Genomic DNA, 144,179 nt, shown 5'->3' with positions numbered 1-144,179 from the left:
AGTGCCTAAAGGATAAAACCAATGATGCTCATTGAAACAGGGACTCTAAAGGCCCAACTACCTCCACCCACCAACTACTCAATGTAGTTAATTGAACACAAGGAATCGAGATGTCCACCACCTCCACCCTTCTACTACCTCAATGAGAACTGTAGCTCGACCATTCTCAGGCTTAACCACCTCCACCCACTAGCCAAATAAGGGACTTCAGAGGTATCCCACCTCCACCCTCTATAAAATAATGGAATCTAGAGGCGCTCACCTCCACCCTCAATCAAATAAGGGAATCCAAAGGTTTTCACCTCCACTCTCAATCAAGCAAGGGAATCCAAAAGCTTAATACCTCCACCCTCAAGGAACTATACACAATATTTCCACCTAATCTTGGGAATCCACAACTCACTGTTAAAAACAAGAAACAAGAAAAAGAGGCTACAAAACTCTCCTTACTAGGAATCTAAGGAACAAGCCTCCACCCAAGCTATTAGGGGAATCTATTGATCCAAGATATTTTTCTTATAGATGCATCAGAATTACATATAACAAAGCTTATTAACCATGGAACTAAAAAGCACATAAAACAATGCGTAAATAACAAGATAAACATGAAACCATGACACAATGATTTTATTACGGAGTTCGTCCAATTTGGACTACATCTTCGAGCCTTGCTCAATAGTGGGGAGGCCTTCATTCATTAAGTGGCATAAAAAGATATAAAAGTACAAGCAACATTCAATTACAAACCTTATACCTTCAAGCTAGAAGATGGACGAAGAATGGAGAGACCAGCTTCATAAACAGACAGTACCACTGAAATCCTGGCGAAAAATCATTAAAAAGGCCTATCCGAACACCTAATTCGGATAATCGGGCCTTCTTCACCTTCTCGGGACCTCCCTGCTCCTCAAGGCGAGGTCTCGAGCTACTGCCAGGTTAGGGTCTGTTGCGCACAATGGCTTCTGAACTAATCTGCCAATCCTCTCTGCCTTTCTCTGACACGAATAATCCTTTATATATGCTAGTGGTAAACATCTCGACTCCTGGGAATTTCTAAACAATAAACCAAGTTAGCAGGCAGGTTTTATTTAATATCAAGGATCTTGGGTCGTGACAACAACCCTTACTTGACATGGCAAAACTCTTTAACTGCGCGTTTAGCCCGACGACATTTCACTATCGGTGTTTCCCCCATCAACGTTTCCAATCGGCAGACAGACCAAGGCCCATAAATCAAGCACCCTGCAATAACCTCAGACCTGGCTACTTATTAAACACAGTTCATAACGTATCAGGCCTCATTGCAAATCGCAATCAGCGCAGAACTGGGGTTGTCACTCCATACTACTTCTCCCCATTTGCGAATTGTGATTGCGATATATCTCATTGCAATTGGACTTTGTCAGGGGCTGATTCGTAAACACTTGATCTCCTTTGATCCGTGATATACGATATCGCAATCGCAACCGGGATCCTGTCGAGGCCGCTTCATAAATACATTGGCTCTTGTGATTTTGATATGCAATTATCGCATTGCACATTTTCTTACCTATGGCCGATTTGAAACCACTAACCTCTGCCTTCTATGATAAGCGAAATGTGGGACCAATGGTGGACTGCCACTTGGCGCTTCCCCATTCGCTGAAGTTTTTCCACACCTACTCCTCTTACTACCTGTCCAAGTCAAACATAAACTTTGACTTGCTCTAACTTCTTCATACGATATCGTATTTGAGTGTCATTCACACCATTGGAATCAGGATGACGAGCACTTCGTTCCGATGCTAAGTTTATAGGACTTCTGTCACTTTGAGTTTTTGAGCCTTTTACCATGCCACTGGTAGTTTTTTAAGATCCACCTAGATCAATCCTCCCCACTAAGAGCTTTCGGACCACCAAAATCCCTTTCAGTCAATTGGAAAGTGAGGAAATTGCTCCCTCACTTTCTCTTTCTCCATCCATTGAGATTTACTTGGATGCATTCCTTTGAAGCCAACACGAATGTACTCCTCATCTCCCCGTCGTGAAGTTCTGGTTTTCCTATTGAGTACAATATATTTAGGCAACTTGTCTAGATACTCTAGTGAAAAATCATCCACATTAGGAATCTGTGCAACCTCTTTAGTATCCATAATCAATGGAGGTTCATAAAGCTTTAGGTTTTCAATATTTACCATTGAGTACATTTGCATATAAGTGGGCAAGTCAAGACGAAAAGCATTGTCTCCAATATTTTCCAATATGGTGAAGGGGCCATATCGAATGGGTATCAAATTATTCCGTTCTCCCTTCATTCTATCCTTGATTATATGGAGCCATACTTTGTCCCCAACTTGAAACTGATGTTCAACTCAGTGCTTACCATATCTAGCTTTATACCGAACCAGACTTTTCTCCAACTGCTCCTGTTCTGCCTCATGAATCACTTGTATCCAGTAAATAAACTTATGTGCTTTGTACCTATCATCTCATCCATTGAAATCCTCATCTTTCCCAAAGACCATGTCTAAGGGATCACTTGGTAGGTAACCAAATTATGTCTCTGACGGTGAGCTTTGCGTGGATGAATGTGCTACTCGATTGTATGCATGTTGGACATAAGGAAGTTGTTCATCCCACAACTTGGGATGTTTTCCACAATAGCCTTGTAACAAGTGTACCACGGTGTGGTTGATGACTTCTGTCTGCCCATCGGTCTATGGATGAAATGTCGTACTTCTTTTCAGCTTAGCGTCCAACATTCTCCACAAGCTGGTCTAAAACTCTCTAAGAAAGCGAGAGTCTCGATTTGACACAATAGATGTGGGCAACCCAAAATGGACCCAAACATGTTGAAAGAAAAGATAAGCTGTGTGCTCAGCAATGACCTTCTTTTTACAAGGCATTAAAATGCACATTTTACTAAAACGATCCACGATGACATACAAATAGTCGTGACCTTTCCTAGACATAGGCAAACCACCTACAAAATCCATGCGCACACTTTCCTATGGCCAACTCGGAATAGGTGGTGGTGTGTAGAGCCCAAGTTTTCTATTAGAGGGCTTTGAAATAGAACACAATGCACAACCCTTTACAAAGCGAGTCACAATGTTTTCCATATGAGGCCAAAAACAAAACCTCTATAAATGACATAAAGTTTTTTCAACCCCAAAATGAACAAACACAAGAGAGGTATGAGCCTTTCGGATTACATGTACCCTTTCATCAATGGGTATGCATAGTTTTCCAAGGTGATACAATAGTTTTCCCTACAAGTAATAATTGTCCACCTACAATCCATGAGTGAGTTTTGCATAAATCTCTTTAAAATCATCATCGTTAGCATATTGTTCAGCATAACTTTCTAATGATAAAGAAACATTTTGCAAGCTACAAATGAAGAAATAGGAGGGCGAGAAATCATATTTGCTACTTTGTTTCTGGTGCCCTTCTTGTATTTGATTACCAAGTGAAACTATTGGAGGAATCCCGTCCATATGAAATGACGAGCTTGCTGAAGCTTTGTCGGTGGCTGAAGGTACTACAAGGGCTAATGATCTGTATGGATGATGGTCTCCTTGTCGATCAGGTAATGTTTCCACTTCTTTACACTCTGAACCAAGGCGTACAACTCCCTGTCGTACGTGGGATAATTCACAATAGCCTAGGAGAAATTATCTGAATGGTAACATACAGGCTTCCTTTGCTGCATCAACACCGCGCCCATGGCATATCCGCTGGAATCTGTTTCAATCTCTAAAGGTTGTTGAAGGTCTAGTAAGGCTAGCACTGGTGTTGTGTTGATCTTCTATTTCAGCATGTCGAAGGATTTATGTTGCTTTCTTCCCCACTGAAAGGTCTGCTTCACACTTGTTAATGTGTGTAAGTGGGTTGTGATAATAGAGAAATTTTCAATGAACCTTCTCCAATATTGTACCACGCCCAAAAAGCTTCGGACCTCTTTAACATTTGTGGGCTCAAGTCACTTCATAATCGCATCTACTTTAGAGGGATAAATTTTCAATTGCCCATTACCGACTATGTGACCTAAATAAACTAGAGAGGCCTTCCCAATCTCACACTTTGAAAACTTTACATACAATTTTTCTTTTTTTCAAAACATCAAGCACTTTCTTCACATGACATACATGTTCATCCCATGTCCTACTATACACAAGAATATCGCCCAGATATACAAGCACAAAATTATCAAGAAAAGGCCTAAACATATCATTCATTAGCCTCACAAACATGGCTAGAGCATTGCACAGTCTGAATGGCATCACCATCCATTCGAACAACCCCTATTTGGTTTTGAATGCAGTCTTCCAAACATCTTGTTCTGCAACTCTAACCTGGTGATATCCACTACGCAAATCTAGTTTTGTAAAGTAGAAAACATTTTTCAACTGATCTAATAATTCATCAATGCGAGGGAGAGGGTATCGATTCTTCACTATAATTTTGTTTAGCGCCCTATAGTATACGCACATTCTCCATGTGTTGTCTTTCTTTGGCACCAACACGATCGGTGAGCCGCACAGAGAAGAACTCGATCTGATGACCCCTTGATTTAGCAATTCTTGCACCTGTTTATTGATCTCCTCTGTCTCGATAGAAGCTATCTTGTACATGCCAATATTCTGTAAAGGGGCATCCCATTGTAAATGGATCTCATATTGGATTTCCTGCACTAGGGGCATTCCTCTCAGTTCCTAAAACAATCCATCATAGTCAGAAATAATTTCAAACAATTATTTCTTATAATCAGGATCACAACCTTTGAAAGCGTCATTTGTCTTGGCCTCTTTTGCTCTCACTACCATGAGAATTCACCCTTTATTGGAATTAACCAATCGTTTAATCTGTCCTGCACTGACAAGGCTAGCACTAACTTTCGTATGATGAACTCTGACTATATATTCCACCCCGTCCTTCGTGAGGTGGTATTTATTTTCGCGGCAAAAGAAAACTACCTTTCTGTCATATAGATATGGACTTCCCAAGATAATTCCACAGATGTCCAAAGGCACAACATTTAGCTCTACCTCATCAACAAATTTGGAAGCAATAACAAATCTGGCCCTACACTGCTTAGTTACTTGTAAATTTTTCTTTTTTGCTTACCCAACCAAGCAGGTATGGACTCAAATGAGGCTTAGTTTTGAGGCCTAACTTTTTCACTAAGGACTCTGAGATTAAATTTTCTTGGGATCCCGAATCGAACATAGTTTCCACCTTTGTGTGTTTTACAATAACCCTGATGTGGAATAGTTCAATTATCTTTCGCTCATTACTTACAGGCTCATTCAAATAACTAGTACTTGCAATTAAATCATAACTATTATAAGTAGAAGGGGTACATTTTGCACCTACGATTGTGATCAATGTCTCATCATCGGAATCTAATCCAAGGTCCTCCTGCGCTGTTGCCACTATCTTCTACTTGCCCTTTCCGCTAAATCTCTTTGGTCTTAGCTCCGGGTGTAGCTTCCAACAGTGATCCTCATCATGACCTTCTCTCTTGCAATGTCTACAAGATGGTGTTTCTTTGTCCTCTTTCTTGGCTGCAACGGTCTTCTTAGCCTCCCCCTTACCTTCCTTCTGGAACTTTCCATGCTGAGGGTTGAACGATGTTTTCTTAGCTTGATCATCTCTGCCATTCTTGCCTTGGCTTTCAAGATGAATCGCCTTTACGCTAGCCGCATCAATCGTAGTAGGCTCAAACAATAACAAAGAGTGCCAGATGTAACTATGTAGTGCACCAACATACTTAGTTATAGTCTTGGGTGAATCTAATGAGATGCCCAAATTCAATGCTTGTTTATGAAATTATTCAGTGAAGCTTTGCACATTTTGTTGGGTCCCTATAATACTAGTGATTCCCCCATTACTATTGTAGTTGTATCCCTTATTAATATTGTTGTGCCCCTATTGTCCCCATATTGTTATTACTGTGCCCCATAGAATCCCTCTATTGTTATTTTTGTGCCTTTATATTATTATTGTTAGGTCAGGTTGGTTATATTGTGACCCCTTAGACTCCTATATATAGAAAGGAGGTTTTGTCATTTGAATCATCCAAGACTTGTTCATTTGTGTAATGTAAAGGAGGTTGCCCCCTCGAAGAGGCTGAATTCTAAGACGTTGATCTATATTTTCTATATTTTTGTGAGCTAGTTTCATAACATTTGGTATCAGAGCTTTGGATTCTAGGGTTTCGCTACTCCAAATAGGTCATCATGGCATTTTCGCTATAACTTTTTTTTGCGATGTTTCAGAAGCGAAAACAAAAAACCCATTTGATATGAAATCGCACAGAACCTCGGGTCCGAATTTCAGAGCTTTTAGCGCTATATTTACGGAGATATGATCTGAGGAAGTTGGTCTTTTTGCAGACTCCTAAATTACATTCCAAACAGATGACCTTGGGAAAATTGTCATAACTTTTGTTTTGAGCATCAAATTGCAATTTTGTAAGATGTTACAGAAAGAGGAAGGACTTTAGTTTCCTATGTATATTTTTTAGACCTGAAGGTCAAAACAGTGACATGTAGCACTTCATACAAGTTCGCTCTTCTGAAAAGGTATATAATCAGGCCATCTTGGGAGATTGTGCATAAATCTTTTTTGGAGAATCTAAATTCGATCAGACTGGTGGCATTGGAAAGAGGAAGCAGAGGGCCATTGTAGGTCGCAATTTCAAAACTGGATGATCCGAAATTATAGCGATACATCAGATTCAATATCGAGCTCCTACAAAGTGAAAAAAGGTGTGTAATATTTTTTTAATTTTCCATAAGATTGGTTTGAAAAATTAGTTTGAAGGAATTCAAAGGGAATAGTGAAGAATTATTAGCATTAATTAATGCCCCAAAGAAAGAAAATGGAAACACCTAGTAAGCAACTTGAAAGATCTAGCATGACTCGTGAAGAAGAGGAAGAAATGCAACATGATATATCAAAATTACATGACCAAGTACAACAAATTTCACTCTCACTAAGATGAATGGCATGGACGATAAGATGGAAGCTAAGATGAATGGCATGGACGATAAGATGGAAGAATTGAAGATAAATTTGAATAAGTTGCTACAGGAAATGGTCACTAATGGTGAAAGGGTAGTAAAGGAAACTCATGATGAGAACAAAAGAAATGTTAATCATGATTTCATAGACTCTAATGTTGGATTGAAGACCCAACATATTCCAAAAATCGATATGAGGAAGTTTGATGGCAAGGATCCCGCAACATGGATACTACAGATGGAGCAATTTTTCAATCTCCATAATGTGCAAAACACACAAAAGGTACGTATTGCAACTTTATATTTGGAACCAAATCAGTTTGTATGGTATCAATGGCTTTGCTGTCATAAACAAATTGTCACTTGGGCAATTTTTACGGAAGAATTGACAACACATTATGAGGATACAAAAAGCAACACTTTTTTTAGCCAATTGATAAGTCTCAAACAAAAGGATTCAATGATGGAGCACATTGAGGACTTCCAAAAATTGAACATAAGGGTAAAAGATATTCCAGAGGAGCATAGGATTGATGTGTTCATAAGGAATTTAAAGGATAATATCCAACATGAGGTTCGCCTTTGGGAACCTGATTCATTGGAGAAGGCATTCATGTTAGCAAGAAAAATGGAAAGCAAAATTATGGCAACCAGGAAGCCTACCACTCACAACTATAAAGATGGAAGTGTTGTTGCCCCTAGCCTTCCACAACCTATAAGGTTGACACCACAACAATTGGAAGAAAAAATAGCAAAAGGGCTTTGTTACAGCTGTGATAGCAAATACACTAAAGGTCATAAGTGTGCCGAGAAGAAATTATTCTACATAGATTGTGAAGAGGAGGAAGAAAATGAACAAGAAATGTCACAAGAAGAGGATATACTCCAAAAATAAACCCTAGATAAAGAATAAATGAATCTGACCATATCTTGTAATGCATTGGCTGGAATTACCACTCCTCAAACTATCAAGATAGAAGGACATATCAAGAAGAAAAAGGTAATAGTGTTGATTTATTAAGGAAGTTCCCACAATTTTATTCATTGTAAGATAGCAAAAGAATTGAATTGCTTCCTATATCCAGCACCAGAGTGTCAAGTAATGGTTGCAAGTGGAGGAACCATAAATTGCTCTGGAAAGTGCCATAATATCAAGCTATCCATGGGAGACTATGCATTGAATAGCCCAATGCTTTCCATTCCAATGGGAGGTCTTGATGTTGTACTAGGTGTCCAATGGCTACAATCCTTAGGTACAATAGCTTTTAATTTTCAAGAACTTTTCATGAAATTTTTTGCGGATGGAAAGGAAGTTGAATTAAGGGGTATTGCAAGGAAACCGAAAATATAATCAGCTCTAACGGTATGACAAAGCTTCTAAAAAAATGAACAACGAGGTGTAATTGCACAATTATGTTTGCTAGATGTTTCCACATCGAAATCACCTATTTCTCCAGATCTCCAAAAAGTCTTTGAAAATCATTCCAAGGTATTTGAGACTCCCAAAGGTCTCCCACCTATTTGTGATCAAGATCATGCTATTCATTTGATTCCAAGAAGTGTTCCTCCAAACATCAGGGCGTACAGATATCCTTATGCCCAAAAGAGTGAAATTGAACGTATGGTTGCAGAAATGTTAGAGCCTGGTATAATTCAACCTAGTCAAAGTTCTTTCTCTGCTCCAATAGTATTGGTGCACAAGAAGGATGGATCATGGTGAATGTGTCCGGATTATAAGGACCTCAACAAGCTCACTATTAAAGATAATTTCCATTCCTGTCATTGATGAATTATTGGATGAATTGCATGGATCAATTTACTTCACCAAGTTGGATCTTCGTCCAGGATATCATCAAATCATAATGAAGATTGAAGACATTCTAAAAACAACATTTAGAACTCACGAGGGTCATTATGAATTTTTGGTCATGCCTTTCGGCCTTACCAATGCACCTTCTACTTTTCAAGGTTTGATGAATTCCATTTTCAAGCCCTTCCTTCGAAAATTTGTGTTAGTATTTTTTGACGATATACTGTTATAGCTCCAAACCTCACTCTTTATGTTTGTGATGTTGTACTCATGGCCTAGGGCAACCCCTCCTTCCAGACCTGGTCCAAAATTTGAAAAAACAGTGTTTTACTCCCTATACGCGACATTGCCCTAAGCTAAACGTGTGTGTACGCAGGTCTGTGTATACCCAACCCGCATATATGTCTTAAAACACTTAAAAAAAATAAATCTCCTTAATTTCGGGCGGAGATCACAGGTTTTACCTGTTTATTACCTATGAGTGCCCCTGGCCCAACTGTTCCCAACGAATTCCCAACTAAAAAACTACTTTGGGAGAAGTATAAAAAGGATTCAATGGGAAGGCCTAAGGGAGGAGAGAAGAGAGAGAAAGATTACTATGCTGAGATTTCCCTGACCAGGTCTGAAGATCCTAGTGCCTCCTGCACCTCCCCCATTTACAGGAAACCCTTGTTTCCTTGTGTGTTGATGTCTATCTACTTGAGATATCGTGGAGTAAGTCATGGAAGGAGTTTGTTAAAGGCTTGAGACTGGACGAATCCAGAGGACGGTTCCGCTTGGAGCCTGCGAAAGGACGAATCAGATGAAATTATTCCTTTCTGTACTTTATTTGTCTATAATAAAAGAAACACTTGTCTTTGTTCCTGATATAAATCTTCTTCATGTTTATGATATCAATGCTAGGATTCATATGTGAATGGTTGTTTAATTGCATAACTAACTACCTTTCAATATAATATGAAGATGGTTTCTTTACGATGTTTAGTCCATATATAGTTGTACTTTCTTGAATTGATTGTTTTGCAGGTTGAAGGAGCAAAAGGAACTCCAAGAGGGTTTGGACCCTGGAAGGATCTTCTCAAACGAAGGACCTCAGGTACGCCCCTTATCGTAGAGTTTGCTTATATTAGCATTATACCTGTATGGAATGTGTGTTTCTCTGTATAGATAACCTCTGATCTGATAGGGTATTAACCCAAAGACCCTAGGAGAATTTGTCCCTTAACAGAATTGGCGACTCCACTGGGGACAACAGTATTTTTGTTCCTAGTTTGGGTTTATTCAAGCCAATCAGGGCTCAGCTATTTGTCTGCTTGTTGTCACTGTGTAGTCTGTTCCTGTAGGAACTTGAATTGTAAGTTTGATCAGTTTCTTAGAACTGTTTTTTGTTTTTTCTTGAAACCTTTTATATACGCTGTTTTTTCAATTTATAGAAGCGTATATACGCATCTTTCCTTAAGTAAACCTGTGTATACGCGTGTTTCCTTAAGATTAGCCGCATATACACGCAGATGTGCACAAACACAGTCACGTATATCTTAAAATTTTCAATATTTTTCAAATCATTTTGTTTCTGAAGGTCTGTCTACTGGTCTGATTCAGTCCTGAACAGTTACTTTTCTGTGTCAGTTTTTAGTTTTACAACAAGTATCTGATTTCAAATTCTCTCTGATTGTGAAAAGGTTGGTCTTATTTGTTTTTCTTGCAAACGTCATCATTTTTGCTTAAGCACGCAAGATTTCTTACTAGGAATCTTGGCTGCTCTGTGTCTTCAGGGTAGAAAGATTGATTTCAATCTTTGTGTCAAGTTTTATTTTGGTGACTTTTTGGTTTGCATGTCAAAACTATATTTTTATGACCATCTGCTTTTCTTGCTTTCCGAAAGTTGTTGGTTCACACTTTCTTGAAAGTTGTCTTTTGAATTTTCTGGTGTTTATTTCCAAGCTCTTGTTGCTACTTTTTGATCATTAAGAGCATTTCGAAACACATTTTGTTGAGTTCTCACTTGTTTTGTGTTGCAAACTCGCAAAGTGTTTCATTGCCTATTATTCGATCATAAAGTTTCAATCTTGTTTAGAACACCTTTGAAAAGTCATTTTTGTTTTGCTTTTGAAGAAAACTTATTAAAAAACTTGGTTTTGCTTTCTTGAACTTTGTTTTGATTTAGTTTCCTTTTGGTGGGTGAAAGTGCATTTTTGTTTGTCTTCAAACTTGCTTTTAGTGTTTGGACGAAATGAGCATCAACAACTTATATTCTATCTAAACATTTTAAGTGGCAAATTCAAAATTGATAAACAAGTAACTTTCATTTCTTGATTTAAGAGTAGTTTTGAGTTTTGCATCAGCATGTACTTGTTGCATTAGGATAAATTTGTGCATCTTTGTAGGCATCCCTAGTTTTGTTAACTTTTGTGAGTGTGAAGCTTGAGTAAAAGAAAAGAAAAGAAAATTTTGTTGCTTTATTTGAAGTTCCTATGAACCTAGTAGAAATTTCTTTCATCGAAAAACGAAAACAAGTGCATTTGCATATAGTTTGGTTTTTATTAATTTCTTTTGTGTCAAAAGACCACTAGCTTCACTTTTTCTTATCCCTTGACTTAAAGAACAATCCATTTAAAAACAAGTGCTAATTAAAATATATTAGAACTTTTTATAATTGTCAAGTTAGACACACCAACAAGTGTTAGGATATTTTAGGGCCTTGGATTAGGCAAGTGGAGAGATAACTCTCCAAGGCCATTTAAACTGTCAAACATAGGAGTCTAAATAGTGAGTGAAAATCCAATAGCGTTAGGGAGACCAAGAAAGCTCCGGATCTGGGAGTTAAGCATGAGGGTTTTTGAAGACAGGGAAGAGAGATAACCCCTCTCCTACTTGTCGGATCTTACCTCAAGACTGTTCCGGCTGGCTTCTGATACGAGTTGGTAACCTTAGTTGCTACTCCTAGGGATCTACACAGGTGGCTGCGGAGGGGAATCTCGTGGCACCTGAGGTCGACGTTGTATCACTCTCAACAGTACTACTGGAGGGCACCCTTGCGAAGCTTGGGGGCTTGCACCAGCGCAGGCTGTTGTTAGGAGGTCAGCGTAACTTCTTCTATTACCTTCGCTGGTAGGACTGGGCCATCATTATCCCAGACTATCTTCGGAAGGACCCTTACTTCACTTTCTCGTATTTTGGTGTCCGGTCCTCATCACCCGGAGCGGAAATACTTGGAAGTTGTTTGACTGGCTAATATCTTTTAGGGACTTTATAGTGTTTGCTTTGTGCTCTTAGTTGGCCTAGCTTTCAATTTTTTGAGTCTTTAGTTAGATCTTAATAAAAAATTCAAAGTCGCTGACTGATCACCTAGACGGTCTCGAAGACTTCATGGTCTTTCACCACCAAGTTTAAAGCCTTCTCCTAGAAGGCACAGAGGTAATACTGCTGGGGGGTTTCATCCCACAGCAGCTGACGCATTGGGGATTGATCCTCCTCTCGGGGGCATTAGTGTTCAAGACAGGCCTGGTACTTCCACAAAACAAGAAAGGAACACACTAGTTCTTTCTTGAGTTCTCTTTCAAACGGAAAATAACATAGAGGTAGAAGAAATCCCAGAGTCGTTAGTGGCTCCGAATTCTCCCCTACCTTCTAGCTATCCGGAAGTATTACAATACGTTGGGTCTCCGACCCATAGACCATCAAGTCCAGGTCATATTACGCACTTACCATCGATGACCACTACTGGAAGCATGGCTTCTACTACAAGTGCTACAACTATGCAGACTCCAACATCAGTACAAGGGGGAGGAACCATTTCCATCCCCTTTGCTTCCTTATTTGGGTCTTTTGCTAGCACATCCTTAGTTGGGTCTACCTCCATTCCTTCTACGAGTGGAAATTCCCAAGCCAATGTTTTTAGTTCTGGATTCTTCCCGTTTGGCACCCAGTCACAGGGTATTCCTTCAGTTCCGTTTAGTGCCTCCACATCCATGATGGTCGGATCGGCTTCATTCCAGGGTTTTCCTTTTGGAAGTGGTCATATACCACATTCCAACCCAACAATTGGATCTATGCCTTTTTCTTCTATAGGACAAAGCAACAATACTTTTCAAGGTTGGACTAACCCTGCGGTTAGTGGCATGGGAACTGGGAATCCGTTTTTGGCCAACAAGGGAATGGGTCGTACTCCACAGTTAGTTCGTTTCGAAGTATTCCTCCCTTATCTTCTACTTGGAATCCTTATCAGGGGTTATCAACTCCTTATAATCCTTTAGGAGGGAACTTCGCCGATTCTGGAGGTTTTGGGGCCGAAGTTGGTCAAACTCCGAGTTTTGGTGGATCACAAGGTTTGCCTTTTGGTTCAGCTCGTTACTTCGGGCAGCGTGGTGCCTTCCAAAATCCAGGACAATCTTTTCAGAACTTTGGGAACTCCGACCAGTCTGGGTGGACTCCCCAAGGTCCTCCTAGGCTTCCTTTTCTGGCAACTTTGAACTTGCCAGATCTCACGAAATTAACAAACGATCCAATCAAATACAATCCATCTTGGCCTTCGGTCCCAACCAATCTCCCTTCGGACATTCCAAAATTCGAAGGTAAGGGCGGTGAAGACCTAGGCGACCACGTAACCACATTCCATTTGTGGTGCTCATCAAACTCCCTTATTGATGACTCGATTAGGTTGAGACTTTTTCAACGCACCTTGGCTGGTAATGCGGCCAAGTGGTATATAGAGTTGCCAGGGGGCAGCTTTACATCTTTCGCCGACTTAGCTAATATTTTCTTAAATCATTTCCAGTTGGTCGTCCGTTATGATGCCAGAACTGAACTTCTGGCCACTTTTCGTCAAGACACGGCAACTCACATTTCTGATCATATTCAGGAATGGAGACAGAGGAAGAGGCTCATCAAAGCCGAAATTCCTCCAGAATATCGTCTCGAATGGTTTTTGAAATCCTTACAACCTGAAATCTCTAAGGATGTCTCAATGTCCGGAGTCTATTATGAGGAGCAAGCTATTTTTAGGGCCCAACAATTAGAATTGATTTACTCTCAGTCTGGGATCCTACAAAAAATCTTGCCAGATGCTCCTGGGTCTAAGGTTGATATAGCCAAGTTGAAGCCAGGTCCCCATGTAGATGGTATCGTTGGATCGGTAGACACAAATGCGGTGAACTTGTTGAGTCAATTGCAACAGTTGTCTTTGAAAACTGCTCCTAACAACCAGGTCACATCGTCTAACCCTACGTCTTCCCAACCCTCTTCAATTAATGATGTCCAATATGAAAATCCCAAAGGAAATCAAAATTCTTGTGGAAAAAAGAAAGGACGAGGTAAGAAAAAGAGTCAATATGGGAAGGCTGACGCAAATAAATCCAGCAATAATGTTGGTGGTGGTAGAAATGAGTCTAGAAAGAAAGTCAAGTTTCCATGCAAGTTATGCAGTGGAGACCATTTAACTCATCTCTGCCCAAAGATTCCAGATGCTCAGCGCTTGTTAGGGCAGCAAGGGACTTCTAGTTCTCAAGCTGTGTTAACTAACCCTTTTCCCCAAGGGCAATAATTGCTTGCTGGCGCGAGTTCAAATCCGAGTACCTCCGCAGGGGGCAGCCAGGAAGGGGAGAAATGATCAAACGTTTTCATGATGGGCTCTAATGTCCATGTGGCCACTCAGTCACGTGATTATGGTGAAGGTGAAACATCCAAGGATAAATCAGTTCCCGAAACCACCAACCCACTTCATCTTCAGCGACCCTCTGTCGAGACTATACCACGGGTACCAAAAGGTTCCGCTAAACGCGCGACTATCAACCCTAATATTAGGGCAGTCCAGAATTACTCCATAATTGAGGATCTGGCACAGATTCCATGTGCTATGTCCGCTTTAGAGGTTCTCCATTCGTGTCCCGCTCAAAGAAGTGCCTTGTTATCGGCAATGGGGGCAGTGGATCCAAATAATTCTTTAGCTCTCACTTTTGATATGGATAATGTCAAAAAGAGACTTCCTCATCATATGGCTTTCCAGATAAAGTCTACTTACCGGAAAACTAATAATTTTCAGACGGTTATAGATGAGGGAGCTTCCACGTGTGTCATGTCTATGTCATGTTTGAAGGCCATTGGATCACCTTCGGTTGTTCCTTCATCTACCCTCTTGACAGGGTTTGATGGTCATTCTCATAGGCCATACGGGATTATCCCAACCTTTCCTATATGTGTTGGAGGGAAGGTCGTCAATATCGAAGTAGAAGTCATTGATGCTAACCTAGATTACAATCTCATCTTAGGAAGGAACTGGGTATACGAAATGGATGTCGTTGTTTCGACTCTGTTTCGTGTCGTTTGCTTTCCTCATGAGGGGAAAATTGTTAAGGTTGATCAGCTGGATTATTCTCCAGTTGATCCTCGACCAACTTCGGACTCTACTGTTCCTTTAGTGGATAACCCCCATCCGCCTACCGAGAATCTAGGAGTCGGGATGTACTCTTCATTGATGGGTACGTTTGATCTTCCCCCTCCTACAGCTAGAATAGATACAATTTCATCCTCCAAGGACCCTTCATGGAAAGAGTTTGTCCAAGCTCATTATTTTTTGAATCCTGGAACCTTATCGTCATCTGTGACCACATTAGATGATGGCAAGGTGGGTGGAATAAAATCTCTTATGCCTGCAGTAGAGTCTAAATGTGAATCTATCGATAATTTTGCAGATGATCATCCTACTCCTTTCTCAGAGAAAGGGTTAGATGGTGATGTGGCTTATATTCGAACCCTCGATTCCACTTCTGCGTTGGATTTCTCGGATATTGTTTTTCCATTAGTCGAAGCGATATTTGAAGCAATGACGGCTGTAGATCGACCTTCAGAAGATTTACATAGCCATTCATGTTTTTGTCCTGCTTCGCACGAAGTCGAATCCAGGTCCTCCAGTCTGACTAGCGATGTTTGTATGGTTCCTTTGGCTCCAACATAGTTATTTACCGAAGGAAGTATATTGATTGGTTCGATAATTGTGCCTATAAACATCCCTAGGAGCAAATTGGCGGAGCCCCCTGATCGGCTCTACCTCAGGAAGTACTCTGCTTAGGTTTTGGCCAAGCAATGACTTCTTTGTACATTTTGTATATTTTTACATATCTCATCGAGAGTTTTTGATATAAACACTTTTTGATCTGCTGTGGCAGGTGTTGATGGATGACTTGGTCCATTTTGGATTCGTCGATGGTGCTAGTCGGCACACTCGGAACCTCGCTTCCGCAGCTTGGGTACTCTACTATCCAACTGGTCAGTTGATGGTATCAAGGGGAGTATGTATCGGTCCCGCTTCAAATAATATGGCTGAGTATACTGTCGTCATTAATTTACTATCCGAAGCAATCTCTTATGAAATTGATTTGTTGGTAGTCTATCTTGATTCACAATTGATAGTGTCACAACTGAATAACATTTATCAGGTAAGGGATCCATGTTTATATCCCCAGTATTTAAGGGTGAGGTTGTTTCAAAGATCATTTACTTATATTAATTATTTGCACATTCCAAGATCTCATAATTGGTTAGCCGATTCTCTCGCTAATCAAGCATTAGACTAGCATATCAATCATTCATCACAATAAAATCAAGCATCAAAAAGTCGAATTGTATATATATATCACAAAACATCTTGAGTGTACATAAGTCTGTCCAAAAATAATATACAAAATCGGGACTCAAATGCCCATAATAGTGTCCAGTATATCTAACACTTCGGCTCAAGATGAGCGGCTAAGTAGGCAACTACTGCATTGCCCACACGCCTAAAAGTGCGAACCCAGTCACGGGGCATGCCAACCACATGACGCTGCATATCCTCAGGAAGATCCTCTACGGCTGCCATCGGTATTCTGTGAGTCAGTCTCACCAAGTGCCGCTGAACTGTGTGTAGAGTTCGCTTTGTGTCTGCGGCTTCCTCTTCGGCTCCTCGGCCACGACGTCTGTGCCGTGGGAACCCATCTGGTCGTACCGGCCCAATATCTGGAACATGATCATCATATTAGTCATTTGAATCCTATGAAAAATTATTTTTCAAAGTTCATTATTATAGTTGAAAAATCACAAAAAATCATAAAATCAAAAACACTTACCAATGTCGCCCCATGCTGCGGTTGGTGATAATACTAGATCAGGATCTCCTCGGAAATCCAACCCAACATAAGGGTAGTCATCTATGGCAATGATCTGCTGCTCCCACCAGGATAAGGAGTCATCGTCAAATGCAGTCCATGGGACGTCCCCACCTCCTAGACGTTGCATCAAGTCAGCCCACCTACCCATGCGTGGATCTCGTGGGGTGCTGATTGAAACCGGTACTCTAGGACGTAGTGAAGGGACCCTCTCAAAAAAGAAAGAACACAAAATAGTCCCATATCCAAAGTTTTTGGTCTGCCCTCTCTTGATAGAAGTGAGCTGGCCAGAAGAGGAGTACACCAGTCAAAAACAGTGGTGAGACAGTCTACCGCCAGGCTCATGGCTAGCCGTGATGCCTGGTGCAGGGAAGCTGATCCGTTCACTCTAGCTATAGTGAACAGGATTATCCTCAACGACAAACTCTCCACGTGTGTGATTGAAATTTGACTTCCAACCTTTTGTGGATGTCTTGGGCAGTATATATGTACGTAGTCCTCAATTGAGAGACTACCCCGAGTCCTGCCCCTGGAATGTACTACCTCTCCCCTTAGGGAAAGGCCTGTGATGAAATAAATGTCGTCCACTTCTATCCTGAGTGGCATCTGGTCAATCATGAATGCATCATCCTCGATAATCAAGTAATCAATGAGCATCTCAAGCAGACATGTGTTTGCTTTCATATTTGGCAGTTTGAAGAATTTTAGCAAACCACATCCCCGTAAGGCATCCAAAGCATTAGGATCGTTCATGGCCTCATCATCCACTCTAGTATGCTCTCTTTCTCGCCAAATGACTGGCATCCTGAAGAAAAAATGAATTTAAACCGTTAGTTTTTTTTTAAATGTTCGCGACGTATACGCAGGTCCGTTAACACACAGTCGCGTGTAGGGCTCGCGTATTCGCGGGTTTCATATATACAACTCGCGTATACGCCACGGTAAAAATTTTGGCAAAAAATTCAACGGTAAAACATGAATTAGAAATTCTAAAGCTAGTCACAATTGATTGCAAGACAAGTATAAGAGTTACCTGGGGATTTTGGAAGAATCTGAACGGTTGAATTTGGCGTATGGGAAAGTTTGCTCCTTTGCTCTCAAACTCAAATGGTGAAAATGGTGAGTCCAAAACCTATTTTATAGGCTTTGAAAATGCAGAAATTTTTCAAAACTTGATTTTGTTTGGTCTCATGTAACTTTTAACTTGGGAGCTTGGAATGTCAAGAATGGTTTGATTTTCAGGACATTTTGGACGTTTTTCGACAGTTTCAAGACGGTTCCATGACTGCTGACCCGTTATGGCAGGTATCGTTTTCTCACTGGCATATAGGTTAGGGAAGCCATTTTTCCATTGCATTATGCATACTAGCCCCCATTTGTTGATACATTTGCCATAGGGTCGATCCCATCATGTTATGATTCGTAAACCACCCTCACTCCCCGATTTTTTAAATCATGACACGATGGTAGAGCCATCCTTTTCATGGGCATCGTAGTTAGCACCTCACTGACATTGGTTGCCCATGCTGCTCCGATTTGAGTAGGCTCGGGAGTCCTCTGTAGTCCCACCATGACTTATGCAATGAAGACTCATTCTGCTTTGCTTCTTCGCTTCGTTCTGGCCTTATACCCTAGAGGCTCCTTTGTGTTGAGTTGTACTATTGCATTGCATTTTGACCATTTGCACCTTTTGTCCTTGAGCCGGCTTCACTTGGACTCGTGTTTAAGCCAACTTTTGACCATGACGACTACAAAATCAAACTTGCATACCTTTGACTTCTGCAACTTGACACACCTAGATCCGTGGAAGGAACACACCTTTGAGTGTCTTTGACTAGTTTTTCACCTCCCTGCATTGAGCATAGGAATGTTCCAATCCCAGAAACTAGATCATCTATTTCACCGACACTCGTTCTTTCCACTGTACTATAGCATTCTTTTATTCTTTTTCCAGCTTAAAGAAAAAGACAAAAAAATTATATATTCCAAAAAAGAGCGAGAACGGGACAATATTTCCATTTATTGTTGGTAGCTAGAGTCAGTCGTGTCGCCCTTGAAAAAAGCACTCAAAAACAAAGTCTCCTCCATTTGGGCGAGATTTAGTTTGACTTAGGTAAGCCTTAACCTTGTTATTGAGTCAGTTCTCCCCCGATTGGTTATCTCTTACAATAATATGGAGGGTTCGTTCATGCCTCCTGCACGACGAGCTTATACAAAGTCATCATATGCTGCCACATAGTCACATTGAGTCGTGCTTTTGTTCAAGCGAAGTGAGCCTGAGTCAGCCTCTCTGCGGTGTCTCTTGACTCATTTTTCAGTCGGCCATCCCTGGTTTCCAGTATCATGTTTATCATCACATCAGCTATTTTGGTCCTTTACTCGTGCCGGTTTGAGAAGGTCCTCATTGACTTCTTGCTGGCAGGTCTTGTCCTTATCGATGACGACATCTTGCTCTGAGGACAGACCTAGAGCTGCACCCTGGCCCTATTTTCATTATTGATAGGTCACCTTGTGCTCAGCATCGATCAGTATCATGGGTCTTTGACTGAGTGGTTTCCCTTGTGTTCGACATCAGCTTACATTATCACACATTGGGATTCGTGCAATACCTTGGTTTCCATTTGACCCTATTGGTGGATACCTCGCCTCTGTGTCAGCTTTCATCATTGGTTGGTTCAAAGGGTTTCTGTTGTGCGGTAGCTACATCTTGTGTACGCCGGAAACGTGCTTCGGTCGGGTTACTACACCTTTTTTTGTCTGATTCCTTCCACATTATTGGCCTACGGGTTACACTCACGCTAAATTGATGGAGGCTGCCTTAATGCCTTCCTTCTAGTGGATCTTTCCCTATCGACTACGACTCATTGCTTTGGGGCAAAGATTTAGAGTCCATTTGGCAGTACCTTGGGGTTTGCAGTCATTAGTGGCAGATCCTTCGCTATCGACAGTGGGAAACCATCATTGTCTCCTGATTGATAGATTCTTATAGGCGTTCAACTTCAGCTCATCTATTCACACTTGTTAGATTGTACATGGTACCTTGACGTTCATTATCATTATCGGTGAGTAGTCTCGCGTTTGTCAACGGTATACATCAATGACCGGTAATCAAACAATTTCTCACATGGTTGACTTCAGATCATTTATTCCCATGTTGTAGAAATGTACCACGGTGGTCGGTGAAGACCTCAGGCTGCATCAACATTCATTGGTTCACTTGACAGTTGCTCCTATTGCTGCGAGTTGATACCACTCCACCTTATATGTTGCAGTAATTCATCCCGACATTTTATATGCTGGCACCTGAGTTTGCAGTGTAGTACCATCTTACTCCATCATGTTCATTTGGTACTTTTTGGGATCAGTCTTTGATATCAATGATCCGCTTCATCCTTCAGCATCATTAACATTCTTATATGTGATATTCAGACATGTACTTGTTAGACCGTGATCAAATGATCCATTGTGTATTTTACAGTCATTTATACTTGTATACTTAGTGGATCCGCTTGTACTTGATATGCGGACATGCTATACTTTCTCTGAGCATGGGTATGCCCGCCTTAGACAGTGTTTCTTTCTTATCTCCTTTTATGGCTTGGCAGACTGAACTTTGGTCAAGTCCTTCTCAGTTTTCGACAGATTTCTTTCCATGAACTTGCTTAATACATTTCGGCCATCATGTACCCCTTCTGACCTCATATATTAGGGGGCATCTGTTATAGCTCCAAACCTCACTCTTTATGTTTGTGATATTGTACTCATGGCCTAGGGCAACCCCTCCTTCTAGACCTGGTCCAAAATTTGAAAAAGCAGTGTTTTACTCCCTATACGCAACATTGCCCTGAGCTAAACGCGTGTGTACGCAGGTCTGTGTATACCCAACCCACGTATATGTCTTAAAACACTTAAAAAAATAAATCTCCTTAATTTTGAGCGGAGATCACAGGTTTTACCTGTTGATTACCTATGAGTGCCCGTGGCCCAACTGTTCCCAACGAATTCCCAACTAAAAAACTACTTTGGGAGAAGTATAAAAAGGCTTCAATGGGAAGGCCTAAGGGAGGAGAGAAGAGAGAGAAGGATTACTATGCTGAGATTTCCCTGACCAGGTCAGAAGATCCTAGTGCCTCCTGCACTTCCCCCATTTACAGGAAACCCTTGTTTCCTTGTGTGTTGATGTCTATCTACTTGAGATATCATGGAGTAAGTCACGGAAGGAGTTTCTTAAAGGCTTGAGACTGGACGACTCCTGAGGACGGTTCCGCTTGGAGCCTGCGAAAGGACAAATTAGATGAAATTATTCATTTCTGTACTTTATTTGTTTATAATAAAAGAAACACTTGCCTTTGTTCCTTATATAAATCTTCTTCATGTTTATGATATCAATGCTAGGATTCATATGTGAATGGTTGTTTAATTGCATAACTAACTACCTTTCAATATAATATGAAGATGGTTTCTTTATGATGTTTAGTCCATATACTGTTGTACTTTCTTGAATTGATTGTTTTGCAGGTTGAAGGAGCAAAAGGAACTCCAAGAGGGTTTGGACCCTGGAAGGATCTTCTCAAACGAAGGACCTCAGGTACGCCCCTTATCGTAGAGTTTGCTTATATTAGCATTATGGCTGTATGGAATGTGTGTTTCTTTGTATAGATAACCTCTGATCTGCTAGGGTGTTAACCCAAAGACCCTAGGGAATTTGTCCCTTAACATATACTAATCTACAACAAGTCTTGGAAGGATCATGTTGAACATGTTGACAGGGTGCTACAACTATTGGAGGAGAAACAATTATATGCAAAAAGCTCCATATGTTTCTTTCGAGTACAATAGGTGGAATATCTGGGTCATATTGTATCTCATGAAGTTGTTAAGGTAGACCCTAGCAAAATTAAAGCCATTAAGGAATGGAAAATCCCCACATCCATAAAGCATCTACGAGGATTTATCGGGTTGACATGGTATTATCGCAAGTTTGTTAAGAATTATGGGAGAATAGCAGCACCTCTAACAACATTATTGAAGAAAGATGCATTTTCATGGACTTCAGAAGCAACAAAGGCCTTCGAACATCTTAAAGAGGCAATGTGCCAAGCACCGGTCTTAGCTACACCAGACTTCACAAAAGCCTTTATTGTGGAATGTGATGCTTCAGGAAATGGAATTGGTGTTGTTTTAATGCAAGATGAAAGACCCATTGCTTTCGAAAGTCGTCCAATCAAGGGAAAGTATTTACACAAAGCTATTTATGAGAAGGAAATGTTGGCAACACTGCCTGCATTTAAGAAATGGCGACCCTACCTAATGGGAAGACACTTCAAGGTAAAAACGGATCATGATAGCCTTAAATACTTTTTAGAACAAAGATTATCCTCTGAAGAGCAACAAAAATGGGTCACAAAGATGTTGGATCATGACTTTGAAATCATCTACAAAAAAGGGAAGCAAAATGTTATGGCAGATGCACTCTCAAGAAAGGATGGGATGTGGAAGCATTGTTGTGCGCCATTTCTATTATTCAACCAGATTGGATAAATGAAGCAAGGGAGGAATGGAAGAATGATGAAGAAGTGTGGGCACTTATTTGAAAGTTACAACAAGATTCCGGTACATCTGATACATTTTGCTAGAAAAATGATTCGTTATGGTACAAAGATCACTTATAACTATGTAAGAATTCCCAACTCAAACAAAAGATTCTTATGGAATTGCACACTTCTCCCTTAGGAGGGCACTCAACATTTTTAAAAACTTACCACAGGGTTAAGAAGCAATTTTTTTGGGTTGGCCTTAAATCAGATATTCAAAAGTTTGTGGCGGAATGTTTGATTTGCCAACAAAATAAAGTTGAAACAATTAAGACCACAGGTCTATTACAACGTTTATCCATTCCAAGACAACGTTGGGAGGAGGTTTCAATGGATTTTATCACAGGTTTACCCAAGTCTGAAGGAAAGAGTGTCGTCATGGTGGTAGTTGACAGACTTACCAAGTATGCACATTTTTGTGCATTATCACATCCATTTAAAGCCAGTGCAGTTGCTACTGCATTTATGGAAACAATTCAAAAGCTACATGGAAGCCCAAAGATTATTGTAAGTGACAGAGATCCCATTTTCACTGGAAATTTTTGGACAGAATTATTTTATTGTCTTGGTACTCAATTAGCTCATAGTTCATCTTATCATCCTCAATCTAATGGGCAAAATGAGATAGTAAACAAATGTTTGGAAGCATATCTTCATTGCTTTGTATCTGATAAATAGACACAATGGGTCAAATGGTTGCCTCTGGCTGAATGGTGGTATAGCACTTCCTTCCATACTGCAACAAAAATGACCCCATTTATGGCATTTTATGGATATCAGCCACCATCCATCAAATCATATTTAAGAGAAAATTCTAAGGTTCAACCAATGGAACATCACATCGAGCATCAACAACAAGTTCTCCAACTCTTAAAGGATAACCTCGTGTTGGCACATAATAGAATGAAACAACTGGCATATCAACATCACAGTGAAAGAAGTTTTGATGTAGGTTACTGGGTATTCCTACAGCTACAACCATATAAACAAATGTCCCTTAATCAAGCTAAGAAGGATAATAAATTATCACCAAAGTATTATGGTCCGTACAAGGTGTTGCAAAAGATTGGTACTATGGCATACAAATTGGATCTTCCTGCAGCTTCTCGAGTACACCCAGTTTTCCATGCTTCATGTTTAAAAAAGGTTATAGGTGACAAGCTCCCAGTTCAAACAATATTGCCAGAACTTGACGAGGAAGGAAAAATTATATTGGAACCAGAAGCAGTTATAGAAACAAGAACTCGACAGCTATGAAATTGATCAATTTCGGAGTATCTCATCAAGTTGAAGAACTTATCCACTGAAGATTCCACATGGGAGGATGAGAATTTTATACAGAAGCATTGAGAACTACTCAAGTGTTGAGGACAACACTCTTTTGAAGGAGAGGGGCATGTTGGGTCCCTATAATACTAGTGATTCCCCCATTACTATTGTAGTTGTATCCCTTATTAATATTGTTGTGCCCCTATTGTCCCCATATTGTTATTTCTGTGCCCCATAGAATCCCTCTATTGTTATTTTTGTCTTTATATTATTATTGTTAGGTCGACTTGGTTATATTGTGACCCCTTAGACTCCTATATATAGAAAGGAGGTTTTGTCATTTGAATCATCCAAGAATTGTTCAGTTGTGTAATGTAAAGGAGGTTTCCCCCTCAAAGAGGTTGAATTCTAAGACGTTGATCTATCTTTTCTATCTTTTTGTGAGCTGGTTTCATAACACATTTTTGCCTTTACCTTACCTTAGATATTTCAATTCCATCAGTGCCTTTTGTTTATAACCCAAAGGGTAAAATTGGTTCTTTAATGCAGAAATAAAACTGGACCAAGAAGAAAGAAGGTTACCTGACTTTTTGTTGCCCTTATGCAACTTGGTCTCCCACCAAACGAGAGCAGTGCCACTCAGCCGAAGCGATGCTAATTGGACCTTTGCCTCATCTTCTTCGATCTGTTGAATCCGGCAATAGGCCTCTATCTGCCTTATCCAATTATTAAGTTTTCCTGCACTACACTTTCCATTGTACATGGGCAGGTCAAACTTTACATCTAGCTTGAAGAATGGTTTCTTAGATGTATGTTTGGAATCACGATTAGAGTGATGAGAACTATCACTTGAAGAAGGAGAGGGAGGAGGCTTTTCTCCACCACCTTCATGATTTGTTGATCTATTGTCATTGGCACCTTCCTTCTTGTGCCCAAGTTCATTCTCATACTCTGAAAACAACTTGTCCACTTTCTTTGCCATATTGTAGAATACCTTACAGAGATTTTGTTCCTCTTCCCAACGAGCTTCTTCATTTCCCATGTTTCTTCTTCGTTGTGCACATATTGCTTCAGGATCAAAGGACTTAAGTGTTCCTTCTCCTTTTTGCAGCTTGTTCCGAGTTTGCATATACTCATGCAATTCACATCAACAAAGGGATGCTCTAATACCAAACTTGATCCAAGATCTTTTGCATATAGATGCATTAGAATTACATATAACAGAGCTTATTAAACAAGGAACTTAAAAGCACATAAAACGATGCAGAAATAACAAGATAAACATGAAACCATGACACAATGATTTGATTACAGAGTTCGTCCAATTTGGACTACGTCTCTAGGCCCTGCTCAATAGTGGGGAGGCCTTCATTCATTAAGTGACACAAAAAGAGATAAAAGTACAAGCAACATTCAATTACAATCCTTATACCTCCAAGCTGGAAGATGGACGAAGAATGGAGATCCCAACTTCAGAAATAAACAGTACCACTGAAATCTTGGCTAAAAATTGTGCAAAAATGCCTATTCGAATGCCTAATTTGGATAATCGGGCATTCTACACCTTCTCGGGACCTCCCTGTTGCTCAAGGCGAGGTCCTGATCTGCTACCAGGTCAGGTTTTGTTGTGCACAATGGCTTCTGAACTAATCTTCCAATCCTCTATACCTTTCTCTGACACAGATAGTCCTTTATATATGCTAGCGGTACACCCCTCAACTCCCAGGGATTTCTAAACAATAGACCAAGTTAGTAGGCGGGTTTGATTTAATATCGAGGATCTCGGGTCGCGGTAACACCCTTACTTAACATGGAAAAACTTGTTAATTGTGCGTTTAACTTGGCATCCTTTCACTATTGACGTTTCCCCCATCGACGTTTTCATTCAGCGGACAGACCAAGGCCCATACATCAAGCACCCTGCGATAACCGTGGACCTGGCGACTTATTAAACACAGTTCATAACATATTGGGCCTCATCGCAAATCACAATCGGCGTAGAACCAGGGATGGCACTCCATACTAATTCTCCCCCTTTGTGAACTGCGATATATCGCATCGCAACCGGGATCCTGTTGAGGACACTTCAGAAACACTTTGCCTTTTGCGATTGCGATATGCAATTATCACATCGCACCTTTTCTTGCCCAGGGCCGATTTGAAAACGCTGACCTCTGCCTTCTGCGATAATAGAAATGTGGGACCAATGGCACACTGCCTCTTGGTGCTTCCCCATTCACTGAAGTTTTGCCACGTCATCTCCTCTTGCCACCTATCCAAGTCAAACATAAACTTTGAATTTCTCTAACTTCTTCATACGAGATCGGATTTGAATGTCGTTTGCACCATTAGAATCAAGATGACGAGCACTTCAATCCGATGTTAAGTTTATAGGGTTTCTGCCACTTTGAGTTTTTGAGCCTTGTACCATGCCACTAGTACTTTTTGAAGATTCACCTAGATCATCTAGAGAAAACCAACTCCACTGTTCATCCATACAGGGAAGCTAGAGGCTATTGTCCTCATCTGAGAGACGTTCTTCCAACCTCTTAGTGCTCAACCGAATAATTTATCCTCTTTTCATTCCCATAACCACATAGAGCTTCCAAACTTCATCTCCTATGCTAGACTTCACTCTTCCTCTTTAAATGCAATTATCTAATCTGAGATTTCCCTTGGTCACTCCCTCCCCTCCACCCCCCCCAACCCTTGTTTTTCGCTCTCTCTCTCCCTGCAAAGTTCTTCCCATGTTCCACTCCACTTCTCTCTTCTCTTTGGTAATTAATTACAACTCTCTCTCCCAAGCTCATCTGTATTGGTTCCTTTTTTGGTTGGTCATGGGAATGTTACCCTTCCACTTTGTTGTTGGTTGAATCGGCCTGTCAGACTTGCCAATGCGACCCAACTCTTTCTTAAAAAAAATTCCTCTTTTTCTTAACCATATTTCCAACATTGCATGCTCTTTCCCTTTTGTTGTCACTGTGACAAACACCCTCCAAAATTTTACCTACTTGAATTTTGGAGCCTAATGTGGATCTTATGTTTGGTCGTTCCATGGTCACTTCTTGATCAGTCGAAGTCACTTGCTCACACATGCTCAGCTTGCAACAAGTTCACGAGCACATTCTTTTGCGCAAGCTTGAACAAGCATAACACAATCCATCAAGACAGTTCCTGTGCAATGTCCCACCCATGTCAACAATCAATACGCACTGTCATTGACAGTCCCTCACTTTTGGTTGCGTTTGTACTTCTATTTTGGTGAGTTTTTCAAATTGTCGCTTTTGTGCACCTTTGCTTTCATGAGTGTCATTTTCATGCTTTCGACTGTCGCTTTTGCTTGCTTTCACTTTAATTAGTGTCGTTTTCATGTTATCTTTGCTATGGCATGTGTCACTTTCATTGTCATTTGTGTATTGCAAGTGTCATTCACACTTTTCTCTTCATATAGTAAATGTCGTATTTTAGCATGTGGAGTGTCGCACAGTCCACAAAAGCTAGTTTTGGTGGTTTCAAGGGGTTACCTTTGTGTGAATAAGTTGGTCTTACCATGTAAACGTGTATTGCACTCATTTCCAAAGTTTCAAGTACTATCGCACAAGCATTGTCATGGTCATCGTCAAGTGTATCTTTGGTGTCGCACTTGGTGTAGGTCGTTGAAATTTTTTTGCATTAAGGAAAGAATGTTGTTCATGTGTTTTAAGTGTTCCATGTTGTGTCGTCAAGTGATATAAGTGTGTGTTCATGTTCAAAGTTATGCTTTTGCCTATCTTCCTCTCATTGATTCAGTACTTAGTCAAATTGGGAAAACTCCCCAACCGGACCACTCACCTCCTTTAGTCGGCTTGAACTGTGCATTGCGTAATCTCAGCCCTCAGGAATCAACCCTATCTCTTGGCACTACGCAATGCGCAGTTCCTGCCTCCCATAACTGCATAGTTTCAATGCTTAAGCCCAACCCTTGAGCTCCAAAACTGCGCAATTCTTCCCTTCAGGCATGTCTAAATTGTGCATTGTGCATTCTCAGTCCTCAAGCCCATCCCTTGATGATCCAAATGCAAAATGGCATCAACCCATGGTATTCATCCACCCGTGGAATTTACCCATGTTACTATAAGTGGCATCCACCCATGGTATTGTAAGTGACATCCACCCATGGTATTCATTCACCCATGGTATTTGCCCATGGTATTGTGACATCCACCCATGGTATTCATTCACCCATGGAATTGACCCATTAATTTTTCAGTTACATTACCACAGGTCAATTCCATGGGTGAATGTCACAATATCGTGGATGTCAAAATACCATGGGTCAATTCCATGGGTGAATGAATACCATGGGTGGATGTCACAATACCATGGGTGAATGAATACCATGGGTGGATGTCACTTACAATACCATGGGTGGATAAATACCATGGTTGGATGCCACTTACAATACCATGGGTAAATTCCATGGGTGGATGAATACCATGGGTTGATGCCATTTTGCATTCGGATCACTTGAGCTCCTAAACTGTGCAATCGCGTAGCCTCCCTGTCCTTCCAACATTGCATAGTGGGAAACTTCAGTCATCGAGCCCTCATCCTAGCTCCTTAAGCTCTCTTGGGGATTTTACTTAATACTTGAAGCATGATGACCAACACGTTTTCATGCATGGATTGTGAATATTTGTAAGATTGTTCTATGAATGTTTATGATTCATGTTTGGTTTCACCTGTACTAAAGTAGTTGAACTATTTCAGTTATTTTAGTGCTTATCTAATTGAAAATGCATTGTAATGATTGTAACAATCGTCAGATTTATGTGGAATGTTCTAGTTGATGTTAGGCAATTCTATTTTTGCTTGTGTGCGCCTTTACTAGTGTGGTACTATTACCTCTCTCTTAGAGGCTAAACTTTCCTTTCTCTGCAACAGAAGAACCTTGATACACTTGCAACCAAACATTAACCAGCCACACTTACTTTCTTTTCGCAAAGGCACATACACATTTGTCTCTCTTGTCGACAGCTAAAGCCAAGGCAAATCTATAAGAATATATGGAAATCGGGTTGATACTCAGATGGGGCTCCTATTCCAAATGGTGTGAGGTATAATTGGGACTTCACATCGGGGAAACCCCCTTGGTTGACGGATTTAGAGCATTGTCAACAAATGGCGCTAGAAAGACGACCAGATGAGAAGTTGTGTCCGTTGGGTTTGTTTTGAATCTCTTATCTTAAATGGCTCACCTGAAACCATACTCCTAGGGTGTTTTTATAACATATCCCATGGTAAATTTTTAATCCCTGATGAGCCTCTTTATCTCTTGTCTTAATTAAAGTTTGATGGTGAGGATATAACATCCATAACCGAGCACATCTCTGATTTTCTTAAATTTTGTGAATATTATGAAATTGATGATGAATATTTTGCATGTGTTGCTTTCTTCCTCACCCTTGAAGGTTGTGTTAATTGATGGTGTAATACCTTGCCATCTTCTTCCATCCATTATTTCTATCATTTCCTCCATGAGTTTTATCAAGCCTTCGATATGTATGATTACTGAGATGTTATTAAAAGAATTAATCAGTTAAGAATGATACATAATGAATCAGTTGAGGATTCCTCTGATCAATTCCTTCACCTTTGTTGTGAATTTTCGAAAGAAGATACAAATTGGGATTTCTTGAAACAAAAGTTTCAGTGTTTGGTTCATATCTCATTACACGATGAACCTAGACCCTCTGATGTTTTTACTCTTGTAAATCATGAAACACCTTTAATTTTAGAGGAGTAATTTACTACTCTTTTTGTTCCTTGCCCTCCCCCTTTTTTAGTTCCGATGACGATTCCTCGGTGTGATGATAATAAAGTTGGGAAATCTGCACATCAAATTCTTAATCCATCTTCTCATCATCTTTCTGATTTTCATGATTCAAATTCAATATACGAAAACTCAGAATGGCTCATGAAGCTTGTGGTGAAAACCAAAAATTCCATTCCTCGTGATGGTATTAACACTTGTAACTCTAATCTTGAATATGATTTAAATTTATGTTATCCTCTATCATCTACGTGCTATGACTCTTTGTACCATGACCCGCTTGATCAATCTGCTCCACCAACTAGTTTTTCACACTCTCTTGACTTTTAAGTCGCAAGTCCAAATTGCGTTCAGGTTCAAGGTAGTCACATTACACAGGTAGAGGAGCAGGAAGGTGAAGATTATTTCAGTATTCCTTCTCTTTTTCAAAATCCTCTATGTGAAGATGGTGTTTTCTGATTCTTTCCTGATATTGAATCTGGTAATCTTTGTAGTCAATCAAATGCGATCAGTTTACGTAATCAATCTCAAGTCTTGGGAACCAATCATTTTGATGAGGATGACTCTATCGATATACATGATGATGGATGCCCAAGTGCACTAGCTAATCTTCTCATTCCTCGAGAATAATTTGATTTGGAAGATTTAGATTTAGAATTTGATCTGGTCAAAGGATACGTTCTTATCGAAACCTCCTCTTCATCTCACTATCCCTTGTTCCCTATTGTTTATGATGCATCTACTTGCGATGGAGGCACTCCATGCTCTTCAAGTTCTTCATCCGATGAGTTAACTTCTAGTTAACACAAGGTAGCTAAGATATCCATGATAAAAGAGAAAAAAAAATCAAATCATTGAGTATCCTTTCCATCCCTCATCATCTCTTGTTTTGCATAAAGACAATTCTTTAAATCAACTTGCTGAGTAAATTTCCCCAAAATCAAAAGAATCCTTCGACTTGAGTAATCTGGTAGTTGAAGTTGTAAAATCTAATCAAATAAGTGACAAATATGGCTACCATCTCGTTAGTAGTGGTCTGATTGAAATCAATGGTAGTAGTTATCCTCACATCGTGCATGATCTAGTTCAATCTTCAAAATTTGATTTTGCAATCCTTGAAAGTTTTGGGACTTGTCAGGGAGTCGAAGCAATTCAAATGATCCAGGAGGATCTCATCAAATCAGTTACATAGTGTTCAGTTCATCGTCAACATTTAGTTCATTGGCAACGTCAGTTCTTCATCAGTATCCAATATTGATTCAATTCTTCATGGTGTTTCGGTTCATGGTTATCGTCACGGTGATTATGGGCATTATGTGCTGTTAATGTCGCATTGTGACAAAAAATATGTAAATGGGTTTTCTTTTTCATGTAAAGGATTAGTCCTAAGACTAAGTCTTTATCTTAAGTGGCAAAGGATTAAACAACAAAAAATTAGAAATAAACCTAAACCCTAAACATAAGTCCTAAACCTAATGTATAAACCTACATTACAAAACCTATGATTAAAACCCATTGCGGACCATTGTAAAAACATTACAATACACATAACACAGATAATTGAACTATTTGAAGACCGCAGCGAAACTGTAACCATGTGAGCAATGGGAGTAACGGCGGGGTCAGAGTCACAACAGAGTATTAACCGCATCCCGAACCACGGGTCCTATCCGTAAAGAGACCACAACATGTGAATAGTCAAAGTTGGGGCAGTTTGGGAAGCCGCAACCTTAACTGCAATAGACTAACAGGTGGTAATCGTCGACCATGTGAATGGTTTGGAAGGGCACAATCGTGTGGGTAAGGAAGACCGCTAGATGAAGCCGCAACCATCGGGGGTATGCATAGTCACACACATCGTCACCACTGTCAACCGGAACCGCCGTCAACTAACCTGCATCGGTGTCCGCCTGTGGTTAGTTGCGGCTTGTTCACATGGGCACAGTGAACCTTCTCTGCACCGTTAGTTGACCATCGGGGGCTAACTATAACCAAAAGTATTTTTGGCTTTTTTTTTTTAGTTTTTGTTCTAAAATATTTTGAAGACCATGTAATCTTATCCCCAAGGTGTCCTTCTAAGACTAGACTGAGGCCCTTTTAAAGATTTTTATTCTCAAAAAATTTCCAAATAAGGCTAGGGAGTTCGACTTGAACTCTATAAAACCATTTGTACTCATGATGGAGAGGAGGAGATACATAAGTGCTTTTGGAAGTTTGTTTGTAGATTCTGGAGGTCATAGGTTGTTTTGTTTTCAGTGTAACGGGAGCATCGAGAGTCAGAATTGGGAACCGTGACAGGCATTGGAAAGCTATTTCAGAGAGCTTTCTGTTGATAGAGACTAGAAGTGCATGTGTGCACATTTAGTCTGGTTCATTTTTTGTGTAATCAACCTTCTCAAATTCAATCCTAATAAAGCGGTCGCCCATCTTGAAAGCGGACCTGGAGACGTAGTCCATCAGGGACGAACTCCATAATCAATATCGTTGTCTGGTATCTTGATTTTATTCTGCAAATTAAAGCTTAATTATGTTTCTTAAGTTATCATTTCAGTCTTAAATCAACTGCTTTCCTTTAGTCTTCCACATTCAACACTTAAGGTTAACAATCAAATTCACTGATGGCAATTAATCAATTCTACTTCAGTTTTAATTTATGATCGATTTTAGATCATATAATTTGGTATCAGAGCAGATTTCATTTGTAGAATTTTGCTAGTGAATGTTAACTAGGTCAAAGTCGCAACGTGGATAAGGAACACTTGAGGAGTTTGATCCAGAGATTGGAAAGCGAAGAGTCATTCATAAATTTACTATGACGCGATCTGATGCAGGTGAAACTCCTAAAACAAATATGAGCAAGGAACAGTTTCAGAAATCATTTTTGAGCGTGCAACAGATGTTGGGAGAACTCTACAAAGATAAGAAGGCGAGAGATACAGCTTCTTCTTCAAATACATCGAGGAAGGACAAGGGTAAAGGCAAGGCTGATAAACCTCCTTCTCCTCCATCATCTCCATCATCATCTTCTTCTTCTTCTTCTTCAAGTTCAAAATCTGAAACATAAAAGGAACCTACGAAAACATTTGTTTTGAAACTTGATGTAAAATTTGAGTTACCTATTTATGATGGCGAAATGAATCCTAAAAAGTTAGAAGTGTATTGTCGTATTCAGAACGTTTATGATGATAAAACGAAAATTTAGGTAGCTCTACTTAGAATGGGGGGAACATATTTAATTTGGTGGGAAAGTAAAACTCAAATAGATGTAAAGCGGAAAGGTAAAGTCATCTCTTCATGGTCTAAGTTTTTAAAATCTCTTAGGAAGCAATTCTATCCTTTGGGACACATGCAACAAGATGTTATTGATTGGCAACATTTGAGACAAGGTAAGGGGTAGAATGTTCAAGAGTTTACTCAGGAATTCAAGAAAAAAGCTTTGGTGGTTGGTATTCCACTGGATACACGTGAAACTTTATTAAAGCACATTGGCAATTTACATTCATATTTACATCATACATTATTGATTTTTAATCCTGATGACTTTGATGAAGTGTATGTTCAAGCCATACATATTGAATCAGGTGGCAAACCGTTCAAGTTTTCACAAAAAACCATCCAGACAGTTGGAAATCAAGGATTCCAAAGACAGCAAGAGGAAGGGAAATTTGAAGGGAAAGAGATCAACGACATCTCAGAAGGAAAGTGAAAGGCCTACTTGTACCCATTAGCAGAGGATCGGACATGATGAGTCCAAATGTTGGAAACTTCGCCCAAAACTCAAACCAGAGAAGTTCCAGAAGAATAAAGGTGAAAAGAATGCTAATGCAGCAATCCAACAAGATTTGGGCTCCGACTCAGTTGATGAAGGTAAAATAACCGCAATGGTTTCGACAGGTAAAACTTCTGACACTGGTTCAAGTTCTATCACTTCTGCACCTTCTTCAACCATAAATCATCTGAATGAGGATTAAAGGTTTGAATTATTTCACATAAGGATAACTTCTAAGCACAAGAAAATAGATACATTATTTTTCTCGGCAAGATTAACTACTATTCTATTAATATGTATAGATAACTTTACATTCTGAGAGACTGTTGACCCAAGGCCTACTACAGCACATGGGTTGCATTTTCAAACAAGAACATTCGCCGTGCAGGGCCATACGATCAGTAGGATCAAAAAACAAAAAGCTGAGAGTTTCCAGAGTGACTCGATAACTACCCACGCAGGGGCCTTTCCAAACAGACCTACACCCCGACCTACAGTGGAACCTGAAGACCAAAACATGAACAAACCAAAAACCAGGCAATCACCACTGCCGTGGAGGAGACCGCATACAGAACTTGACGGAAACAAAACATAGACAACCGTGTGACCCAGGAAATTGCAATTATTCTTACGCCGCAGCCCGACACAGAACCACCCGCCAGAGCTATTCCTCTGGCTCTTCTTCCATGGCTGACGAATAAAGCACAGGTTCCGGCTGCTCGGTAGCTCGAGGTTGGGGAGTTTTTGAGAGCGGTCTGACCCAGAATTGCTCTCCTCATTCGCTGCCCTCGACCGCTTGCTGAGCCCTCCTCTTCAGTAGACGGCTCCCCCATTGGGAGCTTGCCTTTGCCCTGCACAGCATTGTCCTCCGCCAGGACCAAAGACGATCCCTCTGCGTTCTCCTCCTCAACTTGGGTGAACAGCACAGAGATATGGGCGTTGATGCCTGGATTATCTTCAGAACTACCCAAAGTAAATATAACAGAACCAAATGCAGGTAACTTGTGCTTCCCTCCGCTTGAGCAGCCCACTTCCATGACTTGACTGGGCTGGATAGGGGTGGCTTCCATCCTCCGATGGCAGTAACAACAACAACAGTGATGGTGAATGTCAGCACCTGGAGGTCGTGAGGATTCTCCACGCCAGGTCCCTCTGTGACAAGGCATTCTCTCACGCACCATGACAGCCACCAAACTTTGGATTCTTTCCCCAACAGACGAGATCCAGCAATGGAGCTGCGCCTTCCCCACAACAAACGCTCCCCAATTTGGGACCAAGCAACTCTTAAATAGGCTAAAGACCAGTACGAAGAACGCAGGCGAGTATTGGATCGCGGCCCAACTCTCCACCTCCTGCTCTTCGCGCAGACTCTCAACGCTCTGCAAATTCCTTTTACCAAAATGAGCGCCCTTCTCCAGGCATTCCACATTCTTAAACCGTTCTCCATAACCAATGATATGACCAGCCATGAATGCCTTCCGCAGGATAGTCATTCCTTCCCTCGGCTCCATTAAGACTGCTCAGAGGCCGCTTCAGACGAGAGGTACTGGCGGCGTATAACATTTAATGGAGGAGCTTCATCACGTGGCGGCCCATGGCTGTCATGTGGCACGCCGTTGATTATCACACAGCCACCCGCATCCGGGGAAAATAGATACATTATTTATGGATCACAAGCAAATTTAATATCTAAAGATTTAGTTAAGAAATTGGGTTTGGAGACACATAATCATCCAAGACCATACCCACTAGGTTGGCTAAATAAAGAAACTCAGATTAATGTCACAAAGCAGTGTCAGTTAAAATTTGCCATAACAACTAATTACATTGATGAAGTGGATTTAGATGTGATTCCAGCAGACATATGTGGAGTAGTGCTAGGAATTCCTTATCTCTATGATCATGATGCAGTGTTTCATAGGAAAGAGCATAAATATCACCTTAAGAAAGATGGGTTTGAATTTATTGTCAGGGCACATAAACTCAAATCACACTTGGATTTAGATTCAGTTAATCAGATGAAGCGATTAATAATTTCAAGTAAGAGATATGTACTCATGGTTGTCAAAGAACAACATAAGGATCGACGAGATGCTTTTTCAAGTTGTGAATCTCAGTTCAAAGATAGATTGGTTAAGGTGGTAGATTCTTTTCAAAATCTATTTAAAGAACCAAAAAATCTTCCTCCTAAGTGAGAAATACAAAATGAAATACAATTGATGTCTGACGCCCCTCTTCCTAATATCGGAATGTATCCCCTGTCAGTTATAGGGAATGAAGAAATAAAGAAATAGATCCAGGAATTGATTGAAAAAGGTTTCATTCAACCCAGTTCATCTCCATGTGGCTCACCCATAATTTTGGTTCCTAAGAAAGACGGGACATGGAGAATGTGTGTTGACTTTAGGGCCTTAAACAAAATCACAATCAAAAACAGGTATCCTCTTCCCAGGATAGATGATTTACTTCATAAACTGAAAAGTGTTGTCTATTTCACTAAGTTAGATTTAAGAAGTGGATATCATCAAATCTGCATATTAGAAAATGACATCTGGAAAACTACATTCAAAACTAGGCATGGACTATTTGAATGGCTAGTAATTCCTTTTGGTTTGTGTAATGCGCCAGCAACTTTCATACGAGTTATGAATGATGTTTTCCGCCCATACATTGACAAATTTGTCATAATCTACTTTGATGACATTTTGATTTTTAGGTCTAGTATGGAAGAGCATGTTAGGCATGTTAAGCAGGTTTTCGATGTATTGCACAGAGAAAAGTTGTACCTTAAACTTTCCAAATGTGAGTTTGGGAAAACTTCACTGAATTATCTTCATTACATAGTTGGAGGTGGAAGTCTAAAAACAGACCCAGCTAAAATCGATGTGATTATTAAGTGGCCAAGACCACAGAGTGTGACTGAAGTTAGAAGTTTTATAGGTGCAATTCAGTATTGGAGGAAATTTATTGTTAAGTTTTCTTTGATTGCATCATTGTTACATGCTTTAACAGGTTCTAAAGTTCCCTTTCAGTGGGGAGGAAAAAAACAAAAAGATTTTGATACACTTAAGGAGAAAATTGTCACAACACCAATCTTAGCTTTACCAAATATTCAACAGCCATTCAAAATTGAAACAAATGTTAGTGGTTATGCAATGGGTGCAGTCTTACTTAAAAAAGGGAAACCAATTTGTTTTCATTCATAAACTTTTTCTAAGGAAGTAATGAATTATTTGACACATGATAAAGAAATATTTGCTTTGGTTGAAAGTGTTAAGAAGTGGAAACATTATTTAATGGGTAAGGAAACAATGATTCACACAAATCATTAGCCGCTTCAGTACCTTCATTCTCAAACTAAGTTGCAACAATCTCGTCATTACAGTTGGATGGGATTTCTTCAGCAATTTCACTTAGTAATTAAGTACAAGAAAGGTGTCGTAAACAAAGTAGCTGATATGTTGTCTAGACCATCTTTGAATGCTTCAGTAGTGTTGCATAATAGTTCTTTAAAACATGAAAGTTATATAGAACAATATAGTACAAATGTTGATTTCAAAGATATTTATGAATCACTAACTCATGGTGCTCAAGTGGAAGAAATCAATTATCATATTCATGACATGTTGTTATATCATTTGGGTAAGTTGTGCATACCACAAACAGAAAGAGAGCATGTTGTTCAGGAAGCACATTCTTCTCGAATTTCTGGACATTTTGGAGTAAGAAAAACAATGGCACAAGTTAAAAGGTATTGTTACTGGCCTCGTATGTATGAAACAGTTGCTAAGTACATTAAAGGATGTATGATGTGTTCAACCAGCAAACCAAGCAATCGAAATATCAGTTTGTACATGCCACTTCCAATTCCTTTGCGACCATGGGACAACATTTCCATGGATTTTGTTGGGGGGCTTCCTATGTCCAGGAGAGGGCATGATTACATGTATGTTGTGGTTGATATATTTAGCAAGATGTGCATTCCTGTTCCGTGCAAAAAGCAAGTGATAGCTGAACAAACTGCGAAGATGTTCTTTGAACAGGTATGGGTTCATTTTGGGTTACCTACTTCCTTTATTTCTGATCAAGACACTCGTTTTGTAGGAGAGTTTTGGTCCACTTTATGGGGACTCATGGACACAAAGTTGAAGAAGAGCACAACTTTTCATCCACAGACCAACAAACAAACAAAAGAGGTGAACAAAATATTCATACATATTCTCCAAGGTTATTGCAGTAGACATCCTAAGTTGTTGGATGAATCTTTACCTTATGTGCAACATGCTTACAATCGAGCCTTACATTCTTCGACTAATCAATCGCCATTCGAAACATGTTTTGGGTATCTACCAAAGTCACAAATGGATTTCATGTTCGGTGAAGAGGATAAAGTGGGTGAACATGATGATGTAAACAAAGCAGTTAAGTTCATTCAACAGATACAACAAATACATGAAGCAGTGCAAAATCAGTTAGAGAAGAGTCAGGCCAATTATAAAATGTGCTATGACAAGCATCGAGTCGATCATCATTTTGAGGTCGATGATCAGGTATGGTTGTATATCAGTAAAGACAGGTTGAAAGGAGAAGGTAAGAAACTGAAACCTATCAGGTATGGCCCTTTCAAGATTGTGGAAAAGATTGGAAATAATGCATTTCGATTAAATTTACCTCCTTACATGCATATTTACTCAGTTGTAAATGTGGAAAATCTGAAATTGTATGAATCTCCGATGATCATGGATCCCGAGGAAGATACACAGATTCTAACTATTAATGATTTGGCACCTGAGTATATGAATGAGTTGCAGGAAAATATCATCTTGGACAGGAAGATTCAATCTTCAAGGCATGGAGATGTTGAATATCTTCAAGTGGGACTCAATGGCATGAATCCGAGCAAGGCAAGGTGGCGGGAGATTGAAAGAGTGAGGAAGTTGTACCCTCACCTGATATCTGCTGAAATCAAACTTTTGTGGTCCAAAAGCTTTCAAGTGGAGAGGATTGATCTAGGAGTATCTCATCAGATCAGTTACATAGTGTTCAGTTCATCAACAACGTTCAGTGCTTCATCAATATCTAGTGTTGATTCAATTCTTCATGGTGTTTCGGTTCATGGTTATCGTCAGGGTGATTATGGGCATTATGTGGTGTTAATGTCGCATTGTGACAAAAATTATGTAAATGGGTTTTTTTTTCATGTAAAGTATTAGTCCTAAGACTAGGTGTTTATCCTAAGTGGAAAAGGATTAAACAACAAAAAATTAGTACAAAACCTAAACCCTAAACATAAGTCCTAAACCTAATGTATAAACCTACATTACAAAACCTATAACTAAAACCCATTGCAAACCATTGTAAAAACATTACAATACACCGCGTTATTCGAAGACCGCAGCAGAACTGTAACCCTGTGAGCAGTTGGGTTAACGATGGGGTAAGTCACAGCGGAATATTAACCGCATCCCGAATCGCGGGTCCTAACTGTAATGAGACCACAACAAGTGAGCAGTCAGAGTTGGGGCAGTTTGGGAAGTCGCAGCCTTAATCGCAACAGACTGCCAAGTGGTAATCGTCAACCATGTGAATGGTTTGGAAGCGTGCAGCTGCATAGGTAAGGAAGACCACCAGATGAAGCCGCAACTGTCAGGGGTATGCATAGTCACATGCACCGTCACCGCCATCAACCAGAACCGCTGGCAACTAACCTGCATCGGTGTCTGCTTGTGGCTAGTCACGGCCTATTCACATGGGCAAAGTCAACCTTCTCTGCACCATTAGCTGACCATTGGGGGATAACTATAACCTAAAGTTATTTTTGGGTTTTTTGTTAGTTTTTGTTATAAACTAATTCTAAGACACGTAACCTTATCCCTAAGGTGTCCTCCTTAGACTAGACCGAGGCCTTTTAAAGCTTTTTATGCTCAACCAATTGCCAAATCAGACAAGGGAGGTTGACTTGAACTCTATAAAACCATTTGTACTCATGATGGAGAGGAGGAGATACATAGGTGGTTTTGGAAGTTTGTTTGCAGATTTTGGAGGTCATAGCCTGTTTTGTTTTTAGTGTAATGGGATCGGGAGTCGAAATTGGGAACCATGACAGGTGTTGGAAAGCTATTTCAGAGAGATTTCCATTGACAGCGACCAAAAGTGCCTGTGTGCACATTCAGTCTGATTCATTTTCTGTGTAATCAACCTTCTCATATTCAATCCTAATAAAGCGGTCGCCCATCTTGAAAGCGGACTCGGAGACGTAGTCCACCACGGACGAACTTTGTAATAAATATCATTGTCTAGTATCTCAATTTTATTCTGCAAATTCAAGCTTAATTATGTTTCTTAAGTTATCATTTCAGTCTTAAATCAACCGCTTTCCTTCAGTCTTCCACATTCAGCACTTAAGGTTAACAGTCAAATTCACTGATGGCAATTAATCAATTCTACTTCAGTTTTAATTTATGATTGATTTCAGATCATGAACTTATGTTGATGGTTATGTCAATATCTCGCGACTCTTGTAAGGTCCCCGAACTAAGTCAGATATGGTTTCTCTCGTGAAATATTTCTCTTTGCATGGTTTCACTGGATTTAAATTCCTTCTTGAAAGATGTTTGGCATTCTGGATGTAGTCTTTCGAGCTTTCAAGGTTTTATTTCTGATCGAATTCATGAATCTTCTTAAGTTGTTTCATCTTCAAGCAAATATTTTGTATCAAACTCAGGTTTGGAATGTTTATCTCTCATATAATTATGGAACTGTGAATTTAATCATTTTCAAAAATCATCTTTGTTCGAAGTACTCATGTCTACCAAATTCATTTCATAATAGTCAGCTCATGGTTTTTCATGTGAATGTTATATCACGAATCTTATTCTCCATCGCACATTAAATCCTCTTGAGTGCTAACTCTTATTCATTCACTAAATCTTGATTGGTCTCTTGTGTTTGTTGTATTGGCATTCCTTTTCACTTCTTTCGATGATTACTATGCCAGTACAACATGAGACCAGTCACAAGGAAATCGTTTGTTACATTTATCATGTGAGGAAGATGATTCATTTATTCAAGGCATTCGTAAAGATGTTCAAACATATATATCTTTTTTATCTTCTAACCGATAATATCTTGCCATAAACAGTCCATTTGATCGTAATATTAAATGTCATTTGTTTTATCATTTACCCACTAGTATATTTGATGACAATTGTTTCACATCGATTAATCTTTATGGTTTATCTCACCATGCAGATACTTGTCAAGCAGATGAGGCACTCTAGCCTTCACTGCTAGTTATGTCAAAACCTCACCATCTTAACAATGTTGCTGAATATGATCAGATTCATTTTCCCTTACAAGATTATCATCATGATCCTGCACTTTTAATTTCAAGTTCATCTTTTCAAATATTTCAGGGTTCTCAAGAGTATTGTTTTGAGTTTCATGATCCAATCATTGAATGGTTAGATCAATCTTACCTGGCAAGCTTTGTCGTAAATAAAAAGTTCCATCCTTTTCACATGCTTGCTAAGGAGTACAGTGCATATGAAGATACGTCTGCAAGAATCCCCCGAGGGTTGTCTTCTTACAATTTTTAGAAAAAAATAAATAAAAGCTAAGAGTGTGAAATGGTTAAAGTAATGGTTATGACATATCTTTATGTTCACAGGCAAGACCTTCAATTTGTTGTGCAAATTATTCAAACTCTTATATTTTCTGTCGCACATTGTTTTATCTCATTTTTTTAATCGATCATATATTTGTGATTGCAGGTGGGGAACAACTACAGTGACTACATTGGAAATTTCATTATACGTGACGCTAAGCTTCTAACTGGTTAGGTTAGGAGTAGGTGTAGTTGCATATTAGTTTACCTGCACATTCATACTGCATTCATTTTCTGTAGTTTGTCTTGTCTTTCTCATTTTGGTTTCGCATCATCTTTCGGTTAGCCTCCTTTTGTTTTATACTCCTAGTTTTGTTTCCTTATTGTGTTTTGTTTAATAATACTTTGCACAAAGGATGTCCTATTTGGGCTCAGAATACAGTGTGGACAAATATAAAAGGACTTTGTGACACTACAACATTTGGCTAACTCTTTGTCCTTCTTCCTTGTCTTGATTACACCTTTTGGTCAATGATGTTCCGACAAAAAATATGATCCTCACATAAGGAAAGCCTTGCATCGAACCATGATCTCCATGCCTATTCTGGAAACATTATACCTGTTGAAAATGCAACAAGAAAATCCTAATTTAATTTTTTCCTTGAATTAAATTGTAATTCCACATCTCATGACAACTTGTAATAGTTAACTAAGTTAATTTAACTTAGTTGGCTCAGTTAATTTGATTTGAGGGTCTAACTAGAGTCATGTAGAGTGTCTCCTACTTTATAAGAGCCCCGATTGAGTTTATTTTGAATTGTAATTATTTAATTCAGTCTAACTGAGTTAAATTTAGTTAAACTAGTTCTAACTGATGGAGGAATTAGTGGGAGATCCAGTAGTGGGGTGTAACCTGCAGTGATCAACCAGTAAACTGAATATTCACTCATTATTAACTCATGCATGTCAGATCAGAGAAAGGCATCACTGAGATTAGAGTTCAGGGGCAATGTACTATCTGTTATATAATCACCCGAATTGTACAGGTTGTGCATGCTATCAGAGGAAGACCTATGAGGATTGCACAATTCATAATTATGGAATTTCCCAGTTAAATAGGGGATAATTCCCCAGGGAATTGCACAAGGAAATATGAGATTGGAAGGCAACATAATTGGCTTGATCTTGTTTGGGAAGCAGTGAGATAGATAGAGATAGTGCAGAGGTTGCTCGAGCTTGAGAAAAGCATTGTAATCTTCTCATATCTTTTGATTAATTCAATATACATATAACATGGGTTTTTAGTTGTGGCTTTCCCCATAAAATTATTGTGTTATGTGTGGTTTAATTCTTTCTCTTTTATTCTTCATGATTTCATCGATCATTTATTGTTTCCACTTATGAGTAGAGCAAACTTGAGTCGATTGTTTTAGCATATTATAATCTGCAGTTTGAATCTACAAGGAATTTCTACAATGCCTACACTCGTGTCTTTATGTTTTTGTGTTTTCAGGCTAATCCAATCAAGTAGAGAAGGACAAGGAGAAAATCTAAATGAGCAAACCAATATTAGAGTTCTTATATATGCTTATCTAAAGGGACAACCTCTTTTGCTCTCAATAAGTAGGGATCCCTCTTCCACCCATGAAATAAATAAGTGTCTTTATGTTTTTGTGTTTTCAAGCTAATCTAATCAAGTAGAGAAGGACACAGAGAAAATATAAATGAGCAAACTAATGTTAGAGGTCTTATATATGATTATATGAAGGGACAACCTCTTTTTCTCTCAATAAGTAGGGATCCCTCTTCCGCCCATGAAATAAATAAGTGTCAATGCACAACCCTATATAAAATAAATAAATAAAGGCGAAAAGAGAAAGGATTTTTGCGCAGAGAGGTGAAGTAAGCAACTATGTCGGGGTACTATCTAGGCCTGATGGCAGCGGAGCAATGTTTGTGTCCCTAAAGTGACTTTGTCAGGGTATTGTCCAAGCCTGTTGGTAGTGAAGCAACACCAAAGATGAAAAACTACACTTTGAAAATTTAAAGCTTGCAAACTTCATTACCCTTTTATGATTCGAAACATTGTGTGATCGCTGACCTTATGTTTTTGTTTAACCGAGTAAGGAAATGAAGGGGACTATGTTTATGCACAGGGTAAGTGGGGAAGCCATGGTAATCTGAACGATGAATCAATACTCCCCGAAGAACTAGACCCTGCATGAAAGAATTGGCCAAGGCAGAGAACCTGGTGTTCTACCAGTGTGTTGCCAAGCGTTGTCACTGCAACGAACAAGCTCCAAAATTTTACCTACACTTGAATTTTGGAGCCTACTATGGATCTTGCGAACAATTTTTCCGTGGTCACTTCTTGATTGGTCGAAGTCACTTTCTCACACATGCTCAGTTTGCAACAAGTTCATGAGTACATTCTTTTACACAAGCTTGAACAAGAATAACAAGTCCATCAAGACAGTGCATGTGCAATGTTCAACCCATGTCGACAATCAGTGCGCACTGTCATTGACAGTCCCTCACTTTTGGCTGCAATTGTACTTCTATTTTGGTGAGTTTTTCAACCTGTCACTTTTGCGCACCTTTGATTTTACGAGTGTCATTTTCGTGCTTTATATTGTCGCTTTCTCTTGCTTTCACTTTAATTAGTGTCATTTTCATGTTATCTTCACTCTAGCATGTGTCGTTTTCACTGTTGTTCATGTATCGCAATCGTCGTTCACATTTTTCTCTTCATATAGTAAATGTCGTATTTTAGCATGTGGAGTGTCACACAATGCACGAAAGCTATAATTGGTGGTTTCAAGGGGTAACGTCTATATAAATGAGTTGGTCTTACCAAGTAAACATGTATCACGCTCATTTCCAAAGTTTTAAACATTGTCGGACAAGTGATGTCACGGTTGTCACAAAGTGTATTTTTGGTGTCGCACTTGGTGTAGGTCGTCGCAAAGTGTATCTTTGGTGTCGCACTTGGTGTAGGTCACTGCAAAGTGTATCTTTGGTGTCGCACTTGGTGTAGGTCATTGCAATGTTGTTGCATCAAGGAAATGATGTTGTTCACGTGTTATGAGTGTTCCATGTTGTGTCGTCAAGTGATTTGAGTGTGTGTTCAGGTTTAGAGTCACGCTTTTGCCTATCTTCCTTTTACTGATCTGACACTTATTCAAATTGGGAAAAATCCCTTACTAGACCACTCAACCTCCTTTAGCTAGCTTGAACTGCGCATTACACAGTCTTAGCCCTCAAGCAACAACCCTGCCTCTTAGAACTATGCAATGCGTAGTTCCTGCCTCCTAGAACTGCATAGTCTCAGTGCTTAATCCCGACCCTTGAGCTCCAAAACTATGTAATACTTCCCTCCAGATAAGCTTGAACTGCACTTTGCGAAGTCTCAGTCCTCAAGCCTAACCCTTGAGCTCCTGAACTGCACAATCACTTGGCTTCCCGGTCCTTCCAACACTGCGGGGTGGGAAAATTTAGTCATCAAGTCCTCATCCTGACTCCTTGAGCTCCCCAACTACAAAATCTTCAAGCCCAATCCAGCCTGAACTACACATTTCATAGTCTCAACGCTCAAACCTAACCCTTGGTTGCTTGAGTTGCACAATTACACAATTACTAAGCCTCTCTCTCAGCGTGCCACCCGGTTCCAACTCAGTCAGTGGATCATCATGCAACAACTTAGACTAGGGTTTATCGGACTGATGTTGTCTTGACATGAGTGAATTGTAGATGCAGGTACTCTATCATACTATGACAGGATGATGATGAAGGATATGGAGAAGGAGACCATGCTAGAAGACACCTAAGGAGCTGAGGAGATAGATGGTCATCAGGTAAGAAGATGAAGAAACACTGGATTATCACAGAAGATGGAAGACCAAGATACATTCAAGACTCCTTATCTTCAAGTCATAATGAAGAGTAAGAAGAATAACATGCACCATCTTTCAAGAAGACACAAATAAACTAGCAACAAAGAGTGACTTGACACTGCCACATCATCATGTAGTCCATGTCATCAATGTCATGTCATGAGTCATCATGTGCCACATCATTTTGTGGATTATGTAAATTCTATAATGGAGAAATATAATGTAAAGTGGAAGTTCAAGAGTCATTCATGTAATGTGAAAAGTCATGTAGGAAGTCAAAAGGTCATAGAGAAGTCGAACAGTCATGAGGGTAGTCCAAGAGTCACAAGGGAGATGAAGGATCACTCCACTTGTTATATATACACCCTCATTGTATAAGAAATGGACTTTTCACCTTGGCTTCTCCCATAAGGCATTAGAGAGACAGAGTTAGTAATTTTGGGGAGCAAGTCGTGGCTCCAATGCTCCACTATTGGAGCTAGTGATATTCGTTGTATTCATGTATCTTAGGACTTTTACTTAATACTTAAAGCCTAATGGCCAACACATTTTCATGCATGGATTGTGAATATTTGTAAGATTATTTTGTGAATGTTTATGATTCATTTTTTCTTTCACCTGTACTCAAGTAATTGAACTATTTTGTTAATGTTAGTGCTTATCTAATTTAAAATGCGTTGTAATGGTTGTAACAATTGTCACCTCTATGTGGACTATTCTGCTTGATGTTAGGCGATTCTCTTTCCGCTTGTGTGCACCTCTATTAGGGTGGTATTATTACCTCTCTCGTAGAGGCTCACCTTTCCTCCATGTACAGTAGAAGAGCCTTGATACACCTACAACCGAACATTCACTAGGCACACTTTCTTTTCACAAAGGAACATACATGTTTCTCTCTCTTGTTGACAACTAAAGTCAAGGCAAATCTATAAGAATATATGGAAATCAGGTTGATACTTCGGATGGGGCTCCTATTCCAAATAGTGTGAGGTCTAATTGGGACTTCACATCGGGGATACCCCCTTGGTTGATGGATTTCTAGCACCGTCAACACCTTCCTATGTTCAACTGAATTAATTAGCACAACCAACCCATTAAGGACCACCTGCAAACCCCCATGGTTGTCATAAAACAAGTCAACTTCGTTCTAATCCCAAGCAACCTCCTTCCTCAAACTTTGGAATATGTGTCCTAGTTCTCAAGCCCTTTTGATTATAATCAAAATATATGCAATATTTGCAATGAGGAGAATTAACCCGAGGTTGTCACAAGAAGTAAGGCTACAAGTTAAGTTATGGGTAAGACAAAGATATGAACAACGTGAGCTCTACATCACTTGAGTTAGGTCCTAATGGGACAAGGGTTGTTGTTAAAGTTCCCCATCCAAATCCATTCCTAAAGGCCGAACAAATAGGTGAAATTTGTAACGCCTCTATAAGGAGAATGGGGTTCATCAATGGGACAGAGAAATTAGCAAGGTTCATAATAAGGGGTCAATCTATTCTCCTCTGAAATCCCTAGAGTGCAACTATTGTGGTAACTAAGAGATTGAAGGTTCAAACCCCCTAGGTTATGACTTGATTTACGAAAAGGAGGATAGCTCGTAGGCCCATAGAGGTTTATTTGTAGCCTCGTGTCACATGAGCTGCCAAACTCCTTTAGGTTACAAAAGAAAAGAAAAAATGAAGAAAAAACATTCTTTTAGATCTCACCAAGGGGTCATATTTGGTTCCCTCCCAGGTGCCCATTTTCTAATCAATGTTTTATAGTTGTTGGCTTATTATTTTTTCTTCTATATAAGCATTTACATTTATTGCAAGGGACATAATATTTCCCATCGCCAATATTAGGAAGTTTGTTGTTGTTCCTCAATTATTTTTATGTTTGCTTATGCGCGGAGGATTACTAAATTCATCGAGATCAATATCCAAGGTGAGATCGCTAGCTTCTTTAATTAAATGCTTCATATAAGCATTTAATTTAATGTTGATGTGTTTTGGAGGTGTATAAATGCTTGGAAGAATGTGTACAAGTGGCTTGAAGCAAGTTTAGATGTTATGGCTAAAGAAAAAAAATAAAAAACAAACTAGATTTAATAAAAAAAATTAGAAAATTAACAAAAAAAAAATTAAAAACTACTAAAATAAAAATCAAAAACATTTAAAAAAATATACATATTTAAAAAATAAAAAAAAACATTAAAAAAAAAAACATTTTTTTTATTTAAAAGAAAAACATTTTAATTTTTATATTAAAAATTTGGATTTAATTTAAAATAATAATAATAATAATAAAATTATTTAAAAGAAAAACATTTTAAATTTTATATTAAAAATTTAAAATTTGTTAAGAAGAGTTTCGGCGTAAATCACATGTAGAAAACCTTTGTCGACACGTTTCGAACCAACTAGTGTGGTTCATCGTCAGGACAAGTTGAGGAGTCAGATCATAGCTGCAAGTTAAATAGGGAGAGTAGATCTTCCAAACGGCTAGGTGTGACTATTAACGGCTAGATTATATAGTAATATTCTAATGTTAATTATGAGATGTGAAAGTGGAACGCGCGCACGATAAGGAATGCGTTCTGCTAGGTTTACGACCAGCTGCCGCCGCCATGGCTGCTCCAGGGGGTGCGGAGCCCTCTCCCACCCCTCCGATTTCGCCTGCAGAAGCCTTCAAGAAGATCCTTACGCAGAGAGGGAAAAAACGAATGCAGCCTGAAGCTCCGAAGTTTATCAAAAAATTAGAAGAAATCCCAGAAATTGCTCTGCCAGAAGACCAGACAATCAAAATCGCCCTTGCCCTGGCTGACAGAGGTTTAGTAGGGCAGTTTATGGGACGATGGCCAACAACCAAATCGACTGATGAATGGGTGCAAAGAAACTGGAGACCCCTGCTCCCAAACAATGTAATCAGCTACCCGATTGGAAGGGGCTACTTCATCTTTGAATTCACTACCAAGGAAGACCGAGATTTGGTGTTCATAAATGGCCCATATTTCATGGGAAACCAAGGTCTCTTTCTGAATAAATGGACACCCGACTTTGACCCCTCAGTCGATGTCCCAAAGGAGGTCCCTGTTTGGGTTCGGCTCCCCAATCTTCCAATACACTGTTGGAGCTACCAAGCATTGCAAAAGATAGGAAATGGACTGGGAAGATTCATCGACAAAGCTGATAACAAGGGCCAATACACCTGCGCCAGAATATGCGTGGAAGTGGATCTCGAAGCTGGGCTACCGGAAGCTATCAAGTTGACAGTGGGAGATTGGCATCACTACCAGAAGCTAGACTACGAGCAACTCCCATTTAAATGCAGGATCTGCCATGAACATGGCCATTTTCAACGAAACTGCCCTAAAGCACCATCAGGGGATAAAGAGGAAGAAGAAGGATGGAAGGAAATAAAAAAAGGAAAGGTAGTCTCAAAGCCAAACGAGAAGAAGCAGACAGAATCAAAGGGAAATCCCCAGCCCAACGACAAAACCAAACCAGTCTCAAATGAAGGCCCATCCACAGCTGAAAAGGGGGAGGCCTCAGAGAAACATGAAGAAACTGAAGGTCAGCCGAAGGAAAGGAAAGAATCCGAAGAAGAATCAAATCCCCAACTAACCAAGGCAGATCAAGGGGGAAAAGCAGGCGATGACGAGCACATTAGTCTTGCCTCCGAATCAGGAGAAGAATCAGAAGAAAGAGAATCTGAATCAGACAGTTCTCAAATCTCTCCTATCAAAACATCCAGGGGCCGAAAATCCAAGAAGAAACAAAGAGAGGAGAAAACCTACATGGATGTTCTCCAAGGTTCCCAGAAAACCCTCAAGGGAATGATGAATACCAGATCCGGGCGCAAGAATAACAAGGCTCCAAAAGGAGCCACTCCCCCCCTCTCCAGTAAATAATGAAATACGTCTCCTGGAATTGCAGAGGATTAGGTAGCAGGCTGAAAGAAGAGGCCCTGAAAGACATTGTAAGGTTGCATATGCCTGAAATCCTTCTCATCCAGGAGACAAAGATGGAGGACTCTCTTCTCCTCCAATCCAGCAAAACATTCTGGCGCAAAGGCCCTGGAAGAGCTGTCAGTGCTAGAGGTGCCTCTGGTGGGATCGCCTCCTTCTGGGACAGCTCCAAATACGACCTGATTCAAGAAGAAAGTGGCCAGCACTGGATTTTCACTCAACTCCTCCACAAAGATTCTGGTCAACAAGTAAGTTTATTTAACCTTTATGCTCCAGTCTTGCCATCGGAGAAAAAAATTTGCTGGGACTCACTCCAGTCCTTTCTTGTTTTGCACAATCCAGGAAATATCATTATTGCAGGGGATCTGAACGTTACTCTAGCTGCTGAAGAGAAAAAAGGTGGTTCACCTGTAAGGGACCCTGCCAGAGAATGGGTAGAAGACATCATGAACGATTGGGATTTGGAGGACATCAAACCTTCAGCCGGGAAATATACTTGGTCTAATAAAAGACTAGGTCCCAGCCATATAGCAGCTCGCTTGGACAAATTCCTTGTCCAAACCTCCTTCCTCACTAGTGGCCTAATGACCTCATCCAAAATTCTGCCCAACTGCACCTCTGACCACAAACCCATAAGTCTGGAGCTCTCCGTGGATAGATTTCTTGGACCCATTCCTTTTAGATTTAGCCCATTATGGATTCAGCAAGAGGGGTTCAATGAGGTGGTTGCTGAAGTCTGGAACCGGAAAATTCAGGGTTCCCCTTTCTTCGTGTGGGAAGAAAAATTGCGGGCTCTTAAGAGAAAGCTCAAGGAATGGGCAAAAGCTTTGAAAACTCCTGCTGCCAATCGAAAAGAGTCTATAGAAAATCTTGCTGCCCTCCAATCCTCAATGGAGAATTCAGATATTACCCAAAGTCTGCTCCAAAAAGAAGTTGAGTTACAAAAAGCCTTTCATAAAGCCAGTAGGGACGAAGAGGAGTATTGGAGACAGAAATCTAGAAACTTATGGTTACAAGCCGGCGACAAAAATACTAGTTTCTTCCACAAACATGCCGAAGCCCGAAAGCAATACAAAAATGTTTCAGAAATCCGATTCCAAGATACAGTGGTTAATGATTTTGAGGGCATAAAGAGAGCAGCATTCTCCTTTTTTAAAGATCTCTATTCAGCTCCTGATTACCAGCCTATAGATCCCCAAGCATATCCGTACAATCTGATCCCCTTCTGTGTGCAAGATCCCGTCAATAATATGCTGACTGCCCCGATCAGCATGGATGAGCTCAAGAAAGCTTTGGATTGCATGGACCCGGATAAAGCGCCAGGGCCTGATGGGTTCACTGCCAGGTTCTTTCAGTCTTGCTGGTCAATTATCAACAAAGACCTTCTGAGAATGGTAAGGAAATCTCAATTTTGTACTAAGATAGGAGGCAGCACCAATTCAGCCTTTCTGGCTTTGCTTCCGAAAGAAAAAGGAGCTTCTGAGTTCAGTAGATTCCGCCCCATTTCGTTGTGTAATACTAGCTATAAACTTATTACCAAAATAATATCCATGCGCCTCAAGAATATATTGCCGGACATCATACCGGAGAACCAAGGAGGCTTCATCAAAGGGAGAAAGATACTGGATAATATTGTACTGGTTCAAGAGGCAGTACATTCAAGTGTCCAGAGAAAAGAGAAAGGAATGGTAATAAAACTAGATCTGGCTAATGCCTTTGACAGGGTGAGGCATGACTTCCTGTTTGCAGTTATGACAAAAATGGGCTTTTCAACAAAATTCACAAATTGGGTGAAAGCCTGCATCGCCTCTCCTTGGATTGCTCCGCTGGTAAATGGAAGATCAACTGAATTTTTTACAGCTTCAAGGGGATTAAGGCAAGGCTGTCCGCTGTCCCCGCTTCTCTATGCCATTCAAGCCTCAGTGTTGAGTTTCCAGCTCGACTACTGTCAGCAAATCCAAACTCTGCCAGGTCTCAGAATGGTGCAAAATGTCAAAGAAATAAACCATGCTCAATTTGCCGACGATACTCTGCTACTAGGTGGAGCGAGTATTATTTCGGCCAATTCTTTCAAAAAGGAACTGGACATCTATAAGGAAGCATCCGGCAGCAAGATTAACTACTCAAAAAGTACAATCTATGGCTGGAATTGCTCAGCTAAAAACCTTGCTGATATAGCTAGGCTTCTTGAAATAAAAATCTGTCAAGACTGGGATTCTTTCAAATATCTTGGGATCCCAATTTTCAGATCCATCCCCAAAGTTTCCCATTGGATGCCCCTTTTGGACAAGCTCAAACTCAGAATTAATGCCTGGGGAGCCTCCTGGCTGAACACTGCTGGGAAAATTATCCTTATAAATTCTGTCTTAACAAGCATGCCTCTGTTTCAGCATTCCATTCTCCTCGCCCCCAAAACCTTTCTCAGTAAAATGGATGGTATGCTGAGAAGATTTCTGTGGGAAGGGGGAAAAAACAACGAAAGAAGGCTTCATTTAGTAAATTGGGATACCATTAAGAAACCTTTCATAGAAGGAGGTCTGCAAATTAGAGACTCGGCTGCCCAAAATCTCGCTCTTGGCTCAAAAATATTGTGGAATATTGTGGCAGGAAAAATAAGCTGGAGCAAGAAAGTGCTGTGGAAGAAATACTTTCAAGGTCAACGATTGAGATGTCTTGATCTTCCTCCAAAAAATTCCAAAGGCTCCCCAATATCCAAACTTTGTATCGCTGCTCTGGACAACTTCAGCCCCAACCTCTATTGGATCCCAGGTAATGGGAAAAAAATAAGAATTTGGAACGATCAGATTCTTGGAGACCAGCCTCTTCATCATATAAAAGGCCTGGCAAATATTAAGCTATGGTTGCATTCCAACAACAAGGAAACTCTATGGGACATAACCAACTGGACGGAGGATGCTGAAAGAAGATGGGACAGCTGGAATCTCGGGGAGGTACCACACCATTTGCAATCTGAAGCTTCTTTACTGTTAGACAATCTGCAAGGGAAATCACCATTATCAGCAACAGCCAAGGATAAAAGAGGGTGGGGCTCCCATACCGGCTCCTACTCGGTAGCTGAAGGATACAAAAGTTTAATTGCTGTCCCGAATGTCCCTCCAGACCCAACGCAATGGAAATTCATATGGAACTTTCCTTCTCTCCCTAAAATAGACTTTTTCTGCTGGACACTTGCTCATAATAGTATTCTCACAGGAGACAATCTGAGAAAACGGGGAATGGAAGGGCCCTCCAGATGTCCATTATGTATATCAGAGGAAGAAACAGCTGATCACCTGTTGCTGCTATGCCCCTTTGCCAAGGCAGTCTGGAAAGGGGTCCTGAGTTCAAGGGCGGACAAGATTGAGCTACCAAGAAGTGTGCCATCCCTGTTCTACGAGTGGGCCAAGCTACCTCCAATCTGCACCAACAATAAAAACCTCCTTAGGACTGCTTGGATGTGGACCCCTAAATACATATGTTGGAAATTATGGCTGGAAAGGAACAACAAAATCTTCAGAGGAGAAATCTGCACTGTAAACAATGTTATATCCAAAATTAAAGCTTTATTGGGAGAGACTTTGGAAGCTAAGCCAACCCTAAGGAATGAAGTAAAGCTGGACAATGAGGAGGAGCTGTGGCTAAAAGAAATCGTTCCAAATAATCAACCCATCCCTACTATTCCAACCACTTGCCATGCTAAGTGGGAAATCCGTATGGAAGAACAGGAATTTCTAAAGTGGAGATCGGCACTAGATGACCATTGTCTTTTCTTTGACGGGGCCTCGAAAGGCAATCCAGGAGCTGCGGGTGGAGGTGGAGTGCTGCTGAAACCCGATGGGTCTACTTTACTCAAGTACCATTGGGGTTGGGAATCGAATCAAATAATAGAGCTGAGGCTCTAGCTTTGTGGCAGGGGCTGACTCTGGCTCTAAAACGGAACATTCAAACATTGACGGTCTTCGGAGACTCTCGGCTCATCATTCAAGCAATGAATTCTCCTTCGAATCAGTGGCAGATCCATTTAGGCCGAATTCTAAAGAAAATAAGACCCATGCTGGCTAACTTTCAGAAAATCTCCTTCTTCCACATTATGAGGCAGCTTAATTCTCAAGCTGATTTTGAAGCTAACCTTGGAGCTGCCAAAAGCCAAAGAACCCTATCAGTCAATTTGGAAGATTCTCTCTGCATCATCCCATAATCGGATTAACCAGTAATTCTGTTTTAACACAGAAAACCCAGAAATTTGCTTGCTGGAAATGGTGTTTCAGTAACACAGTTATTTTATCAGTAGCTGAAACTGGTGTTTCAGCAACGCCGCTCGTGGTGTTTCAGCAACGCAAAATTTTGACGTCAGGCTCTGTACATTCAATCGGACAGCTGCCCATTTCGCACGGCTCCTTCTGCTCCAGGGGAAATTGCTTTGACATAAATCAAGGCGTTGGAAGAGTTCGGATTAACCAGTAATTCTGTTTTAACACAGAAAACCCAGAAATTTGCTTGCTGGAAATGGTGTTTCAGTAACACAGTTATTTTATCAGTAGCTGAAACTGGTGTTTCAGCAACGCCGCTCGTGGTGTTTCAGCAACGCAAAATTTTGACGTCAGGCTCTGTACATTCAATCGGACAGCTGCCCATTTCGCACGGCTCTTTCTGCTCCAGGGGAAATTGCTTTGACAAAAATCAAGGCGTTGGAAGAGTTAGAGGAAGGCTCCAGAAAGGCATACTCAGGTTGTCAGAATCAGCTGGTAACATCAAGGTAAAGAACCATCCGGCAGAGATACAGCGTTGCTTCTCCAAAAGACGACCCTGAATCAAAGATTGATCATGGAATTGCAGACTTCATGAACTCAGAGAGAAATGAAATTGAGAAACTCAATCCAATGTAAATGCAAGCGGCAGCTGTTTTGCCGCCTTTTAAATAAAAATCTAACCGTTAAAGTCAAAAAAAAATATTCTAATGTTAATTATGGGTTGTACAAGATTCAAATATATAATATATTATAACATATAAATATATAAATTATTTATTAAGAAGATAATTAGTTACATTGACTAGATAGTATATGACTATTGACCCATAATTAACATTAGAATATTACTATATAATCTAGCTGTTTTTATATAGTCGTTAATGGTCACACCTAGGCGTTTGGAAGATCTGCTCTCCCTATTTAACTTGCAGCGATGATCTGACTCCTCAACAATTTAAAATTTGGATTTAATTTAAAATAATAATAATAATAATTTGGATTTAATTTAAAATTTGGAATTTTAATTTGAATCTAATTCCTCTAAATTCTGGCGAAGTATCATTTATTCCAGTTTCACCCATTATGATTTTCAACAACAAAACAACAAACTTTATTTATTAATACTTATTTATTAATTTAAAAAAAATATTATTTTCCAACCAGAATCAACTAGTCTCAATCCCTAATTAAACCACTAGTAATAATAAACGAGACACAAAAACCGACAGTTTTAATTACAACACTGGTGTTACAATATCACTCAAGCTGCATAATTTTCCTGCGACAAAATAAATCCAAGAATTTATTTTTTAGAAAAAATTTGATTTTTTGAAAAAAAAAAAAGTCATTTAAAAAAATTATTATTAAATATTTGTAAATGATGGGAATTTAAAATGAATGCTTATAAATAATAGTTATTATTAACTTGGAATTTAATTATTTGGTATTATAAAACAAATTTGTAAGAGTTGTTGAAAGAAAGTTTTCAAATAAAATCAGGCACACGCTCACAAATTTGATTGAATTAAAACGTAAAATGACACGCATAAAAAAATGCAAAAAAAGTCATCAAATTTTCATTAGGATTTGACAAGTAGAGGATGAAATTCTAGGCCTAAGTTGGCATAAGTGGGAACTTTCCGCACACATTTTAAGATATGAATCACATCCACTCCCAGTTTAATCTTTTATGAATTTCAATGTTGTGAATTATGCTCACGTACAACAACAGGTCACAAGCGACATGCATATAACCAGAGAAAACTATTTTAGAGGTTTCTATTAATAGAGATCATATAAATGACCGAGCATAAGCTATTGCTGATATCATTTTCGTGGTAACACCTTGAACTCCATGCACACACCTTACAATTTTTTATTTTTTATTTTTTTTGGGTTCCTCACAAGTCCGTTTCCATAATATTCAAGTCTGTTTTCCACCGATTTTCAAATGCGGAACCCACATTCTCCTTTTTGAATGACCCAATATCTTGCGTGTCACATTTAATTTGAAATAAAATAATTCGATGAACAAAGTATTCAATCATATGGAAGGACAAAATTCTTTTAGATCTTTGTACCAAGAAGGAAAATAAATCCTCGTCTTTAATGACGCAATATCTTGTGTGTGAAAAACATTTAATTTTTTTTTAAATAAATATAATTTGTTGAAAAAATTAAATGTATTTTTTTAATTAAATATTCGTTTTTTTTAATATCAAATTTTATTTTAAAATAAAAATAATTGCAACATAACAAAGTCAAATCTTTTCTCCCCAAAAGCCAGCAGGTTTACAGAATCACCCAATGCCAATATATTTTAAATTTATGAAATTACGGGGATTAGATTCAAATTAAAATTCCTAAATTTAAAATATTATGAATAAATACTAGTTTTATTTTAAAATAAAAAAAATTGCAACATAACAAAGTCAAATCGTTTCTCCCCAAAAGCCACCAGGTTTATGCTGGGCGATTCTCGGAATCGCCCAACGCAAATATATTTTAAATTTAGGAATTTAGAGGGATTATATTCAAATTAAAATTCCTAAATTTAAAATATTATGAATAAATACCAATTTTATTTTAAAATAAAAATAATTGCAACATAACAAAGTCAAATATTTTCTCTCCAAAAGCTAGCAGATTTACGTTGGGCGATTCTCGGAATTGCCCAACGCCAATATATTTTAAATTTAGGAATTTAGAGGGATTAGATTCAAATTAAAATTCCTAAATTTAAAATATTATGAATAAATACCAGTTTTATTTTAAAATAAAAATAATTGCAACATAACAAAGTCAAATCTTTTCTCCCCAAAAGCCAACATGTTTACGTTGGGCAATTCCAATGCCAATATATTTTAAATTTAGGAATTTAGAGGGATTAGATTCAAATTAAAATTCCTAAATTTAAAATATTATGAATAAATACTAGTGTAAATACTTGCGTGCGATAGGGTAGCTAGGAGTAGGTGCATCCAGATTTGTCATAATTTGAAAACACAGAGTTAGTATTATCATTTTTTAATCTAAATCAAAGAAGACTCCAAGCCTTTTAAAATAACAAAGCAACTAGATTGAGATTCAAAGTAGCTTTTAGATAGTTAGGACTTCTATATCATGTAATTAATAAGAGATTACTCGGTCAAACTATTTGTTCCTTGAATTTATTTTCTCCCTAAAAACATTTCAAATTTATTATGAAGGTATAGATAACACAATAACAAATCCATATTGATGTTGTGGTCAGAACTGAAATTATTGTAAGTTATATCTATCAGAATTCAACTTATTGTATATGATATCTATCAAATAGATTGGAATATATTATGAGAATTATTTTGAGAAATCATCCAAGAACAATTTGGATGATTCTAATAAAAACAATCTGGATGACTCTGGTGATTACTCGATTAGTGAAGAGCAACTTGGATGATTCCAATGAAAACTATCTGGATAACTCTGGTGATTACTCTAATAATGAATGAATAGACGAAAAGTCATTTATCTGTTAAATGACTTTGTTGTAAATATGATAAACATAAGAAAGCTAAACCTTCAGCCTTCCTCTTCCTTTGTCATATCTAGGCATATTTTGTTTATTGCAAAGGATGTTTATTAGATGTTCTGACAATGGAAAACCTTTAGATATTGAGATCGTAGTACACTAATTAAACGGCTTTAGATATTGAGATATTAGTACAATGATTAAACAATTGTTTTGATGAAGTTTTAGTATTCTAATAAAAAAATTATTGAAAAAACAATAAACATATAGATCTTAGTACAATGACTAAACAACAATCTTGATGAATAATTAAATATAGAGATTCTAGTACAATGATTAAACGATAATTTCCATGAAAGTTTATTATTCTACGCATAGAAATATCTCGATTACACATGCATGAAATTAAAAAAAAAAAATGGAATGAAAGATTTGAATGTAAGTATTTTATATAATTTTAAAGTATAACATATTCAAATAAAAATAACTATATAATAATTTGAATTTAAATATATAAATTAAGATAAATTTATAATAAAGTTTATATACTAGTTAGTAGGTGTCATTCCATACTGAAAAAAGTAGTTAGTAGGTGTCATTTAATTTAAATATATTTTAATTAAATTAAAAAAATAAGAAAGACAGTTTTTATCACAAAAATAAAACAACTAATAAAAAACTTTATTGTTAAATGCCATCACCAAAAATTAAGAAATATGACTAATTAACACTGTGTTTATATTAAGATATCTACACTTTAATATATATATTTAAATGTTTTATATTTTATTAATATATATAATTTTTTATAGTTAAATTTTTAAAATATGTTAAACTGGTTAAAAAGTGAATATATATATATATATTGATATAAACTAAAACATTCAATTTAAAAACACATACGCATAATGTTAATATTTTTAAGTATTTTTAATGAAATATGTTATGAGTGCTATATGATGATGATGATGATGATAATAATAATAATTTTTATTTTTTAATTTGAATCAAAATTATATCTATATTTTTATAGGATAGTGTGAGCCTTTTTTTTGTTTTTAAAATAAAAATTATTTTTTTAACAATCTTAAAAAAAAATTAAATCGAAATTTTAAATTCGGTTTTACTGACATTTTTTTTTAAATGTTGAAAAATGACCCGGAAAAAAAGCCATCATTCGAGTATCAACACTTTTGATTTTCAAGGTGATTTTTGCATAGTTTTTCTACAAAAAAATCGTTTTCACTGCCATTTTTAAAACATGTTCAAAATTGACCCTAAGAGAAAAAACCATCGTTCCAGTATACACACTTTTCGTTTTTAGCACTGTTTTTCATGTTTTTTCGGGTTTTTGGGCCAAAGTTCCCATTTTGAGTTTATAGTTCCCGTTTCAAAGTTTATATTGTTTGGTCTAAAATAATCAAGAAAAATGGAACGTAATTGGTGAGCATTGATATAGTCCGATTTAGTTATTGTGTCATTAATTTAAATGGTTGTGCTGCAGATGGAAATCATGTTAGAAATAATGCAATTAGACCCTGAAGAATACATTTTGTGCACTAAATTATTCACCAATGAGTGTGTTCTAAGATCGTTGGATAGCCATGTATGGTGTGCGAGTTACTCGTAACATTATGCTATGCAAAAATGCCAAAGGTAGTGTGTATGGGTGTTATGCATTAAATTGTTGGAGCTAGAGTGGTATTAGTTTTCAATGTTGTGTGATTCATAGGTTGTGTAACCGATAAAGCATATGGATTGAATTTGATGCTAGGTAGTGAACATTATGTTGGTTGTGTATTTTGTGTTGTTGATAATATTTTGATCTTGTAGGGGTAGATTTATTTGGAGTTATAACTGCCCTGTCTATGAATTGTTGGTGTTTTGTCATGAGAGTAGTGCTTTATTGTCTTGTAATGTCACAAGCCTTGTAATGAATGACTCATGTACTCCTTATATGAGGCTTTTATTGCCATGCCATTATTGAGCGTGTTTGTTGAAGTTATGTCTATGCGAGTGTTGTATGGTTGAGAGTAGAATATGTTGTTGTTGACTAGTTATGCATAAAGAGTGACAATGCTAGCTTATTGTATAGCTGAGTGAGGTGAGCTTGTATAGCCTTGTCGAGTCAGAGTATGCTGCTAGGGTTTGACAATTTGATGTGATTGGTGAGCAAAGAGAGGTTGTATGGCAAAGGTGTTTTTGCGTTGATTGTATTGATAATGAGCAGAGGTGTTTTTACGTTGTTTGTATTGATAATGAGCATAGGTGGATCCAATATGAAAATGGATGAAAGGAGGTCCATTGAGAATCGAAGGCCAATGCCTCCAGGGTAAGTGGTGGCTTACTTATTAGTGCTTGTGAGGTTTTATCACTCCTAAAGTAACTAAACCACAATCATTAATTGTCAACCAGGGTAGGTCTTTTTATTTCAAAGGCATTTGCACTATTTATGTCGATACATGTAACAACTAGGTAAAATAGAAAAGATGTCGTTGAATACACTTGCATAAATTAAAGCACTCTTGCAAAATGGAAATAGATGCTTGTAGTAATTAAAAGGCACACTGCAGGAATGAAACACACTCAGCAAGGAAAGAATCCACACTTCATAAGAACTTCATAATAAAGATAGGCGCGCCATACACTATCAGCGAAAGATATAACAACAACTGATTAGCACATAATTGATTAACCTGTGTAACAACACACAATAAATCCGAAAGCAAAAGTGTATCTATCCCATAATGAAACGTGTGCAACAATGATAAGAAATCCACACTGACACATAGAAAACAAATATCCTATCAACACTGTGATCCATGCTAAAGAGGAGGGCCCTTCCTCCCTAGCAGGGTGCATGAGTAAAATGAAAACTATTTAAGAATTCAACACGGAATTTGTAGTAACATCACTGGATATATGCTTATATTAAAATAGTGGAAAAGTACAAGATCATAATGTCAGTATTATCTATGTTCTATCGTTGTTCCCTTCTCATGATACTAAGATCTTTTATAAATAACAAAGCCCCAAAATTATGGAAACAAATCAGTCATGAGAATCTTGCGATTCTTATGTTGATTAAGCTAACATAAATGATAAAAAGATAGAAATTGTTACAAACTACTTTTAATAAAGATTTGTTGTGGTTGCACCACTCTTGTTTAGATGCAATTGTATCTGCTCAGATCTTCTTGACTGTTCGCATGGAATTACTTCATGCGGCCCTTGACAATTGTCTTTGAAAATGGCATCTACAGTCTTGACAATTTGCAGTGTAACAACAACTTCATGGTGTAACAACAGGAAATGGCAAACCCAAGGTGTAACAACAAGTAACAACAATTCACACCATGTAATAGAAAGTAATAACAACAACTGTTCACCCATGGCTATTAGTAGTTATGGAAACACCTGAAAGAAAAAACATTCAAAAGAACTCTTCCAAAGATACCTTGGTTAGTCATCCCAAAGAAAGCATTGTTTCGTTCAATACTTAGCAGAAAATAACATAATAATATGTCAAAGAAAAATGTTGCTTCTTAATCAGAGGGAGTGACATTGTACTGGGAAAATTGTAGGTTCAATGAGGGAAAATGGCCAAAAGGATGCCTGAAATATCCTCAAATATTGCACCTGGCAATTAGGGAGTAGAGGCTTCCTTCAGGTGGGTGTCTGAGAAACTATTAGGGGTCAACGCCTCCAACAGATCAATGTTTTCAAAGCCATTTGGGAGAGGGTGCCTGCAACTTATTGTGGGTTGGTGCCTCCAACTAATGGGTGTCTGCATATAGTTGTGGAAGTGGTGCCTGCAACTTATTGTGGGTTGGTGCTTCCAATAGATGGGTGTCTGCATATAGTTGTGGAAGTGGGTGCTTCCATTAGGTTGTGGCATGGAGTGAGTGGGTGCTCACATATCGCAATCCAATGCTTGCACACTGGTGGATGCTAGTGGATGATGATGTAAAAGGAATATTTGCATAATGATAATAATAAGAAGCAAAGCGTATAGTGGCTTTTCTCTCGGAAAGTTTGTCCACCTAATATCCAGTGTCTTTGTGTTCTATGTGCTTTATGTGTGTTGCTACTCATGTGATCGTACAATACATTTGTTATTTATTGCTCACATGTTATGTTGTTGATGTTGTGCTATTTCTAATTAGTTGTTGTTTTAGTAAATTGTAAAAACTGGTAAGAAGTGTTTAAGATGGTCCATACTGCACAACACTGATTCAACCCCCCCCCCCCCTTTCAGTATTCTCCTCCTCTTACACCAACAACTTCAATCTCTAATATGTGTCAAAAATTGTAAATCTTCCTCCACATTACTCATAGTCATTTGTTTCAATCACATTCCTTTTAATCTAACTCTCCTAGTGTATCTAGATTGAGTTCAAGCCTTCCTTCACATCAGAATCAAGACTTATAACACACAAGCTTTAACCTTGTAGCTGTAACTTGATCCTCTCAATTCCATTCAATGCTTTAACCTTCTTCTTAAGGTTCATTTTCACGAGGATAAACAAATAGGAGTAGTAACTCCTCGTAATAAAATGATCAATTAATTGTGAGATGGGTATGCTTGCTTACTCAACTCTCCTCCTCTTTTTCCCTTTAAATATAAAAAATACTTCAAATATAATATTCCACAATACCCATTTCATAAGTAGAAATGACAATTAAAATAAGTTAAAAAAATCATAAGCCTAAATTTATACATCTTAAAGTTGTTTTTATGACATAAATCCTCTTTATCTATTCAAATTCCCTACTTATTTTATAAGAAAAAACTTATACTCTTTATAGCATTTAATTACACACTACAATCATATATAAAATATATTTAAAAATTGATCACATAAAGAATTTAATGCTTATATCATTCACTATAATCTATTTTTCTTGAACTTTATTATACCTGCCGCAGGCAATATATAACGCATTAAGTTTTGCATTGACTCTATATTAATTTACCTTTGACCAATTTTTTTCCTAACTACATAACAATTTAATTTTATATATTAACTTTTCTTATTAATTAATAATATGTAAATTTACATTTCTCAAATATTATTGGTTCGCATTGTTAAAATCTTATTTCTTAATCATAACATCGTTCTTCTTTGTATTTGTACTACTATAACCACTGGTAAAGCATATAGTTTAATCGCTTTGGTGCCTCGTGAATCCCGTTGGCAATGGCTACTCTCCCTCGTATCGAACATTTAAGTCCTAGATTTATATCCTAACTTAATAAGTTAAAGTGTTGTCACTTATGTGTATCAATTTTCATTAAATGAGAAAGGAGTTGTTTGGCGAGGTCGAGGAATTGCCTAGACCGTCAAAAGTAGTTGGAACCTGGGTAAAAAAATTTCAAAAAATCTTGTAGAGACAGTGTTTGAATCTTGTTTTTGATGGTGGAAATGGATTCAGCACCATCAAAAACGTCTAGAACACCTAAAATTTTAAAGTTTAACAACTATAACTTGGATTTACAAAAATCCTTGCCAAATTTTCTCTAAATATGACCGGAATTTCCATAACTTTCCGGGCAATTCCTCCGGCTAGTTAGACTACGGCAATGAGAAATATAAATCACCCTTTTTTTGTTATTGATTAATTCAGCGCATCTTCCAAAAATGACGTGTCACATCATCAATTAATGCTTAAATTCTAAAGAATTTGTATTTCCAACAGATCATCATTCGATAATATTTTTACCATTTTTCCCATTTAGAAAACTTTCACTCATAAAAAAAAACGTTGTCATTTGTATTTTCCACTCATTACGCCGTAAGGCGTTCCCTCTGAGAAAGACATCCCTAAAATGTGACGTGTGCGATCCTGAGCCATTGATTCTGTGTGTTAGATGATTGGGGTGTTTTCTGCCGTTCGTTTAATCTGTTTTTTTTCATAGAAAAATGGTTTTTTCCCCATGGTAATGGGCCATGAAAGGCCAGGCCTGGCCTGCTGGCGATGAGACTCTTCGCAGAGACTGCCTGCTGGCGATGAGACTCTTCTGCTGGCGATGAGACTCTTCGCAGAGACTCTTCATGTCTTTCTTCCCTGCATGCGTAGCCTTGTGCTGTTATATCAATAGTTGTACTCGTTTGCCCTACACGCTGCCAATCAACTTCACGGCACTACAGCCTCATCCCGCCAGGATACGATTCAGGCCGCGCAAGAGGTTTCCTTGTTACGAGTCTCCGTAATATGTTATTATTTCATTCATGTTTTGCCTTTGCCTATCAAACAGAAGAAATGCTAGCGCAGTCATTAGTAGACATCCCTTCTTCTTCGGCCCTAAACACAGGATATGTTTATCTTTATCCTTATTGCAATACACATCCCAGGAGGGCTAAGAGGAAACATAAATACAAGCAACATTTTCAATATGTTCATGTTTCTCCAGGTACGGAAGGCCATCGTTATCCACCAAAAGAGTCTCACAAGAGCACACTAGTAAAGTCAAGTTCTGGGTGCAGAAATGTAACAAAGAAAATGGAAACTAAAAGAAAAAACTCACACAAATCGTATGGTGGGTGTATCCCAGCCATTTTGCAAGCTTTGGATTCTACAGAGAACATTGACGAAGCGCTTGAACCTTGGGAAGCAAACCTCAGTGCAAAAGAGCGAAGCATTATCCTAAAGGAGCAGTGGGACTCGGAAAGAGCAGTTCAGATTTTTAAGTGGTTTGAGAAGAAAGAGTGCTATGAAGTTAATGTTATTCACTATAATATCCTGCTTAGAATTCTAGGAAGAGCACAGAAATGGGATCAACTGAAAAAGTTTTGGGAAGAAATGGTTAAAGACAAGGTCTTGCCTACCGCCACTACCTATGGTACTCTTATAGATGTGTATGGGAAAGCTGGTCTCAAAGAAGAGGCTCTTCTCTGGCTGGATCGCATGATATCACAAGGTCTCTGGCCAGATGAGGTCATCGTGAACACGGTAGTCCATATTTTGAAGAAGGCAAGGGAATCTGAGAAAGCTGAACAGTTCTTCAGGGACTAGACTTCTGGGAAAATCTTTCTAGGGACTGCTCTCCAAATAATTTTCCTGAAGGAGTGCTCATTAAAGGGTTATTAGATGATAAGTGCATGGATCCTTGCAGAGAGAATGATCAAGTTCAGAGGCCAAGCAGTTCTTACATGTATAATACATTAATTGATACATATTCTAGGAAGAGCACAGAAATGGGATCAACTGAAAAAGTTTTGGGAAGAAATGGTTAAAGATAAGGTCTTGCCTACCGCCACTACCTATGGTACTCTTATAGATGTGTATGGGAAAGCTGGTCTCAAAGAAGAGGCTCTTCTCTGGTTGGATCGCATGATATCACAAGGTCTCTGGCCAAATGAGGTCATCGTGAACACGGTAGTCCATATTTTGAAGAAGGCAAGGGAATCTGAGAAAGCTGAACAGTTCTTCAGGGACTAGACTTCTGGGAAAATCTTTCTAGGGACTACTCTCCAAATAATTTTCCTGAAGGAGTGCTCATTAAAGGGTTATTAGATGATAAGTGCATGGATCCTTGCAAAGAGAATGATCAAGTTTAGAGGCCAGACAATTCTTACATGTATAATACATTAATTGATACATATGGGAAGGCAGGCTGCCTAAAAGAAGCTTCCAAGTTATTTTTACGCCGTAAGGCGTTCCCTCTGAGAAAGACATCCCTAAAATGTGACGTGTGCGATCCTGAGCCATTGATTCTGTGTGTTAGATGATTGGGGTGTTTTTTGCCGTTCGTTTAATCTTTTTTTTTCATAGAAAAATGGTTTTTTTCCCATGGTAATGGGCCATGAAAGGCCAGGCCTGGCCTGCTGGCGATGAGACTCTTCGCAGAGACTGCCTGCTGGTGATGAGACTCTTCTGCTGGCGATGAGACTCTTCGCTGAGACTCTTCATGTCTTTCTTCCCTGCATGTGTAGCCTTGTGCTGTTATATCAATAGTTGTACTCGTTTGCCCTACACGCTGCCAATCAACTTCACGACACTACAGCCTCATCCCGCCAGGATACGATTCAGGCCGCGCAGGAGGTTTCCTTGTTACGAGTCTCCGTAATCTGTTATTATTTCATTCATGTTTTGCCTTTGCCTATCAAACAGAAGAAATGCTAGCGCAGTCATTAGTAGACATCCCTTCTTCTTCGGCCCTAAACACAGGATATGTTTATCTTTATCCTTATTGCAATACACATCCCAGGAGGGCTAAGAGGAAACAGAAATACAAGCAACATTTTCAATCTGTTCATGTTTCTCCAGGTACGGAAGGCCATCGTTATCCACCAAAAGAGTCTCACAAGAGCACACTAGTAAAGTCAAGTTCCGGGTGCAGAAATGTAACAAAGAAAATGGAAACTAAAAGAAAAAGCTCACACAAATCGTATGGTGGGTGTATCCCAGCCATTTTGCAAGCTTTGGATTCTACAGAGAACATTGACGAAGCGCTTGAACCTTGGGAAGCAAACCTCAGTGCAAAAGAGCGAAGCATTATCCTAAAGGAGCAGTGGGACTCGGAAAGAGCAGTTCAGATTTTTAAGTGGTTTCAGAAGAAAGAGTGCTATGAAGTTAATGTTATTCACTATAATATCCTGCTTAGAATTCTAGGAAGAGCACAGAAATGGGATCAACTGAAAAAGTTTTGGGAAGAAATGGTTAAAGACAAGGTCTTGCCTACTGCCACTACCTATGGTACTCTTATAGATGTGTATGGGAAAGCTGGTCTCAAAGAAGAGGCTCTTCTCTGGCTGGATCGCATGATATCACAAGGTCTCTGGCCAGATGAGGTCATCGTGAACACGGTAGTCCATATTTTGAAGAAGGCAAGGGAATCTGAGAAAGCTGAACAGTTCTTCAGGGACTGGATTTCTGGGAAAATCTTTCTAGGGATTGCTCTCCAAATAATTTTCCTGAAGGAGTGCTCATTAAAGGGTTATTAGATGATAAGTGCATGGATCCTTGCAGATAGAATGATCAAGTTCAGAGGCCAGGCAGTTCTTACATGTATAATACATTAATTGATACATATGGGAAGGCAGGCTGCCTAAAAGAAGCTTCCAAGTTATTTTCTGAGATGTTAAAAGAAGGAATAAGCCCAAATGTTGTAACATTCAATACCATGATTCACATCTGTGGATCTTATGGATATCTTGACGAAGCAGATGCCCTTATGGTGAAAATGGAAGAGCTTCATTGCTTGCCTGACACAAGGACGTATAACACTCTTATAGCATTGCATGCTCAAAATGACAATATTGGTAAAGCATTTTGTTACTTCACAAAGATGAAGGAAGCAGGGCTCGTTCTTGATACTGTGGGTTGTCGAACTATTTTATATGCATTTTGTATTAGACACATGGTCAGTGAAGTAGAAGCTATTGTCAGGGAGATGGATGGATTGGGCGTTCATGTGGATGAGTACTCCGAATCAGCTGTTATTAGGATGTATATAGATCTGGGGATGCTTGAGAAAGCATGGGCATGGTTTGAAAGGTTCCATCTTGCTGGAGGAGTGAGCTGTGAATGCTATGCTACCAATATTGATGCATATGGGGAACAGGGTTATTGGTTAGACGCTGAAAAGGTGTTTAAGTGCAGTCAAGAAAGAGGCGAGGGTCAAACTGTATTAGAATTTAATGTCATGATTCAGACATTTGCAAGTTCGGGACTTCTAGATGAATCAAAATACTTTATTACCAAAAAGCAGGAAGCAGGGTTTGTGCCTAACTGTTCATCATTTTGTGCTGTTATTGCCGCCTATGGAAGATTGGGTCGAGCTGCAGAGGCAGAGAAGATGTTTGAAAAGATGGTTAACGCAGGTGTGGAGCCAGATGTTTTTGTTTATGGTGCCTTGATAAATGCATTTGCTGAAGCTGGATGTGTGGAAGAAGCTGTACGTTACTTTCAAATAATGCAAAATGCTGGTTTTGCAAGGAACTCTGTGGTGTATAGTTCTTTGATTAAGGTTTATAGTAAACGTGGTTTTTTGAAGGAAGCACAAGAAACGTACAAACGCATACAGAAATTGGGTGTTGAGCCAGATGCCTTTTTATCAGGCTGTATGCTTGACCTTTATGCTCGCACTGATATGGTGACTGAAGCACAAGAAGTATTCAAAGTCTTGAAGGAAAAGCAGCAGGCAAATGAATTTTCTTTTTCCATGATGTTGTCCTTATACAAAAAGAATGGAAGGCTTAATGAAGCCACTGAAATTGCAAAGGAAATGTTAGAATCGGGATTTCTTACTAACGTTCTTTCTTTTAATAGTGTCATTAGCCTGTTCATTGCAGATGGAAGATTGAGAGAGGCTGCTGAAGTTTTTCATCAAATGTTAAAACTAAAGGCTTCACCCAATGAGAATACATACAAAACACTGGGCATTCTTCTGAAGAGAGGAGGCATTCCAAGGGAGGCAGTAGAGCAACTCGATGTTGCACGTAAAAGTGGGCTTCCACATGGTATTCAGGCATTGAGAATGACAATCTTTTCTGCAGTGGGGATGCATGCTGAAGCTTTGGAAGCTTGTGATGAACTGAGAGCTTCTGGGTTGGATTTTGATGTGTCTTCTTACAATGTTGTTATATATGCACTTGGTAGTGCTGGGAGGATTAATGAAGCTTACAACATGTTCATGATCATGCAAGCCAAAGGTCTTGAACCAGATACAATTACTTATGCAAGTATGACAATTAGCTATGGGAAGTTAGGGTTGGTAGATGGTGTTAGGAGAATGTTTTACAAAATGAAACAGAAGGGTTTTCAGCCAAACGAATTCACGTTCAAGGCAGTTATAGATGCCTATAAAAGTGCTGGGAAGTTTGCTTTAGCCAGATTTGTTACCCAGGAGAGGGAGTTCATGCATCAGTTGCAAGATCATGGTCACATTATATAAGATTATGCAGATCTGGTTTCGAGCTCCATTTCATGTGCAAAGCTTTTAAAAGGAAGTTGGCATATCCTGTATTCATGCTATTGTGTCTTTTAACATTTTGTAAAATTGTAACAGGTTATTTTTTTTTGGGAAATTTAAATCTATGCTCCTTGTATAGAGAAATTGTGGATAAAAGGGTACTAGTAGTTCTTTTAGTGTATAACAAAAATGCAAATAAAAAGACATTGGTCATTCCCTCCTCCAATATAAATTAAGGCTTTGAAAACAAAGGAACATTTGCACATCTTATCTTGATATAGATAGTGTTCCAGTGTTAAATATCTACTAACTGATCTGATTGCAGGGATTAAGGATCAAGATATAGTGTGTCATGTCAAAAACAGTGCAACTCTTGTTGGTCCATTGTTTAGAGTGCATGCCACTCAAGTTCATATTGATCTTCCGACACTGAGTGATACAAATAAGCACGTAAGTAATTGCAAGCATGGATATTACTGTGTTAGTTTCCAATATAGTTATAATCTTTTGAGACAGAGGGTCCATGGTCATGACTGACTGGAATTGTTTTAATGCTGCAATTTCATTTTTAGCACATAGAACTACAATTGGGTAATGTCGAATGGTTTAGTTTTTTGTTGCAGTTGATGGGTCAAAATTCACTGTTTTTTCTAGGTTTTCAAGTCAGATATTAATGAATACTGGCCAGGGAAGAGTCATCAATGAAGATTTCGGAAATGTAAGAGTTACCTAAATATGGGTTGAGAAAAATGGTCTATGTGAAGCCCAATTGGTGTAGAATTTATGCCAATATTAAGCACGTACAAATCTTGTAGGTTGCATGGGCATAGATTCTCACTGATTTCAGAGATTATTCTTTTCCCTTTGGCATTATTTGCCATTCACACAGTTTGCTTTGCTTTGTTTGGTTGTGTGTTGTTCATGAAATTGTGTTTTGCAGTCAGCAAAAGTCTTGAAAGTTGTCTATCAACTGGAAAAAATATCAGAAGCAAACTGTGACAGCATTCACAGAAATAAATAGCGAACAGATCATATATCCGACATTAACTTATCAAGAAATAAGATTCAGAACATATACAGTTTCCACAGAAATGGCAGTACTCTTCTATTACTTTGCTTCAAGGATAGGGCATTGTTTCAGAGAATATCCCTAATGAAATCCATTGAATTAATATATGAATTTAGGGTATCATGGTTCAGAACAACATAATGTTCAAATGTGAAGCCAATGAAATTATATAAGATTGCCCTGCTCCTTTCTTGCTAATTTTCCACCATTCCTTCAAATTTTTCAGTGGCATGTTTATTTCCCAAGTTAATGAAGCTGCCATATTACTCTGCAAATTGTTTTAGCAGATATGGATAATTTAGGCCTTATGATTTGTAAGTCAAAGTTATTTTCACATAAAAAAATCGTTGTTGATATGGCACTGGTTGTCTTCCTTCCCTTTTGTTCTAATGTCTTCTTTCTCAATTTGACAGTCTTCCTTGATTGAAAGAGTTGTGGGTACATCTGATCCCTGACAATCATTCAGTTCAATATTTGATGGCCTTGAAGCTCCTAAACCCCATTTCATGTTGTTCTTGCCTGTACAATAAAAATGGTCCCATACCAGTCACTATTTCTTTGACAACGGCAGTGTAAACACAAGAAGTAGCATAGAGAAAATGACTTAAATTCAAGATATTAAAAGGAATGAATGCAAGGTTTTAGAGACAATTCAGATCGATCCAAAGAAAGATGCAGGAAAATGTAATATTTTATGTTGTTGGAAAAATGACTCTTGAGTTTTCATAGAAATTGGATTGATCAAACACTGATGTGTAATCCTCAAGTAGACCAGTTTCATCTCTGGCTCACGGTGAGACATGTGAAAATTAATATTATGAAGTTACCACCTACTATACAATTTCTAATTATTTTGGCCTCCTAGGTTTACATATATTCCCTCTATATATTTGTTTCAGTTCAATATTTGATGGCCTTGAAGCTCCTAAACCCAATTTCATGTTGTTCTTGCCTGTACAATAAAGATGGTCCCATACCAGTCACTATTTCTTTGACAACGGTAGTGTAAACACATGAAGGAGCACAGAGAAAATGTCTTAAATTCAAGATATTAAAAGGAATGAATGCAAAGTTTTAGAGACAATTCAGATCGATCCAAGGAAAGATGCAGGAAAATGTAATATTTTCAAAAGAAAATGGATCATGGCCTAAAAGGGCCTCTATACAGAGACAAGACCTATCATATATTCAATGGATAGCTGCTTTGACATGGAATACTTGTAACAGAGATGGAAACCAAATGGTTGCACCTTGCCTTGTTTCAATTTTAACATCATTCTTAGAATTCATAAGAAGCTGTGCACTTTTGTGCACAATTCTGCAGCACAACAATTATTTGATAGAATGCCTGAAAGAGATGTGGTGTCATGGACTAATCTTGTAAAGGGATATGGTCAGACTGAGTTGGAAAAGGTTATAAGATATTTTACAATCTTAAGCCCAATGCATGCCTTTTCATATAACAATCACATTGTCTAAGATAAATCAGTTTGTTAGATAAATTTTGTATCTTTTGGGTGAATTATGTTAGGGCAGATAGAATCTACCATGCATAGCTTCTCTTGAAATCTTCTACACGCAACCTTAAATAACTATGCTCTTCTGACATTGTTTTTGTGAATATCCTAGCAAAGGAACATTTGCACATCTTATCTTGATATAGATAGAGTTCCAGTGTTAAATATCTGCTAATTGATCTGATTGCAGGTTGCAGAGATTAAGGATCAAGATATAGTGTGTTGTGTCAAAAACAATGCAACTCTTGTTGGTCCATTGTTTAGAATGCATGCCACTCAAGTTCATATTGATCTTCCGACACTAAGTGATACAAATAAGCACGTAAGTAATTGCAAGCATGGATATTATTGTGTTAGTTGCCAATATAGTTATAATTCTTTTAGACAGAGGGTCCATGGTCATGACTGATTGGAATTGTTTTAATGCTGCAATTTCATTTTTAGCACATAGAACTGCAATTGGGTAATGTCGAATGGTTTAGTTTTTTGTTGCAGTTGATGGGTCAAAATTCACTGTTTTTTTCTAGGTTTTCAAGTCAAATATTAATGAATACTAGCCAGGGAAGAGTCATCAATGAAGATTTCGGAAATGTAAGAGTTACCTAAATATGGGTTGAGAAAAATGGTCTATGTGAAGCCCAATTGGTGTAGAATTTATGCCAATATTAAGCACGTACAAATCTTATAGGTTGCATGGGCATAGATTCTCACTGATTTCAGAGGTTATTCTTTTCCCTTTGGCATTATTTGCCATTCACACAGTTTGCTTTCCTTTGTTTGGTTGTGTGTTGTTCATGAAATTGTGTTTTGCAGTCAGCAAAAGTCTTGAAAGTTGTCTATCAACTGGAAAAAATATCAGAAGCAAACTGTGACAGCATTTACAGAAATAAATAGCCAACAGATCATATATTCGACATTAACTTATCAAGAAAGAAGGTTCAGAACATATACTGTTTCCACAGAAATGGCAGTACTCTTCTATTACTTTGCTTCAAGGATAGGGCATTGTTTCAAAGGATATCCCTAATGAAATCCATTGAATTAATATATGAATTTAGGGTATCATGGTTCAGAACAACATAATGTTCAAATGTGAAGCCAATGAAATTATATAAGATTACCCTGCTCCTTTCTTCCTTATTTTCCACCGTTCTTTTAATTTTTCAGTGGCATGTTTATTTCCCAAGTTAATGAAGCTGCCGTATTACTCTGCAGATTGTTTTAGCAGATATGGATAATTTAGGCCTTATGATTTGTAAGTCAAAGTTATTTTCACATTAAAAAATCGTTGTGGATATGGCACTGGTTATCTTCCTTCCCTTTTGTTCTAATGTCTTCTCTCTCAATGACAGTCTTCCTTGATTGAAAGAGTTGTGGGTACATCTGATCCCTGAAAATCATTCAGTTCAATATTTGATGGCCTTGAAGCTCCTAAACCCCATTTCATGTTGTTCTTGCCTGTACAATAAAAATGGTCCCATACCAGTCACTATTTCTTTGACAACGGCAGTGTAAACACAAGAAGTAGCATAGAGAAAATGACTTAAATTCAAGATATTAAAAGGAATGAATGCAAGGTTTTAGAGACAATTCAGATCGATCCAAAGAAAGATGCAGGAAAATGTAATATTTTATGTTGTTGGAAAAATGACTCTTGAGTTTTCATAGAAATTGGATCGATCAGACACTGATGTCTAATCCTCAAGTATACCAGTTTCGTCTCTAGCTCACGGTGAGACATGTGAAAATTAATATTATGAAGCTACCACCTACTATACAATTTCTAATGATTTTGGCCTCCTAGGTTTACATATATTCCCTCTATATATTTGTGTTACCCAAAGTAGCCCTGCACAAATTTTCTTCTCCTGCAATTTTACCCATGTTCGAGAGATCTTTCAATCTTTGTTGCAACCCTTATGTAACTTTAAGACTCTTGTAGATCATCTGTGTACTTGCTTGAACTCTGTACTTTTGAACAATGACTTTTGTATGATTTTGTAGAAAGTTAAGATCTTGATGAACACTTGGATATGTTATTTTCTCTTATTGATAAAGGAAAGTGTTTGATGAAAATGGGGGTTTCATGCTAAGTCAGTCCCTCTATCTTCAGGTAGATAGAGTATTTGCTCAATAATGTGTAAAGCTTCCCTTGTTTCAAAATCAGAAGTCAACATGAAGGCATTGTCCATTCCTTTAATTTTTCAGTGGCATGTTTATTTCCCAAGTTAATGAAGCTGCCATATTACTCTGCAAATTGTTTTAGCAGATATGGATAATTTAGGCCTTATGATTTGTAAGTCAAAGTTATTTTCACATAAAGAAATCGTTGTTGATATGGCACTGGTTGTCTTCCTTCCCTTTTGTTCTAATGTCTTCTCTCTCAATTTAACAATCTTCCTTGATTGAAAGAGTTGTGGGTACATATGATCCCTGACGATCATTCAGTTCAATATTTGATGGCCTTGAAGCTCCTAAACCCAATTTCATGTTGTTCTTGCCTGTATAATAAAAATGGTCCCATACCAGTCACTATTTCTTTGACAACGGCAGTGTAAACACAAGAAGTAGCATAGAGAAAATGTCTTAAATTCAAGATATTAAAAGGAATGAATGCAAGGTTTTAGAGACAATTCAGATCGATCCAAAGAAAGATGCAGGAAAATGTAATATTTTCAAAGGAAAATGGATCATGGCCCAAAAGGGCCTCTATATAGAGGCAAGACCTATCATATATTCAATGGATAGCTGCTCTGACATGGAATACTTGTAACAATGATGGAAACCAAATGGTTGCACCCTGCCTTGTTTCAATTTTAACATCATTCTTAGAATTCGTAAGAATTTGTGCACAATTCTGCAGCACAACAATTACTCGATAGAATGCCTGAAAGAGATGTGGTGTCATGGACTAATCTTGTAAAGGGATATGGTCAGACTGAGTTGGAAAAGGTTATAAGATATTTTAAAATCTTAAGCCCAATGCATGCCTTCTCATATAACAATCACATTGTCTAAGATAATTCAGTTTGTCAGATAAATTTTGTATCTTTTGGGTGTATTATGTTAGGGCAGGTAGAATCTGCCATGCATAGCTTCTCTTGAAATGTTAACAATTTTGCTTTAAATAACAAAAAATGATAAATACAAGAAATCTAAACTGCTAATAACAAATTCATACTAACATTGTATATTATACAAATAAATTCATTAATTATCTCTTTTGAGTAGATCCTTACTTAGAAACTAATAAATCCTTGAGCAAGATCTAAATTAATATTATTATATACACATTCAATTTTTCTTTTGACCACATTTTTTTGCAGCTTCTCCATGATTTAACATTATGGATTGAATTTTATTAATTTTTATTAATATTTAAAATTATTTATCTACAATATGATTAATTCAAGTCTTATTCTGTCAACCAACAAATTGATTATTAGAGCATAACAAAATGAATTTCAATTACATCATTGTTCTCATCCTTTGTTAAATGTTCATTAAGCAATGTCAGAAGACAGTATTGGCATCCATCAAGGACCTTAGGATAAACCTTATAAACTGAAAGCATGCAGTCTGTAACTAACATGAAATCAAAGTGTCAAATAAATTAATTTGTGCATTTGCTAATTGTGGCAACCCTCGCTCTTCAAATATTAGATAGTTCAAGCTTTGATCTCATGAAATAAATGTAACCTTACAAATTGCAGGGCACTAGTCTATTTTTGTGTTAAAGTTTATTGTGCATCATGTGATTTGATTATGACAAGGTTTGTAATTTGATTTATTTCTGTTGTTTGTACTTTGAAGGTTATTGCATCTTGGGGAGTTCGCAACAACATTGACTTTCTTTCTTTGTCTTATACACGACACGCTGAAGACATTATACAAGTAAGAAATATGACATAAAATCTACATTCTTGCTCATGTTCTGAGCTTGTGATGTTACTTCTAGCAACTATGATGGATCTCACATAAAATTTTTTGTCAAGCTGTTTTTCTAGAAACAAGTTATAGCAACACCGTCCATGCTTTTCAACAGATTGTGCGCCAAGAGGGCATCCATGCCCTCTTCAGAGGAGTAACAACTAATGTTATGTTAAGAGTAGTAAGAGCTGGAGTTCTTGCACTATATGATCAACTTCAGTGACTAGTTCTGAGTAAGTCGAACAAGTCAATATTGATATGTAGCGGATGCATGGACAGTGTTTGACAAAATGCTTGAACGGGATGTGGTGTCATGGAATACTATGATTGTTGGATATACTAAAAATGGGTATTGTCAGGAGGCATTAAGGCTTTATGGCTGGATGCAATGGACAGCTATAGAGGCGGATCATGTTATCTTTTCCAGTGTACTTGGTGCGTGTGCTGGCCCAGAAGCTTCGCAGCAAGGAAACGAAGTGCATGGCCATGTAATTAGAAATGGGTTTGACCTAGAGGATCCCATAGGGAATGCTCTTCTTACTATGTTATGAATGTCCTAGCTTCTACGCATGTTTATCATTCCCTACATTAGTGTTCCTTGGCCTTGATTTATACTATATTGGAAAAGGTTATGAGATATTTTACAATCTTAAGCCCAATGCACGCCTTCTCATGTAATAATCAGATTGTCCAAGATAAATCAGTTTGTCAGATAAATTTTGTATCTTTTGGGTGAACTATGTCAGGGCAGTTAGAACCTGCCATGCATATCTTCTCTTGAAATCTTCTACACGTAACCTTAAATAATTATGCTCGAAATACCATCTATATCAATGAAATATGATCACATGACGTGTCACCATTGGCATACCACCCAACAACACTGCATTATGCAAATTTCTAGCAATACTATACTCAATGTAACCCCTATTCGACATTTTTTGTAAAATTATGGCCGATATGAAGAAATGAATCAGGTAGAAATTCAATCTGTCTTATGAAAATGTCACTAACTATCTAGGTATGTTTTTGCTATGTATGCACCCTAGATTACACCGATGCTATGTATGCACCCTAGATTAGACATCAAATATTTTACTAATCCCCTCTGCTTTTGCATTTTTCCATTTTTCTCTATCAAACATATGCTTGTCACAAAAGGCAAGTAATTGCTTATGCTTGCAGTCACACTATTTTTTATGAGACGATTTGCAATTAGCATTACAATAATCAGTGCAAGAACAGAGTCCATTCAAGAAACAATGGAAACAATTTGCATCTCTCACGACAATTCCCTTCCCGGTGATCATCAGAATGAGCTTTGTGGCATTGTGGCAACGCCCTCAAACGCGAAGGTTCTTGGTAATATGAATAGATGATCTAGCCATTTGTTGATGATAAAAAATAAACACCGGTAAAGAAACAAAATTGCATAAAAAATTGACTTCTTTCTTCTATGCTGTTGTTTCTTATGTCATTTGCATAAAATTTTGACTTCTTTCTTCTATGCTATTGTTTTTTATATCATTGCCTTATGGCGTTTCCTTTGCAACATGTGGTGCAAATGCTAGTTACCATTTTCACCATAATAAGGCACTCTCAGATTGGTAATTAAATAACTTTCTTTACTATTGTCTTTGTTGTATTCATTATTAATTAAATTTTGGGAAGATCCATATCTCCACATTTAATATATCTAATGTACAAGTGTGAATTTATTTTCACTACTCTCTCATTCTATGGAGCTTCTATTGGTAACAATGTATTAATAATAATTTCTTATTTATTGTAGAATTGCTACCGCTAACAACGCCTAGGAGAACCATATCTGTGTCATGGTAAATTACACTGTAAATTGTTTATAATTATAATTTTCTTGTATAATTTTTCTTTTCTCAAATTTTTTTCCTTTATGTTTATATATATATATATATATATATATATATATTTGATATTTCCACTTAATGTAAATTATTAGTTTTTTTTGTTTTCTCTCTTTTAGTATTAAGCATGAAGAGTTATGAAACATGATAATATGCTGAATACTATATTTTTATTATAATTAATATTTAAATTTTAGAAATGGTCTTTCTTATAAATTTAAGAATATTTTTGGACTTTCACAACTATCATTAAAGGAGAGTTTTGATTGACATAAATAACTTCAACCCATTAACATAAAGCACAACAATAGTAATTAAGTTAACTATTACATGCTTAATTAACAATTAAGCAAGCACAACAATAGTGATTATACTAAGTGGTAAGTAAATATTTGAAATTGGACAATGTTAACAATTTTGCTTTAAATAACAAAAAATGATAAATACAAGAAATCTAAACTGCTAATAACAAATTCATACTAACATTGTATATTATACAAATAAATTCATTAATTATCTCTTTTGAGTAGATCCTTACTTAGAAACTAATAAATCCTTGAGCAAGATCTAAATTAATATTATTATATACACATTCAATTTTTCTTTTGACCACATTTTTTTGCAGCTTCTCCATGATTTAACATTATGGATTGAATTTTATTAATTTTTATTAATATTTAAAATTATTTATCTACAATATGATTAATTCAAGTCTTATTCTGTCAACCAACAAATTGATTATTAGAGCATAACAAAATGAATTTCAATTACATCATTGTTCTCATCCTTTGTTAAATGTTCATTAAGCAATGTCAGAAGACAGTATTGGCATCCATCAAGGACCTTAGGATAAACCTTATAAACTGAAAGCATGCAGTCTGTAACTAACATGAAATCAAAGTGTCAAATAAATTAATTTGTGCATTTGCTAATTGTGGCAACCCTCGCTCTTCAAATATTAGATAGTTCAAGCTTTGATCTCATGAAATAAATGTAACCTTACAAATTGCAGGGCACTAGTCTATTTTTGTGTTAAAGTTTATTGTGCATCATGTGATTTGATTATGACAAGGTTTGTAATTTGATTTATTTCTGTTGTTTGTACTTTGAAGGTTATTGCATCTTGGGGAGTTCGCAACAACATTGACTTTCTTTCTTTGTCTTATACACGACACGCTGAAGACATTATACAAGTAAGAAATATGACATAAAATCTACATTCTTGCTCATGTTCTGAGCTTGTGATGTTACTTCTAGCAACTATGATGGATCTCACATAAAATTTTTTGTCAAGCTGTTTTTCTAGAAACAAGTTATAGCAACACCGTCCATGCTTTTCAACAGATTGTGCGCCAAGAGGGCATCCATGCCCTCTTCAGAGGAGTAACAACTAATGTTATGTTAAGAGTAGTAAGAGCTGGAGTTCTTGCACTATATGATCAACTTCAGTGACTAGTTCTGAGTAAGTCGAACAAGTCAATATTGATATGTAGCGGATGCATGGACAGTGTTTGACAAAATGCTTGAACGGGATGTGGTGTCATGGAATACTATGATTGTTGGATATACTAAAAATGGGTATTGTCAGGAGGCATTAAGGCTTTATGGCTGGATGCAATGGACAGCTATAGAGGCGGATCATGTTATCTTTTCCAGTGTACTTGGTGCGTGTGCTGGCCCAGAAGCTTCGCAGCAAGGAAACGAAGTGCATGGCCATGTAATTAGAAATGGGTTTGACCTAGAGGATCCCATAGGGAATGCTCTTCTTACTATGTTATGAATGTCCTAGCTTCTACGCATGTTTATCATTCCCTACATTAGTGTTCCTTGGCCTTGATTTATACTATATTGGAAAAGGTTATGAGATATTTTACAATCTTAAGCCCAATGCACGCCTTCTCATGTAATAATCAGATTGTCCAAGATAAATCAGTTTGTCAGATAAATTTTGTATCTTTTGGGTGAACTATGTCAGGGCAGTTAGAACCTGCCATGCATATCTTCTCTTGAAATCTTCTACACGTAACCTTAAATAATTATGCTCGAAATACCATCTATATCAATGAAATATGATCACATGACGTGTCACCATTGGCATACCACCCAACAACACTGCATTATGCAAATTTCTAGCAATACTATACTCAATGTAACCCCTATTCGACATTTTTTGTAAAATTATGGCCGATATGAAGAAATGAATCAGGTAGAAATTCAATCTGTCTTATGAAAATGTCACTAACTATCTAGGTATGTTTTTGCTATGTATGCACCCTAGATTACACCGATGCTATGTATGCACCCTAGATTAGACATCAAATATTTTACTAATCCCCTCTGCTTTTGCATTTTTCCATTTTTCTCTATCAAACATATGCTTGTCACAAAAGGCAAGTAATTGCTTATGCTTGCAGTCACACTATTTTTTATGAGACGATTTGCAATTAGCATTACAATAATCAGTGCAAGAACAGAGTCCATTCAAGAAACAATGGAAACAATTTGCATCTCTCACGACAATTCCCTTCCCGGTGATCATCAGAATGAGCTTTGTGGCATTGTGGCAACGCCCTCAAACGCGAAGGTTCTTGGTAATATGAATAGATGATCTAGCCATTTGTTGATGATAAAAAATAAACACCGGTAAAGAAACAAAATTGCATAAAAAATTGACTTCTTTCTTCTATGCTGTTGTTTCTTATGTCATTTGCATAAAATTTTGACTTCTTTCTTCTATGCTATTGTTTTTTATATCATTGCCTTATGGCGTTTCCTTTGCAACATGTGGTGCAAATGCTAGTTACCATTTTCACCATAATAAGGCACTCTCAGATTGGTAATTAAATAACTTTCTTTACTATTGTCTTTGTTGTATTCATTATTAATTAAATTTTGGGAAGATCCATATCTCCACATTTAATATATCTAATGTACAAGTGTGAATTTATTTTCACTACTCTCTCATTCTATGGAGCTTCTATTGGTAACAATGTATTAATAATAATTTCTTATTTATTGTAGAATTGCTACCGCTAACAACGCCTAGGAGAACCATATCTGTGTCATGGTAAATTACACTGTAAATTGTTTATAATTATAATTTTCTTGTATAATTTTTCTTTTCTCAATTTTTTTTCCTTTATGTTTATATATATATTTGATATTTCCACTTAATGTAAATTATTAGTTTTTTTTGTTTTCTCTCTTTTAGTATTAAGCATGAAGAGTTATGAAACATGATAATATGCTGAATACTATATTTTTATTATAATTAATATTTAAATTTTAGAAATGGTCTTTCTTATAAATTTAAGAATATTTTTGGACTTTCACAACTATCATTAAAGGAGAGTTTTGATTGACATAAATAACTTCAACCCATTAACATAAAGCACAACAATAGTAATTAAGTTAACTATTACATGCTTAATTAACAATTAAGCAAGCACAACAATAGTGATTATACTAAGTGGTAAGTAAATATTTGAAATTGGACAATGTTAACAATTTTGCTTTAAATAACAAAAAATGATAAATACAAGAAATCTAAACTGCTAATAACAAATTCATACTAACATTGTATATTATACAAATAAATTCATTAATTATCTCTTTTGAGTAGATCCTTACTTAGAAACTAATAAATCCTTGAGCTAGATCTAAATTAATATTTTTATATACACATTCAATTTTTCTTTTGACCACATTTTTTTGCAGCTTCTCTATGATTTAACGTTATAGATTGAATTTTATTATTTTATATTAATATTTAAAATTATTTATGTACAATATGATTAGTTCATGTCTTATTCCGTCAACAAACAAATTGATTATTAGAGCATAACAAAATGAATTTCAATTACATCATTGTTCTCATCCTTTGTTAAATGTTCATTAAGCAATGTCAGAAGACAGTATTGGCATCCATCAAGGACCTTAGGATAAACCTTATAAACTGAAAGCATGCAGTCTGTAACTAACATGAAATCAAAGTGTCAAATAAATTAATTTGTGCATTTGCTAATTGTGGCAACCCTCGCTCTTCAAATATTAGATAGTTCAAGCTTTGATCTCATGAAATAAATGTAACCTTACAAATTGCAGGGCACTAGTCTATTTTTGTGTTAAAGTTTATTGTGCATCATGTGATTTGATTATGACAAGGTTTGTAATTTGATTTATTTCTGTTGTTTGTACTTTGAAGGTTATTGCATCTTGGGGAGTTCGCAACAACATTGACTTTCTTTCTTTGTCTTATACACGACACGCTGAAGACATTATACAAGTAAGAAATATGACATAAAATCTACATTCTTGCTCATGTTCTGAGCTTGTGATGTTACTTCTAGCAACTATGATGGATCTCACATAAAATTTTTTGTCAAGCTGTTTTTCTAGAAACAAGTTATAGCAACACCGTCCATGCTTTTCAACAGATTGTGCGCCAAGAGGGCATCCATGCCCTCTTCAGAGGAGTAACAACTAATGTTATGTTAAGAGTAGTAAGAGCTGGAGTTCTTGCACTATATGATCAACTTCAGTGACTAGTTCTGAGTAAGTCGAACAAGTCAATATTGATATGTAGCGGATGCATGGACAGTGTTTGACAAAATGCTTGAACGGGATGTGGTGTCATGGAATACTATGATTGTTGGATATACTAAAAATGGGTATTGTCAGGAGGCATTAAGGCTTTATGGCTGGATGCAATGGACAGCTATAGAGGCGGATCATGTTATCTTTTCCAGTGTACTTGGTGCGTGTGCTGGCCCAGAAGCTTCGCAGCAAGGAAACGAAGTGCATGGCCATGTAATTAGAAATGGGTTTGACCTAGAGGATCCCATAGGGAATGCTCTTCTTACTATGTTATGAATGTCCTAGCTTCTACGCATGTTTATCATTCCCTACATTAGTGTTCCTTGGCCTTGATTTATACTATATTGGAAAAGGTTATGAGATATTTTACAATCTTAAGCCCAATGCACGCCTTCTCATGTAATAATCAGATTGTCCAAGATAAATCAGTTTGTCAGATAAATTTTGTATCTTTTGGGTGAACTATGTCAGGGCAGTTAGAACCTGCCATGCATATCTTCTCTTGAAATCTTCTACACGTAACCTTAAATAATTATGCTCGAAATACCATCTATATCAATGAAATATGATCACATGACGTGTCACCATTGGCATACCACCCAACAACACTGCATTATGCAAATTTCTAGCAATACTATACTCAATGTAACCCCTATTCGACATTTTTTGTAAAATTATGGCCGATATGAAGAAATGAATCAGGTAGAAATTCAATCTGTCTTATGAAAATGTCACTAACTATCTAGGTATGTTTTTGCTATGTATGCACCCTAGATTACACCGATGCTATGTATGCACCCTAGATTAGACATCAAATATTTTACTAATCCCCTCTGCTTTTGCATTTTTCCATTTTTCTCTATCAAACATATGCTTGTCACAAAAGGCAAGTAATTGCTTATGCTTGCAGTCACACTATTTTTTATGAGACGATTTGCAATTAGCATTACAATAATCAGTGCAAGAACAGAGTCCATTCAAGAAACAATGGAAACAATTTGCATCTCTCACGACAATTCCCTTCCCGGTGATCATCAGAATGAGCTTTGTGGCATTGTGGCAACGCCCTCAAACGCGAAGGTTCTTGGTAATATGAATAGATGATCTAGCCATTTGTTGATGATAAAAAATAAACACCGGTAAAGAAACAAAATTGCATAAAAAATTGACTTCTTTCTTCTATGCTGTTGTTTCTTATGTCATTTGCATAAAATTTTGACTTCTTTCTTCTATGCTATTGTTTTTTATATCATTGCCTTATGGCGTTTCCTTTGCAACATGTGGTGCAAATGCTAGTTACCATTTTCACCATAATAAGGCACTCTCAGATTGGTAATTAAATAACTTTCTTTACTATTGTCTTTGTTGTATTCATTATTAATTAAATTTTGGGAAGATCCATATCTCCACATTTAATATATCTAATGTACAAGTGTGAATTTATTTTCACTACTCTCTCATTCTATGGAGCTTCTATTGGTAACAATGTATTAATAATAATTTCTTATTTATTGTAGAATTGCTACCGCTAACAACGCCTAGGAGAACCATATCTGTGTCATGGTAAATTACACTGTAAATTGTTTATAATTATAATTTTCTTGTATAATTTTTCTTTTCTCAAATTTTTTTCCTTTATGTTTATATATATATATATATATATATATATATATTTGATATTTCCACTTAATGTAAATTATTAGTTTTTTTTGTTTTCTCTCTTTTAGTATTAAGCATGAAGAGTTATGAAACATGATAATATGCTGAATACTATATTTTTATTATAATTAATATTTAAATTTTAGAAATGGTCTTTCTTATAAATTTAAGAATATTTTTGGACTTTCACAACTATCATTAAAGGAGAGTTTTGATTGACATAAATAACTTCAACCCATTAACATAAAGCACAACAATAGTAATTAAGTTAACTATTACATGCTTAATTAACAATTAAGCAAGCACAACAATAGTGATTATACTAAGTGGTAAGTAAATATTTGAAATTGGACAATGTTAACAATTTTGCTTTAAATAACAAAAAATGATAAATACAAGAAATCTAAACTGCTAATAACAAATTCATACTAACATTGTATATTATACAAATAAATTCATTAATTATCTCTTTTGAGTAGATCCTTACTTAGAAACTAATAAATCCTTGAGCAAGATCTAAATTAATATTATTATATACACATTCAATTTTTCTTTTGACCACATTTTTTTGCAGCTTCTCCATGATTTAACATTATGGATTGAATTTTATTAATTTTTATTAATATTTAAAATTATTTATCTACAATATGATTAATTCAAGTCTTATTCTGTCAACCAACAAATTGATTATTAGAGCATAACAAAATGAATTTCAATTACATCATTGTTCTCATCCTTTGTTAAATGTTCATTAAGCAATGTCAGAAGACAGTATTGGCATCCATCAAGGACCTTAGGATAAACCTTATAAACTGAAAGCATGCAGTCTGTAACTAACATGAAATCAAAGTGTCAAATAAATTAATTTGTGCATTTGCTAATTGTGGCAACCCTCGCTCTTCAAATATTAGATAGTTCAAGCTTTGATCTCATGAAATAAATGTAACCTTACAAATTGCAGGGCACTAGTCTATTTTTGTGTTAAAGTTTATTGTGCATCATGTGATTTGATTATGACAAGGTTTGTAATTTGATTTATTTCTGTTGTTTGTACTTTGAAGGTTATTGCATCTTGGGGAGTTCGCAACAACATTGACTTTCTTTCTTTGTCTTATACACGACACGCTGAAGACATTATACAAGTAAGAAATATGACATAAAATCTACATTCTTGCTCATGTTCTGAGCTTGTGATGTTACTTCTAGCAACTATGATGGATCTCACATAAAATTTTTTGTCAAGCTGTTTTTCTAGAAACAAGTTATAGCAACACCGTCCATGCTTTTCAACAGATTGTGCGCCAAGAGGGCATCCATGCCCTCTTCAGAGGAGTAACAACTAATGTTATGTTAAGAGTAGTAAGAGCTGGAGTTCTTGCACTATATGATCAACTTCAGTGACTAGTTCTGAGTAAGTCGAACAAGTCAATATTGATATGTAGCGGATGCATGGACAGTGTTTGACAAAATGCTTGAACGGGATGTGGTGTCATGGAATACTATGATTGTTGGATATACTAAAAATGGGTATTGTCAGGAGGCATTAAGGCTTTATGGCTGGATGCAATGGACAGCTATAGAGGCGGATCATGTTATCTTTTCCAGTGTACTTGGTGCGTGTGCTGGCCCAGAAGCTTCGCAGCAAGGAAACGAAGTGCATGGCCATGTAATTAGAAATGGGTTTGACCTAGAGGATCCCATAGGGAATGCTCTTCTTACTATGTTATGAATGTCCTAGCTTCTACGCATGTTTATCATTCCCTACATTAGTGTTCCTTGGCCTTGATTTATACTATATTGGAAAAGGTTATGAGATATTTTACAATCTTAAGCCCAATGCACGCCTTCTCATGTAATAATCAGATTGTCCAAGATAAATCAGTTTGTCAGATAAATTTTGTATCTTTTGGGTGAACTATGTCAGGGCAGTTAGAACCTGCCATGCATATCTTCTCTTGAAATCTTCTACACGTAACCTTAAATAATTATGCTCGAAATACCATCTATATCAATGAAATATGATCACATGACGTGTCACCATTGGCATACCACCCAACAACACTGCATTATGCAAATTTCTAGCAATACTATACTCAATGTAACCCCTATTCGACATTTTTTGTAAAATTATGGCCGATATGAAGAAATGAATCAGGTAGAAATTCAATCTGTCTTATGAAAATGTCACTAACTATCTAGGTATGTTTTTGCTATGTATGCACCCTAGATTACACCGATGCTATGTATGCACCCTAGATTAGACATCAAATATTTTACTAATCCCCTCTGCTTTTGCATTTTTCCATTTTTCTCTATCAAACATATGCTTGTCACAAAAGGCAAGTAATTGCTTATGCTTGCAGTCACACTATTTTTTATGAGACGATTTGCAATTAGCATTACAATAATCAGTGCAAGAACAGAGTCCATTCAAGAAACAATGGAAACAATTTGCATCTCTCACGACAATTCCCTTCCCGGTGATCATCAGAATGAGCTTTGTGGCATTGTGGCAACGCCCTCAAACGCGAAGGTTCTTGGTAATATGAATAGATGATCTAGCCATTTGTTGATGATAAAAAATAAACACCGGTAAAGAAACAAAATTGCATAAAAAATTGACTTCTTTCTTCTATGCTGTTGTTTCTTATGTCATTTGCATAAAATTTTGACTTCTTTCTTCTATGCTATTGTTTTTTATATCATTGCCTTATGGCGTTTCCTTTGCAACATGTGGTGCAAATGCTAGTTACCATTTTCACCATAATAAGGCACTCTCAGATTGGTAATTAAATAACTTTCTTTACTATTGTCTTTGTTGTATTCATTATTAATTAAATTTTGGGAAGATCCATATCTCCACATTTAATATATCTAATGTACAAGTGTGAATTTATTTTCACTACTCTCTCATTCTATGGAGCTTCTATTGGTAACAATGTATTAATAATAATTTCTTATTTATTGTAGAATTGCTACCGCTAACAACGCCTAGGAGAACCATATCTGTGTCATGGTAAATTACACTGTAAATTGTTTATAATTATAATTTTCTTGTATAATTTTTCTTTTCTCAAATTTTTTTCCTTTATGTTTATATATATATATATATATATATATATATTTGATATTTCCACTTAATGTAAATTATTAGTTTTTTTTGTTTTCTCTCTTTTAGTATTAAGCATGAAGAGTTATGAAACATGATAATATGCTGAATACTATATTTTTATTATAATTAATATTTAAATTTTAGAAATGGTCTTTCTTATAAATTTAAGAATATTTTTGGACTTTCACAACTATCATTAAAGGAGAGTTTTGATTGACATAAATAACTTCAACCCATTAACATAAAGCACAACAATAGTAATTAAGTTAACTATTACATGCTTAATTAACAATTAAGCAAGCACAACAATAGTGATTATACTAAGTGGTAAGTAAATATTTGAAATTGGACAATGTTAACAATTTTGCTTTAAATAACAAAAAATGATAAATACAAGAAATCTAAACTGCTAATAACAAATTCATACTAACATTGTATATTATACAAATAAATTCATTAATTATCTCTTTTGAGTAGATCCTTACTTAGAAACTAATAAATCCTTGAGCAAGATCTAAATTAATATTATTATATACACATTCAATTTTTCTTTTGACCACATTTTTTTGCAGCTTCTCCATGATTTAACATTATGGATTGAATTTTATTAATTTTTATTAATATTTAAAATTATTTATCTACAATATGATTAATTCAAGTCTTATTCTGTCAACCAACAAATTGATTATTAGAGCATAACAAAATGAATTTCAATTACATCATTGTTCTCATCCTTTGTTAAATGTTCATTAAGCAATGTCAGAAGACAGTATTGGCATCCATCAAGGACCTTAGGATAAACCTTATAAACTGAAAGCATGCAGTCTGTAACTAACATGAAATCAAAGTGTCAAATAAATTAATTTGTGCATTTGCTAATTGTGGCAACCCTCGCTCTTCAAATATTAGATAGTTCAAGCTTTGATCTCATGAAATAAATGTAACCTTACAAATTGCAGGGCACTAGTCTATTTTTGTGTTAAAGTTTATTGTGCATCATGTGATTTGATTATGACAAGGTTTGTAATTTGATTTATTTCTGTTGTTTGTACTTTGAAGGTTATTGCATCTTGGGGAGTTCGCAACAACATTGACTTTCTTTCTTTGTCTTATACACGACACGCTGAAGACATTATACAAGTAAGAAATATGACATAAAATCTACATTCTTGCTCATGTTCTGAGCTTGTGATGTTACTTCTAGCAACTATGATGGATCTCACATAAAATTTTTTGTCAAGCTGTTTTTCTAGAAACAAGTTATAGCAACACCGTCCATGCTTTTCAACAGATTGTGCGCCAAGAGGGCATCCATGCCCTCTTCAGAGGAGTAACAACTAATGTTATGTTAAGAGTAGTAAGAGCTGGAGTTCTTGCACTATATGATCAACTTCAGTGACTAGTTCTGAGTAAGTCGAACAAGTCAATATTGATATGTAGCGGATGCATGGACAGTGTTTGACAAAATGCTTGAACGGGATGTGGTGTCATGGAATACTATGATTGTTGGATATACTAAAAATGGGTATTGTCAGGAGGCATTAAGGCTTTATGGCTGGATGCAATGGACAGCTATAGAGGCGGATCATGTTATCTTTTCCAGTGTACTTGGTGCGTGTGCTGGCCCAGAAGCTTCGCAGCAAGGAAACGAAGTGCATGGCCATGTAATTAGAAATGGGTTTGACCTAGAGGATCCCATAGGGAATGCTCTTCTTACTATGTTATGAATGTCCTAGCTTCTACGCATGTTTATCATTCCCTACATTAGTGTTCCTTGGCCTTGATTTATACTATATTGGAAAAGGTTATGAGATATTTTACAATCTTAAGCCCAATGCACGCCTTCTCATGTAATAATCAGATTGTCCAAGATAAATCAGTTTGTCAGATAAATTTTGTATCTTTTGGGTGAACTATGTCAGGGCAGTTAGAACCTGCCATGCATATCTTCTCTTGAAATCTTCTACACGTAACCTTAAATAATTATGCTCGAAATACCATCTATATCAATGAAATATGATCACATGACGTGTCACCATTGGCATACCACCCAACAACACTGCATTATGCAAATTTCTAGCAATACTATACTCAATGTAACCCCTATTCGACATTTTTTGTAAAATTATGGCCGATATGAAGAAATGAATCAGGTAGAAATTCAATCTGTCTTATGAAAATGTCACTAACTATCTAGGTATGTTTTTGCTATGTATGCACCCTAGATTACACCGATGCTATGTATGCACCCTAGATTAGACATCAAATATTTTACTAATCCCCTCTGCTTTTGCATTTTTCCATTTTTCTCTATCAAACATATGCTTGTCACAAAAGGCAAGTAATTGCTTATGCTTGCAGTCACACTATTTTTTATGAGACGATTTGCAATTAGCATTACAATAATCAGTGCAAGAACAGAGTCCATTCAAGAAACAATGGAAACAATTTGCATCTCTCACGACAATTCCCTTCCCGGTGATCATCAGAATGAGCTTTGTGGCATTGTGGCAACGCCCTCAAACGCGAAGGTTCTTGGTAATATGAATAGATGATCTAGCCATTTGTTGATGATAAAAAATAAACACCGGTAAAGAAACAAAATTGCATAAAAAATTGACTTCTTTCTTCTATGCTGTTGTTTCTTATGTCATTTGCATAAAATTTTGACTTCTTTCTTCTATGCTATTGTTTTTTATATCATTGCCTTATGGCGTTTCCTTTGCAACATGTGGTGCAAATGCTAGTTACCATTTTCACCATAATAAGGCACTCTCAGATTGGTAATTAAATAACTTTCTTTACTATTGTCTTTGTTGTATTCATTATTAATTAAATTTTGGGAAGATCCATATCTCCACATTTAATATATCTAATGTACAAGTGTGAATTTATTTTCACTACTCTCTCATTCTATGGAGCTTCTATTGGTAACAATGTATTAATAATAATTTCTTATTTATTGTAGAATTGCTACCGCTAACAACGCCTAGGAGAACCATATCTGTGTCATGGTAAATTACACTGTAAATTGTTTATAATTATAATTTTCTTGTATAATTTTTCTTTTCTCAAATTTTTTTCCTTTATGTTTATATATATATATATATATATATATATATTTGATATTTCCACTTAATGTAAATTATTAGTTTTTTTTGTTTTCTCTCTTTTAGTATTAAGCATGAAGAGTTATGAAACATGATAATATGCTGAATACTATATTTTTATTATAATTAATATTTAAATTTTAGAAATGGTCTTTCTTATAAATTTAAGAATATTTTTGGACTTTCACAACTATCATTAAAGGAGAGTTTTGATTGACATAAATAACTTCAACCCATTAACATAAAGCACAACAATAGTAATTAAGTTAACTATTACATGCTTAATTAACAATTAAGCAAGCACAACAATAGTGATTATACTAAGTGGTAAGTAAATATTTGAAATTGGACAATGTTAACAATTTTGCTTTAAATAACAAAAAATGATAAATACAAGAAATCTAAACTGCTAATAACAAATTCATACTAACATTGTATATTATACAAATAAATTCATTAATTATCTCTTTTGAGTAGATCCTTACTTAGAAACTAATAAATCCTTGAGCAAGATCTAAATTAATATTATTATATACACATTCAATTTTTCTTTTGACCACATTTTTTTGCAGCTTCTCCATGATTTAACATTATGGATTGAATTTTATTAATTTTTATTAATATTTAAAATTATTTATCTACAATATGATTAATTCAAGTCTTATTCTGTCAACCAACAAATTGATTATTAGAGCATAACAAAATGAATTTCAATTACATCATTGTTCTCATCCTTTGTTAAATGTTCATTAAGCAATGTCAGAAGACAGTATTGGCATCCATCAAGGACCTTAGGATAAACCTTATAAACTGAAAGCATGCAGTCTGTAACTAACATGAAATCAAAGTGTCAAATAAATTAATTTGTGCATTTGCTAATTGTGGCAACCCTCGCTCTTCAAATATTAGATAGTTCAAGCTTTGATCTCATGAAATAAATGTAACCTTACAAATTGCAGGGCACTAGTCTATTTTTGTGTTAAAGTTTATTGTGCATCATGTGATTTGATTATGACAAGGTTTGTAATTTGATTTATTTCTGTTGTTTGTACTTTGAAGGTTATTGCATCTTGGGGAGTTCGCAACAACATTGACTTTCTTTCTTTGTCTTATACACGACACGCTGAAGACATTATACAAGTAAGAAATATGACATAAAATCTACATTCTTGCTCATGTTCTGAGCTTGTGATGTTACTTCTAGCAACTATGATGGATCTCACATAAAATTTTTTGTCAAGCTGTTTTTCTAGAAACAAGTTATAGCAACACCGTCCATGCTTTTCAACAGATTGTGCGCCAAGAGGGCATCCATGCCCTCTTCAGAGGAGTAACAACTAATGTTATGTTAAGAGTAGTAAGAGCTGGAGTTCTTGCACTATATGATCAACTTCAGTGACTAGTTCTGAGTAAGTCGAACAAGTCAATATTGATATGTAGCGGATGCATGGACAGTGTTTGACAAAATGCTTGAACGGGATGTGGTGTCATGGAATACTATGATTGTTGGATATACTAAAAATGGGTATTGTCAGGAGGCATTAAGGCTTTATGGCTGGATGCAATGGACAGCTATAGAGGCGGATCATGTTATCTTTTCCAGTGTACTTGGTGCGTGTGCTGGCCCAGAAGCTTCGCAGCAAGGAAACGAAGTGCATGGCCATGTAATTAGAAATGGGTTTGACCTAGAGGATCCCATAGGGAATGCTCTTCTTACTATGTTATGAATGTCCTAGCTTCTACGCATGTTTATCATTCCCTACATTAGTGTTCCTTGGCCTTGATTTATACTATATTGGAAAAGGTTATGAGATATTTTACAATCTTAAGCCCAATGCACGCCTTCTCATGTAATAATCAGATTGTCCAAGATAAATCAGTTTGTCAGATAAATTTTGTATCTTTTGGGTGAACTATGTCAGGGCAGTTAGAACCTGCCATGCATATCTTCTCTTGAAATCTTCTACACGTAACCTTAAATAATTATGCTCGAAATACCATCTATATCAATGAAATATGATCACATGACGTGTCACCATTGGCATACCACCCAACAACACTGCATTATGCAAATTTCTAGCAATACTATACTCAATGTAACCCCTATTCGACATTTTTTGTAAAATTATGGCCGATATGAAGAAATGAATCAGGTAGAAATTCAATCTGTCTTATGAAAATGTCACTAACTATCTAGGTATGTTTTTGCTATGTATGCACCCTAGATTACACCGATGCTATGTATGCACCCTAGATTAGACATCAAATATTTTACTAATCCCCTCTGCTTTTGCATTTTTCCATTTTTCTCTATCAAACATATGCTTGTCACAAAAGGCAAGTAATTGCTTATGCTTGCAGTCACACTATTTTTTATGAGACGATTTGCAATTAGCATTACAATAATCAGTGCAAGAACAGAGTCCATTCAAGAAACAATGGAAACAATTTGCATCTCTCACGACAATTCCCTTCCCGGTGATCATCAGAATGAGCTTTGTGGCATTGTGGCAACGCCCTCAAACGCGAAGGTTCTTGGTAATATGAATAGATGATCTAGCCATTTGTTGATGATAAAAAATAAACACCGGTAAAGAAACAAAATTGCATAAAAAATTGACTTCTTTCTTCTATGCTGTTGTTTCTTATGTCATTTGCATAAAATTTTGACTTCTTTCTTCTATGCTATTGTTTTTTATATCATTGCCTTATGGCGTTTCCTTTGCAACATGTGGTGCAAATGCTAGTTACCATTTTCACCATAATAAGGCACTCTCAGATTGGTAATTAAATAACTTTCTTTACTATTGTCTTTGTTGTATTCATTATTAATTAAATTTTGGGAAGATCCATATCTCCACATTTAATATATCTAATGTACAAGTGTGAATTTATTTTCACTACTCTCTCATTCTATGGAGCTTCTATTGGTAACAATGTATTAATAATAATTTCTTATTTATTGTAGAATTGCTACCGCTAACAACGCCTAGGAGAACCATATCTGTGTCATGGTAAATTACACTGTAAATTGTTTATAATTATAATTTTCTTGTATAATTTTTCTTTTCTCAAATTTTTTTCCTTTATGTTTATATATATATATATATATATATATATATATTTGATATTTCCACTTAATGTAAATTATTAGTTTTTTTTGTTTTCTCTCTTTTAGTATTAAGCATGAAGAGTTATGAAACATGATAATATGCTGAATACTATATTTTTATTATAATTAATATTTAAATTTTAGAAATGGTCTTTCTTATAAATTTAAGAATATTTTTGGACTTTCACAACTATCATTAAAGGAGAGTTTTGATTGACATAAATAACTTCAACCCATTAACATAAAGCACAACAATAGTAATTAAGTTAACTATTACATGCTTAATTAACAATTAAGCAAGCACAACAATAGTGATTATACTAAGTGGTAAGTAAATATTTGAAATTGGACAATGTTAACAATTTTGCTTTAAATAACAAAAAATGATAAATACAAGAAATCTAAACTGCTAATAACAAATTCATACTAACATTGTATATTATACAAATAAATTCATTAATTATCTCTTTTGAGTAGATCCTTACTTAGAAACTAATAAATCCTTGAGCAAGATCTAAATTAATATTATTATATACACATTCAATTTTTCTTTTGACCACATTTTTTTGCAGCTTCTCCATGATTTAACATTATGGATTGAATTTTATTAATTTTTATTAATATTTAAAATTATTTATCTACAATATGATTAATTCAAGTCTTATTCTGTCAACCAACAAATTGATTATTAGAGCATAACAAAATGAATTTCAATTACATCATTGTTCTCATCCTTTGTTAAATGTTCATTAAGCAATGTCAGAAGACAGTATTGGCATCCATCAAGGACCTTAGGATAAACCTTATAAACTGAAAGCATGCAGTCTGTAACTAACATGAAATCAAAGTGTCAAATAAATTAATTTGTGCATTTGCTAATTGTGGCAACCCTCGCTCTTCAAATATTAGATAGTTCAAGCTTTGATCTCATGAAATAAATGTAACCTTACAAATTGCAGGGCACTAGTCTATTTTTGTGTTAAAGTTTATTGTGCATCATGTGATTTGATTATGACAAGGTTTGTAATTTGATTTATTTCTGTTGTTTGTACTTTGAAGGTTATTGCATCTTGGGGAGTTCGCAACAACATTGACTTTCTTTCTTTGTCTTATACACGACACGCTGAAGACATTATACAAGTAAGAAATATGACATAAAATCTACATTCTTGCTCATGTTCTGAGCTTGTGATGTTACTTCTAGCAACTATGATGGATCTCACATAAAATTTTTTGTCAAGCTGTTTTTCTAGAAACAAGTTATAGCAACACCGTCCATGCTTTTCAACAGATTGTGCGCCAAGAGGGCATCCATGCCCTCTTCAGAGGAGTAACAACTAATGTTATGTTAAGAGTAGTAAGAGCTGGAGTTCTTGCACTATATGATCAACTTCAGTGACTAGTTCTGAGTAAGTCGAACAAGTCAATATTGATATGTAGCGGATGCATGGACAGTGTTTGACAAAATGCTTGAACGGGATGTGGTGTCATGGAATACTATGATTGTTGGATATACTAAAAATGGGTATTGTCAGGAGGCATTAAGGCTTTATGGCTGGATGCAATGGACAGCTATAGAGGCGGATCATGTTATCTTTTCCAGTGTACTTGGTGCGTGTGCTGGCCCAGAAGCTTCGCAGCAAGGAAACGAAGTGCATGGCCATGTAATTAGAAATGGGTTTGACCTAGAGGATCCCATAGGGAATGCTCTTCTTACTATGTTATGAATGTCCTAGCTTCTACGCATGTTTATCATTCCCTACATTAGTGTTCCTTGGCCTTGATTTATACTATATTGGAAAAGGTTATGAGATATTTTACAATCTTAAGCCCAATGCACGCCTTCTCATGTAATAATCAGATTGTCCAAGATAAATCAGTTTGTCAGATAAATTTTGTATCTTTTGGGTGAACTATGTCAGGGCAGTTAGAACCTGCCATGCATATCTTCTCTTGAAATCTTCTACACGTAACCTTAAATAATTATGCTCGAAATACCATCTATATCAATGAAATATGATCACATGACGTGTCACCATTGGCATACCACCCAACAACACTGCATTATGCAAATTTCTAGCAATACTATACTCAATGTAACCCCTATTCGACATTTTTTGTAAAATTATGGCCGATATGAAGAAATGAATCAGGTAGAAATTCAATCTGTCTTATGAAAATGTCACTAACTATCTAGGTATGTTTTTGCTATGTATGCACCCTAGATTACACCGATGCTATGTATGCACCCTAGATTAGACATCAAATATTTTACTAATCCCCTCTGCTTTTGCATTTTTCCATTTTTCTCTATCAAACATATGCTTGTCACAAAAGGCAAGTAATTGCTTATGCTTGCAGTCACACTATTTTTTATGAGACGATTTGCAATTAGCATTACAATAATCAGTGCAAGAACAGAGTCCATTCAAGAAACAATGGAAACAATTTGCATCTCTCACGACAATTCCCTTCCCGGTGATCATCAGAATGAGCTTTGTGGCATTGTGGCAACGCCCTCAAACGCGAAGGTTCTTGGTAATATGAATAGATGATCTAGCCATTTGTTGATGATAAAAAATAAACACCGGTAAAGAAACAAAATTGCATAAAAAATTGACTTCTTTCTTCTATGCTGTTGTTTCTTATGTCATTTGCATAAAATTTTGACTTCTTTCTTCTATGCTATTGTTTTTTATATCATTGCCTTATGGCGTTTCCTTTGCAACATGTGGTGCAAATGCTAGTTACCATTTTCACCATAATAAGGCACTCTCAGATTGGTAATTAAATAACTTTCTTTACTATTGTCTTTGTTGTATTCATTATTAATTAAATTTTGGGAAGATCCATATCTCCACATTTAATATATCTAATGTACAAGTGTGAATTTATTTTCACTACTCTCTCATTCTATGGAGCTTCTATTGGTAACAATGTATTAATAATAATTTCTTATTTATTGTAGAATTGCTACCGCTAACAACGCCTAGGAGAACCATATCTGTGTCATGGTAAATTACACTGTAAATTGTTTATAATTATAATTTTCTTGTATAATTTTTCTTTTCTCAAATTTTTTTCCTTTATGTTTATATATATATATATATATATATATATATTTGATATTTCCACTTAATGTAAATTATTAGTTTTTTTTGTTTTCTCTCTTTTAGTATTAAGCATGAAGAGTTATGAAACATGATAATATGCTGAATACTATATTTTTATTATAATTAATATTTAAATTTTAGAAATGGTCTTTCTTATAAATTTAAGAATATTTTTGGACTTTCACAACTATCATTAAAGGAGAGTTTTGATTGACATAAATAACTTCAACCCATTAACATAAAGCACAACAATAGTAATTAAGTTAACTATTACATGCTTAATTAACAATTAAGCAAGCACAACAATAGTGATTATACTAAGTGGTAAGTAAATATTTGAAATTGGACAATGTTAACAATTTTGCTTTAAATAACAAAAAATGATAAATACAAGAAATCTAAACTGCTAATAACAAATTCATACTAACATTGTATATTATACAAATAAATTCATTAATTATCTCTTTTGAGTAGATCCTTACTTAGAAACTAATAAATCCTTGAGCAAGATCTAAATTAATATTATTATATACACATTCAATTTTTCTTTTGACCACATTTTTTTGCAGCTTCTCCATGATTTAACATTATGGATTGAATTTTATTAATTTTTATTAATATTTAAAATTATTTATCTACAATATGATTAATTCAAGTCTTATTCTGTCAACCAACAAATTGATTATTAGAGCATAACAAAATGAATTTCAATTACATCATTGTTCTCATCCTTTGTTAAATGTTCATTAAGCAATGTCAGAAGACAGTATTGGCATCCATCAAGGACCTTAGGATAAACCTTATAAACTGAAAGCATGCAGTCTGTAACTAACATGAAATCAAAGTGTCAAATAAATTAATTTGTGCATTTGCTAATTGTGGCAACCCTCGCTCTTCAAATATTAGATAGTTCAAGCTTTGATCTCATGAAATAAATGTAACCTTACAAATTGCAGGGCACTAGTCTATTTTTGTGTTAAAGTTTATTGTGCATCATGTGATTTGATTATGACAAGGTTTGTAATTTGATTTATTTCTGTTGTTTGTACTTTGAAGGTTATTGCATCTTGGGGAGTTCGCAACAACATTGACTTTCTTTCTTTGTCTTATACACGACACGCTGAAGACATTATACAAGTAAGAAATATGACATAAAATCTACATTCTTGCTCATGTTCTGAGCTTGTGATGTTACTTCTAGCAACTATGATGGATCTCACATAAAATTTTTTGTCAAGCTGTTTTTCTAGAAACAAGTTATAGCAACACCGTCCATGCTTTTCAACAGATTGTGCGCCAAGAGGGCATCCATGCCCTCTTCAGAGGAGTAACAACTAATGTTATGTTAAGAGTAGTAAGAGCTGGAGTTCTTGCACTATATGATCAACTTCAGTGACTAGTTCTGAGTAAGTCGAACAAGTCAATATTGATATGTAGCGGATGCATGGACAGTGTTTGACAAAATGCTTGAACGGGATGTGGTGTCATGGAATACTATGATTGTTGGATATACTAAAAATGGGTATTGTCAGGAGGCATTAAGGCTTTATGGCTGGATGCAATGGACAGCTATAGAGGCGGATCATGTTATCTTTTCCAGTGTACTTGGTGCGTGTGCTGGCCCAGAAGCTTCGCAGCAAGGAAACGAAGTGCATGGCCATGTAATTAGAAATGGGTTTGACCTAGAGGATCCCATAGGGAATGCTCTTCTTACTATGTTATGAATGTCCTAGCTTCTACGCATGTTTATCATTCCCTACATTAGTGTTCCTTGGCCTTGATTTATACTATATTGGAAAAGGTTATGAGATATTTTACAATCTTAAGCCCAATGCACGCCTTCTCATGTAATAATCAGATTGTCCAAGATAAATCAGTTTGTCAGATAAATTTTGTATCTTTTGGGTGAACTATGTCAGGGCAGTTAGAACCTGCCATGCATATCTTCTCTTGAAATCTTCTACACGTAACCTTAAATAATTATGCTCGAAATACCATCTATATCAATGAAATATGATCACATGACGTGTCACCATTGGCATACCACCCAACAACACTGCATTATGCAAATTTCTAGCAATACTATACTCAATGTAACCCCTATTCGACATTTTTTGTAAAATTATGGCCGATATGAAGAAATGAATCAGGTAGAAATTCAATCTGTCTTATGAAAATGTCACTAACTATCTAGGTATGTTTTTGCTATGTATGCACCCTAGATTACACCGATGCTATGTATGCACCCTAGATTAGACATCAAATATTTTACTAATCCCCTCTGCTTTTGCATTTTTCCATTTTTCTCTATCAAACATATGCTTGTCACAAAAGGCAAGTAATTGCTTATGCTTGCAGTCACACTATTTTTTATGAGACGATTTGCAATTAGCATTACAATAATCAGTGCAAGAACAGAGTCCATTCAAGAAACAATGGAAACAATTTGCATCTCTCACGACAATTCCCTTCCCGGTGATCATCAGAATGAGCTTTGTGGCATTGTGGCAACGCCCTCAAACGCGAAGGTTCTTGGTAATATGAATAGATGATCTAGCCATTTGTTGATGATAAAAAATAAACACCGGTAAAGAAACAAAATTGCATAAAAAATTGACTTCTTTCTTCTATGCTGTTGTTTCTTATGTCATTTGCATAAAATTTTGACTTCTTTCTTCTATGCTATTGTTTTTTATATCATTGCCTTATGGCGTTTCCTTTGCAACATGTGGTGCAAATGCTAGTTACCATTTTCACCATAATAAGGCACTCTCAGATTGGTAATTAAATAACTTTCTTTACTATTGTCTTTGTTGTATTCATTATTAATTAAATTTTGGGAAGATCCATATCTCCACATTTAATATATCTAATGTACAAGTGTGAATTTATTTTCACTACTCTCTCATTCTATGGAGCTTCTATTGGTAACAATGTATTAATAATAATTTCTTATTTATTGTAGAATTGCTACCGCTAACAACGCCTAGGAGAACCATATCTGTGTCATGGTAAATTACACTGTAAATTGTTTATAATTATAATTTTCTTGTATAATTTTTCTTTTCTCAAATTTTTTTCCTTTATGTTTATATATATATATATATATATATATATATTTGATATTTCCACTTAATGTAAATTATTAGTTTTTTTTGTTTTCTCTCTTTTAGTATTAAGCATGAAGAGTTATGAAACATGATAATATGCTGAATACTATATTTTTATTATAATTAATATTTAAATTTTAGAAATGGTCTTTCTTATAAATTTAAGAATATTTTTGGACTTTCACAACTATCATTAAAGGAGAGTTTTGATTGACATAAATAACTTCAACCCATTAACATAAAGCACAACAATAGTAATTAAGTTAACTATTACATGCTTAATTAACAATTAAGCAAGCACAACAATAGTGATTATACTAAGTGGTAAGTAAATATTTGAAATTGGACAATGTTAACAATTTTGCTTTAAATAACAAAAAATGATAAATACAAGAAATCTAAACTGCTAATAACAAATTCATACTAACATTGTATATTATACAAATAAATTCATTAATTATCTCTTTTGAGTAGATCCTTACTTAGAAACTAATAAATCCTTGAGCAAGATCTAAATTAATATTATTATATACACATTCAATTTTTCTTTTGACCACATTTTTTTGCAGCTTCTCCATGATTTAACATTATGGATTGAATTTTATTAATTTTTATTAATATTTAAAATTATTTATCTACAATATGATTAATTCAAGTCTTATTCTGTCAACCAACAAATTGATTATTAGAGCATAACAAAATGAATTTCAATTACATCATTGTTCTCATCCTTTGTTAAATGTTCATTAAGCAATGTCAGAAGACAGTATTGGCATCCATCAAGGACCTTAGGATAAACCTTATAAACTGAAAGCATGCAGTCTGTAACTAACATGAAATCAAAGTGTCAAATAAATTAATTTGTGCATTTGCTAATTGTGGTAACCCTCGCTCTTCAAATATTAGATAGTTCAAGCTTTGATCTCATGAAATAAATGTAACCTTACAAATTGCAGGGCACTAGTCTATTTTTGTGCTAAAGTTTATTGTGCATCATGTGATTTGATTATGACAAGGTTTGTAATTTGATTTATTTCTGTTGTTTGTACTTTGAAGGTTATTGCATCTTGGGGAGTTCGCAACAACATTGACTTTCTTTCTTTGTCTTATACACGACATGCTGAAGACATTATACAAGTAAGAAATATGACATAAAATCTACATTCTTGCTCATGTTCTGAGCTTGTGATGTTACTTCTAGCAACTATGATGGATCTCACATAAAATTTTTTGTCAAGCTGTTTTTCTAGAAACAAGTTATAGCAACACCGTCCATGCTTTTCAACAGATTGTGCGCCAAGAGGGCATCCATGCCCTCTTCAGAGGAGTAACAACTAATATTATGTTAAGAGTAGTAAGAGCTGGAGTTCTTGCACTATATGATCAACTTCAGTGACTAGTTCTGAGTAAGTCGAACAAGTCAATATTGATATGTAGCGGATGCATGGACAGTGTTTGACAAAATGCTTGAACGGGATGTGGTGTCATGGAATACTATGATTGTTGGATATACTAAAAATGGGTATTGTCAGGAGGCATTAAGGCTTTATGGCTGGATGCAATGGACAGCTATAGAGGCGGATCATGTTATCTTTTCCAGTGTACTTGGTGCGTGTGCTGGCCCAGAAGCTTCGCAGCAAGGAAACGAAGTGCATGGCCATGTAATTAGAAATGGGTTTGACCTAGAGGATCCCATAGGGAATGCTCTTCTTACTATGTTATGAATGTCCTAGCTTCTACGCATGTTTATCATTCCCTACATTAGTGTTCCTTGGCCTTGATTTATACTATATTGGAAAAGGTTATGAGATATTTTACAATCTTAAGCCCAATGCACGCCTTCTCATGTAATAATCAGATTGTCCAAGATAAATCAGTTTGTCAGATAAATTTTGTATCTTTTGGGTGAACTATGTCAGGGCAGTTAGAACCTGCCATGCATATCTTCTCTTGAAATCTTCTACACGTAACCTTAAATAATTATGCTCGAAATACCATCTATATCAATGAAATATGATCACATGACGTGTCACCATTGGCATACCACCCAACAACACTGCATTATGCAAATTTCTAGCAATACTATACTCAATGTAACCCCTATTCGACATTTTTTGTAAAATTATGGCCGATATGAAGAAATGAATCAGGTAGAAATTCAATCTGTCTTATGAAAATGTCACTAACTATCTAGGTATGTTTTTGCTATGTATGCACCCTAGATTACACCGATGCTATGTATGCACCCTAGATTAGACATCAAATATTTTACTAATCCCCTCTGCTTTTGCATTTTTCCATTTTTCTCTATCAAACATATGCTTGTCACAAAAGGCAAGTAATTGCTTATGCTTGCAGTCACACTATTTTTTATGAGACGATTTGCAATTAGCATTACAATAATCAGTGCAAGAACAGAGTCCATTCAAGAAACAATGGAAACAATTTGCATCTCTCACGACAATTCCCTTCCCGGTGATCATCAGAATGAGCTTTGTGGCATTGTGGCAACGCCCTCAAACGCGAAGGTTCTTGGTAATATGAATAGATGATCTAGCCATTTGTTGATGATAAAAAATAAACACCGGTAAAGAAACAAAATTGCATAAAAAATTGACTTCTTTCTTCTATGCTGTTGTTTCTTATGTCATTTGCATAAAATTTTGACTTCTTTCTTCTATGCTATTGTTTTTTATATCATTGCCTTATGGCGTTTCCTTTGCAACATGTGGTGCAAATGCTAGTTACCATTTTCACCATAATAAGGCACTCTCAGATTGGTAATTAAATAACTTTCTTTACTATTGTCTTTGTTGTATTCATTATTAATTAAATTTTGGGAAGATCCATATCTCCACATTTAATATATCTAATGTACAAGTGTGAATTTATTTTCACTACTCTCTCATTCTATGGAGCTTCTATTGGTAACAATGTATTAATAATAATTTCTTATTTATTGTAGAATTGCTACCGCTAACAACGCCTAGGAGAACCATATCTGTGTCATGGTAAATTACACTGTAAATTGTTTATAATTATAATTTTCTTGTATAATTTTTCTTTTCTCAAATTTTTTTCCTTTATGTTTATATATATATATATATATATATATTTGATATTTCCACTTAATGTAAATTATTAGTTTTTTTTGTTTTCTCTCTTTTAGTATTAAGCATGAAGAGTTATGAAACATGATAATATGCTGAATACTATATTTTTATTATAATTAATATTTAAATTTTAGAAATGGTCTTTCTTATAAATTTAAGAATATTTTTGGACTTTCACAACTATCATTAAAGGAGAGTTTTGATTGACATAAATAACTTCAACCCATTAACATAAAGCACAACAATAGTAATTAAGTTAACTATTACATGCTTAATTAACAATTAAGCAAGCACAACAATAGTGATTATACTAAGTGGTAAGTAAATATTTGAAATTGGACAATGCTAACAATTTTGCTTTAAATAATAAAAAATGATAAATACAAGAAATCTAAACTGCTAATAACAAATTCATACTAACATTGTATATTATACAAATAAATTCATTAATTATCTCTTTTGAGTAGATCCTTACTTAGAAACTAATAAATCCTTGAGCAAGATCTAAATTAATATTATTATATACACATTCAATTTTTCTTTTGACCACATTTTTTTGCAGCTTCTCCATGATTTAACATTATGGATTGAATTTTATTAATTTTTATTAATATTTAAAATTATTTATCTACAATATGATTAATTCAAGTCTTATTCTGTCAACCAACAAATTGATTATTAGAGCATAACAAAATGAACTCTTATCAACCATTAATTAATTAAATTGTAACTTGATTATTTTATAATATTCAAATTACTTTTATGATAAATATTAGTAGTTAACAAATTCAAATAAATATTTTTGATTAACAAATTTAAAATTTTATTAATCAAATTAAATAAAATTATTCATAACATCCACGGGGCTTTTGATTGACGGTGAATGGGTGCACTATTAAGGCACTCCTTGCGATAGGTCACTAGTTCAAATCCCTCGTGGGTGCTTACCTACAAAAAAAATAATTATTCATAAACAAATACAATGGGATAAACTAATTAATAATTAACTGAAAAATGATTCAAACTCTCCAACACCACAAAGTAGAATTACAAATAACAAATACCTCAATTTACCAATTTATAAAACCTAAATTAACAGAGTCTAAATCTTAGCTACTATGTAGCACTTCAAAACAGATGTAGAGAGACAAAGTTATGGGATTAGAAAACGATTAAAGTGCTTTTCGGACTCCTAGTTTGTCTAGTGATGCTATATGGGAGTGAATTGTGGGCTAGTAGCACCCCCGTCTCAAAATAGAAACACATTGAGAAAATCCAAAAACGTTTGATCACGAGCAAGTTCAAAATAAAAAGTTCGCTACCTTATGAGATAATGTTGAGTGAAACAAGAACAACTCCCATCAAAACAATTGCTATTGTGCAATTCATAAGATATCTAAAAAGAAATGAGCAAATGGGAGCGGGTAGATGGTCTAATGTTATCTTCAATGAAGACATGAGTGAAAGAAAAAAAACATATGCATGGATGGAAAAATGGAATATCTACCTCAATGTCTGTCCCACAAATAACAAGGAGCTAACAAATTTTGTTATGGAAAAGTTTTGTAAACGGGTATGGGGAAAAGAGTTGGGTAGAAATAAGAAGTATTACATTAAGGAATTCAACCCTATGTGCTATCTCCAAGAAAAAGAGTACATTGGAGCTAACATTCCGTGGAGGGCAAAGGTTCCTATTGCTCAATTAAGAACCAACTCGCATCAACTTCAATGTGAAACAGGACAATGGAAAAGACCTAAAGGAGCTTCGGAAGAACGAGCGTATACATTTTGCACATCCATGGCAGTGGAATCAGAAAATCATTTCATTTTGGAATGTGATGCGTTCAAAGACATTAGAGAAAGCTATGGGAGTATGTTAGCATGGCATTGTCTTTTCAACGAGGGGATTGTTGGAAGTTGGGCCAACTCATCATCAATTTGAATAAGAAAAGAATTAAATTGTAAAAGTCGAAAAACAAGGAATTGATGGTCCCATAAACTATTTTTTAGTCGCATAGACGTTAAAATATCATTTCATTTATTCTTTACTAATAATCAGTTTCCATGAATTTTATTTATTTATGAGTAATCAATTTTTCATATAAATTTAAATTATTTTTAATCTAATAAACATTAAAATAAATTTTCACTTTCTTTCTTATTACTCATTAAAAATTTATTTTCCATAAACTTTATTTACTCATAATCAAATTTTCCTACTCATTAAATTAAATTATGTGATATTCTGAAAAAATCAGATTAAAACTAACCAATGATTCACAGTCTCATGGTCACCCTCAAAGCTACAACCAAGTACCAAGATTTCTAGAGAAAACACACAAATCCAAAGAGTGAATAATTTGAAAAATTATTTCATGTAATATGTCAAGGCTCCCTCATGGCTAGACACAAATATAATTCACAAGAACTCTAGCATATGTTTCAACTTTCCACCCAACCTTGCTTAACTTTACCTCTTGTCCCCCTAAACCCCTTCCTATTGTAACATTCCGTATCAACTCAATGCAAAACATAAATGACACGTCAGCTCTAAATTATAGATATAAAATAATCCCTTCTGTATATACTCCTAGGTTTAATAAATCCAAGAGCGAGTTTTATATTTTCAGACTCGCGAGAAGATATTAACCAACGCGGGTATGTGTTGCGAGGAATAAATTTGGAGACACAGGCAGCGAATGCACTGTTCTTCTCATATAGTATAGGTCGTATTATTATGACCATAGAAGAAGAAACACAGAAGAAGGGTTTGGGGTTTGCTTATTATTCTTACGGGCAAGAAATTGATCCCAACCGAGGAGGACCAGTCAACGAGATCGAGTCTCACTAGACAAATAGTAGCTTGCATTCCTCCCGCCCAGTTTATCATGGCCGCCGTTCCTCCCCCCCAGACGCCGCAGCAACAACAACAAGCTGAAGCTGCCGCAATGACTCCGTGGATGAACGGTGAGTTTTCCACGGTTTAATTAGGGTTTTTGCTTTGCCGAAGTGCCTGTATTGATAATTTTCTTCCACTTGTTTTTAGAGATTCAGGGTTTTGGACTCGGAAACTTTGTTTCGTCATTGTTCACTGTATGGTTGTCAACCCTATTTATCTTTTGCGGTTTTGTATTGTGTTGTTTTATGGTGCCTGGTTCAATTCCGGCCGAGTTTTGTCCGGCAAAATGTTGCATTTTCTTTCGGAAACAGAGCCAATGCTAAAATATTTCGAAAATTTATCCGATTTACGCTTGCCTTGGACTGGAATATGAGTAGCAAGTCTTTGAAGTTAAATGAACTAAACTTGATTTAATTTTGTTATCTTGTTATATCCTATTACGGTCGTCCTGCACAGAAGTATATTTCATATTGAATTTCCATCAATGTTTCATTCGATTGTTTACGACAAACTAATGACATGTAAAATCTTTAATGTCGGTTTTCTGCCGATCAGTTAAGCTGTGTTAGACTACAGGCTAATTTTTTTGGAAATTATGGAGGATTTTTCCTTTAAACTGCATGAATGCTGAGCATTTGGTACCTGACCATGCGGTGGGATACCTCGATGCTCTCTCTCATGGTACTAAATATGTCATATCTTGGCGGAATTGAACCCTGGAGGGGGAATATCATCACCCTAACCTTCCCAACTTGTCAAGTCCACGGTGTAAAAGATGCTAAATATATTTATTTACGTTTAAATTGGAAACTGCCAGATGTGCTTCCTTAATATTCAAGTGTCATGCACTCAACACGTATCATAGGGTGGGATAACGTTTTAATTATACGGCAAACGTCATGCCTGAGTAGATTTAAGCTTACGATGGCCCTGCTGTTTTATGGGACGAAACATATCACAGTATCGGGAGATATCCCAAGAGTAGCAACATCAACAATCTGTTTTGATAGGTGCTTCTTGTATGTCAATGTGGCAACCATGCACCTTCCCGATGACGATACCCGATGACGATATATTCAATGAAATGAAGCTGACTACAATATTTAACCATTCAAGATTCTTTAGCTGAGATGCAGCGAGTGGGGCATAACCATTCTACCAAATTTGCTTGGGCCTGATCACGGTCACAAGCATGAGCACAAGCAACCCATGAGGGGAAAACATACAAACAAGCACAAGCAGAAGCGGGTCACAAGGGGCAAACATGTCGTGTGGGAGACTTGAACCCTTGGTGGGCGCACTCCCCACTTTTCCCATGCTCTTGGGATGGGGGACACCCGGGGAAATGTTACCCACATCCCTTATTTGGGAAAAGACAAGGGGAAAGGTCTCACCAATGTGGGCACCATCTTTCTTTATAAGAGGTGCTTGTGGGTGTCACTCGGTGTACCTGCTTAATTTTGCCAAAAAACAATAGGTTATGAGTGGGGAAGTCTGATATTTAGCCCTATAGGCGCAACGGGTCTGTTGGATTCTATATTCTATCATGCATGACGGTATGGAACTAGTATTTAATCAAGAGCACCAAGCCCTCTATGTACCTTGATGTTGGTGGTGGCATTGATTGTTGAGCTTCTTTGTCATGATCCTAGTGAAAATGTACCCATCACTCAAACAAAATATGTATTTGACATGTTAAGCTTTTTCTATCTCATTTTAATGCTTGGAGGGTGATATTGATGATGAGGATCCCATATAGGCAGTGATTTTAATGATATGTAGGTATTTATTGTAGCATGAATTGTTTTGGACTATAGAGGCCATCTAGAGTGTCTTTATTGATGTATTTTTGGTTCAAATATGGATTACAGTAGGTGCTATTTTGGTTACATGCACACTTTCTATAGCTATATATATATCTGTAGCATGAATTGTTTTGGACTATAGAGGCCATCTAGAGCGTCTTTATTGATGTATTTTTGGTTCAAATATGGATTACAGTAGGTGCTATTTTGGTTACATGCACACTTTCTATAGCTATATATATATATATATGAGAAACTTTGCATATTTGCACCTGGGTTTTGGGTTGACCAGTTCAATGACCATTGTCCATTTGTCATTTTCAGCTTCAACTTTTGAGTCTTGATTCTAGAATCTAGATACTGCTGACCTCAGACCAAGTCTTTGACTCACCACTTTTACTATTTTTGAGTATGAGTAATTTCAATTTACTATTCTACTTTTCAAAATTTAGTATCTACTATTTTTCTTAGTAGTAATAAGATTCTAGGGTAATGAATGATGAATTTAATCAATGTAGATTCTGGAATGATGAATTTAAATCAATGTATACAATATTTTACCACATCTATTTCATTGAATCATTTATGATGTATGAATCATTGTATTTCATTATTGAATTTGAACATGAATCATGTTTATTACGTACACACCCTGATGCACCCCTCCACCCCCCAAATTTTCCTAAAATATGGGGCCGCTCCCACACATCCCCTTGTGTGTCTCCTCTTTCCGGGAAATTGGTGGAACATTGGAATTTATTCGGAAGCAGCAGGTAAAAATGCAACGTTCTGTTGGATTCTATCATGCATGAGGGTATGGAACTAGTATTTAATCAAGACCACCAAGCCCTCTATGTACCTTGATGTTGGTGGCATTGATTGTTGAGCCTCTTTTTCATGACCCTAGTGAAAATGCACCCATCACTCAAACAAAATCTGTATATGACATGTTAATGTTTTTCTATCTCATTTTAATGCTTGGAGGGTGATATTGATGATGAGGATCCCAATATAGGCAGTGATTTCGATGATATGTAGCTATTTATTGTAGTATGAATTGCTTTGAAATTTGGACTATAGAGGCCATCTAGAGCGTCTTTGTTGATGTATTTTTGGTTCAAATATGGATTGCCAGTAGGTGATAATTTGATTATATGCACAGTTGCTATAGCTATATATATGAGAAACTTCGCATATTTTCGTACAATGGTTTGGATTCATGTGGGATGCATATGAATATCTATCTATTTTTTTTCAAAATTTGAATATTATGTATTTTTTGTTCCACTAGTTTTTGGGTCTGTTTTATTTATTTATATTTATATTTTTTATTATTCGAGTTTGTTTTTTTTTTAATTATATTTAATTTTCTGGTTCCTGGGTTTTGGGTTGACCAGTTCAATGACCATTGCCCATTGTCAGTTTCAGATTTAACTTGAGTCTTGATTCTAGAATCTAGATACTACTGACCTCAGACCAAGTCTTTGACTCACCACTCTTTGCTTTTTTTGAGTCTGAGTAATTTCAATTTACTATTCTACTTTTCAAAATTTAGTATCTAGTATTTTGCTTAGTACTAATAAGATTCTAGGGTATTGAATGATGAATTTAATCAATGTAGATTCTGCAATGATGGATTTAAATCAATGTATACAATATTTTACTACTTCCATTCCATTGAATCATTGTATTTCATTATTGAATTTGAATTTGAATCACGTTAATTACACACACAAACTAATGCCCCTCCACCCCCCTGAATTTTCCTAAAATTCTGGGCTGCCCCCACACATCCCCCTCGTGTGTCTCCCCTTTTCGGGAACTTGGTGGAACATTGGAATTTATTCCGAAGCAGCAGGTAAAAATGCATCACTCTTTACCAACAATCTAAAATTATTGAAAGGTATCTTGCAGAATTGTTTAACAGAAATCATGTTCAGAATAGTGTAACAATTTTGAATTTGATTTAGTAAGTGGTTCTTAAAGGTGCTGAAAATCTGTTTAAACATTTAAAGTTGGAAAATATACAAATTCATATATATAATTTAGAAAATATAATATATATAAAAATTATAATATACCCCCGACGAACCCATGTACCCTGTTTCAAAAAGTGACATACCCGTCCCCATACCTGAACCCATGTTTCCTGGCAACATAGGTCGATTTTGACCATGTTTATTGGAAGTTGCTTTGAGAAACATACCCTGATGTTGGGGGCTGCACCACATGACATGGACATCCTTGGGCTCAGATGCCAGGTCAAGGGGCATCTATTCTGCTGCCAGATTGCCTGGGCCTTGCAACCAACCCTGTCCCTCTTTTGGCTTGCTGTTTGGCTGCAACAGAACATAGTGATGAATCAGGAACAGAACCCTTGTGGATAGTGCAATACTTTGTTAATCTTGCCAATAGATTGATATCCCATTGGCTCCATGTTTGGATTTTGATATGTCAGCTGATAAGTTTTCTGACTATTATCACCAATGAAAAAGAAACTCTGTGGAAACACAATTGCCATAGTTACACCACCAGCAAAATGTCACCAAATCCTGAACCACATGTAAAGTTCACCTGTTCTGATAAGAATTTGTGAACATTCTCCAACACTTGTTATTACCAACATGAATTCTTCCAATGGTAAATCTGGGAAATATTAGCTGAATATGCTTGGTGAGTGTAAATGATGGTTACAATGAGTGGTTATTGTGTGCAAAAAGGACTTAGATGGCATCCAACTTATAGAGATATGAGAACTATGAGAAAAGTAGTGGAAGGAATCTTTATTGGGACAAAGATGATTATTTGCTTCACACATCATGACAAACGCATGCACATTTTCTCTATCAACCAAGTTGAATTTTGAGTTCCAATGGATCTGCTATAAACATGCAAATGGATAAATAGGTTGGCAATCGTCCTTTTCCCAATATTTTCAATGAACAGTAGATCTGGAAGAGTTATTTGTTGCAAGTAATTTATATTATGACATTCCATTTGCAGATACCCTTAGTTTGTCCCCCAGGCTTTCAATATATTTTTATAAGGAAAACTTCCTGGGATCCCCCCTCTTCCCTGGAATATCTGGAAGGAGGGTGGCTCAACCACCAGCTACATAGCGGTTGGTAACCCTGAGGAACTCTTGAGATTGAACATGTGACCTATGGCTGCCCTGCTGGTACCATGCCTTGGATAGATGGTTCAACTGATTGTACATTGTAGAGTTGAAAACATGCCATGACAAAAGTTTATTTGGGCTTTTCCAAACATCCTGGATATCATGACATCGTATGTACAACCAAACACTTCATTCTCAATCTTTGCACAGCTCAGAAAATGAGCTGTTTTACCTTGTGTGCGAGCAAAACTTGCTGCCTGCACGTCTGAATCTCCGGCAGTGAGTTTGACTTGCAAGCGCTTGTTAGCCTGAACTCTGACTGGCAATTAAATGCTAAGTTTTTTTTTTAAATTGTTTGGTGAGATTGACTCATGAGTCTGAACTACGTACTTGTTTAATGCCATTATAAAAATCAAACAGAAAATATCCATTCTACTCAGATTCTTGTCAGGATTTTTCTGCATGCTGTCTTTCGTGTTTTTTTCCAGTGACATGTAAACCTATGAAAGAGGAGCAAAGCTAGCAGATTTTTAAGAAAAACAGAAAGAAAGCAGTGGCATATTCACAGTTTACACACAGCCACACACTTCACAATACAATTTATGTATATTGCAGCTCTGCTAAACCCTAATACATTAAGCAAGATATTTCCCCGGGTTTTCTTGAGTTCAAGTTGAACTGTTATTCTCTGGCCTTGCTGAGCTTTTTGCCCAGCCAAGTTTTGGATCATCTAGTCCGGAAAAGCATATTGGTTCTTGCTTATTGGAATGACCATCATGTACCTATACTAATTTTTTCACAATTTGGCATATAATAAAGAGTGTCAGTGACACAAGATTTTTCCAAAATGAAAATGATTGTGCTTTTGTTTGATCAAATTTTCATGGCTAAGCTGAAGGTTTGGGCAATCTGGTTGTAAGGTTTGATAATTCTTCATATGCTTACTCACGAGAGTCCCTCGAGAACTCTCCTTGATGTCATGTTTCATATTTTATTCTTTATACACCACCTTCACATTTTCTAAGATTTTCCACAATGACGGTTGTCTCAGGACCCAACACAGTAACCACTCCAGCGGTTTCGGGGCACCCTTCCGGGCCTCCCCAAACTCACATGACAGGAAATCCTGCATCATCTGGACAGCTGGTAAGGATGGGTTTGATGTTTTGAATCACATTAAAGCTGATTTTGTTTCTACTGATATCATGACATCTGAATTCTTGTTTATGACTTTTCTAAACGTATTTGCAGCCACCTCGTCCACCTGGCATGGTGTCTTCAGGACCTCAAAACTTTGGACCTCCGCTGCCAATGCAAGTATGATATGTGGCTTATTGATGTTTTCTTTTATATATGTGCCATACTGATTAGTGTTGATTTGGACATTTGCATGTAATTTCTATTTAATGAGGCATTTGACAAATAAATTGATGAGTGAATGCAGTTTAGATCTGGAGCACCACCACAAACAGGTCAACAATTTATGCCCCCAAGTAGCCAACAGTTTCGGCCTATGGCTCAAGCTATACCACCACCAAACATTGGAACTGCTCCATCTGTTCAGCCACAGCCTGTGCAGTATCCTCCACAAATGCAACATTTGCCTCCACGTCCAGGGCAACAACAACAAGCTCCGCCTTCATCTCAGGCTCCTTCTATGACGTATCTTCAGCAACCAAGGCCAATGACAAGCGGGGCTCCTCCATCTCAGCAGCCTCAGCAATCTCAACAGCCTCTTAGTATGCCACCTCCAACTGGTTTAGGTGGCATGGCAATGCCACCGTCATCATCCTATACGGTACCATCAACTTTTATTTGTATAAGATTTATGATAGCATATCAATGCATTTTCTTTCGAACAATGTTTGCAGGAAGTATGCTTTTTAATATTGTCTTGACTCTTGTATTTTCTGTTCTGCAGTTTGCTCCATCTACCTATGGTCAGTCACAGAATTCATACGGTGTTAATCCACAATATCAAGCTGTTTCTCAGCCTCAACACATGCCATTGGTGCATTCTGGAACTCAGCAGTGGGGATCTGCAAATCAAAATAGCGTCCCTGCATCTCAAGGGATGCAGACTGCGCAACAATCCGCTGTTGGTTTTGCTTCAGCTCCTGTAAGATTTTGAAGCATATTCAATTTATTTCAAGGGTTTTATTGTAGATATCTTCCAAAACAACTAGGTTTTCTAAATTCGGTAACATGGAGCTGCTATAATTACTGTATTTGTAGTCATATGAGTGAAAGATTTTTTAACTGACTTGACATTTCTTCTCTATTTTAAAGGGAGCTGTTGTACAACCTGGTAATTCCAACTTACAAAGTTCTTCAGATTGGCAAGAACATACTACCACTGATGGAAGAAGGTATGAGCATTGGTAATTCAAAGGGGTATAATTTGTTTTTATTTGTCACTATCTTAGAAGTGACAGAACAGGGTTGATCTCATCAGTAGCAAGATGACGGATGCATGTAGTTGTGATCTTGTGGTGCTGCCCATTGCTTACATGTTCAATTCCTATTTAGTTAATACATTCAACAGAAATACTACAAGCATTAAAATCATTTATACTAGGAAGAAATTTAATTTGTACATTCCAATACCTACTAATTCTAGGTTTTACAATATCTGAATTGAAATGGCACTTCTGAGTGAATTGCAATCTTCTGATGTTGTGTAGATATTATTTTAACAAGAAGACAAGGCAGTCAAGTTGGGAGAAGCCTTTAGAATTGATGACACCAATTGAGGTGAGATAACACTGGATTTCTCTCTGTATGCTTCGGTTAGTTATTTTAATATATGAAGCCATTCTTAGAGATTCAGTATATATAAAGATTCTTGACATTTCTAGAAGCAATCTCTTCTCTTCATGATAAATTCTATGGAGAATAGTTGACTTACTATGTTTCAGGTGGATTTTGGATTTTGTTTGCATCAAATTTGTTGCTATTGACATAAAGACGGGAGAAGTTTTGCTGTTTTTTCCAGCTAATCATGAGGTCCAAAGTTACATTAGTGCTGCTTGAAGTACATGGCTGACTGTGCACATAATTCTTGATTAGTTTACATAAATTCAGAAATTTAAAATGAAATATTAATTCCTCTCAATGATTGTTTCGTGGATGGAAGTTTTGTACGAAGTAACTCTTCCAAGTTTCAATGCTCAGGTCGTGCTTGAGCTGGTATGAATAAGCTATGATAATTTAACTGTGGGCCTTGTAATCCTGGATCCTCATCATGTCAGGCATGCAGATTCTTTTATTGGGTGAAAAAATAGAAATGTTCTGCTTGGGAACAATTCCTTTGTTCTTTTATTGGGTGAGAAAGTAGAAGTCTTCTTCTTTGGAGCAATTCCTTTGTTCTTTTATTGGGTGAGAAAGTAGAAGTCTTCTTTTTTGGAGCAATTCCATTGTTCTTGTGTTAATCAAATAATTATATTCTTATGTTGGTTTATGTGTGATGTATAGTAGATATTTATTACAACAAAGCTATTACTAGAGAGGAAAATCCCTATTGTGGGATTTTGTTCCACATAAATATTTATTCCATTCTACTCTGATTCTTTTAGATTTCTAACAGTTAACTCTTGTTCTACATTCCTGATGCAGCGGGCTGATGCATCCACTGTTTGGAAAGAATTTACAACTCCAGAGGGGCGAAAGTGAGTAAATATTATTATTTAATTAGATAATTGTTGATCTTATGTTTAGGTCAAATTGGTAGTTTTGCTGTATTTATCTAAAATCCCCAACTTCCCAAATCTTTTGTTTACACAGGTACTATTACAACAAGGTCACGAAACAATCCAAGTGGACTATTCCTGATGAACTGAAGGTTTGTACTATATCTTATTTTTCTTTGAGAAGGTTGATGCCTTTTTGTTCTTTCAATTTTTAGTAATCTGTTTTAGTAAGTTCTTTTGTGGGATTTCCTCAGATCGCTCGAGAGCAAGCAGAAAAAGCAGCATCTTCAGTTGGAAACCCAGAAGGATCATTGTCCACGGTTGCATCACCTGTTCCAGTTGCTGTCACATCATCTCCTTCTAAAGCATCGCCAAATCTATCTGCTCCCAGCATATCTGTATCTACTACAGTGTTAGCATCAACAGGCCCTCCAACAGTTGCTGCACCAGTTATGCATCTTTTGCCCACAAACCCAGTTAATGTTATGGCTTCTTTGACACCAACTATTTCTGCATCTCCTGGAGCTGTCTCATCTGCCATGGCCACATCTGTTCTCATAACTTCTCCCGCAATAGGTGTTGTGCCATCAATCACTGCAGCTGCAGTACCGCTTGCTACTACTGCGCCATTAACACCAAATGCTGTGGTTCCCACAACTAATGCAGTGCCCACAAGTGTAGTGGAAACTGCAATTGCTGCAACAGTGTAAGTGTCAACTTATTCTTTGATATCAATTATATTCTATCAAAGAGATGGCAGGTTTAGTTGATTGCCTCTTACTTGTCCTCTGCCATTCACAGGTCAAATACTGATAAAGCAAATGGTGGAGATTTAAAGGAAGGAGGAACTGATGAAGCGTCTGCACAGGATTTGGAGGTAAAACTTACATCTGTAAATGTTAATCAGATTGTTGTCTAGTAATATCTTCACGAAAATTGTTCTCTCACCCGTTTCTATAAGTTCATTCGTAAGAGGGCTTGTCATTTGATCCGTTTTAACCTTGTTTTTAACATTCCTCTTAATTGCAGGAAGCTAAGAAAGCAATGCCTGTAACTGGAAAGATCAATGTAACTCCTCTATCAGAAGAGAAAGCGGTTGACGAGGAGCCTCTAATTTATGCCAATAAAATTGTATGTGAGCTTACCCATGACTTTTTTGATATGTGAATCGGCACTTGTTTTGTGGCAGCACCTTTTGGTGGCTCGACAACCCTGAAGGAATGAACCTGTGTATTTACCTGTCAACAACTGCAGTGTTGTCTGGTCTTGCACTACATCATGGTGATTGTTTACCTAGTTTATGAGCTGATTAGGTCTTGCTCTTTTCCAGGAGGCGAAGAATGCTTTTAAGGAACTTCTAGAATCTGCACATGTAGAAGCTGATTGGACATGGGAACAGGTACTGTTGTCATGTTCCTAATTGTCCCAAAATTTTCTTGTGTTCTTGTTCTCAACGAAAGTGAAATCTCTCTGTGTAGGCAATGCGTGTAATCATCAATGACAAGAGATATGGAGCCCTCAAAACCCTTGGAGAGCGTAAGCAAGCTTTCAATGAAGTATGAATTCACTTTTCCTTGTATCCTCGAGTCCTAGTGTCATGTACAGTATGATTGTTGGGTCAATGATTCTGTACTATCTTGCTGTTGTAGTATTTGGCACAGCGAAAAAAACATGAGGCTGAAGAACGGCGCATTCGGCAGAAGAGAGCAAGGGAAGATTTTGTAATTATGTTGGAGGTAACCTTGCATCTTTATTTGAAATAGTTTAAACTTGCTACATATCTGGAATATATTTATGAAAAGTTAAAATTAAACTGTTTTCTTGCTTATTATATCATCTACAACTGAATATTCAGTGATAAAAAATGTTTCCAGTAATAAAATTGATTTTTTTTTGTAACTTAATTGTAACAATTATATATTTCTTTCAGGAGTGTAAAGAACTTACATCAGCAACACGATGGAGGTATGGTCATTCATATCTTGACTGACTGTTTATGCCCTTGTGGAGTGTGGCTGCCCTTGTTGAGTTTGCATCTTAACTTTTTTTTTTTTTGTGCTTTCTATTAAATGCAATATAATTGAGAGTGCATTTACCTAACAGTTTTTACTTATTTTGAGCAGTAAGGCGGTCTCTCTCTTTGAAAACGATGCAAGGTTCCATGCTGTTGAGCGAGGAAGAGAAAGGGAGGAGCTCTTTGAGAGCTATCTGATTGAGTTGGAGAGGAAGGTTTGCACATACTTACATTGTTATGAGTCAAGACATTTTTTCAGTTAGCTAGTTAAATGGGTGGGTGGGTGGCTGAATTTTGTATACATATGTCTGAATAGCAACTTTATTTCAAAATTCATGAATGAATATTATATATATTTATTTGTAAAAATTTAGGTAGTAGTACATAGCTAACTGCTAGAATTGTTGGGTTGCATGATGATGTAAAGTGGCATAATGTTGATGAAGATCTCTTTCCAACATAGGCAAGTGTAGTCCACATTATACCTAGCCCCAATCTGGGGTGCACCCACAATTCATTCATTTACACCTTCAATTTTTCTACAGATTATATTGTAGAAAGTCACAAATTGTGCAATACATTGTTATTTTTAGTATATTTGGCTTCCTAGTACAGGTATGTTTTTGTCTCCTGCACCAACAAGATTTTCCAAGATTTATGGTTTACACTACAATGAAGAACTCTAAACAAATATAAATTCTGAAAACAGTACCTTGATTCCCAATGTGTGCATGTCAGTTCCTTTCGCCAGTGGATGCTGTTATTCCATCCAACTCCTTCAGTATGAAATGCTTGTGTTTACTGGATATGTGGTTCTGGGCTATTTTTGTCAGATCTTTGATTTTGCTGTGAGATGCCTATTGTGTGCTGTTTGTATGTGCTGTTTGTATGTGCTGTTTGTATTGATTTTGCTGTGAGTTGCCTTGCCTACCAGAGCCTGTCAGATTCTATGCAACTCTATATTATCCTTAAACCTTATTTATCTAGGATTTTAATGATGGATGCTTCCGATCAACATGTGCAAGCGACCTATTTCCCAATAAGGGAATTTATTGCATTGAGGTAAGAAGGTTACACAATTCTTGGAAGCAATCCTTTGGCTTAGTTGCCATGAGATGGGGAGTGGACTCAAGCTTTGCACCTAGCTCCAACTGTATGAAATATCCTGCTTCTGTGGGTGAGAGTTGTAATGAAGGGTGAGCATGTCTTTTGGGGGATTCGATTCTTGGTGGGGGGATGACAATGGCCCACTTTACCAACCACCCAAGCAATTGTTCACAAAAACCTTATCTATAAATGTGACGACATGCAACTTTATTTCATTAGTCTTTTATTATCTGATACTACCACTTAATTTATAGTATTGTAGAAGCTCTCAAAACTAAATAACAGCATTTCAATGTGTATTGTTCCTTTAATCTGTATATATATATATATATATTGGAGACATGTATTTCCAAATCTTTGATTGCTAATATATATCTAGGATGTTTCTGTTGCACCCAAGCTGCACTAGCTTTTTTTATTTTGATTTAAATATATTTTGTCTGAATGTATGAACATATTTTTGGACATCAGGAGCGGGACAAGGCACGAGAAGAGCGGAAAAGGAATCTCGTTGAATATAGGGCATATTTAGAGTCTTGTGATTTCATAAAGGTATGCACCTTGTGTATGTTTTGGTGAAGTGTGATTTATTGTGCTTTTAAGTTAAAACGTTTAAGAATGAAGGTTTTGGTTTTTCCTTGCAGGCTAATACTCAATGGAGAAAAGTACAAGATCGTCTAGAAGATGATGAGAGATGCTCGCGGTTGGATAAGATAGATCGATTGGAAATTTTCCAGGTGGCTGTGAACCCTTAATTTAATTTTTTATTGTCAATTTGTGTTTCTTGCTATAACCTTTGTTGATGGTTTGATACTGGTAGGAGTATATCCGTGATTTGGAGAAAGAAGAAGAAGAAGAAAGGAGGATTCAAAAGGCAAGTCCAAAACTAGGGCATTTATTTTCTGTCTTCTATTTTATGGTTTTGTTCTGCAATATATATTTTTTAGATTAGTGACAGAAAGGCTTTTATAATATAGGAACAATTACGACGTAAGGAGCGTAAGAACCGGGATGAATTTCGAAAGTTAATGGAGGAACACAGGGCATCTGGTATTCTTACAGCCAAGACTCACTGGCGTGATTACTGTGGCAAGGTATGAGATGCTGTTACGTCGTTTAAAGGCTTTTAGAATATGCAGATGTGGCTTGGCATTGTTCACATCAGCACTGTTTTTTTAGTCTTCTTATCCATATCACTTCAAATAATGCTGAAAGAAATTTTCATTCCATTTGTTGTAGGTTAAGGATTACCCGGCCTATTTGGCTGTTGCATCAAACACATCGGGTTCAACGCCTAAAGAATTGTTTGAAGATGTTGCAGAAGAGCTAGAGAAGCAGGTATTGAACCATGAAACAAACATTGTTTTAATTATGGAATTTAATAACAGATTTAATTATATTTACCATCAGGCCAGCTAATTATATTTATAAGGTTGTTACATGTTAAGGATACATTTTATTTAAATTTGACTTTGATTTAAAATATTTGTGGCAGTATCACGATGACAAAGCAAGGATAAAAGATGCCATGAAGGCTGGAAAGGTATATAATTTGGGCTTATAATATAATAAGTGGAGTGCTGAGGTACAATTTTCTAATATCCCAATGTTGTTGTTTCAGTTCACAATAACATCAGCATGGACTTTTGACAAATTCAAAGCTTCTATTGCTGAAGCATGTGATTTGGCTGCTGTATCTGAATCAAACCTTAAGGTTAGTAATAGTTATATCTCCAACTATAAATTCGAAAGACGGAAGATATTTGTTACCTGAAATACTGTTATGTGAAGACAGCTTCTTAGCCCAAGGGGTTAGCTCAACCGGTTGCTGGGCCATTTCTGTGCCAGCAGGTGCCTGGTTTGAATCCCCTAAGGCACACTTGTCTAAACTAATGGGTTTACCATGCCAACCTAAAATGTTTGGAAGCATCCCTTGGATTTATCTGCAAGGTTTTCCTTGAAAAAAATGTTGTCAAAATGGTAAAAGTCTGCAAGTTTTAGGACTTTATTTTGTATTTATTGCATTCAATATCTTTATTGCAGCTTGTGTTTGAAGAAGTGATGGAAAGGACAAGGGAAAAGGAGGAGAAGGAAGCAAAGAAAAGGCAAAGACTTGCAGATGAGTTTACAGATTTACTCTATTCTGTAAAGGTGAATTTCAATCATTTTCACATGAAGAGTTGTTTTCCCCAAGTTCCTAATTTTGATTATATTTCCAAGTACCACACATTTTTTGTTCACTTTTATTTTATAGTGCCACATTCTATTTTGCATTGGCATCTTATTGTTGGCTAGAGATTTGGTTACTTCTTGTTAGTTGAATATGTTGTCTCCTTTCAGGAAATAACTGCTTCCTCAAGATGGGAAGATTGCAAGTCTTTGCTTGAAGAGGCTCCTGAATACAGGTAAATACTAAGAACATTATGCACAGGAGTTATTGTGTTTAACGACAGGAGTATTTTTGTTTAACGACTAGACTGTAGTACTTTCCTCTATTTCCATTGCTGGGTAATTTTTTGGGTGTAAAAATTCAGATCCATTAATGATGAGGGCTTCCAAAGGGAGATATTTGATGAGTACATTGTGCACCTTCAAGAAAAGTTGAAGGAGAAAGAACGCAAGCGAGAGGAGGAAAAGGTTCGTAAATTCCATCTATATTGCTAATTGATAATAAGCAATTGCTTCTTTTTTCCAGATTGTGCGCTATTTCTTATTGTATTTTACAGTTTGGCAATGACCCATTTTTAGTACACATCACATTTTAGATTATATTGGCAATTTGGCATAATTGTTGAACTGAGACAACACTATCCTTTAATAGGGACTATTGGACTTCAAACCTACAAACACTATTTGCAAGAGAGCATGTGTCCGTTATTTATTACAAGACTTCCTCACTATCTGATGAGCCTTTATATAATCAATGAGGCATTACCATAGATGCATTTGAAGCCTGTAGAAAGGCCCATGTGCTAACCCTTGGTCACCTGAAAGATTTGGGGTCAACGTTTACGCATGATCATTTTTTCTTAATTGAGTTTAGGCTTCTGTGATCCATATCAATATTATAATTTTTTTTTGGAAGCAATCAGACCAAGCAGTGTGGTTATGAGTGTAACTTGACATATCTTCTGCGAGTGTTGCAATATTAGGTTATGGGTGAGTAAAGCGGTTGAGTATGCATTTATCCAATACATTATATCCTTGTACCTAAATTCTGGCAGTGCATACACTCATTTGGACGAGGGAAAGACATTTCATAGAAGCATACACTCATTTGGATGAGGGAAAGACATTTCGTAGAACCAATGCATAGGAGTGGGTGAGATGCTACCATCCTTCCTTTATTCATTGGTGGAAGCCTTAATAGAAATAAGAATGATCAACAAGTGCCTCCTTTTTATGGATGATAAAGTCCAGGAAGTGACAAATTAGTAATAAGGTCTGGTGTGGAGTTTTATATAAATAAGGGTGTGGAGTGCAGTAAGCTTAAATAACAAGGGGATGAATGTAAACTAAATGCATAGTTTTCCATATTATTTAACTTGTTTCTGTGAATGTAATCATTATTGCATTATAAAAGTAGTGAGGTAGAAAATCTTTGAGATCCTAGTAGTCAGCAACCCCCTTATGTGGCTGTGGTAGCTTGCAAGGTGAAACATGTCACATGTTTGAGATTTGACACTTGGTTGGTGCAATAGCAGATCTCCACTTTCATTCAATTGATTATGCTCTCATGGCACCCACAATCAATATAAATTGTAACCTTGTTAAATCTGCCAATGTCCTTTAATACTCTGTCTATTCAATATCTTAGTATTCAAAACAACGGGTTCATTTGCTGGAGGTGATGAACCAATTGAAAAACCTGGCTATGCTCTAGTTTTTGTTAAATTTGGAAACTAGGGCCAAATTCCACTTTGGTCTGCTCCTGTTAATTTTAGGTATGTTCTATGCTTAGAGCAATTTATTTCAATTTTCCTAGTTAGCTCAACTTCTTTTCCAGATTAGCAATCATATCAGCATAATAGTAAATTGCAGATAGAACATAAACATAAATCGCAAGAGACAAGCCAAGACAAGAGGACACAAGATGTAGCGCTAGCCATGGACAAACCCCAATGTGGGGAAACCCTTGATCAATTCTTCTTATATGTTCTTCAACAGTTCAGCAGAGAGAGAGAGATAGGACATATACATCAGAAGTCAATACTTTGACTTGACAAGATAAGAGCATAGATCTTCTCTAAGATGTCTCATGAGGAAGCTGATATGGACTCAGGTGATTCCATCACCTTGCTATACCTATCATAGTGCTGCACCATGCTGTGCCATCGTACCATGTCCATCATCACTGAGCTGCACCATGTTGCACCACTGCTGAGCTGTACCTCATCATGCTGTACCCAACATGCTGCTCTTCATCATCATGCTGAACACATCATGCTGTTGCATCATATCATCATGCTACACCTCCTTGTGCTGCATCTTCAAACTGTACCTAACTGTGCCCATCTTGCTGCACTTTGTTACCGAGCACACAACATGTTGCACTACACTTCTTTATGATGCCTATCATGCTGTAGCAGCGCTCCATATCATGCTGCTCCAACACTGTCACATCTTATCGTTTGCTGCATAGTTCACTGTTAAGAGGATTCTCTATATGCTGCACTCGAAGTCATTCTAATACTAGGTGGGCAGCCTTCATGTTAAGACAGTCCTACCTATCCTCACATAGCAACATCAAATTTGCTGCTCAAACCTTGTGCCTATCACTGTTAGTGGCTGTTTGATTAGGGCATATGGCTGTAGCCTTCGATTCTCCAACATACTTCCAAACAACGTTTGAAGGACTGCGACATACCTTCACAAAACACCACCCTAGCTGTGTTGCTGCCTTAGGGCATATGAGAACCCTTTTCTGCCCTACGCAAGCCTAGCTGTGGTGCTATGGCCTGTGGCCTAGCACAACAACATTCGGTCCTTAAAACATGACACATTCATCATGTGTTTAGTCCATAAGCTCGGCCTAACAACTAGCTAAGATGAATGTGTTTTAGGTTTGCCTTTAACTATGTATAGAAGTTGCTTTTGCCATGATGATACTTGCGGCTAGGGCACATTTTGCATCAGCTGTAACCCTTCCTTAGATCTGCGACTAGGCCACATTTAAGGCCTCCTCATGATAGCGGATTAGGGCATCCTTTAGGCAACATATTAGGGTAGGTTAGGGAAGCGTATAGGAGCATGTTTAGGTTGTGAAGGAGCCTCTTTATTGCGGCCAGATCTCCTCTCTTGGACTGCGGCTAGACCACCCTCTTTAGGACTGTAGTCAGGGCATCATCTTCTAGGACTGCGTTTAGGACATCATCCTCTAGGATTGCGTTTTCCCTTAGAGATTCTTCTTTCCACTAAAACCCAAAACAAGTGGAGAAGAAGAAATCTCAAGAGAGTTGTGTCCAAATGACTTGCAAGACACTTGTATTTATACTAAAACGTGGAGCACAAGTGGGGGCAGTTTAGTTGCTGGCCGACCTTGACGAATTGTCCCATAATAAAAATAAATTCATATCTCCATGAATACTTATCGGAATCAGATGATCTTTAGATCAATCCTACACTTCTCGATGAGAGGAGTCCAAGAAAAATATCAGCTGCCATAAATAAGATGACCCACATGGAGTTTGGCCCTAGTTGCCAATTTTAACACTCCTTCTCAACTTGGGAGAACTCCATCTGCTAATCCATCTGTTAGACTGTACTATATCTGCGATCAGTGCCAAACCATGAAGAAGAAGAATTGATCGAGAATGTCTCATACCATTCTCTACTGACTCGAAGTCAGTCCCATATGAAGAGAATGTGTCATACCACTCTTACTGATCTCAAATCAGTTCCAAAAGAGAGTGAGTTATATCATGCTTACTAACCCGAAGGCAGTTTCATTGATCGCATATCGATGTCACAAGAGAGTGTCTCAAACCACTCATACTAACCCGAAGTCAATTTCATTGATCCCAGATCAATATCATGAGAGATTGTCTCAAACCACTCATACTGACCCGAATTCAGTTTCATTGATCCAAGATCAATATCGTGAGTGTCTCAAAGCCGCAGTCAGTTTCATTGATCCCAGATCAATATCATCCTAGCATAGGGAGTATGGTAGTAACACGATGCATCCATCAGTACTACTATGGTCCCTATCCTCATTTCCCTGCTCATTGGTCAGATGAGAAGTACTTCCCATGAGTCCCAAACTGCATGGGTAGGATGTCTCAGCAAGAGAAGGATGAACCACTCATCCTGCCTACATGTCGCAAGGGGTATCCTACGGGAAGGCTAAACCACTCACCCTGTACGCAACAAGTCACTAGGGTAAGGTTGAACCACTCACCCTATGATTGTGTCTTGACAGGGGAAGGATAACCACTCATCCTGCCTACATAGCAAACCACTAGGGGAAGGCTGGACCACTCACCCTATGGTTGCTCATCGCTCCACGATGTACCCCCAAGCCCCTTAGAGCTCCTAGAGCTTAATGTCCATATCATATAAGACCCTTAGGAGAGAGTCTCTCCACAACTCCTAGTTGTTCTCAGAAAGTCACAAAGGTTCCAGTATGAGAGGTCTATCATCCACAACCTTCAAGCAAAGGTTTGGATCGACTTCACTCCTAGTGAATCTTAGCTTCATCAGACAACTATCAATCCTCTCATGTCAAGCTTCCTTCAACCTGCATACATGAGATTCTTGATCATGAATCTCAAACCCCTCGGGTTGTTCCGAACCTATGGACCTATTACATGAGGGAAATGGTCCCTTTGTATGATTTTCCTTCGGAACATCTTGGACATATACGTTCATGCTCTTCTTGAATTCAGGTATCCCTGTCACCATTTGACACACATTGGGTAGGGTCACATGATAAGCAGATGTTTGGTGCTATAGAAGAGATGTGTCAACTAACATGGTCTCCAATGGACTTCTTGCAACTTAATACAAATTGCCAATCCTGAAGTCAAGGATAAAAGCATCTTTGAAAATTCTATTTTCAAACATGTAGATTTCCATCAATGAATGCCACCCTGAAACCTTTGACTTCCATTGCCGAAATGGACACTAGGTTCATCTTGTGATCAGGTACATAAAGAGCTTTTTTAAAATAAATCGAGTTACCCTCATTCATTTGAGGGGTAACATTCCCTACACCCTTTCCAAGATAAGTGGCATTGACTCCAAATATAATCCCACGATTGTTGCCACCTCTACCAAATTAGAGAGAGCACCCTTCTATCTGATGAAGTGCCTTGAAGCACTACAATCAATAAGCCATATTCCCAAAGAGTTTGGAGGAGAGGGCCAATATAAGATAATGCTTCTTTATCTTATCAGAAACAACATTTGATTCTTCATACTTGTGGTTCCTTGCTTTCTTTGAAGAGTTGGTCATTTCCTTGATGAGTTGCATTACCTGTCATTCCTCTTATTAGTGAAGATGTCACTGGAATGATTTTTATCATCATCAAGTGATGTGTCCCTACCATTCAGACACTCCTTCGAATAATGGCAAAACATATTGCAAGCAAGGCATTTGCCTTTCCTTCCACCCTTAGATCAAGACTTCCCATTGAAGTGATCTTTAGGTAGGTCATCAGAAGCTTTCGCTGCGCCATTCTGATAATATTCTCTCCTTCGACTTCACCCTTGGTGAATTTGAAGAGGGATGAGGAACCCATTGAGCCCTTTGTCCTTTCCCAACTGTCTTCGGTGATTGCTCTTTCACTCTTGCTTGGGCTTTGTCTTTACCTCAACTCTGATCCCATGGTAATTTTAGGTATGTTCTATGCTTAGAGCAATTTATTTCAATTTTCCGAGTTAGCTCAATATATTTTCCAGATTAGCAATCATATCAACATAATAGTAAATTGGAGATAGAACATAAACATAAATCGCAGAAGACAAGAGGACATAAGATGTGGCACTAGCCAGAGCGACAAACCCCAATGTGGGGAAACCCTTGATCAATTCTTCTTATATGTTCTTCAATAGTTCAATAGTACATATACATCAGAAGTCAATACTTTGATTTGACAAGATAAGAGCATAGATCTTCTCTAAGAAGATGTCTTATGAGGAAGCTGATATGGACTCAGGTGATTCCATCACCTTGCTATACCTATCATAGTGCTGCACCATGCTGCACCATCATACCATGTCCATCATCACTGAGCTGCACCATGCTGCACCACTGCTGAGCTGTACCTCATCATGCTGTACCCAACATGCTGCTCTTCATCATCATGCTGCACACATCATGCTGCTGCACCATATCATCATGTTGCACCTCCTTGTGCTGCATCTTCAAACTGTACCTTACTGTGCCCATCATGTTGCATCTCCTTTTATCACTGTGCTGCACTTTGATACCAAGCACATAACATCATTGTTTTAAAAAACGGCTGTTTCGATACCGAAACGACCGAGTTGATCCGAGCCGATACCCTCAGCCATGACTCGGCCTTTGAAACGGTACGTTTGGCCGAGTCATGGCTGACTCAGCCAACTCGGCCGAGTCATGGCTGACTCAGCCAACTCGGCCGTTTCCGTTATGACACGGCCGAGTCACAAAAAGCTAGCCTAGAACACGTTAAACAACGATTTAATATTCTTTTAATGGATTTTTAAGGTGATTTCTAATTGGTTTGGACTCCAAGGTGTTATATGAATCTGCTAAATGTCATTTGGGGTCCATTTCCCCCTCCCAAACCCTATTTAACACACTCAAATGCTCTCTACTATTGATATGCTATTCAAATTTCATGGTAATGTTAAATTCTTAAAGTAAAAGTGACATTCTCCTTAATCTTCATTTTCATCCTTTTACTTAAATTTTTAACATTACCATGAAATGACTCAGGATGTTTGAGAGTGGTTTCGGCCTCATTGGATTTCATATGGAGAAAGTAGAATTTTAGATTTCATTCAAAATCCAACAGACTTATTAGTTTTTCAGGATTTCAAGATTGGAAGATTGCAATGTTTCCATTGAATTTTGTCATGTATTAGGGTATGGAACTCGTATTTAATCAAGAGCACAAATCCCTCTATGTACCTTGATGTTAGTGACATTGGTTGTCGAACTCCTCTGGGATTCGCTCCCAAACCAGGAGCTTCTAAAAATGTCGCTCCCTCTCCCATTTTCGCTCCTGCTCCCAAGTAATACAAAGAAGAGAAACCGTTTGGATCAAAAACGGTTAAATGATCTAGTTTATGTCCAATACAACCTCCAGCTCAGACGAAACCATTCGCTGAACAAAAGACCTGATTCAGATCCCATTGTGTTGGAAGACATTGATCCAACACCAGATTGGGTAGTGGAGAGTTGTCCAGCAGAGTTTGATCTTGATGAGGATCTTGATTTAGATTTAGATATCGAGACATCAATTGAACTTGAACATGCTGTTCAGTTGAATGCAGATCCCAATCCACCAGCCTCAGTGTCACAGCCAGCAAGGACTCCAGTTGTAGGTGCTTCCTCTGCTCAGCCACGACAGAAGCGCAGCCGCATATCTACTCTATCTTAGCTTGCATCTGCTGCAGTTGCACAACCTGCTAGTGGTACCACTTCTACAACTGCAGTTGGAGATGATGATGATGAGGAGCCATGGACCACCTGTCTGACTCCGATGATGATCCAGACATTGATCGACATGATCTTGGCTCCTCTGGCAGTAGCTACTATCCAGTAGCTATAGTACTAGTACTGGAGTCTGGTCACAGTTTACTTTTGTTGTAGAGGCCATTTCTAGCCTCCTTGGTTATGTGTTTTTTGTTTTGAGTCTTTGATCATGTATGACAGTTGACTATGTATTGCCATTGGGTACCATTTTGATATAATGGATTGGTTCATGAGCCTACTTTGATCATATGTTGTCTTCCATCTATATTATAATGCTGTGTTTGGAAACATGAATGAAAATCTCTAAAATTATGTTTAAAATCTTTAAAATGATGTTTTTTTATAAAAAAAATAAATATTTAATGTATTTTTTACAACGACCGAGTCATTGAAATCGAGCCGGCTGAGTCATTACCGTTTCGGAGTCGGAGTCGGAGGCGATCCTCGGCCGAGTCGGAGTCGGAGTTGGAGTTTTAAAACTATGCATAACATGTTTCATTACGCTTCTTTATGATGCCTATCATGCTGTAGTAGCGTTCCACATCATGCACTAGAAGTCATTCTAGTACTAGGTAGGCAGCCTTAATGTTAAGACAATCCTACCTATCCTCACATAGCAACATCAAACTTGCTGCTCAAACCTTGCTTGCCTATCACTGTTAGTGGCCGTCTGATTAGGCATATGGCTGTAGCCTTTGATTCACCAACAGACTTCCAAACAGCCTTTGAAGGACTGCGACATACCTTAATAGAACCCCTCCCTAGTTGCGTTGCTGCCTTAGGGCATATGATAGCCCTTTGCTGCCCTAAGCAAGCCCAACTGTGGTGTTATGGCCTGCGGCCTAGCACAACAACATTCAATCCTTAAAACATGTCACAATCATCATGCTTTAAGCCCTCAAGCTCGGCCTAACAGTTAGCTAAGATGACTGTGTTTTAGGTTTGTGTTTAGCTATGTATAGAAGTCACTTTTGCTGTGATGATACCTGCGGCTAGGGCACATTTTGCATCAGCGGTGACCATTCCTTAGATCTGCGGCTAGGCCAGATTTAAGGCCTCCTCATGATAGTGGATTAAGGCATCCTTTAGGTAGCGGATTAGGGTAGGTTAGGGCAGCGTATAGGAGCAGGTTTAGGCTGTGAAGGAGCTTCTTTACTGCGGCCAGATCTCCTCTCTTGGACTGCGGCTAGACCACCCTCTGCAGCTAGGGCATCATCCTCTAGGACTGCGTTTAGGGCATCATCCTCTAGGACTGCGTTTTTCCCTTAGAGATTCTTCTTTCCACTAAAACCCAAAACAAGTGGAGAAGAAGAAATCTCAAGAGAGTTGTGTGTTCAAATGACTTGCAAGGCACTTGTATTTATACTAAAACGTGGAGCACAAGTGGGGGCGGTTTAATTGCTGGCCGACATTTGACGAATTGTCATATAACACAAATAAATTCATATCTGCATGAATACTTATCGGAATCGGATGATCTTTAGATCAATTCTACACTTTTCGATGAGAGGAGTCCAAAAGAAATATTAGCTTCCATAGGCATCCCTCATCCTCATTAGAGATCCATGCAAAAAGGAGTCCGTTCATCTCTTGGGCAAACACAACCTACAGAAGCAAGGAGGACATGTTGTTTGGATCTGTTCTTTGGCACATTGATCTCCCAAACGTCCGAGTTAGAAGCAGACAACCTGCCGCAGGCTTGAGGAAAATTATGGGTGATGTTTTGGCATGGTTTCTCTTTAAGTCCCTCCAAGTGCAGGCCACATTCCCTCTGTATAAAACGACAGATCAAGATGCTGGTTGAAAGGTATGTTGTGTGGTCTCCTTGTGCATAATTTGTATTCTGGTTTGGGCCGCAGGAAAGGCTACCTCAACAGCCAGTATGGAGGCACATATGGAAGGGATGCATGACCTTATCCGAGCTCTTTATCTCAGCTGCTATTAAGAAGAGTGGGCCACAATCTAAACATAAAGTTTAACCCTAGATCATGAGCAAATTCTTGTTGATGTGAGTACAAGACTGCTGTAGGGTGCCTTGAAGAGGAGCCACAGTACTAGATCACTGTTGAATGTTTTGGAAAGGACACCAAAGGGTGCAACTCACTGGAAGAAGGTTGCTAAGTCACGGATAAGAACTCTAACCAGTCAGTAATAAGAACTGTTTTGAACAATGAGTTACAAGTCTATTTATTGTACTCTCTCTCTGTTGAACATTTGATATTGATAATAAGAAGAATTGATCAAAGGTTTTCCCCATCTTGTGGTTTTTCCCTGGCTTGTGCCATATCCTTGTGTTCTTGGCTTGTCTTTTGCATTTAGCATTAATGTTCTTTCATCAGTTACTGTCATATCTTAATGGTGAATGTGATTATTAATTAATGAAGTTAATTATGGGCTAATGAAGTAACTGTCTTAAGCACACGCCCAAGAGGTAAGAGCAATCTCAAAAGGTTTATTGACAGTTCTGAGCCTAATGCGAGTTCGATGGATTTCTGCCTAAGAAAAAAAATGCAAGTTTATTATGGTCATATCTCTGAGGAAAAGATGCGAGTTTCAGTAAAGAATTAAGGCGAGTTTCTATGGTAGTCCGAGCTACCTCTCCATATTCTTCTTCTTCAGGGAGTTGGTTCAAATTGGTTATGTTCTGAGATACTAACTGTATGGTGATACTTTCGTTGACTGTGATACGATAACAGTCATGCGAGTTCCTTGAACCGAAAACTTGATATGAGTTTCTTGGCTAAGCAGTGGTGCGAGAAACCCTCTTCTATTTGAACTATGATGCTATCAGTGATACCAATTAAAGATGACTGTGAAATTGGAGAGGCTGTTGTCTATCAATTCTGTGTCGTCGCATAGATCAAATAAGTGGTGTCGCGACATCGAGTAAACCCCCTTCGTTGTTGGTTCCGCCTGCAGGTCGACTGAAGTTATCGTCTCCTTTGCTGTCCTTCTCTAGGCGCAACAAGGGTTGCCTTGCAATGACAAAGATGAGTGTGGAGGTCCATTTATTTTTCTCTCTTTCTACGTCTGTGATCTGACATTTTATTTGGATGTTTCTATGGGGTCATAATGCTGAAATTTAAACTGTGGTAGCCTCGTGCATGGCTCTCATCATGACGCTTGGAAATCGGGAGTAGTGAGTCACAAATTGATTTCATTGTTCTATTGTCTCACTATCTTGCTCTCGCATTGTTAGTTACAGGACTCGCTTCAGTTACGAGTCTCGCACCATTTGACCATCTGATACCATATACATAGAGACCACCTCTATGTGCCATGCCTAACCATGCGATGTACAGAGACGCTTTGTCGGTATGAACGATGACTGTATATGCGTTGAGCCAAAACTGTTTGCGATGACGACACAAAGAGAATGTGATGCCCATGATGGAACCAGAGCCTTGGTACATTTGTCGGGACTGTAAATATATATGCGATGACATGGCCATATGGATCATACAAAGCCCTCATGAATTAGCGAGCCATTGAATCATCGAATCAGAGTATTACCTAACCCATCGAATTTGAGCCATCACATCCATACATTATACAGAGGATAAACAGGTCAGCTGAATTTGATGAGTTCACAGATCGGAGATGTAAACCACAGGACTGTGGTGTGATCTAAGAATATCCGAGCCATAGAAAAGAATAGGAGCGAGATTCACTGAGATAGATTGATCCGTAACAAACATTAAAAAAAACAGGTCTAAGTCAAATATGCGAGTCACCGTGATATCATGTGAACTTATGTGTTTTGAATGAAGGAATATGGATGCTTATATATATAGATATAGATTCGTGTGATATGGTGCCTCTTGTAGGCAAACTGACACGATATGGAAAAATATCTTCATACTATTTTGTAAAGGATTTGTCTCTATTTACAAGGTTGCAGGAAAGTGTTGCTATAGCTATATTTAGAAGAAGATTTGAGAGGGCCAAGAGGACTAGTTCTTGCCGCAGTCATGTTTTCGTGTTTTGTTCTGGGCCACAGAGAAAGGGCTGTCGTTACAGCAGCTTGAAAGGTCTGGTTTGAGGACCAGCTTAAATCCTCTGCCCTGGTCACAGTCATCTTGAGGAACAATGCAGTTAGATCAGCTATGGATTATTGATCAAACTGATAATGGGCAGAGGCCAGACCCATTTCCCAAGACAATGACTTAAAAGGAATCTACAGGAAACAAAATCAATCTGAAATATCAATAGATCCAAAGAAGTACTCCAAATTGAGCAAGGATGTTGACTCAATTGTTTGCAGAATTTCAGTATAGGGGAATTTAATAAGGTAAAATATTTATTATATTTGCAAAGAAACAAAGACATAAAGGAGGATACAATTTGTATACTCTTGTCTTCATTTAGGCATTCAATGGAAATGGGTGATTAAGGATGCAAGGCTCACTCCCACTGACCTCATTATTGGTTATGTAACTGCTTGAATGTGGAATGAAATAGAATGAATGCAGAAGTTGAGTTTCAAAGGAGCCATATCTAGACAAAGTTGTCATCTCTCTATTACCTGCGTGCTCTGGAAATAACAAAAATAAGTAGGCCTCTCCCTACTACGAGTTCAGTCCATTGCCTCTTGGGCTGGGTACTATCTCAAGAACCAAAACTGAATATTGAAGCTGCATATTCAGGGGTAACGTTGAAAAGTAAAAGCAGAATAACCAGGACCTAGTCTAGAGATCAAATCAAATTAAATATCAGTCCGCTTTTGCCAGATGATTGAACATGGAAGCTGCTGGTGCAAATTGCATATGACTGGGACGAGTTATAAAGGAAATAACACTGTTGGACATGGCCAATTAAAAGGATGATATGTATGATTGTACTCCCTAAAAGATTATAGACCTTGGTTAGATATGATGCAGATCTTACTTTGAGTCTTTACAGTCATTACAACACTCAATGTTGGTTCAACTTCAGATAGTTGATTGAGTCTTTGTGTTAAAATAATACAGTGAATTCAGAACAGCTGGATTGGAATAGCACTGAAAGCCAAGCCCAGACCTTGGAGAAAGATTTGAAGACTCCCTGATCTCTTAATAAGATAGGATCATGATAGGATCCTTTCATGGATTATTGATTACTGATGCTTATATCTAAGGATGAAGTTCTTCTAAAAACTATCATAAGATTTTAAAGAAAAATGGAGAATCATATATTCTGAACTTGATAAATACCTGATGGAATAAAGGTATGCCTACGACATTTGGTTTTAGGAGCAGTTTACCTCGAACATGGATGTCTTATCTCTTTAGTCTCAGAGGGAGTTGTCTGTTGAACTCTCCCAGCTAGTATAGGACATTCCTATTTATGGAAATGCACTGTCAGAATCATGGCATGTTTGATTATCTTCAAATTTAATGGATCTCATGATGAGCAGATTGCCAGATGGATATTCTGCACCTTATCAAAGGGAAAAGACTGATCATATTGTAGAACCATCTCTGGAAAGACAAGCTGAAGCATGTGGTCTCCCTGAGTGAGAGGGAGTAAGAAAAATTAAGTATCTTCCTTAACAAGTCGTGGTATCCTGAATTTGCAGGAATCAGAGGATTGCTAAGTACAACTAAGATCTCTGCTGCCAATATGACTAATTGCAAGTTAGCTGTTATATATCTATCTATCTATCTATATATATATATATATATATATATATATATATACACACACACACACCATTGTTTTAAAAAACGGCTGGCTTGGAACCGACTCGGTCGAGTTGGTCCGAGCCAGGCTTGAGATTTGCAACTCGGCCAACGAACTGGTTCAGCCGGCCGGGTTAATACCGAGCCGTCCGAGTTGTTACACAACTCGGCCAGCTTGGTATTAACCCGGCTGGCTCGGCCGAGTCCATATCAACTTGGCCGGGTTACGTAAAACGACCCGTGGACTTAAAAAAACGGCTTTTTTATTTTTATTTTTAATTTTTGCTGAGTGTGGGGGACTCCAAAGGGGTTTAGTAATTGGTTTGTTGGTCTTTGGGGTCCATTCCCCTCTCCCAAACCCTATTTAACCCACTCAACCCCTCTCATTCTCTCACAGCCATCTCATGCATTTGAGTGAGAATTTTAGTGAGAGTTTGTGAGGAGTTGTTGAGTTTGTTTTTGGAGCAGCAGTGAGGAGTCTTGGGCAAGCATTGTAGCTGGAGTGAGGAGCTTCTTGGGCAACCATTTGGAGCAGCATTGAGGAGTTGGTTTCTTGGAGCAAGCTTGAGGAGGCAGTTTGTGCCTGGAGGTATTTTTTTTTCACTTGTACAAATCTGTTTTTTCTTATTAAATTTTATGTGCAAATCTAGAAATCCTAAAGAGTGCTTTTTGTGAAAGAAATGAACATTGGTCAATTTTCTTTTTTCATTTTCAGATTGTTTGCTTTCATTTCCAAGTCAAAAAATGGCACCTAGAGTGAAAGATGCTGCTTGGGCATATGTTGAAATGGTTGAAAGTCAAATGCATTGCAAATTTTTCCATAGGAAAATTAAGGAAGGTCCTGGGGGCATTAATAGGCTGAAACAACACTTGGCGGGGATTAGAGGCCAAATCACTCCATGTACCTCACCAGAAATTGGGGAGATTAGGAAGGAATTGTTAGCCAACTTTGAGAAGTTTAAAGAAGATAAGGCTAGGCAAAAAGAGTTAGGCTGAAATTGGGAAGAAGAGGAATATACAAAAAATGATGGCTACTAACCCCATTTTGATTTTGAGGGTTCTTCCTCTATCCCTTGTACTGATGCATCCAACCCCTTCCGATATGTTCCTCCGTCTTTTGAGTCTATTCAAGAAAAGGGAAAGGGTAGAATGAAAAAGGGTGATACGAATATCAAAAGTTATTTCACTCCCTCCTCTCCATCATATGCACATGGTCTTCAAGCTAGAAGTCAAATGCAACCCACTTTAGATGACCATTGGAAGAAAGAATTGAGGGAGACTGCTTGTGATTACATAGCTAGATGGTGGTATGATGCTGATATTCCCTTCAATGCTTCTCGTTCACCATGTTATGAGCCTATGTTTGATGCCATACAAGTTGCTGGAAAAGGCTTCAATGGCCCTACTATGCATGAGATAAGGGGGTTATCGTTTGCAGAAATAAATTTCATCCATTAATGAGTATTTGAAAGATTTCAAGGACTCATGGGCAAGAACAGGATGTACCATCATGTCAGATGGATGGACTGATCAAAGAAACCGTACCATCATAAACTTTCTTATCTTCTGCCCACGGGGAACCATGTTTTTAAAATCAGTTGATGCATCTGGTAAGGTAAAAGATGGGCAATTGTTGTTTCAGCTATTGGATGAGGTTGTTGAGGAGGTGGGGGTGGCTAATGTTGTTCAAGTCATCACAGAGAATGCCTCTAACTATGTTCTTGCTGGTAAACTATTAGAGGAAAAACACAAGTTTGGGACTCCATGTGCTGCACATTGCATAGACCTCATGCTTGAGGATATTGGAAAATTAGATTGGGTCAAAAATACTGAAGATAATGCGAAAAGCATAACAAAATTTATCTACAATCATTCATGGATTTTGAGCCTCATGAGGAAACACACGGGGGGCAGGGATATTATTAGGCTTGCCATCACTAGATTTGCTACTCATTTTTTGACATTGCAATCTATGCTTTCAAAACATAGAAACTTGCAAAAGATTTTTTCCAGTGAAGAATGGAGTCAAAGCCAGTGGTCTCACAAGCTGGAAGGCAAAGAATTGAAAAAGAAAGTTAATGAAGAAATATTTTGGAGAAAGGCAGTAGAGATTGTCAAGTTTGTTGAGCCATTGGTTAAGGTGTTGCGGTTGGTGGATGGGGAAAGATTGGCTATGGGCTTCATTTATGAGGCTATGGATCAAGCAAAGGAGCAAATAAAGAGGGCATACAAGGATAAAGTGGTTAAGTATGGGCCCATTTGGGCAATCATTGATGAAAAATGGAAGAATCAACTCCATTGCCCTATACATGCAGCTGGGTATTTTTTGAACCCACGGTATCATTATAAAGCTAAGGAGACAGGAGCTTTGAGGGGGGAGGTTAGAGATGGACTGATTGACTGCATTGATCACATGATCCCATCGGAGTTTGATCAGCTGGAGGTACACCGATAGGTCACGACCTTCACCAATGCCTCAGGTACCTTTGGGAAGAACCTAGCAAAGATTGCAAGAGAAGCAGATGAGAAAGGTAAACAAAAATTTCAATTTTCAAATTCTTAATAGTTTTTTTAAATTTTGTTAAATCGTTTATAATTTGAAAGTTGGATATAATTTGTATTTTTGTTGAGCTAACTCATTACACTCCTATGTTTTTCGCAACATAGTGGTGGGAGGATTTTGGTAGCCATTGTCCTAAATTGCAGAAGTTTGCAATTCGTATTTTGAGTCAAACTTGCAGTGCTACTGGGTGTGAGCGCAATTGGTCTGTCTTTGAGAGGATTCGCACAAAGAAGAGAAGCTGTTTGGATAAAAAACGGTTAAATGATCTAGTCTATGTCCAATACAACCTCTAGCTTAGACGCAACCAATTGTTGAACAAAAGACCTGATTCAGATCCCATTGTGTTGGAAGACATTGATCCAACATCAGATTGGGTAGTGGAGAGTCATCCATCAGAGTTTGATTCTGATGAGGATCTTGATTTGGATTTACATAGGGAGGCAACACTCGAACATGATGTTCAGTGGAATGCAGATCCTAATCCACTTGTACCAGCCTCAACCTCATAGCCAGCAAGTCCTCCAGTTGCAGGCGCTTCCTCTGCCCAATCACGACAGAAGCGCAACCGCATATCTCCGTCTATCTTAGCTTGCATCTACTGCACAGCTTGCTAGTGCTACCACTTCTACAGTTGCAGTTGGAGATGATGATGAGTAGGAGTCATGGGGCCCCTTGTCTGACTCTGATGATGATACAAAGATTGATCCACATGATCTTGGCTCCTTTGGGAGTATCTACTAGCCAGTAGTACGGGTCACAGTTTACTTTTGTTGTAGAGGCCATTTTTAGCCTCCTTGGTTATGTGTTTTTGTTTTGATCATGTATGTATTGGATAATGCACTCGGTGCCATTTTGATATAATGGATATATTCATGAGTCTACTTTGATCATATGTTGTCTTCCATCTATATTCTAATGCTGTGTGTTTGGAAACATGAATGAAAATCTTTAAAATTATGTTTTTTTATAAAAAAATAAATATTTAATGTATTTTTTACAACGACCGAGTCATTGAAATCGAGCCGACCGAGTTGATACCGAGTCGGAGTTGGAGTTTTAAAACATTGATACACACACACACACATCTTTATGCTACTGGGTGGAGCAATAAGGTTCCCATTGATGATCCAGTCTGAAATAGCCCCCTTTTTTGGAAAATAGCTTGATCTTTGGTTAAATATTGAGCTTTGGGATCTACTGAAGGCTTGGGGTTCTTATTGAGCTATGAGCCACCATAGTGAGAGTGGTCCACCTTCCCATAGTGGTGTGCTGTGTGTAGGGTGAGTGGTTCATCTTCCCCTACTGTTGATGACATATGCATAGGATGAGTGGTTCACCTTCTCCTATGGCATATGAGCAGGATGAGTGGTTCACCTTCTCATGTGGGTACCCAGCGGGAGATGCATATAGGCATCTGTTGACATGTCGGTGGGACGTGGTTCATCCTCTCCCTACTCTTGGTGTTTTGCATGCTTGTAGGATGTGGCTCATCCTTTCCCTACATGTGGTTGTGATATTTGTTTGTAGGATGTGGTTCGTCCTTTCCTTACGTGTGATTGTGATGTATGATTGTAGGATGTGGTTTGTCCTTTCCCTACGTGTTGTGAGCAGGATGTGATATATTCTTTCCTTGCTATTGATTCAGTGTCATCCTACCATGTAGTTCGGGACGCATGGGAAGTACCTCTCATTTGGCCAATGAGTTGGGAAAAGTGGTTAGGGACCATAGCACTACCGATGGATGCATTGTGTATTGCCGTACTCCCCATGACTAGGATGCATGTTGTTTTTCAACTTGATTTGGGATCAACTCTGATTGAGGTTTTGCCTCTGGACCGAATTTTGTTAGTGGAGAGTGATAAGGTCTTGTGACTCACTCTTGATCAATTCTTCTTCATTATTACATCAGTGTTCAGCGGAGCAGAGACGGGATTCAGAGATGATTCATGGTGACATGATGGCATTATGATCAGTGACAGTGGTTGATGATTTGAGAGGTGGAATTCTCCTTAGTTGAGAGAGAGTGTTAAATTTGGCAACTAGGGCCGAATTCCACTTTGGTCTGCTCCTTTGAGGAAGATTATCGTGGCATTGAATTCCTCATTTTGAGAGGTTCAAAATCGACCTTAAGATCATCAAATTTGGATAAGGGAAAATATTTATTTACTTAAAAGAAATTCTACAAGACATGACCTTATCAAGGCAGGAAAATTGAAAATTTGAAATTCAAATTTTGCCTCCAAGTGTCAAGGTCAGCTTCACCTCCATAAGGACAAATTGTTATATATACAGGCATCCCTCATCCTCATTAGAGATCTGTCCAAAAAGGAGTCCGTTCATCTCTTGGGTAATCGCAGCTTAGAGAAGCAAGGAGGACGTGTTGTTTGGATCTGTTCTTTGGCACATTGGTCTCCCAAAAGTCCGAATTAGAAGCAGACAGCCTGCCGCAGGCTTGAGGAAAATTCTGGGTGATGTTTGGCATGGTTTCTGTGTTAAAGTCTCTCCAAGTGCTGGCCACATTCTCTGTATAAAACCACAGATTAGGACGCTGGTTGAAAGGTATGTTTTGGGGTCTCCTTGGGCATAATTTGTATGCTGGTTTGGGCTGGAAGGGATGCATGACCTTATCTGAGCTCTTTATCTCAGCCGCTATCAAGAAGAGTGGGCCGCAAAGCTTTCCATTTCTTGAAAGTATCAAATACATCAGATTTATTTCGAATACAATAAATCCAGGTTTTTCTGGTTGCATCATCAATAAAAGTAACATAATAACGAGAGCCACCAAGAGATGATACCTGAGCAGGTCCCCATACATCTGTATGCAGAAGCTCTAATTTTTCGCTCTTCTTTTCTTTCCCAACTCTAAGGAATCTGACTCCTGTTTTCCATAAACACAATTCTCACAGAAAGTTTAACCCTAGGTCATGAGCAGATCCTTGTTGATGTGAGTACAAGACTGCTGTAGGGTGCCTTGAAGAGGAGCCACAATACTAGATCACTGTTGAATGTTTTGGAAAGGACACCAAAGGGTGCAGCTCACTGGAAGAAGGTTGCTCAGTCACTGATAAGAACCCTAACCAGTCAGTAATCAGAACTGTTTTGAACAGTACAAGTCTATTTATCGTTGTACTCTCTCTCTGTTGAACATTCAAGCGTTTTCCCTATCTTGGGGTTTTTCCCTGGCTTGTGCCATATCCTTGTGTTCTTGGCTTGTCTTCTGCATTTAGCATTACTGTTCTTTCATCCATTACTGTCATATCTTATTGATGAATGTGAGTATTAATTAATGAAGTTAATTATGGGCTAATAAAGTAACTGTATCTTATTGATGAATGTGAGTATTAATTAATGAAGTTAATTATGGGCTAATAAAGTAACTGTCTTAAGCAAAGATCATGTTATCTCAATTTTAACAGGTTTCCTATAAATAGGACGATTCATTACCAGCTCGGTCCTGGATCCCACGTGAATTGTTTTTTGGCATTTCTGGGCGTTTTTGAGGGAAACAATGGGTTGTATCACCTTGAATATGCACTTGGACTCTTCTGCCCTGATGCTATCATTTTTTGATAATTTAACTAGAGAACGATAGACCTTAAAAGCCCTTTTTTAATGTATGCAGAAGGTAATAGTACTTAACATGACATTCTCTTGAAATTCTTCTTGTTATAAATGAGGTGCCTTCATAAGTATTATTGAATACATGAATTAATTGAATGGAACTTAATATTCAAATGTGATATATACCAATTTTGAAGGGTATTTGACATATTGTATCACACATTACATGTTGATGAGTACGCTTAAAGATTATCTAGAGATTGCTTATTATACATATGAGAATGCAGATAAGTCATCTTAAGGGCTTGCCATTTCAGTTTGACTACAGGTTTTTATAACCCTATAGGTCATCCCAGGTCTCTACTAGTGCTATTAGATCTGATCTGTTTGGTGCCTAATTAACTGTGTCAATAATTATTGACTTGGAAAAATTTATTCTTATCCTAGAAATTCAGTTTAAAGTGCACAGGAGAAATTGTGAACCACTTATGGTGGCAGCTTGCTCACTGTGTCAACTAATTATCCATGTTAACACTTGGGACCAGTGATTTAAAAGTTGGACCTGGAGGAGGATCAGGCCAGAACTGGCTAGTCAACCCATTTCTGAACTGGTTTACTAAAATATTATAATATTAACTATTATCTAGTCATTTACACATCTGAAACAAAATACACAAACATCGAGGCTTTAAATGGTCCCAGAGGCTTTTCATCTAGATTTTGCATCCCTGTTTCTTGGTGCTGGTGGGTTAAGACCAAGAATTGGCTGAACCGGCAGTTCCATAACAAATCAACATTGGGTCCAGATCAAGGGCTGGTACACTTTCTTGGAGGTTGAACTTTCAAACTGGTCAGTCATGTTTTATGTTTGGCCTGTTTTACAACACTGCTTGGGATGATGACTAATTAACATACGTTTTGTTTGTTTGCTAGTTCATTTGTGATCTAAGCCATCAAAATCACCCACGTATTGTGCCTGGCTTGGGCCACACCAACCCTTAGCATGGCTGGTTTTTTGGGGCTCTCCCCCTATTGCGAGTTTCAAAGCATGGCCGCCTTGCAGAATGAAACTCTCAAAATCCAATAATCCTAGCAGGGTTTGACAACTATTTAACTATTTAACAAAAAACGTTGAATGTTCAGAAAACATCTTATCTGAAACATCGATGAAAAAATCAGTGAACCACAACAAACATTAAAAATTACAAAATAAATTCATTTTTTTTTTCAAAATTTTAAACATGTAAAGCAAGAACAACTTCAGATGAAGCCTGAAAGCTGTCCAATCAAGGAATTAAAAGCGGAGAATCCAGGACTTGACCTATTTTTTACTTTTCTTTACTTTTCTCTTGGTATGAAATGGGAGGATAGATGACATCATAATATTTATGATATAAAGGTGGTTGAGGATGAACATCAATTTTTTTTAATGTTATTGCTTTATTTATTTTCTAACTTTTTTCGTGATGTCTTCTAGCCAATGTTACACTTACTGTGATAATACCACCAAATCAGGCATGATGGTATTATTGCTTGTATATATCAATGTTGCGAACATCTCGATAACATCCCGATTTTATCTTGAAATCATGATTTTTTGTCTTAGCCAATGTTTGATGATTTAATTATTCTTATTCTTATTATTATTATTTTGTTTGTTTGTTTCCGTTATCTTAATTTTGCCGATGTTTGACAATTTTTTATCGATATTTTCGCGATTTTTTTGTTTTGTTTTCCAGACCCTTGCCGATTTGATCCCGATGCCGATGTTCGCAACACTGGTATATATCAAGATAAGTTGACCATTTGAAATTACTACAATGATTTCAATATTTATTGCAATAATTTGGAAATCAATGCCTTGTCCATGTCAATATCACCTTAAACTTTAAGTCATGCTGACACAATGAGATGAGACATGGAGGACATAAAAATACAATTGTTCGACATGGGACACTGTGACCCTGGAAACATGATATATATATATATATTGCAAACATCGGTAGTAGGATAAAATCGGGAAGTCTCCAGAAAACCATAATATCGTAAAAATCGGCAAACATCGGCTAGGCCAAAAAATTGCGATAATAAGTTGACCTTTTGAAATTACTACAATGTTTTCAATATTTATTGCAATAATTTGGAAATTAATGCCTTGTCCATGTCAATATCACCTTAAAATTTAAGTCACCTGACACAATGAAATGAGACATGGAGGACATAAAAATCCAAGTGTTCGACATGCGACATGGTGACCCTGGAAACATGATATATATATATATATATATATATATATATATATATCTATATCTATATCTATATCTATATCTATATCTATATATATATATATATATATATATATATATATATTGCGAACATCGGTAGCAGGATAAAATCGGGAAGGGTCCAGAAAACCATAATATCATAAAAATCGGCAAACATCGGCTAGGCCAAAAAATTGCGATAAAATCGGGATGTTTGCAACGCTGATGCATATAAGTGCATTATTATTAGCTTGAAGGGTTAGCTCAATTGTTCGATTCTCTGTTAAAACACTTTGCTATTGAGAGGTCCTCTGGTTCAATTATTTCGATGCTCTCTGGGTCAGGCTCTGTGGTTGAGCCGACAGGAAGTGATTCTTTCAGGTGGATCTGCCTTGTACAAATATAGACAGATTCAAAACTCTTTAGAATTTAGAAACTAAAACATTTTCAATCTTACATGACCATGGTACAAATTCAGTCATACAACTAGTGCGTATAAACCTGATAGCACTAAGTTCAAAACTTCAATCCATCTCTGAATGTTTTTTTATTTCTTTGTGTGAGGGTCCATCTATTTTTCTTTGCAAAGAAAACCTCACTGGGTGAAAAACATAGATTTATAAAGTACTTCAGATGTTGTTACAACTTGTCTATGGTTTATGGCTGTTGTTCTGCTTTAACTTCTTTAGCTGGAACAGTGTGGTCTGAGAGCACAGTGTTGATGTCTGGGATGTTGAATATTGTTCTGGCAGATTTCATGGTTTTATGGAAATGTTTTTTTCTTGCTTTTGATGTTGGTAAGGGTTGCCTTTCTACTCTATTAATTTTTTACAGTACATATGTTATGAATGCTTACTGTGTGTATGCTTTGAATTTATTGTGCAGGCAAAGAAAGAGAAGGAAAAAGAAGAGAAAGAGAAGGAGAGAGAAAAACGGAAGGAAAAGGAGAAGGAGAAGGAGAAAGAGAAAGAGAAGGAGAAGGAAAGGGAGAAAGAGAGGGAGAAGGAAAAGGAGAAGGAGAAGGAGAAGGAGAAGGAAAAGAAGGATAAGGATAAAGAAAAAGAGCGTGACCGTGAGAAGGCAAAAGAGAGGTCTAGAAGGGATAAAGATTCTGTAAGTGACAATGTTGATGTGGTAAACAATCATGTTCAAAAGGAGGAACGAAGAAAAGATAGGGATAGAGAGAAGGAAAAAGACAGAAAACATAAGAGACGCCATGCTAGTACAACTGAGGATGTAAGCTCTGGGAAAGAAGAGAGAGAGGAGTCAAAAAAGTCTCGCAGGCATACTAGTGATCGGAAGAGGTCTTCACGAAAGGTGTGATTTCTGTGCTTCAGCATTTCTGTCACACATGTTTATATGATAGTAAATGTATGCAATTCACTGACTCACCTTACCTGTCATATATGTGAACCAGCATGGATATGAATCCGATTCAGATAGCGAGAACAGGCATAAGCGTCATCGGCGAGATCGAGATCGAGATGCATCACGTCGAAATGGTGCACTGGAGGAGCTTGAAGACGGAGAAGTCGGAGAGGATGGTGAAATTCGTTAGGCCTCTATCTTGAAATCATTATGTCTTGTCTAGAATTGGGTCTCTTTTTTAATTTAACCCATTGGTGGTTCATTAGCTTTAGAAGAGCTAGTTTTAACTTTTAGTGGGTCATTTTCCGATGGTCAGGGTCTATTTTTTGTTCATTTCTATGTACATTTTTTAACTGCCACATGCTTAAATGCGCACCTCTTTGTGCAACTTGAATATCTTTAGTATACTAATCTGTTAATGGAAATTATCAAAGTCTTCATCCAGGCAAAAAAGTAGTTTCTATTTGTGGTGGTTACTCTCTGTTTGGAAGTTACTCTTTTCTAACTTGGAAATGCTTTCTGCAAGTCTTTTCCCAGAACTTAGAAGTGCATGTTATCAAGTTGTTTATGTTTTCACCATGTGTAGTTCTATGGCCCTTTTATGTGTTGAGAAAAAACTTAATTTTTAGCTGAGCATTTGCTCTAGTTCATTGCACTGCAACCCACAACATTTCGGTTCATGAATTAACTTCAGAATGAGAGGGAATGTTCTCCCAATCTTTTTGACTGTTGTATCTACTATTGATCAGGTGCATGAAATGTTACGTGGGATTACACCTATGTTCTGTATTTGGTAAGTCGACTGCGATCTACTTACTTAAGGGTTTTGCTGTGTTGATAAATGTCACGTTGTAAGAGAATATCCATTGATCAACTTCCTTAGGTTCTTTATCTTCTTCATTTTATCCATTAATGCAATTACTTCCTAGACATTATTTTGTTGGGAAAATAAAGAGAGTTGCATGGAGAGTTTTCTCTTTGAGCATGTGTTTTTATCTTGGTGTCTGTTTGGATCTTGTATTTGTACATCATAACTTATTTTTGAATTTAATGACATCTTTATTTATATTCGAGTTTATGGCATACCATTTTGAGTATTTTGATATGAGTAGAACTTTATTCTTTATAAAACAGTTGTTACTTCAAAATAGGGCAGAGACAACATATCAGTGCGTGCTAGTAATGGATGGAGCAATGCCTTTCGCGTTATTTAGAGATGCATACATAAGCAGTTTCCACCCAAAACCAGGTAAGCATATTTTTAGGGAAGAATATAAACACTTAATTTTCTGCTCACTGTTTTCAATTCAAGATATAATTTATTGCTTCGAAACATTACAAGATTGCAATTACATCTGCTTACTGTTGTCATTTCTAACACTCCTATTTATTGCCTTAATGTAGTGTATTTTTCAGAGCAAGAATGTTCACATTTCATCTTTATTTGTTTGAGTGTAAATTTCATTTATTTTCTATACTGTTTAATTCTCTTATGGTGAGATTTATGGAAATTAGTGATATTAGACTCACTATAGCTGCTTTTACAAACCCATTTATGCCTTTCACATATTGGTTTCTGAGGTCATTCAAGAGCTACACCAAGAAGTCAATAAGAAGGCATCTTTGGAATTAAGTCAGCCATACAATATTACTAAGCAATGGAAAGTGTCTCCCTTGATATCTGGTCTATCATCTTTAGAATGGAGGAGGGTTATATGCTTGTTTGAGACACATTTTATGGATTTAAACATTCCGCTTTTGATTGCAGTTTTCATAGATAAACTACCATGCCTCCCTGATTGAGGAAGTCTGAAGATAATATAGCAATCAGCTTTCTCAAAGTTATTTTCTGTTCTTCCCAAGAATGAGGAATTAGAACTTTAGCAATCAGCTCGGATGTAGATACAGTTTGGGTAGCTTACAATGTACATTATCAAATGTGATTCAGAATACCTCTGTTGAGATATCTGAGAGGTGCAGTTATGTTGAGATTGGATGTTAGATGGTACTGGAAGGTAGTGATTTTCCTTCTGACTGTTAGATTTCCAAATAGGAAGGAACCTTCCAATGAAGATTTTTCTCTATCCTGAAAGAGAGTAGACTATTTCAGAGAGAGATCTTATCCTCAGTCCTAGCTGATATTACATCAGAAGCAAGCTAATTAAATTTGTTGTCTTGTATTAAAACGAAATTCATAAATTTCTGGAATTGGAAGATGTACGTCATTCCTTATAAAACATTTTTAATTATGAAGTATTTGCAGGGATTGTTCATCTGGGATTTCAAATATGAATTCGATGTTGTGATTATTTGTCAAAAGCAGTAGGAAATGTAGTCTCTGATCTGTTTGCCCATTTTAACGTCCTATACGGGATTTATAACAATGACTGCAAATGAGGACAGGAGAACAAAAGCTTCTCTAGGGAAATATTACAGCAGGCCATCACATCTCAGGACATCTGCATTCTCTTTTCACCTCTTATCGTCTTGTACCGAGCCCATGCAGTGCAGTGGATTTTCTATTCACTTGGTGAGCATTTAAGTTTTGATTGTTTCAATTAGGGACACTGTAGGGCGAAGGAAATAGTGTGATTCCCTTTATGGATAACGTCATTCTTCACTTTGGCCATGGAAGCAGTAAATGTATATTTAACACTTACTGGAGCATTTAAACAGAAGTTGAACATCAGAGGATGGGAAAAAAGGCTAAAATCTGGTTTACTCCCAATCTCCCATAGATGCCATCTATTTAGATTCTAGAAGATGAATTAAAGCATCTCACTCTGTAAGATTGCAGAGCGGATGGTGTGGCACATTTGTAGATAAAACGTGCAATTCCACAACTATAAAACAAAATTGTTATGACAGCTATTCTTCTTGCATGAATTTGTTTGTATAATTATGTTTCATTCATTTTATTAATGAATGCTTATCTGATGATCTAGAGTGTTGTTTTGACTTTGTTTACGAGTCTTTGTTTATTTGAAACCCTTTGTCTTTGTTGTCATTGAAACAGTGATATTGTTTTCCATGTAAATTCTGCCTTTGTTTATTTGAAACCCTTTGTCTTTGTTGTCATTGAAACAGTGATATTGTTTTCCATGTAAATTCTGCCTTGTACCCCGTGAATGCCCAAGGGAACATTTACTTACTAATCCTTTGGTTAAAAGCTATTGTTAAAATTATGTTTCTCTTTATGAAATGTCACTTTCAATATTTGCCAAGGTTTTATCAAGTAGTCAAGTGGGGGTTGATTACCAGGTTTCGTTGAGAGGCACTCTCCAGCCTAGCATGGTGTTGTGATCTCTTGTTAAACATTTTGACTTGGTCAAATTACATCAAAATAAAAATAAAATGAAATTAAGAAAAAAATTAAAATGAAATAAAATAAATGATACTTATAATTATTAATAAAACATTTTGATTTGGTCAAATTACCTAAAAATAAAAATAAAAAAACTAATTATTATAATTAATAATTAAATCAGCGTAGATCCATATTAACGCCGAACCTACCAAGCAACCTATTTTGGAGTGAAACCAGATTTTATCCCTCTCGGTGCTTGATAGACCCATAGTTAAGA

The 144,179-nt window shown here is 37.1% G+C and overlaps 3 protein-coding genes across 8 annotated transcripts; all 3 read left to right on the top strand.

Annotated features, from left to right (window-relative positions):
• The first annotated feature begins 49,443 nt into the window (after nt 1-49,443).
• On the top strand, nt 49,444-52,761 carry LOC149225718 (uncharacterized). The gene is made up of 3 exons (XM_089379996.1): nt 49,444-50,204; nt 50,583-50,908; nt 51,467-52,761. Exons 1-3 carry the CDS (start codon nt 49,444-49,446, stop codon nt 52,759-52,761), a joined length of 2,382 nt encoding a protein of 793 aa, XP_089236122.1.
• An 11,867-nt stretch (nt 52,762-64,628) lies between these two features.
• On the top strand, nt 64,629-99,473 carry LOC149225717 (uncharacterized). Its single transcript, XM_089379995.1, has 24 exons — nt 64,629-65,546; nt 65,723-67,506; nt 67,864-67,988; nt 68,479-68,533; nt 69,932-70,020; nt 70,315-70,446; nt 73,938-74,018; nt 74,414-74,542; nt 77,050-77,130; nt 77,526-77,654; nt 80,142-80,222; nt 80,618-80,746; nt 83,254-83,334; nt 83,730-83,858; nt 86,364-86,444; nt 86,840-86,968; nt 89,474-89,554; nt 89,950-90,078; nt 92,586-92,666; nt 93,062-93,190; nt 95,696-95,776; nt 96,172-96,300; nt 98,806-98,886; nt 99,282-99,473. The coding sequence occupies exons 1-24, from the start codon at nt 64,741-64,743 to the stop codon at nt 99,471-99,473; spliced, it is 4,944 nt and encodes a 1,647-aa protein (XP_089236121.1). The 5' UTR covers nt 64,629-64,740.
• Nucleotides 99,474-103,454: 3,981 nt separating this feature from the next.
• On the top strand, nt 103,455-142,503 carry PRP40A (pre-mRNA-processing protein 40A). 6 transcript variants are annotated; one of them, XR_016247695.1, is made up of 32 exons: nt 103,456-103,829; nt 109,736-109,830; nt 109,936-110,001; nt 110,129-110,482; nt 110,606-110,803; nt 110,974-111,053; nt 111,369-111,438; nt 112,300-112,352; nt 112,468-112,525; nt 112,628-113,079; nt 113,175-113,250; nt 113,403-113,504; nt 113,704-113,772; nt 113,852-113,929; nt 114,023-114,109; nt 114,304-114,338; nt 114,497-114,602; nt 115,966-116,046; nt 116,139-116,231; nt 116,315-116,368; nt 116,472-116,588; nt 116,734-116,832; nt 116,990-117,037; nt 117,116-117,208; nt 117,538-117,645; nt 117,835-117,899; nt 118,029-118,131; nt 140,113-140,544; nt 140,645-140,780; nt 141,345-141,388; nt 141,730-141,844; nt 142,364-142,503. XR_016247695.1 is itself a non-coding variant. In XM_089377293.1 (31 exons), the coding sequence occupies exons 1-30, from the start codon at nt 103,751-103,753 to the stop codon at nt 141,350-141,352; spliced, it is 3,486 nt and encodes a 1,161-aa protein (XP_089233419.1). In that variant the 5' UTR covers nt 103,456-103,750; the 3' UTR covers nt 141,353-141,388; nt 141,747-141,816. The 6 variants fall into 6 exon arrangements, 5 of the variants coding, with proteins under 5 accessions (XP_089233420.1, XP_089233419.1, XP_089233418.1 ...); XM_089377293.1 differs by lacking the exon at nt 142,364-142,503 and having other exon boundaries at nt 140,645-140,771; nt 141,747-141,816; XM_089377292.1 differs by lacking the exon at nt 142,364-142,503 and having other exon boundaries at nt 140,645-140,771; nt 141,730-141,816.
• The last annotated feature ends 1,676 nt before the right edge of the window (nt 142,504-144,179 follow it).

This window comes from Pinus tabuliformis, chromosome J, assembly GCF_031772625.1.
Source record: "Pinus tabuliformis cultivar Carrire ecotype Pingquan chromosome J, CPIR1, whole genome shotgun sequence".
Classification (NCBI taxonomy): Eukaryota; Viridiplantae; Streptophyta; class Pinopsida; order Pinales; family Pinaceae; genus Pinus; species Pinus tabuliformis.
Note: the sequence above shows the minus strand (reverse complement) of the source record. Positions and strands in the feature narration are given on the sequence as shown.

Coding starts and splice junctions, on each gene's coding strand:
- LOC149225717 (XM_089379995.1), top strand. CDS start 64,741: ATGCTAGCGCAGTCATTAGTAGACATCCCTTCTTCTTCGGCCCTAAAC. Junction 74,543..77,049: donor GAAACGAAGTGCATGGCCAT/GTAATTAGAAAT, acceptor TGTACTTTGAAG/GTTATTGCATCTTGGGGAGT. Junction 90,079..92,585: donor GAAACGAAGTGCATGGCCAT/GTAATTAGAAAT, acceptor TGTACTTTGAAG/GTTATTGCATCTTGGGGAGT.
- PRP40A (XM_089377290.1), top strand. CDS start 103,751: ATGGCCGCCGTTCCTCCCCCCCAGACGCCGCAGCAACAACAACAAGCT. Junction 103,830..109,735: donor AATGACTCCGTGGATGAACG/GTGAGTTTTCCA, acceptor CGGTTGTCTCAG/GACCCAACACAGTAACCACT. Junction 113,930..114,022: donor GTAAGCAAGCTTTCAATGAA/GTATGAATTCAC, acceptor TTGCTGTTGTAG/TATTTGGCACAGCGAAAAAA.
- LOC149225718 (XM_089379996.1), top strand. CDS start 49,444: ATGACCTCATCCAAAATTCTGCCCAACTGCACCTCTGACCACAAACCC. Junction 50,205..50,582: donor CCTGATGGGTTCACTGCCAG/GTTCTTTCAGTC, acceptor TGCCTTTGACAG/GGTGAGGCATGACTTCCTGT. Junction 50,909..51,466: donor TCTGCTACTAGGTGGAGCGA/GTATTATTTCGG, acceptor ATATTGTGGCAG/GAAAAATAAGCTGGAGCAAG.